Raw genomic sequence first — 102,563 nt, forward strand, 5'->3', positions numbered from 1 at the left:
GCAGACTGCAGCTGTGCATTTACACCTTTCTTACCAGAGGTAGATCACTATGGTCTCCTCTCTGCCCTGATGACTATTTCTACAGAATTTTTGGAAACTCAGCTGTCCTGGAACCCTGCACAAAGCTGTTCTCCCGCCAGCTTCCTCTCCGGCCGGCTCCCAATTTGTCTGCAAACCACAAGTTTAATTGGAGTTGGCAAGTGCTTTGACTTCAAAAACGTCTGTAACACCTGGAAGACAACACTCAGGTTTAAGGGGGAGGAAATGGGATGAAATCCAAGTGCTATTGTCACGCTCTCAGCTGCCTGCATGAGAAGGAATGAGTAGCTGCAGGGTCTGGTGCATGCAGGCAACACCAGGCACGCACACAGCTCTGCCCTCCTCCAGCCTCAGACTGCAGCAGGCTTTTGAGGTCATGGTAAAGCTATGTAAAAACCCCTTCTGAATAAATAAATAAATAAATAAAATAGACACACCCCATAATGTTTGTGGAAAATTAATTGCAAGAACTAGGAAGAGATGGTGACGTGCCATTCCTGGAGCCCATAAAGCAGACAAATGATCTGGCAGAGAAGGCAGAGGATGGGAAAGGCTGCTCTGATGAGGGACATTGTGGAGGGGACTCTCAGCATGGGCTCTGTCAGCACCCTTAGGAGCTGACACTCAGTCTGGATCAAAACCACCACAGTGCAAATCTGCACACTCCATTATCCCAAAGATGTGACTTCCAGCTGCCCCGACCCCCCTTTTATGATCCTCCCCATTAGGGTGGGCAGAGTTTCAGGAGAGGCATTCAAGGGAGTCCTGGCTGGAGCTATGCCCTGGGCTGCCCTCCTGGTTTTTGGAAACTCTGAAAGCCTTCAGTGCCCACTGCTTGTTTGAGCTGTTGCAGAAAGAGAAGGAAGGGATCCTGTTCCTGTTGGAGCTGCCCTGCCCAGGTGCAGTGAGTGGTGCTGTGAGTGCAGAGCTGGACCAGAACTACCTTTTATTCAAAAAACAGTGATGGACAAGTCTTGCTGAGACTTTCAAAGGCCAGGTTGGGATAAATGATTCATTTCCTGTGACTTTACCTCAGTGAAGGGTGGAGAAGATTTCTCCTCATTGTGTGTTCTTGTAATTTCAACCAGTTATGCCTTGTTATTTACAGTGGTCCTCCTCCAAAATGACGAGAATTTTGAGAACTTCTCTAAAATAAGGAGCTGAAAACCCCTTCCTCTCCCACAGCTTTGAGGGTGAGAAACATTAACTCTTAGAAGATATTTAAAACAGGATAAAACTCATAGCACAGAAAAATCCTGCAGTAACACCATGTTTTAGCGTATCATATAAAGCTAAAAAAGCAAAACATCCATTTGTCAACTTCTCCCACCAAGCTTCACCTTTTGTTTTTGTATATCACATTGTTAAAAGTCCCATTAGTTTTTGGGTTTTTTTTTAGAAGGTCAGTTTATTTTAGTTAATTAATATCTAGATAGAGAGTAAACAAAATTTCAAAGGGGTCACTTGGCCATTTCTGCAAGTCTTTCATTCAAACCATTTATCAAACTTTTAATAACAGCCACTAACATGTGAGAAATGTTAACAGAGAATGAATGTTTAAAAAAAAAAAAAAAGTAAGTATTTTGCAAGGTGCTCCAGCCTCAGAGATCAGTGTGATCTGTGTAACAGATTTCCTTCTCTCTCAGGGAACCACAATGCAAAAGGACACAGGGGGCTACTGACACATTCCTGCTGTAAAAGCAAAGCGTGCAACTAGAAATCAAGTAACTGTTTTATTTTCACCCCATGCCTGCACATGCTGCATCCTGTCTTTTATTTTCTTGTAACAATCAGATGCTTTTCTAGGTTTTAAGTATCACATTCAGTGAGTCCCTTAAACCTGGGCAAATTCTTCTGAGCCACATTTTGGAAAAAAATCCCATCTAGAAAATCCGAGTGATAATTAAGGTTGTGACACTGCCATGATTGCCATGTGAAGGGATAGATAGTTTTGTTCATTAAAAAAAAAAATTCTCAAGAACTTCTGCAAGCAAGAGCAAGCATAACAAAAGCATGCACTGAGTTGTCTCCCATTAACAGCACAGATCAAATGAGCCAATGCAACTGCTTCAGCTTTGCCTAAATAAATGCCTGGATCAGTCATCAAAGTAGAATTGTTTTCCACAACACACTTCCTTGAGCAACCCAGATAGCCTTTGTGCTGGCCCCAGCAGTGATGTAATGGGAAAAGCTCCCAGGCAGTGTCAGAGCCCTGCAGATTGCTCAGACCCCTTTTCCCCAGGCTGCAGCCTCGCAGGTGCGCTCTCAGCGCCCGCCGACCCTCGCCGTGATGAATTGGCTTTTCCAACCTGCTGCCTCGTGCTAGCACAGAGCCAATTCTATCAAATTATGGATGATCTGGGGGAGGATTCAGTCACCTGGAGGCTGCCATGTGTAAGGAAGCTGTCCCAGCCTACACAACCTGGGTATCTCAGAGATGAGCCAGGTGATGCTTGGCACTGCCTACGAGCACTGTGGTACACACACACACACACTCACACACACACACACACACACTCACAGCTCCTGTCTGCCTCGCTCTCTGCCAGAGGAAGACATTTGGGACAACTACTGCCCCAGCCTCAAAGCCCTCAGTCAAAGAAAACCATCAGTCCTGATGGAACCAATCTGAAAATGGTCCCACTCTAGAATCAGCACCCCCCCGACCACATCCAAGTGTGGACTCTGTACAGAAGACACCTGAAGTCCCAAGGAAAGACCTCACACAGAGGCACGACTTCAAACAATGTCATTCAGCAATAATTAGCAATAATAAAACTGGAGGTGAGCAGGCCAAAACAAGAGAGCACTTGATAAAATGACATTTAACAAGAGAAGGAAATCACTTTCACTTACCCCTTCCATTGTAGCTTGGGACCATGACAGATATTCCAAGTATCATAAGGCTTCACCATGCACTCAAAAATATCCAGCACACCCCAGATGCATTCCATTCTCCCAAAAAAAAGGACAAGTCCTAGGGCTAAAAACAAGAAGTCACCTGAAGCATAGCTCTGGTATTTCTGGCAAAATAGCCAGCAAGATCTTAATGGGGGGAATTAAAAAAAAAAAAAAAAAAAAAAGGCACCACCTGCCACTTCAGCCTCAGGGCTCCCTGAAAGGATAAAGGCTTGGGGCAGTGCAGGTGGTGCCTGGGAGGTTGATAGCCCACAGCTGGCTTTCTCCCCACAGGTGTAGCCCATCCAGGGACCCCACAAATTTTGGAGAGAAGAGCTCATCTCTTCTGCAGATAGCCCTGGTTCAGAGGGATGGTTTGTGTGGCCAAGGGCTTGTGCAGCATCAGGTGGTGATGATGTAGAAGAAGGAAAGGAGTTCAGCTCCTTTTCCCCCCTCTCAGCAAGCCTGTGCACAGGGCATGTGGCTATTTACTGTTTGGTTGCCAACTGGAGTCAGTGACTGCAAAAACCTCATCAAAAGTGGAAAGTAAGAATGGCATTTTTTGGTTTCTTCTTCCACCTTCTTGCTTGGGGTTCTGTTGGATGTTCCCTAAGTTGTGCTCAGGGAGAGCTCCCACTTGGTGCCCCAGCAGCAGGTGATGCTGCCATAGCTCTGCGAGGAGCAGAGAGGGTTGGTTGGTCTGCCCTGACCTTCAAGGGGTCAGATTTTGGATCATCCAAAAGAAAATATTGCCCAGGGTAACCAGAACAGGGAGGCTTTGGCCTAGTGGGGTGGAAAGGAGTAATGTAGTTCTCTTGGAGAAAAGCATAAATGCTGAAGAACAAAAGAAATCTTAGCTGAATTTAGCTCCTCTCTGGAGCAGCAGAGGTGTGAGGCTAAAAGTTCTATGTAGTTTCCTCTAACCCAAAGACAAATCACATTATGCTGAAGTGTTCAGTTTTGAGAGTATTTTCTTTTTTAAATTTGGGTGGCAGGGAGTAGAAGGCAACTTGTGCCTCTTCACACAATGCTTCCTCAGATCACAGGCTGGTAGGGGAATCAGTCTATTTCTGTGGGAGCTCTTCATCACAGTGTGCCTTTCTGCAGGGCTGATGGAAGCAACATCCTTAAGGCCAAAGGAATGCAATCCTCCTGGGATCCCATGGAAACAGCTGTTCTGCATCCCTGGAACCTCCCCTGGTCACTCACATCTTGTGGGAGATGGAGGCATGTGCTGAGACATGGTGTCACACACTGAGCTGATGCACCAATTCCAAACATCCATCACTGGAGCTGTGGACAAAGCTGTCCAGCTACTGCAGTGATGGTGGGGTATTGCCAGGGACTCATTCATGTGCCATGGCAGGCTCTGAGAGGAGTTTGAGACATTTTTCATCTATTGTTTCTAATTAGTTATGGTATTGGCATAAACTGGGATCTGTGTCTACTGAGCCTTCGTCTGCTCTTCCTTATTCCCACATGAAGTCATAATCCTTCATGTCACCCCAGCTGTTGCACTCTGGGAGTGATTTAGGGTGTCTCAAATCAGAGGATCATAGCTCAGGTGCTGAACAAATAGGATAACTGTGGAGGAAAACAAGCCTTGTGTCACAGGCTGCTGGTAAGAACACATGTGTTGGCACAGGGACACCAAGAGAGGAGTGGAGGAGAGGCTGATGCATCCACAGAAGAATTTGAAGAACAATCATGAGATTTTACACATGGCAGATGTCTAAGATATTTTGAGAGATTCTTCTCAGAGCCTCTAAGCCACAGCAGGGCCCTGCCACATATTTTGTTCTTCACATAATGATGCTGTGCCATTTGTATTGCAGTATTGATGCACTCCTGGGTGGTACCAGCAGGATGAGAAGTGTGGTTAATAGCTGGCTTCAAGGGCCAAACAGAAATATCAGCCTGCAGTTCAATTCCTAGCCAAGAATGAGGCACTCAAGCAAGGAAACAGATTTCTTTCCTAAACAAGGGATCAGAGTATGATGAAGCAGTGGACAAATCTTAATATCTTCCAGCCAGATGAAGCAACAAAAGACAGTTTGGTAGTAACAGCCCGTAGTAATCACAGAGGCAGTAACTGAGTCCCAATAAAAGTTGTCACAAGGTATCTTGCCCCACTTCCAGTATGGATAAAGATCAAGGACACAAGTTGGGAAAAACTAGCTCTGACCTGTAAAGGCAGTGCTTGCTTGCCAGCTGCTTCCAGAGCCTGGCTGCTGTGGACATTCTGCAATCATCTTCCTTTGATTGTTATATGGGATCTGGACCTCTGAGAACAGCCCCAACTTGTGCAACCCTCAGCTAAGCTTGCCTTGGAAACCCTGCCAGGCAGAGACCACCCCTGCTGATGGTGCCCTTCAGCTGCAGAATAAAGACTGGACAGTGAGCTATTAAATATGTTTATTAATTCTATATTTAAATGCTTATTAATAATTAACATAACTACTCAGCTTGGCAGTTTTTTCCCAGCAGGCACCCTGCATTTACTCTGTGTGGGTTTTTCCTCATCTGAGCCCACAGAGAGGTCAGGGTTGTTTTGGGGCAGGGTGAGTTACCTTTTTTTGCCATGAAAGTCACTGGAAGTCGGGACAACAGCCATCAGCAAGGAAATCCAAACTTTATTCTGGAAACCCTTTGGAGCCCACTGCTTTCATTAAGCAACTCATGGCTCATCTTCCCACTCACACAGAGGCAAAGCTTACAGTAAAACAAAGCCTCTACTGTTTTTCAGCTGCACATGGAGTCTCTAGCTCTTGCTAGAGACTTATCCAGAGTGAATAATTAGTCTAGATTAAAGCATCCCAATCTGAAAGGTATCAAACTCCTCCACCAATATTTATAATTTTCTTTTCTATTATTCTCTGAGCAGGGGCAGGTGACTCCAATTTTATCTGCAGCAGGATTCCAGTCTTCCTTGCTCCACTTGTATCTTTTGATCTAACACATTCCTCTGTGGCTGCAGGAACTTCTTGCTTCCCTCTCAGCCTAGAGGTGGGAGCAAGGAGCAGAAGTTGCACCATGTAATTATGGTTATTATGCCAGCTAATAGAGCTGCTCATGGCATAAACACTGCTGGGAACAGCTCTGCTCCTGCTCTTGGAGGCTTGGCACAGATCTGAGTCCAAGTCCAGATCTGAAGAGCAAAGCCCAAACCCTGCCAGCTCACACATGGGGCCAAACCTTTCCCTGGGCTTAGGGAAACCTCTGGGTTTTGGAGTTCAAGCAGGATTAGTGTAATGTTGTGCTGAAATGTGTGATCCAAGCAGACAGTGCTCAGACTTCAGGTCTACCAGCTTTCTTCCTGCACTTGGACTCAGTCCATTGTCTTGTCTACCAAAAAAAAAAAAAAAAGCTTTTAAGCAGTTGAGTGTAATCTCCAGGTTTGAGCACAACAGGTTTACATTCAAACCCTCACTCTTATCTTGTATTTTGCCCATCCAAATGGCAGGCAATATTCCAGTGCTGTCTCTTTCTCTCTCCCTTTTGTCTTGACAAGAAACTGCTCTCATGCTATTTTGCTTTCAGAAAGATGAGATAAATACACACACATTTATTCAACAGCTTTATGGGAAGTCCTTCAGTATGGGATAAAAAGGAATCAGAGGTGGTAAAGTTGTGACAGAATTTGGATGTATTTAATTGGATCTACTTCTTTGCACCATTTTTTACTAGCTGCCTGTGTGAGTCCTGGGCTGAGAAAGCAATTTAACTCATTGCCTGTGAAAAATGAAATGACAGCAGCTACTCGAGTGAACTTTCACATTAAGGAAGGCTGATCTGCTCTTGATCAAAGACCTTGTGTTCCTGGAGGACCAGAGTTCAAGCACCAGCCTCTAATTTCAAGAGAAGAAAAGGTTTCTGTGTCATTGCAAGGTAAATTTCAGAGTTTGAGGCCAAGGTAAACTTTCATGTCAGCACTGTTAGTGACCCTATACTGAAGCTTGACTTGATCATCTCTTCCTTTAATTCTCCCTGTCATATTCTGCCTCCTGCTAAGCTGAATTGGCTTCCCCCATTTCAGCAGTGAGAAGTGATGTTATCACCAGGCATTGCTTCCAGGCACCTGAGCACCACGTCATGCATCTTGCAGGCTGTACCAACAAAACAAGCTCTGAGGAGTGGGGTTGGCATCCAAGAGAGACAAGACACCAGCTCTGGGTGGCAACAAGCCATAAAATTGTCCTTGCAGGTCTGGTGTAACCAGAACAACTAATAAACCTCTGGAATGCTGATGCTGTGGTTGATCTGGTTACACCAGAGAAACCATCTCTTGCAACTGGGATGGCAGGAGCCAAATCATGAGCAGCTGATACCAAAGGCCACTGCTAGAGATGTATTAATGTGACTGTTGCTGTGCTGAATAATCACTGTGACTCTGTACAGTCTCACAAAATACCTGCTGAAAACCTTTTAGGCATTTGGCATCGTGATAATATTGATTGGCACCTCAGTGTACCAAGGTGCCAATACAAGGGATTGAAGCCATGGCAGCAGTCGTTTTGCAAACCTCAACACCACTGGTGTTGGGTGTAAAGTCATCATGAAAGTTATTAGAAGAAGACAAATGTTGTTACAGATGGATTTGTAGCCCTGCAAATAGAACTAAATGGAGGAGTGAATGAAAAATGTCAGATGCAAGGATGGTCAAAAAGAGCAAAGGTCCATCCTTTTCTATTTTGTTGCCTCCAACCTTCAGCCTGCCCCAGGAGAAGTCAAATGCAGCCTTCCCAAAGCCTGACAGCGTTGCCATTGCTGCCCATGCAGTGTGACACCTCTGGGGTGCTCTGCAGATCACCAGGGCTCCTCCTCAATGCTGGGTCTTGCTCTGAAAGCCAAGCCATCTGTGAAAGGCAGCTGTAGATCCTGGGTGGTTAGAAGTTAATTGGAAGGTCTAGCTTTCAAATCAAACCAGAGAGAGAGATACTTCTGCAGGAACCAGCTCATGCTGAAGATGAAGGGTGCCCTGAGCCTGGGGCTCGTGTGAGTTCCTGGCTGTGCCCCAGGAGTGTGGGGTCACCCAAGGTGAATCATCTGGGGCTGCTTCCCCAGCTGTAAAGCAGGATAAAGCTTCTGTTCTCACCTCAGTTTGTCTTCTCTGTTTAGATTTCAAGCTCCTCAGGGCTGTGTCTGATACATGTATGTACAGTTCCTGGCTTAATAGAGTCATGATCCAAACTGAAGCCTCCAGGCACTCCTGGATATTATATCATTGCTAATTTCACAAGAGGTTGCAATCAAATTCCTGTATAGGGAAAAAAAAAAGCCCTTAAAAATCCCAGAAAGGAATAAAGCAAGCTATTAAAAACTGAGAAGCATTTTTGCTGAAGTGGAAATAATGGTACTTTGTCCCAAAATGTATAAAATATGTATTGCAATTAAATTCTCTATTGGCAAATTGCTCTACAATTAAAAAACACAGAAGCTTGAGTGAGGCAATTAGAATAATAGTAGAGTGTTAATTATAGCTTGATGGATTTTGCATGCTGTCAGCAATTACCTTCCAAGTGTGCACTCCTGAACCAACTCCAAATCCACAAAAAGACACCGGCAGAATTAGAAATATCTTCCGTGTTGGCATGCCTTTACCATCTCAAAATTTGTTTTCATAAATACTTTTATAAGCTATTTAATTAGATTTAATGAGGTTTGAGGAAGAAACATCTTCCATGCTGCACACAGGCTCCAGCCCAGGCGTTGACTTGGGGATGAGGGAGAGCACAACTGAGAAGTCTCATTTCCTCCCAGCTGCCCTGTTCTCTGTGCAAGGATATCTTGTGCACATCTGAGGTGATTGGACCCAGGTTCCAGCAGAGTTGCTTCTAGCTTTCTGTTTTATTAAGGTTATCTAAAGATTTTGGATCTCTCTCTCCCCCCATGGGAAACCCCATACTTACCCTCTTGCCCTAATACTGGAAAATATTGATATGAATTGTTGAAGTTAATTAAAAAGCTTGGTTGTCAAATCTGAAAACACTTTAAAAGAAGCAAAAGGTCTCTTTATTTCTATGATACCATCCCTACTGAGCAGGAGAAATCCTTTCCATAAAAGTGTTTTTGAGTCCAGCAGAAGACTTGACTGCTGTCTGTGTCAGGCACCTGGCTGAGAAACTAAAAAATCCCTGTGCATTGTGTCAAATAAAATTCATGGCTCCATTGACCAAGTTGTAAGAAACCTAGAAGAAAAGGAGAATAGGCAGGGGGTGAGAATGTCCTCACCCAGAGTGACAGCTTCTCAAAAATGTGTCTCCTCTCACACCTTCCCTCACACCATCAAGGCAGCGTTTCATCACTGTGATCACTGATGCTGATGGTTGAGAAAGACCTTGCAAGATTTTTGCTCAGCTTTGGGACTACAGGAATGTAGAAGCCCAGGCTTCAAAAGCCAAATTGCTCATCACTCTAAAGGCTGGCTTGTCACCTGCCCTCCTCTTCTGTCAGTTGCTGCTAATGCTCCAGTGTGCTGCCTTTTCTTGCTGTGGGTTCTTACTGATGGGTATGGAAAACAGATGTGCCTTCATCCTCCTCATCGTACTCATGGAGCTGCCAGAACTCCACGTCCCTGCATGGGGAAGAGACACTGAGGCTTTGACATGGGATTTTCACAACCTGTGGGCCAAATGGACCTTCTTTGGCTGGGCTTACCAGCAGATTAACCATCATACCTGTTTATTTTGCTCAGCTGAACCTACTCTCTAGGTGACAGAAATCCAGCTTTGATGCTTTTCATGAGTTTGTACAGCTGAGGTCCCACTCTGAACAGCCTGAAATGTCATTGCCCTTGTGGAGCCTGGTTTTTTTTTTTTTGGGAAGAGATGTGCAGCACTATTGGAGCATCCTGCAGTGCAATGCCCCGTTCTGTTTCAGGAAGAAAATACGGCTCTGTCCCTGCACGCAGGAGGAACCTGCAGTAGAAGGCTGCAAATTTAATCAAAGGTAGTAGAAGCAGCATTGCCCTGTGATATCTAAAAAATCCCTTTTTCCCCAGGTAACTCATGCTGTAAGGGGTTAAATCACACTCCCGCCAGCCGTGGGTGCGCTGAGCACTCCAAGAGCTTCCTTCCCTAAATGCTGTACTGGGCCACATCCAAACCTGACCCAGGGCAGTTGGATGCTCCCCGGTGAGCTCGGGAGCGGCTCTCGGAGCGCACGGATGCTCCGCAATGAGCCGTGCCCGCGATGCTCCGGCAGCAGCCCCCGGCGAGTCAGGCTCGGACCCGCTGCGGGCTCGGTGCCCTCTCCATCGGCCCCGTGCTGGGCTCCGCTGCCACGGGCACATCTGGGACGGGCAGCCGTGCTCAGGTGCGCTCTGGAACACCCGTCAAGAACTGACCCGCTCCTGCCACGGCGTCGTGGGGGGACACGCGTGTCCCTGCGGAGTGCAGCCCCACGGCTGCTTCGTGGCGTCCGGAGAAGGACAGCCCGGGGTGCGGGGACGCCCCCAGGCCCTGGTGTTCCCGGAATTGTCGGGATTTACGGCAGGGAGGGTTTGGGAGCGCGGGTCCGAGCGCGGGGCGCGGCCCCTTTAAGAGGGGCAGCTCGGCGGAGAGCGGCCGCCCGCGTTCACACCTGGAGTGGGAAAGGGGGGCGGGCCCCGCCGCCCGTGATTGACGGACATCGAGCACCAATGGGAAGGCGCAGCGCCGCGGCAGGGGGGGCTCCTGGCCAATGGCGGCGCGGCGAGGGCCGCCCGGCAGCCAATGGGCGGGCGCGCGGGGGGCGGCGCGGCTACATGTTGCGGTGTCGCCAACGTGGGTCCGCGGCGAGCGGCGCTCGGGCTGGGCGGTAGCGGCGGCGACCCCGCGGGAGCGCACCGGGACCGGCCGACGCCCGCCGAGCCCGAGCCGTGCGGCGCGGAGCGACAGGAGAAGGAGCAGCAGCAGGAGGCGCTTCCCGCGGCGGGGACGCGGACTCGACCCGCCCGGCAGTGCCCGGTGGATGCCGGTGCCGTAGCGCCCCGCGGGGCCGGCGGCCGAGGCGATGTTGCGGGCGGCGGAGCGGCGCTGAGAGGCCGCGGCGTGAGCGCTCCCGCCGCCTCCTCCCGCCGCGGACGTTCCCCGGTGCCGGATACAAAATGGCGCTGCCGTCACGGGCGGCGGCGGCGCTGCTGCTGCTGGGGCTGCTGCGCTCGGCCGCCGCCGGCTGTCCCGCGGGCTGCGCCTGCAGCGGGGACACGCTGAGCTGCGGCGGGCTGGCACTGCCCGCCCTGCCCCGGGACCTGCCCCGCTGGCCGCGGCACGTGTGAGTACCGGGGGGACCCGCGGGAACGGGCCGGGGGCGAGGCGGGGGGTTCGGGCAGCCAAACCAGCGCTCTTTGGCTTGTTGTCAAGGCAGGAGAACTTTAAACAGAAATCCCCGCGAAACTCCGGGTTGTTTGTTTAAGTGGAGCAGGCGCTGGGCTGCGCGGTGCCGAACTTGTCCCGTGTCCTCTCTGGCACCCACCGGGCGCGGGGATGGGGGAGAAGGGGGCGGCGGGTGCGATGCTGGTCCCGGTTGGAAAGCTGGGGTTCCCCGTACCTCGGTCCCCTCGGGGCTGGCCCTTTCCGAGTATCCCGGAGGAAAGGGAGCCGGGAGCGGGTTTGGTCTCTTAGCGATGGGATCTGCTGGAGATGACTGCCAGCTTGGGCTTCCGAATCCTTATTAGGGCATCGTCCATCCATCCATCTGTCCGTCCGTCTGTCCGCGCCGTCCCGGGGCTGCGGAGCGGGGCGCGCCCCAATCTGGACCCCAGCGCCGCGGCCGCGCCCGCTCTTTTAATGCTGCCAACTTTGTAGGCTGTGAAATTCGGGGAAAGAAAAGGAGTCGAGGACTTCTGGGGAGTTTCGGTAAAACCCAGGTGTTTTCCAGTCGGGGCTGGCTGCGCTCCTTCCGTGCTTGGTGTGTAGCGAAGTCATTCAGCTGCGCTGTATCGTGTGTCCTGGGCGGCAGCTGAGCTCAGAGCCCCGCACCTGGTGGTTGCTGCAGCACCGTTCGATGTTTTTTATCCCTTGAAGGATGGTTTAAGGTGCTCAGGTTCGTGTCCAAGCGCAGGACGGAGTCACTGCCATTTCCCGGGAAGCGCAGTGGGTCCGCTCCCGTTGCGTGGTCGCTGCTCTGGGCTCGTGGAAGTCGAAATAAAACACCGGACACTTGATGCTCAGGAGATTGGGGGGGAAATGTGGGCTTAGCATTGACAGTCCGAGTGGTTTAACAGTCCAGGAGGACTGAGTATGTGTGCTCACAAACTTGTAAAAATAAGTGCCCTGAACTGCTCGTTAACTTCGGGAAATCAGTATCCAGAAAAAGGGAGGAAAGCAGCGCTTCTGTTGCGGGGCCTTTCTGCTGTTTGAACAGATTCATAAATTATCGAATCTCTCAAACTCCTGGTTGTTATAGATACTCCTTAACCCGTCCAGGAGAGAGGACGGTCACTGAAGTATTGCTGGAGGTCATCCAGCTCCTTATTGAAAAAAATTATTAGAGCTTTGTCGGGTTCTCGTGGTGGTATTCACTTTTAGCTGCAGAAATGCTTTGTTTTACATTAAATTATCGTGTCTTGTGTTGAGAGGAACGTGTGGCCTCTGCACTAAAGCCCTGACTCATCCCATTCACCTGTTGCTCAGAAGGATCTTTCCCTCACCTTTCAGAGCAAGCTTTTAATAATTCCAGCATTCCCATGCACCTCTTAAAATAGGACAGTGTATCTTTGTTTGGGCAAGGAAGGGCGTTAATAACCCAGACAGAACAAATTTATTTCCGGAGTGCTAATACCCAGGAGTGTCTTTTTCAAATGGAGCAGGTTTTGGAGTGTCTTGTGTTCAGTTCAAATTTTATTGGAGGAGTAAGAGCACGTATAAATCTTCTTCTGTGGATGTTGATCTTTTAGACACATAGAATACGGTGTGTAACTTTGTATATTGCAAACTAACCAAGAGTTGGTTAAATGATGGCTATTGTATTTGAAAATACAACATCAAGGCTTTTTTCCTTTCCATAGCTAGTGTTAAAAGAAGACGTTGAAGCGATTGCAAGTACTTTTGTTTTAAGAGTAATAATGTTTCTAATTGTTACTTATATTACGTATTTTAGTTTAGAAGCACAAGGATGAAGCATGTTTTTCAGGCTTAATGGGATCATAAATATTCAATTTTTATGCAGTGAGTTGATAACTCACTTCTTTACTGGTTTAACGCTCTCTATAAAAGCACCATGTGCTAGCGAAAAGTTATCTCTGTGCGAGTATCTCTGTTTCTTTTTGGATTTTTTTTTTTACCGTGCCCTTTTAAAGAAAAAGAAGGGAAATGTGAAGGTCTGCAGTGGTCCATGGCTGTTGGGGGAGCGCAGCCCGGGGGGTGCGGGCTCTCCAGCCATGAACTGGGACGAGCCAGGCGATGTTGGAGCTGCGCATCCCCATCTCCGTCCCTGCTGGGCAGGCTGGGTCCCGCCGGAGCTGTTCGCTCCCCGCGGTGATAAGCTTGGGCATGTTCGATCGCTAATAGGAGACAAGATAAAACCCAGCTTCCAGTGACTCTGGTGGCAGTGCTTTAACTTCATTAAGGCTCTATTGAACAATCCCTCCTTAGCAGTTTATCTTTATTCCTAACGAGTGCCACAATGCCGGGGCAGTGCTTGGAGTCGGTTTTCAGTGTGGTGGAGATAAAGCTTTTGTTTGTCGGCTTGGAAATGCGGCTCGGCAGCCGGGGAGGGTTCTGGAACAGACTTAATCACGCCGCGTATTTTGTCAACAGGACTATCAGTACCAAGGAAAAGCACTGGGGCTTTTTGAAACTATTGTTATTTCTCTGCTGGCAGCAGGGCTCGGAGTTGTCATTTTTCTCCCAAGCTTTCAGAAGGAATAGCTGATATGCAGAGGGGCTGCAGTCGCTCACATTTAATGTGGCGTGGCATGGTTGTTTTTCAGGGTTGTTTTTGATTTTTTTCTTCCATAAAAGCAACAGGCAGCTCAGCGCTGTGTATCAGTTATATAAGTGTTCTTGACTTGCTGCACAGGGCACGTTGCAACACTGCCATGACCCATCCCATCCTCGCAGCAGCACCCAGCTGCAGCTGGGAAGGGTTCCTGGTCCTGGGAAGGGTGCACAGAGCTCCTTTGCAGTGCCTTTCTTTGGAGGTGCTTTAGTGTCTTGTGGTGTTTAAGTCTGAAGTTTGTTTTTACAGTAGAGTGTTACATGTGGCATTAAGTTTAGGGCTAAGCTTAAGTACAGAATACTTCATGCCTCAAAAAAGCCCCCAAAAAAGTCAGAGCTTCAGCAGTGTTGATGTGGCACATCCCCTGCATCCTCTTCTTCTGTCTCTCCATGCATCTTGCTTTTTGAGGAGTGACAGATATTTCCTTTAGACATCGTGTATGACTGAGGGTTTTTTACTTTTCTATTTAGTGATAAAGCAGCAGTATTTTAGGTACAGTTTTTGGTGAGATTTAGCCAGTGAGGCTATGGTTGGATAGGTAATTAATTGCTAACATGGTCTTCAGCAGAGAAAGTATTTATTTTAAACAGAAGTATTGTTCATTTTTGAACCAAATGACTAGGAGATATTTGGGGGATATTGACCATCTGTGCATGGACCCTTCTGCCTCTGGGTCAGTGTGTGTGTGCCTGGCATGTCTGGGAAAAGGCAGCATCCCCAGGTCCCCAGGAGAGCAGGGCTAAGAGCTGCTCTCTGTTTCCCAGGAAGGCTCCAGGGTTTGGTATATGGATAAGTTGCCCCGAGGCACCAGCTGCGTGCGTGTTGGCTCTTTGCACGGTGCTGCTGCTCTCCGGAGAGATCAGGGCAAAGTGTCTGAATGCTTTTTAAAGTCCTGTGGGTGCCTGGCAGTGGTGTCAGGGTCTGGAAGTGCATTTGAACTAGGAGTCAGGAGCAGACTCTTTCTGGGCTCAAGTGCATGCGCACAAAGACTTTGTTCAGTGAAACTTAATGTTTGTGCTCAAAATTACCTGTAAATTTCTTGCTAAGCTGGGATTTTCACGTGTCAGGTCCTGTAGCTTTGCTTTCACATGTTAGGGTGGCTTCTTTGCTTGCTTGGTAAGGGGCTCTGCTGCTGCTGGTTGCATGGGGTTTTTTGGGAGAAGGGCATTAGTGGCTCTCGGGCTCTGGGGTAAGTCTGCTCCTGCAGATGCTGGGAGAGGAGGAGGTGTGGGGGACTCTCCTGCTGGGAGGGGGGAGTGCTGCTGGCAGCACCTCTCCTGCACGTCCTGCTTCCAGGCCTGCTGAAATAATGGAACAAAGATTAAGTAATGGTCACCCTGGGCTCCTGGCCCCGCGCAGCTGTGCAGCTCTCAGCGTGTGCCGGCTGCCCGGGGGGTTTGAAGGATGGCTTGGGAGAGGGATGTGCCTTGGTGCAGCTGGCTGGTCCCTCTGGCCACCCAAACACCCTGCCGGGTGGTGCTCCGAGGAGGTTTTCCTGCTCAGGTGGGACAGTGCTGGGAGCTTGCAGTGCCACACAGCTCTGGTGCTTCCCGGAGCACCGTCCTCGCCAGTGGCCCTGCTGGGGACAGTCCCCAGGGCTGCAGGGTCGCTCTGCACCCTGCGGCATTGCAGTGCCTGCCCTGGTGGGGAACAGCAGAGCCTCTCCGGGCCGCCTGCTCAAGCACAAATAAATACATGTGCTTGCGAGTAAATCCACCCTTCCTGTGCGAACATGTGTCGGTGGATTCGCTGACCACCCTCAGCATGCCGCAGTATTTATTTATCAGTTCCTACAGGAGGGCAGCAGTTAACAGCAAGCCCTCTGCATCTGCTGTCTGAGCTTCTCATCTCCATCCCACACTGAGCTGCAGACGGGGCAGAAATTGGCTCGTCGGACTAGGATTAAGAGTAAATACTAGACTGGTAACAAAGGGAAAAATACCCCCACTTTAGAAGCCCTTCTGGCTCTCGCAGAAGCCCCTGGCTTCTAGTGAAAAGCTCTAGGACCTCCTCTGCATATTCCTCTCTCCTTTTGAGAAACTTCACGGCATTTAATCACTTTGAGACTTTTCCTCTCTGCAGTGACTGCAATTTGAAACGCGGGGGTCCCATACAAAAGAAGCAAGTGCTCAATGGGCTGTGTTAATATTCAGTGCCTTTTACAATGGGTGCAGTTTGAAAAGGGGAGAATGGATGGTCTGGGAGCTGGGGGAGGAGGAGCTGCAGAGGGAAAATTCCCAGGACAGGGGAAGCAGCGTCTCAGTAGGCAGTAGAAAAAAAGAAAAAAGGAACACAACATCAAGTGTTCTCTAGAAAAATCAACTATTATGTGTTAGGTACAGCTTAATATTTTTTTTTCTTTGTTTGTGCAAAGTGCTCTGCAGTCTTCTGGATGTAAGGTTTGGGGGTGGCTGAGCTTTGCAGGATTTTCTGCTTGGAATTTGAGGAGCAAATGCGAGGTTCATTGTCTTATCCCAAACTGCAGCCATCAAGAACCTAAAAGCGGTAAACTAATACGTTTGGGACCCCAGACACTTCAACAAAGCACTTCAGGTACTTAAACGCTTCCTTGAGCATGGGTGAGATTTCACTTCCCTGCTTAAACTGCTGCTGGAGTCCTGGCTCTGATGGGGATTTAGGCAGATGTAGAAGCTCTTGGAAGTGGGGCTTTATTTGGTGTGCGAGCCTCCCCTGGTGCAGGCGAGTCCGAGAGCACTGGAAGCATGGTCCCAGACTGCAGCTTCACAAGAGCCCGCTGGAAGGGCTCAAGGTGGTTTCATGTTGAGGCAAATCCCCCAAGAACTGTCCCTGAAATGCCCTTCTGTGCTTGCACCTGGGCTCATGAATACAGGAGCATCTCCCACCGCTCTGCAGGGCAGCAGGGAAGTGCTGAGTGCCACCCTGGGCATGCCCAAGCAGCGCCTGCCTTTGGCTCCTGAGCCCTTTGATCCATCCTAGAGGGGCTCAGGTTTGGTCTTGAAGTTTGAGTGGCTGCAAATTGGGATGATGGCTCTCATTCCTCCGTGGCCAGCTCTGCTCAGGGTTTGTGTATTGGCCCTGATTTGTGTATTGGCCCTGACTGGTATGTTAGCCGCACCCAGAAACTCTCAATTAGGGCTGCAGGGCTTTTAATTGATCTCGTTGGCTGCCCTGCCAGACACCTTGGATTGAGTTAGCTCAGCTCATCAGCTTTTAACACAATCATTTTGTGCTGCTAACCTAATCACCCAGTGTGACTCCCTTGTCTTGCAGCGTGGAGCTGGATGGGGTCATGTGGATGAATGCAGCACAGATAATTTAGAGTAATGTTGCTTGGGAGAGCCATCTGTGGAAAATCCAGGGTTCAGGTTGATCAGCTCTGCAGGACCTGGGCTGGGCAGGAATTAGCACCTCATGCAGGGTGAGGGGAGTAATTTAACATAAAATTTAGCTTTGGTGAATAGCAGTAAATCAATAAAGCACCTTGGTCTGGATTGTGGTTTCATAAAAAACCTGGGCACCCCCTGACAGCTCTCCTTTTCTGGTTTTTAGTGGCCTGTGAAGAAAGAAGCAGAGTGTGAGGGTCCAGGGTGTGCAGGAAGAAACAAAGGATTTCTTCCTGCACACCCTGGAAAAATACCTCTTTCCTGCTATGTCCAGCTATTAAATAATGTACTATGATTTTTTTTTTTTGTTTCCTAGCATGGATAGAGGCCTAAGTCAAGGACCAGGGTGCCGTTGTGCTAATGCACCACATGAAATACCTATTATTGTTGTAGCTGAGTCATCCATTAATAGTTAACCAAATCCTGTGCTGCAGCCCAAGTCCGACAGCCCCAGCCTCCTCTGGCTTCAGAGCAGGACCACAACACATGTAATATGTTACACTCCCTAATTATGTTTTCAGCACGTTGTCTCTCAGGCCACAACCATATAATTTTGGAGATGTCTAGAAGCAGGCCCTGCTATTTTGGGGACACCTCTCAAGACCTGATGATGCGTCACATCCAATTCCAGGAGCAGAGTTCACTTGGTTCACGTGGTTCCATTTTCACTTTGAGTAGGAATTGAAGGACAGGTCTCAAACTGCAGCCATCTGTGTAGCTTTTATTAACCATGCTGGATGTGCAGACAGAATGGTTGGTTATTTGCACCTGCCATGGCAGTTTTGTAGCTTCCCACTGTGGCTTTGTGTGGATTTCAGGAGGAAAAGTGTAGGAGACTTAACAATTGAACAATTTGATATAGAGCTACAGATTCTTAAAATGTGATACACAAGTTGCATTTGAAAATGTATTATTTGCCTAAAGCTTTGTTCTGGAAGTAAAAGTTTTCTGTGCAAGAGAATTTGTCTTTTTTATTCTTCTTTTCAGGGTGGGAGGCAGAGCTTGGGTAGTGTTGATGTTGCTACTTGTAATGGGACAGTAACCTGTGTGAATTTTCCTTTGTGGTCTTTTCTTGGACCTGTTGGGGCAGTCTCATTATTTTTTGAAATAGTTTTTAGCAGAGGTTCAGTCCTAAATGTAATTCTTGTAAATCCTACTCAACTTACTTGGTTGCATGTTGGAAAAGTTTCCCCTTCTGAAAGTGCCTGTTTTTAGAGGAATCCTTTCAGATTAGAGAACACACCCTCCTGAGTTCTGTGGCAATTTGGCCGTGAAATCTTGAAGTGAAAAGCTTTTTCCTAGACCACCCCCTTCGATTTTTAGGTTTTTTTCTTCCCTATAGGAAGGCAAACAAACCCTCAGGTGCAAGGAGGAAATGAGAAATTCAGAATGCCAAGTCTGGACAGTGCTGTTTCCCACTTGCCCCACACACAGGGACAGAGATTCATCCTCACCACTTAGATGTTTCTCTGGTTGCACAAAGCCTGTGATTTTGGGATGGGCACTTTCCAGGCTAGAGCCCTGTTATCTTTCAGTGCTGTGAATGCTCCCCTGCTCTGGAGAGCTTACCATCAACACCAGCTACTCACAAGGCTCTCCAAAATACTGACCTGCAAATTCCAAATACACTTTGCCTAACTGGTGTTCAGGCTGCTTTATAACTTCACTTATAGTGTGTTTTAGCCTGCTTCAAGCCAATATAAACACAAGTTCTCTATGTTATCTGTCATCTAAAAATACTCCTAAGAAGTGCTGGCTGTCCAGCAGGGCAGGATGTGCAGCCTGTGTGGCAGTGCTGGGCTGCTCCCCAGTGCAGATGGGGACTGGCTGAACTGGTGGAAGATATTCAGTTGGAGGTGACAGGATTGGTGGATGTTGATTGTAGCTGTGTTTATGGATGCAGTGCTGGAGGTGTCCTCTGTGTGTAGGTGCTTCACTGGGGTGTGCTGAGTGGGTGTATGTCTGTGTAGGAGTGGGGTGGTGGGAGATTTGGGCAGGGGAAGCTGCTGGTCTGTGGATTGTGTCCTGGGTAATAAAACAGCAATTGTAGGAAACGGCCTGGCTGGAGGCCCTGTGAAAAATTGCCCCCTAAATGTGTTCCAGTTGTCCAAACACTGGTGCCTCTCCTGCTGGGCTGTGTGCAGGGGGAGCCTGGAGCTCTGCTGCTGCCTGGGGAGCAGCCCCAGGCACCCTTTGCTGCCTTTCTGCTGTGGCTCTGCCATCCACACAGCTTTCAGAGCTGTGGAAAAGTCCCAGAAACAGTCCTTTAGCACAGGTTTAAAAAATGCCCTCTAGTCTGGACAGGATGAGCTCTTCTGCAGCAGTCCTGAGCAGGCAGCCTGAATTTGGCTGTTTCCCAGCACAAGGTGGCTGCTTTGAGATGGAGCTGGAAGGTGCATGGAGCCATGGGATTTATTTCTTCCTCTTTCAGGAGCCTTTGCAGCCTCAGGGAATGAGAGGATGGAGGGGTATGGCAGGGATGTGTCTGTCCATGGCCTGTGTTGGCAATGACCCCTCTGTCACTTGCAGAGGGTGAGAAGGTGTGTGTTGGTCCTGGGTGTTCTACTTCACTCATGCCCACTTCCTTCACTGCTCACCCACCTGCCTGGTGGCAGAGGCATGGGCAGAAGTGCCAGGTGCTGTGACACAGGGCAGCTGTGACCTGCTGGCAGCCAGGAGAGCATCCCATGCTCTGTTTGTCCATGGAACTCACTGCAAACCTTTGTCCCCTCCTGAACTGCAGCAGGGTCACATCCACACTTGTATTTCATTTGTTTTGGCAGTATGGGGAGACTTCTCCTGTTTTAGGAGATTTAAACTAACCATGTGATGTTTTATTTTGAAAGGTGTCATAATAGTTTGTGCTTTTCCTTTGCTAAGTGTATTTTTGTGCTGTTCCTGTCTGTTGGTCTATAAACAACTCTGTTCATTCTTTTTCCTCCTTAAACAGGTTATCTAAGTCAGAATTTCAGGCTTTTGAACACCTTTGGATTCTTTTGGAGTAGTGCATGCATTTTGCATGTAAATCAGTAAATAAAGGATTGTGTGGGGTTTTTTTTTTTAGACTTCTCTGAATTGAAAGGATTTATAAGAGTTGTTCCATCTTTGTTTCACATGGTTATAAACCTCTGGTGGTTTCCTCTGTGTCTCAAGTGATGCCACCAGTGCAGTGGAGGAGCATCTCAGCCAAAGCAGCAAGCTCTTGTGACTGCCACAGCTAGAGATTGGTTTTTGGTGATGTGCTGCTCCTCTTGAAGCAGAATTTCCAGGAAGAAAGTGCCTTCACAGCCTGCTGGGCATGGGGCTGTCAGCTGTGGATGAGAAGGAATGGCCCTGGGTGTCTGCATCCCTCGGACTGCTGCCTGGGCTCCTTCCCTTGCTGGCCACTCAGGGGTCTGGGATTTACAGCCCCTGTGGGGAGAAGGCAGAGCCAGGCAGCTGGGCAGCCTCCTTGGGAGATGCCAAATCACAGCCCTGGCTGTTCACTGCAGTTTTTCTCTCGTGGTTCCTAGCACTTGTCTCAAGTGTTTCCACTTTGTGGTCGGCTTCACAAGAGCCTGAGCTGTCCTTTGAGCTGGCAGGGACACTGGGGCTGTGCTGCATCCCTCTGTGTGTGATAAGCACAGTGTGCTCAGGCTGCCCAGGCTCTGTGTCCTGCTGTTTACTTTGTTTGCTTCTCTCTCCAGCTGGGAATAGCTGAAAGGCAGGGCTTGAAGCACTGCAAGTTGTAATGCTGGCATGGGGCTTGCTGGGGAAAGGGCTGTGCACCATTAAACCATTTAGGTTTGTCACAGATCGTTTTTTTTCAAGTCAAAAAACACAAATCCTCTCTTTTGGGGGAGGATGAGGTGACAGCTGGACACTTGGGGCTGTGTTAATGAATGTTTCTTTGTTTGTGAAATGCATGGTTAAAAGAAGAGGAATTCAGCACAGATTTACAGGTCTGTGCATTTGGAAACAATGGGGAAGTTTTCCTGTCCAACAAGTTCCAATTGCTTCCTCTATGGTTTCCTGAGTAATTCTGACTGCTGGTAATGAACAGTCTCTCTTGCCATGGCAGGGAGCATCATTCCCCAGATCTCCCTTTGGACCAGCACCTACCTGCCATCCCATCCCTGCAGGCTCCTGGGCTGATGGCAGCTGGTGGCAGGGAAATTTCCAATCCTTTGGGAAGTCAGTTTCCTGAACACAGCTGTGAGAGAGACAGAAACAGCAACAGCCCTCATAAGACTGGGATTGGGAGTGAATTGAAAATGTGCATTGAAATATTTTGGGGAGATTATGGTCTCTCATAACTGAAAAGCCTTTTGATGGTTTTCCTGCCTTTTAGGTTTGCAATGCAGAATTCCTCTTGACTTGTTTGAGTGGCTTTGGAGCCACCTGACAGTGCCAAATGTGGAAGAGCAGAGCTGCTCCTTCTCTTGGCATTGCTGTGGTGCTGGGAAGGGGCTGCAGGATGCCTGTTTAGGTCTGGTCTAAGGGGACAAGGCAGGAGGGACAAGCCAGGGCCCTCCAGCACCTCTCACTCTGCCAGGGCTTCACCATTCACTCTGGCCACTTCCACTCAGGGCTTTCAAGCCAAGGTGAGCCAGCTCTGTGTGGGATATCTGATGGTGTTTTGGGGCAGTTTGTGGCTCTTTGACCCATGCCCAGCCTGTCACTGTGGTTGTTTTCCACCCTTGCTCTACATTTAGCTCTCTGCCACAACACTGGTCTCCCTCAGCTGAAATCACCCCTCCAGCCCTCACCTTATGGGGTCTGTGGGGACTTGTTGGGAAGCAGGGCAGGAATAAATGCCAAGCTGACGCAGGCAGGACCTGGCCTTGCTTTGGTGACACTCCTCAGCCTTAAAATAGCCCTGTAATTAAAGCAGTGAAGCATCTCACCTGATGTAACCCTATAAACATTAGGCTTTATGGATAAGCTAGAGATTTAGTTTTCTCAGTTTTGTGGAATGCAGTGGGTATTTCCAGAGGACAAGTCAAGTACTGTCCAGGGGCCATGCAAGCAGAAGTCCAAGTGTGGCTTGTCCTTTGCAGATGGAGGGCATTGGGATGTGGTTGGATCCTGCCTGGGAGAAGAGAGAGACTCTGCCCAGAGCTTTTTCACAGCATGATCATCTCTGTAAAGGCCAAGAAAACTTGATCTGGAAGCCTGTTTTATTTGTTCATTCCTAATTCCAGCCCTGCTTTGAGGGGAGCACATGGAGGCCACCAGCCTTGCTGTCCTGGCACAGCCATGTTCCCCTCCTGGAAGAATGGATTCAGGGTGAAATTTGAAATGCAACAGAAAACCCACACTTCCTCCAGAGTTTTCACTCTTGCATTTCTCATCTTGGGCAGGGTTTAAAATTTTCTGCAGCATTCAAGGAAAGTTTTGGTTTCCCTTTGCCCACACGTCAGCATGCCTGAGCAAAGCAACCTCAAGATTTGTGGAGCAAATTCTTGAAATTCTGCAAATGTTTTGAGCCAGAAAATGCCTGACCTAAGAAAGAGTTGGTAGGACTTGAGCATGGCTTAGGAAAAATGAATAAGGCATTTTATGCCTCTTTAAATTAGCATCATTTTGACCAAAACCACCATTCCCAGTCTTGAGAGCTGCTGCACTCTGCCACTTTGTTGTTCTTAAACCACAGCTGTGCTTTTTTGAATAAACCAGATAAAAAAGATACAGATTTTAAAACTGAGCCTTTCCCCGTTCTTGCACCGACTTCCCCTGTGATCTTAGTGTCATTTAAATCTGAAAAGAAGTTTGGATGCTTCAAAGTGGACTTGAAAGAAAGGGAAGTAAGGGGGTGTGTGGCAACTCCTGTACCTGCAGGCACTGCAAACCTGCTTAAGGCTCCTGGGAATGTTCTTCTCTGAATGTTCTCCTAGAGGTGATCTGGGTGTGCTGCCACCAGCACCCCATGGTTTGTGCTCTGCAGCACCCATGCTGCTGTCATGATCTGTTATGGATGCTCCACACATTGGGTTTATGCCCTGGATGTCTCCTGCCATGAGCTCTTTATAGAGGCAGGAAGACTCCTGAGTCTGGGACCCCTGATTTGTGTATCACATAACCTTGCTTCTAAAGGTGAAACCCCAAAGCAGACCCATGGCTGTTTTGGCCCAAGTATAGATTTTGTTTTAGGGATTTTTTTGTTGTTTTTGTGAACACATTCATGGTGCTGGGGGATTTTGGTATTAACATCTTCTCTTCAGAGAATGGGTTTGACTCTGAAATTGCTGATTGATTCCCATTTTTTGCCCTCCCACTTTTTCCGGCTGAAGTCAAGAACCACTTCAAAGGCTCAGATGTGTTGGTGCCAGACGCCACACAGTATTGTTAGAAGAATTTGAAATATAATTGAAAACAAACCTTTGCTCAGCCAGGCATATCTGGCTGTTGACTTTCACTCACGACAGAGGTGGGTGCTCAGCCTCTTCTGCTAGATTTGATGTCTACACACTTGTCATGGCAGATGAATTGCCCCCATGAATTTACATCTGGTAAATGTTTGCAAAATCTGGAAAATGTGTATTTTTAAGGAGGTTTTTCTCTACCTAGGAACCCGCACTGACGCTCAAAAGTTGCCAGCATATTTGTGGAATTCCTTGCAGTAATAAAACACATCAAATTGGTCTTGGCAGGCTGATTTCAATAGAGATGCTCCAAGTCCAGGTTTCTCAGCTTGGCAAGCAGAGTTGTCCCACTTCCTTTTAAGACTCGTCTCTTCTGTGGGATATAAGGATATTGTTCAACGTAATATCGAAAACATTTGTAAAAGCATGGCTAATACAGATGTCTGCACTGATTTCAGCTTTGTTTGCTGAGACAGCAGAGGCTGGTGTGGGAGCTTTGCAGCCCAGCTCAGTCAGTTCTCATGGTGAAGTCCAGCAGGCTGGAATTCCAAAAGAGCCCAGCAAACCTTTGCCCACAGCAGCCCTGGTGCTGAGTACAAGCTGTTGATTTCATACCCCATAAGATGACATTTGCAGACATGGTTTGCAAGGTGCGCAGTGTGTTTTAGGTCCCTGTTTCTTGTATCAATTTCCTGTATAAATTTAGAGGAGCACAGCAGGTCTGTCTTGGATCAGAATTTGGATTGTGCTGGTGCACATGAACCCAGAGTTTTGCCCCAGGACTCGTGTGCCACTCCATGCCATGTTATGGTGTGACCACCTGGGCATCCTTTTGTCCCTCCTTGCTGCAGCTCCCTGGGTTTGGCCTTTCCTTCTGCCAGGGTGACGGTCTGAGACCTAAAAGCATTAGTAAATGGGGTGCAGGGAGCTGAGTCTCTGCTGGAGGTTACTCCTGCAGCCAGATTTGGATCCCTTTGGAATTTAATAGCTCTTCTCACTGTGGTTATGTTGCTGGATTTGATGTTTCTTCTCCTTTTAATTTGCCTCCCCTACCAAAAACACCAGTCTCCTTGCATATGGCTGCCTGTCTGTTGTTTATTATCTTTGCTACACTGTGGTTAGTGCTCACACATGATATTTCTTTGGTTTCAGTACAGACTGAGCGGGTTGTCCGCCCCTGGATCCAAAAAATGTAAACTATTTATAAATGAAAAATACTCTTCCAGTTTGAAAGTGCTGTGTTGTCCCCTTTCCATCCAGCATGTGCACATTTGTCTGTTCTCCTGTAATCCCACTGATGCAAGTCCAGATTTCTAATAATTTATGGGACTGGGGGCCGTCTGGAGAAATTTTGAAGGGACCTTGTGCTCATGGGGGAGAACACGAAGCAATAGTGATAAAAAGTAATGGAAAAATGTTATTTGGCTGTGCTGCATTCAGTGCAGATATGGCCCCAAACTCAGATAATCCTTCCTGCAGAGTTCAGGGATTCTTGATTTTGACTTTCCAGTTGGGCTCATCTCCATAATAAGCAACTCTTGAAAAACTGGGACAGAAAACTTATTAGTGTGGCTTAAAATGGCCAGAGTGCTTTTTCTGGTACTCCTTGCAATTAAACTGTGTTTGATCTGTTTTGAGCATGTACTTAGTTTTATATTGAGCTAAGAGCCTATGTTTAGTCTCCTAGGGAAGAAAAATAAGACAGGATTTAATAAGATATTATGGGAGGCTGGGGTAAGTTTTCTATGCCTGTTTGGACAACAGGGCAGGAGGTGATGCTGGGTGGGCAGGAGGGGATGGGCTGGACCAGAGGCTGAAACAGTCAAGCCCAGGGGCAGGAGAAGAGGAGGCTGGGAAGGAAATACAAGGTGTTTAATTGAGGAGCTTGTTAGCCAGCAGCTGATGGGTTGTTTTTGTAGAGAATTCCAGGGGAACTTGAGCTGAGTTGGTTTCCTGGTTGAAATGAGCCTTGCTCGGTGATGGGGCTGGTAGGAATGAGGCATGTGGGGAGCAGAGCCCTTCAGAAAGTGCTCCCAAGAGAGCAGGAGTTATTTTGATCTATGGTGACATGGTTTTCCATGCAGCCACGGTGATGGTAAATGAGGTAGGGCTGTCCTGCTTCCTGCTCAAATCTGAAAGATTAGAGGATAGCTGAAAAAACAGGTGGTGTTTTTTGGAAGACTGTTCACAGCATCCCAGCGATTCATCATTCAAATGCAAATAGTGGAAACTTTCTCACTGCCAGTGAGTTCAGGCAGCCTTTGCCATGAAGCTACGATCAGTCAGTCTGTAAATGGTGCAGAGCATCAGTGGTGTAACAGTGCACAGAGGATTAAAGCATCATGACTCTAAATTCAGCATCGTTCCCAGCTTTTCTCTGGACACTCTTGGCACTGATGGTGGTAATTCCTTGCTCTGTAAAACAACAGTTGGTGGGAATATAGGGCTTGGGGTTTTGATTTTGACTGTTTGGGAGCACCTAAATGCATTTGCACGTCTGTCCTGCACAAGACAGCACTTGCTGGAAAAGGCTGCTGCAGCCTGGCTGGGCCTGTGGAACGAAGCCTTTAATGCACTGATTGCATATTAATGAACAGCCAAGGAGGAGGGACTGTGCCAAAAAGCAGGGAGCAAAAAAAGCCAACAATATCAGCACGAACTTTGCACTCGAGAAAGTGTGAAGTGATGTCGGTGAAAGGAGTTTACTGCACAAGTGGAACACTGTGGTCCCCTTTGATGCCCAAATTTCTGTGCTAGTAAACCGAGGAAGGATAATTGGCCAGAGGAAGGATAATTGGCCAGTGGAGCTCGGTGGGTTCCTGTTAACCCCTTCTGTACCCCTTGGAATGCTCCCCACTCCTGAGTGTGTTTTGGCACTGTGGGTGCTTGCTCTGGAGTGTTTGACGTGCTGTGTCTGACGTATGGAGCTGCAACACCTCTCCAACACATGGGGTTACCATCCACATCTGGTTTGTATCACCCTCAGTGGTTTTATTGCAAGCTGTAGTGCTCCATCTGCACCCTTTCCCTTGCCCAGTTCTGTCCCACAGCATCAGGAAAGTGAAATCCTCAGCCTGGAAAAAGCTACAAAATAGGCTGGTGTATGAATTAATTACTGTAATGGCTACTGATAGCAGTGTGCTTTCCCTGGTATTTGGCAGAAATGGGATATCTTGGCTCTTGCCTTTTCATGAGCCTGGTTTCCAAATCCCAAGCTCATTATCAAGTCCCAGGGATGTGGGTTTTGGGGTTTTTTTGGGGCTCCCCACCTGCTTGGAAACCTCCCATAGAGGCTTCCCCACAGAGCCTGGGTGATGTTGGTGGTGGCATTGTCCCTATGGGGTGCTTGGGGACAGACTGGCAGCTCTGTGGTGGCTGGTCAGTTCTGTCTCCCTGCTCCAGGAATGTGCAGTATTCAGTGTGGGGGCTTGGGTCCCCTGTGCAGCTGGGGACTTTCCTGTCAGGAGCATTGGGAGTGTTTAAGATGATCTCACAAATATTTTTTGAATTTTTTGGGGTTTCTTTTGGCCCTGGGCCAATTTTTGCTTGTCTCTGATGCATAAAGTGAGTTTGAAAAAAATGTTGTTTCTCTCTCTTCCCCCATTTAAACATTTCAAGAATGTCAAGTCTTGTCAGCCTTAGCTTTGCTGGGAAAAAAAAAAAAAAAAAGAAATCCCTTGAGGAGCTTGGGGATGTGTTTTGTATGTGATCTCAAAACCCTGAGGGAAAGGTACGTGAGGCAGGGAAAGAGGAGGTCATTAACAAAAGCTTCCTTTATCCCACATTTTAATGAGGCATTGCCATTAAATAGCAGCAACCACAGAAAAATTCAACCAACCTGACTTTGTTCCCCAGTGTTTAGCCCCTTGGTTTAAATCATGCTCTCACTTTGCTGGTTCCCTACTATGACCAGAGTTTTCCAAGGAAGATAAACTCCAAATTTGTAACATAAACCTGTTTGGTAACATGGACAAATTAAGAGAAGACTTCTCATGGAATTTTTCTGCTGCAGTTATGTCTAATCCCAGTAATATACATGAAAATGGGCACAAGAAGTCTGATTTCCTGAAGTCTGAAGAAGTCTGATTTTCTTGTGTCTCCAGGGCTGACTAAGGTTTTAATTGACTTCTGCAGAGTGTTCATGTTATCTCTGGATTGTATTTTATCAGTGCCCTCCTTTCCCACCTTGGCTGTGGTGTATTTTGGGAGTGTGGGGGGCTCCTTTTCTGCAGCGATGGGCCCAGGCCATCCCAAGGCTTTGTGCTGGCCCTTGGCTGCTCTCCCCTGGTTCTGCAGCCTGGCAGGAGCTCCCTTACCCTTCCCAGCCCTCTGGTCTTAATCCAGTTTTAAACTTATTGGGGAAGAGGACAGACATCCACAGACCTTCTCCTTTCTGAGCATGGCTACAAACAACTTCCCCCCTCTGATCATGCAGAAATGAGGATTGGGGAGATTTGGTGGCTTTGGTGCATTCATTCTCCCTTAGCAGGATGGATGCTCAGGGTTTCACAGAGACCCTCTCCTGTTTTCTGGGCTGGTTTTTGTGGGAGGCTCCAATGGACACCTGCCCACCCCAGCTTTCCTCCTGCTTTTCCCAATCCAGGGGCATCTCTGTGCTCCATCCCCACCAGCAGCCAGCTTGGATGCTTTTGGGGGTGGTGGGGAGTGAGCTGACCTCCCAGAGCTGACCATCCCACCTCAGTCCTGTGCCTGCTGCTCAGCTGGACTTTGGAGCCCAGCTCTGGATGGGGCAGGGGGAAATCCCGAAGAAGGAGGAAATGTTTGTTTAATTCCTGACGTGGTGTAAGGTTCAGATTGTGAAACAGCAGGGACAGAGCAGGGCATGGTTTTTCCTGTGGTTTGCAGATAACATGTGCAGAGCAGGCAGCCAGCGTGGGGCTGGGGGAGAAAGACACTGAGGTTTATTTGTTTGTGTGGCTTGGTTTTAATTTAAATAACCTTTATAATTTCCCCTCCCTCTGAATAGTAAGTGATTCCTTATTTATAAGGGCCTTGCCTTATTATTCAGCCTGAAATACAGGCTGCACTCCAGCTTTTACAATTGGGATTAATTTTTAAGATGGGGGCAGGTAGTGTGAGCCCCCTGTGTTTGCATTTCCTCTGCTGTTGGAGGCCTTTGGCTTCTCTCTGAGCATAGCTGGGGCCAGCTGCCTGCTGCCCTTGCAGCCCTGGTGCTATAAAAGAGGCAGCAATGTGTTCCCAGCTGGAAGGGGCTGGGTAATTGCTCTGGGCAGGTTTATGGTGGGGAGGTGTGAAGTGCCCGCTGTCTGTCTGTCTGCCCCCCTGCAAGGGGCTCTGCAGATGGGCTGGGGGGCTGAGTGGGGGCAGGGGGACCTCTCAGGGAAAAAGTGCTGTGTTAGCCATCTCCAGAGTCATGAAATCTCAGAAAGGCTTGGGTTGGAATGGCTTTAAACCCATTTAGTTCCCATCCCTGTGGCCTGGGCACCCACCAGACCAGGCTGCTCAGGGATCCATCCATAGAATGGTCCCTTCTCCAAAGGGATCCAAGGCACAGAGTGGGGCTCTGGTGCCCATGCTGAGAAAAGCCACACTGGGATTTCAGAGTGCATCTCTGGATTTCAGACTGAGTTTTACTTATTAAGGTGGTGGGGGAAATGTGTCTAAGGAGCCATTTGCCAGCTTTTCATCCTGGAGATTTCACAGCAGAGTGCAGAGACTGTTGAAGCTGGCTGGGCATACCAGAAACTTTATGAAATAGTTGGATTTGATCAACACTTAATCACAGTCAGGCTGCTTGGCCCAGTCTCGCTCCTCTCCCCAGCCCAGAGGAGGCAGGAGGTGCTGGGGCTGGCCCTGTGCCCCTGCTGTCAGCTACACGTGTCTGTGAGCTGGGTGATGGCACACCAGGACATCTGCCAGTGCCCAAGGGAACGTTTATTGCCATAAGGAGAGCAGTGGGGCTGCATCAGGTACAGGGCAGTGAAGTGAAATGCTGTCTGCCCTCCTCCACCTGGTGTGTGGGGCATTGCAAGAGAGCTTTTCCAGGCAGCCTTGCAGGGATTTTCAGAAGTTCAGGGGCTGTTGTGGTAAGGCTGTGCTCATTTGGTGCTGTTGGCACCCAGAGGCAGGTGAGGGTAGAGGGGTGAATCCACTGAGTGCAATGCCCTTGATTTAATTGCCAGTAAGTTTTTTGGGTGTTTGCTGTCCAAGATCCCCTTGCTGATGATCCCAGTTTGTCCTGCTCATGTGAACAGCCCCCCTGCTCCTGGCTGTCCATGCCTATTGCAGTTCCTAGAGACTTGTCTCTCTCAGGTTCAGAGGAGCTCTGTCTCTGCAGGCACACACACTCACGTAATTCTCTTGAGCCAAGTCCTTCCCAGCCTGGATTTGTACTGCCTTGTGGGCCAGCATCCAAATTCAAGCACTAGAGAGATATTTGAGGTTGATTCTTTGCTGAAAACCAGCTTGTTTTTTTGGGTTTTTTTTCCCTACAAGAACTAAGCAGAAAACTTCAGATACAGCTAGGAGTTTTCACTTAATTTTATGAAGTTAGTAAACAGAAACGAAGCATTTTCAGCAGCAGCAATGTTTTTCAAAAGTTTGCCTATGAGCAGTTTATTGATTTAACAAATAGGTGGATAACACAAGCCTGGAGGTGTATGATGGTTAATGTGTAACCATTAAATAGACTTATTTGGGCACTTTTTATGGGTTCTCATAGCAATTAAAGCTTATAAACCTGTGGAGAGTGTTTTTATGTGGAGCAAAATGAGAACCTTTATCGCAGTGAAGGTGTTCATGGAAAAGGTACAGTTTATGTAATTGTGTTCACGTGACTTGACGTAAGTGTGGGGCTGCAGGAAAAGAAACAACCTACTGGAGCTAATTCCCAAGGCTGATTGCAATATTCCTGTGTACTGGCTTCCCTCCCAGTGGCTCTTTCAGTATATTGAATTCAGTGTCATTCCATGGGGGGCATTTTATTGTGAGCCTCCCTTGCTCTAGACTGATTTTTTGGCTCTCTCCCCCATGGGTGTGGTTTTTTGGTGTGCTTTTTTATGTGTCTTGGACCAGCTTTGGTGGTGGTGTCAAATTTGCTGGGGAAAAAAAAAAAAAAGCATGAAATGGTTTCCTGCTGGCTAAAGTGATCAAGAAGTATTCTGCAATTCTTGAAGCTCTGTCCTGGTTAAAGCAAGTACACAGGACCCAAACTTTGTGGGTTTTTTTCTTAGTTTTTTTTTTTTTCATCCCTAATACAGTGTATTTAATGGAAAGTGAAGACTGAATGAAATCTTGGGGACTCAGTAGATGTGTGTGTATGTATATATGCATGTATAAAGCTGTAGTTCCTCCTTTTTAACTGAAAGAAATGGAGGTTGAAAACCAGACTTGTTTCCTCTCCACCTTCTCCACTCTGGAGCCATGTGGATGGTGGGGGAGAAAGGATGGGGAGGGCAGCTTGGCTCAGTTTGTGGAATTGTGTGATTGCACAGCTCCAGGCAAATATTGACACCAGGTTTCTTGGCAGATGTGCTGTTCCTGAGGTGCCTTGGGAGCAAAAGATCCTTCCCTGGCACTTTCTGCAGCCCTTCCTGGGCTGGTGGAGGTGGTGAGTAAAGGGAGAGAAGCTCAGTGAGTGTTAGTGATGGGTGCTAAGAAAAGGTTTCACCCACAAATACTCTGATATCACATTATGAGATCTCTACCAAAGGGATGGATGTCTGTTAGATGTGCAGAGGGATGGGACCCCTTGTGGTGTGCCAGCACTGCCAGCCTGGCACAGGTCTGAATGCAGGGCATGCAGGCATCTGCTCTGCTTTCTGCATCTTTAAAAAAACAAAATAAGAACCAATTGCTGGTTGAGAAAGGGAAAATTGTAGAATGCTGTTTTCCATCAGCAGTTGGCTGCCTGGGCTTTGTGCCGTGGCTAGGGTGAGCATGTGTGAGATAACCTGCTCTCTCTGCTGCCCTTCTGGAGAATACACCAGAGCATTGTTAACAGCAGCCAGATTCCTCTGTGCTGTGGCTCTGTAGTGCAGTCTGGACAAAAGGTTAAACTGGGCAGTCAGTTTTGCAGTTACTTCCTATACAACACTCTGGAGAAAGTCCAGTATCACTTAGTTAACTTTTGCAGAGCTGTTTCCTGAAGGTTTTGTTAGAGAAAAGCAAGGTTATGTGTTTCCAGTTGCAGTAGAGTTATTTTCCCCTATAAAATGCACTGCAATTTATTTTTACACAGTTTTGATTGGTTTGCTAAGACTTGGAGGGTTTGGAAGATCTGGAAAGTTGTTTTTTTTTTTTATTTCATACCTCACTTGCTGTGACAAATTGAGGAAAATGTGTTTTTTTAATGTGGCATTGCTGAGGTCTGGCCAGGCTGGGAACAGGGAGTGTGCAGAGCATGTGCTCCCACACTGATGTCTGACCCTGCAATGCCCAGTTTTGGGAAGCACTGAGGAAGTTTTTCTCCTTCAGGCAGGTCACAGGCTGGCAGTTTGCTGCAGCTGCCTGTTCTTCCTGGCTGCACAGATGTGCTGATGAATTGCACAGGGGTTCTATTCTCTGGTTTTTCAGCTTTGGAGGTGCTGTCATCCTCTGGTCTCCTTGGCCTTGCCCCCTTCCATCTCTCTGTGTCCCCTCTTGGGGGGTGCTTTGGCTTCTCCATCAAGGTTCAACTCAGGATTTCTTCATCTTTTCATGTGAATTGCTGCATTTCTTTTTCCCAGTGCTGTCTGTGCTTAAAGCAGCAGTGCTTCTCACAAGCCCTAACTATTCTTTCACTGATTTCCTTGAAATGGTGACATTTATTATTTTCACAGAGATCAGTCTGTCTCCTCTCAAAAGGACATGGTTTGAATTCTCCAAGCAGTGAGTGCACCTGTGTCCCTCACTGTGCAGTCACAAACCTTGGGGCACCCTCTGCATTCCCATTTCCCAAATAATCCCATTTTGGAGCAGGGCTTGGTGTGAAGCCAAGGAGCCCTTGGCCCTGTGAGAGCTGCAGGTTGTGCAGTGAATGGTGAGCCCCTGGCACAGTGCCTGGGCTCACAAGGACCACTCCTAAGAGGGAAGGGGTATTTCTGCTCCTGGCCAAATTGCAGTGTTAGCTTTTCTATTTTCAGGGCAGCCAGGTGGCCACCCACATGGAGTTTCATTATGAGACTTTTAAAAAATATTTTGAGAGGCCATTAGGTGAGTTTAAGATGGCATCTACTTTGGGTTATGTCTGAGTGAGGTGGGCTCAAAGCAAGAGGGAAGGACCTGGCTGCCTTTTAACATCTTCCTGCAGAATTTGTTGCTTGACTGCAGCATCCCTTCAGAAGAAGGGATTCCCTGTCCTTGGACTGGAACAGGAGCTCCTGTGACAAATGCACATCCTCTGGTGAGCAGAAACTAAGATGGTTATACCAAAAAAAATATTATCTGAAATGCCAAGATGAGCAGTATGATTCCAGTAATAATAGTTAAAAGATGAAAAAATTAGTTTATCCAAGTATCTTCTGAATCCAGCAATTTTGCAGGGAGAGTGGGTTCTTTATTGTTTCCCAAGCAAAAGAATTGGGAAATGTTCCCCTCCCCTGTGCAATGTGGAAAGGACAAAAGTCTGCAGAAGGGAAAGTTTGTTCTTTGACTGAACCTTAAAGATCTACATTCCCTTTGAATTAGCTGTGATGCCTTTAGCTGAGAAACTCTGCAAATCCGAGGGAGTTCATTGAATAATAAATCAAGGCATCCATCCAGCCAAGTACATCAGAGCCCTTTGAAGTAGATGAAAAAATACCTTTCTGATCTGAAAGAGAGCTTTGGTGCCTGCCTGATGCTAATGCAGGGTTCAAACTCAGCTGCAGTGGCCCCCAACAGAGGTGGGGAGCAGGAGCAAATGTGGGCTTGTGAGCAGCTGCTTCCCCTTGGCTCTGCCTGCAGCCCCATTTGCCCAGGACTCCTGAAAATTTGAGATTCAAAGAGCAAAAAACTGCAGCCAGTGGAAGTAAGGACTGATTTTTAATGCTGGAAAGTTCTGAGATACCAGACTTGGGGAAGAGCAAGATCATTTGAAGGACTTTCTCTTTCTAAGATTTAATTGCCTATAACCTTTTCTCCTTCTGAGACTTTCTGCAGTCTGGGTTGCACTAATACAGAAATCTGGCTTTGTAAGTGGCAGGAGCTGAAAAACAGCACCAATAAAAGCTGTAAAGCGCTCAAAGATTTTTAAAATAGTGCTTCTGTAAAAGATGTGACATTATATGCTGGGGCAGAGTGCAATAAAGATATTTTACTAGCACTCTTCACAACTCAGTTGTAAGTTGTACAGCTGTCCCAAACTCCCCTGATCAAGCGTTTCTAGCTGTGTACATCGCTGTAATTGTGTTGCCTCATGCATACATGCATGTGTTTGTGTTTAGTGTAAGTTGTTTAAGCATGAGTGCACACGTGTGAGATTCTGCTGTGTGTAAGGAATGTTAAGGCTGGCATGTGAAGCAGTGATAGGTTCAATTGTTCCCTCAATGGCTTTATGGCATTCTTGGGGCAGAGACTTGAGCTTCAGCTCCATCTGCTTTGACATTGCTGCTGTCCCAGGGGCAAAAACCAATACAGGAGTTATGCCAAAAAAGTCTGAATGATTGTCCTGACAGCTGACCCTGATGTTAACATCGAGGTAGGAAAGTGATTTTTACAGAGCACACTCTCACACACAGTCAGTCACACACTCACTCACACTTGTGTTACTCTTGATCTAAGTGGGAATGGCTCGTTTTAAATGCAGTTTTTCCATCTTGAAGGTCAATTAAACCAAGTTGGAGGTCAGATAGAAGGGACAGAACATTTGCTTCTTGGTGTATCTATTTCTGTAATGTTATCAGTGAGTGTGGTTTTATTTCCAGCATTTTGTTCCCGGGGCTTCCTCTAAGGCTGAACAAATTGGATCAGTTGGATGTAGTACAGCTTCCAATTTGGGGTTAGAAATCCATTAAATTGCTTGGTGCTTTGTTGGCAGTATGAAAGTGCTTGGAGTGGAAGTGCATTATGATTGGACATTGATTACTCGAAAGGAAAGGGGATGGATGCTTGTGTAAACCCTACACCTCCAGCCAGGATGGCCAGCTTAGGGATTTTTTTTGCTTAAAATCTTCAGGTTTTGCCCTTAAAATGCTGTTCTTTATTACAGAGAAGAACTATTTTTAAACTGGAAAGGGAGAGCTGTCTGCCATGTGTTCCTCACACCTCTGGGGGATTAGAGCTGGCCCTGCACCATGCAGTGCTGCCAGCCATAGACAGCCCATGGGTAACTGGTCCTTGAGATGCTTTGGGGCTATATACATCATTCCTTTCCACACACAAAATGTTTGGATTTGGCCAACCCCTCAGTTTCAGCCCGTGGCATTGGAAGGTGCCAGGAACGTCCTTGCTCTGGTAGGTTTCAAACTGAGTGAGTTTATGGTGGGCATAGGGTTGTAATTGCACTTGGACTGATCAGAGAGGGCTTTATTTCCAGTGTGCAGAGTTGCCTGGGTGTTCTGTGAGATCAGAGTCACTGCTGCAGGGGGAGGAGGGGGCAGAGCTGGCAGGGCTGACCACTGCCTCTGTCCTGGCTGCTCCAGCTGGGTGGGCTCTGCTGGCTCTGCTCCCTGGCTCCATTAAACTTTGCAGCCCATTGAGGAGGCAGAGCTTCACATCAGTCCATCTGCTGGGAGGTTTCCTGGTGACAGCACAGCACATGCCCTGGGTGGCTGGGGAGGAGCAGCCACCAGTGAAAAACAGCTGGGTGTTGTGGCCAGCCAGGGGGAGAACAGGACAGCAGTGGGAAAAGCCTCTAAAAACACTTGGGTACCATCACTGTGTGAGAGCAGGAGGTGATGCAGCCCCTCAGTGTGGGTGGAAAGCAGCATCAAGTGCAGGAGAAGCTGGAGCAAGCCTGGAGTGAGCCCCCATGCCTGGGCTGCAGGAAAAATCTGCACATTTTTTTTTAAAAAGCACTTCCCCCAACTCTTTGCCTGAGTAATTTTAACCAATGCACAAATATTCCTTGGTGCCACTTCTCAGCAAGCATGTTTTGGGGGGAGATCAGTCCTTGCTGATTAACTATTAATGAGAGCCAGGAGAGAGAGGCTGAGCAAACACATTGGGAGAGGGTTGTGTGCCCTGTCCCCACCATTAATGATTGACTGGGCAGGGCCATGCCAGGGCTGGCACCATGGCCAAGTCTCACTCAGGGTGGGCTCTGCAAAGGGGTGATGCCAGCTGAGTGCTGAAATTTCATCCTCAGGGCTTGGGGATCCCCCATCCTGTGTGCAGCAGTGCAGACATGGTGCTGCTGGGTAGTGGTAGATAGTGGCAACCTGTTGTGCCACATTGTGCATTAACTAAATTAATATTTCTGATTAAAAAGTGAAGTGGGAGCAGTGGAAAAATATTTTGGCTGGTTAAGGTCTCTGAGCTTACCAGGAACACTTGCAGATAGGATTGAAACCATTTGAATGCCAAAGAGAGCAGAGCATGTTACAATTCTGTCTTCTTTGAGAAAACTTGAAATACAGATTGTTCAGTATTACTGAATGGTTGACCTTGGAAGTTTTCTAAAATCATGGAAATTTTTGAACAGTGTTTGAGGAATTTCTGAATTCTCTCACTCTTCTCCCTGCACTCAACTTCTAACCCTCAGCTGGATTTTGCAAAGTCATGTGGTGGGAGGGTTTGGTTGCTAGCAGTCCAGCATGCTGCTGTGGGTCTGCCCACACATCTGAAAAAGCCAAAGGTTTAACATGGTTTATCTGCTGTGAGTACTTGTGAAGAGTTGCACAACTTTCAGAAGAAAATATTTGCTTTGCAAAAGGAGCCATTTTTGAAACTGTAAATAGCACTTAATGCTGATTTATCAATGTAGCTTGTTATTGTTAATGGAGGCTGAGCAGTTCTAAGGTAGATGTGTGTAGTAAATTACATAGTTATTAATCCTCAATAAATTGGTTTAATATGTTGAATACACAGTGGGGAACCTTAATTGAAAATGTTAGTAAAGAAGTCATGGCCTGTATTGATTTACCAAAGAAAAACAGCAGTGATGGAAGCAGGAGCAATTTGTTTGGTGAGTATTTTGTTTGAGCTGGGCTATCCAGCCCTTTTTCCAATGGTTCAAGGGACAGCCTGCTTTGCTTTGTGGATGCAAAATCACCAAGAAAGAAATTTACTGTCAGATTTAGAAAAAGGTGAGTTTGGTCATATACAGTCAAGCAACCGACTTGCAGGCTTTTTGTTTTAGGGCTATGTCTTTCTCATGGCAGTAGTCTGCACTTTAATCAAAGCAATAAACCCAGAACAAACCCTCTAGGTGTCAGGGCAGATGGTGGGTGGAGTTTTGTTTGTGGGTTAAAAAACCCTCTACATCCTGCTTTTCCTTCCAACTGCTTACCTGTCACAGGTGGCAAAGCAGGATTGCTTTACTTGAAATTAAACACAGTTATTCTTATTTAGATGCTCATGCCCCCTTTGAAATGTGTTTTTTCTTTGATGCAGTCATTGGAGCTGATGCCTCAGTGTGTTTTGGAGAGGATTGTTCTCCTTCAGGCAGTGCAGCTTAATAGAAGAGGCCAATACAGAGAGAGATTGCTGCAATTAAATCCTGCCCTGAGCCCTGCAGCATCCCCTGTTCCCTGCACACAATGCTGCCTTTGCCTGGGGGCAGAGGAACCTGTGGCCCCAGCAGGAGGGTGAGCAGCCTCAGGGGCTGCAGGCTGTGTGCCTGTGGCTAGTGCTCCTCTCAGAAGCAGCAAAAGCATTGTTGGATACCTTGTCCTTGCTGCTTCCTTTGCCCTGTGTTGGTTTGAGTCCCTGAGCTGCTGGGAAGGGCTGTCCATGTGCCCAGGGAACAGAGGGGCCTGGGGGGTCTCACTGCATGGACAGGGGCTCACAGCCCTGCCTCTCACACCACTGCATGACTTCCAAATTCCTTCACTTCTTGAAACCTCACTTCATTTTTTTTTTTTGGAACAATTGGAACAATTTTTTTGGAGCAATTGAAACACTGAGAAAACTTGTTGAGTGGGCCAGGATCAAGGTCTGGTGAAATGAGTATCCTTGTGTCCCCTCTGGTGGTGCAGAGTCAAAGCATGAGGTCCATGAGCACCTGAGTTACCCAGGTGATTTCTGCATGTGTTATTTGCATATATGTGTGATTATGTAGATTAAATTGCATCCAAGCCTTCTGCCTTAAGAAATAAAACAGGGGTGTTTGGAGGAGATGATCTTTCAAGAAAAGTAAAAGAAAAAAAGCAGACAAGAACTCAAGTAGAGTTTTGCTAAGGTTATTAAAATAGGAGGAAATGGGATCCTAGGTTTTGTCAAAACACATTTGTGTGAGCCAAGTAGGTCCTGAAATAACCTGACACTGCCCTGCTGAAAGAGACAAATAAGCCTGTAAAAATCCTTGGTGTAGGAGATGTGGAAGCCCCAGCAGGCTTGCAGTGTTACCCAGTGCCCCTGCAGAGGATTCCTCCCTTTCCTCAGCCCTGAGACTGTGCCTGCTCATCCTGTGCTGCCTCTTGGAGTCTGGCAGTCCACAGTGGCAGAGATATTCACATTTACAGCTCTGTGTCAGCTGCCCAGCTCTGTCTGCACCCCAAGTTGTGAGTGCAGAGTGGCAGAGCAGGAGGAAGGGCCAAGGCTGCCAGTGTGTCCCTGAAAGTCACCTGAAGGTAAGATCATCCCCAAGTTCCTCAAACCATACCAGCCACATGCTAAATTAAATTGTAGTCTGGCACAATACTTCTCAGTGATGTGGTTTTAATTAGTGTTCTTTGCATTAATGGCTGCAGGCATCTGCTGGGATCTGCTGTGTGGTACCAATTCTTTGGGGATCATGCTACAGGAATTTCCTTCAGACTGTTTCACTGGTCATGGCTGAGAGTGATTCATGGTGCAGTTCTCTTGGTGTCTGGATGACCTCTCAGAGTTTGTCTTCACTGTCAAATTAGCTCATATTATGGCTTGAGGGCTGCCCTTAGGTTGACTCCCTCCTGCACATAAAGCCCCTTATGAGATATAAACAGGCTGTTAGCCCAAGCCAATGTGATGCTGCTGATTTGAACAAGGACATAAGTAAAGCCTGAGTGAGCACATCACCTGAGCCACTAACAGACTCCCTCAGTGGTGGGGCACAGCTTCACCCATGTGGCTGCTATGTCCTGCAGGGTCCCCTTCTCTCCAAAGCACTTAGAGCAGCAATCTGGGGCATCCACCTCTCTGGTGCCCTGTGCTTTGGTGCTCTTACCTCCTTCTAGGAGGTAGCTCTTTGCCATGCTTGGTGTGGGCCATTTCTGGGCTCCATTTCAGAGTCTCTTTAAGCTCCTGGATGCTTTGCACTTGCAGCAGCACCCTGTACCTGGGGTACCCTGTAACAGAAATCACAGGGGGCTTAGCTTGGGGCACATGGATGAAAAGCTGCCTGGTGAAAGAGGACCAGGAGGTGCAGGTTCACAGCTGTCTGAACATGAGCCAGTGAATGCCCAGGTGACCAAGGAGGCCAGTGGCACCCTGGCTTGTACCAGCAATAGTGTGGCCAGCAGGACTGGGCCAGTGATCATCTTCAGCACTGGTGAGGCCATGCATTGAATCCTGGGTTCAGTTCTGGGCCCCCACTGCAGGACACACAGTCAGGTGCTGCAGCATGTCCAGAGGAAGGGACTGGAGCACAGCTCTAATGAGGAGAGGCAGCAGTGGCTGTTTGGCTGCTCTTGCCTCATTGGAGTCAACTTTGGACCTGTCCTGTGCACAGGAATCAAAAATGGACTAAAGCTCCTTCTTTCTGTCCATACAACCCCCTGAATCCATGGAATCTGTGATGGCTCTGCATTAATGCTCCCCTGTCACTGCTTACAAGGACGCTGCCATCTCCCTGGCACCTCACAAGCTTGTTTAAAAGAGACATCTGAGTGTGCTTTCTTCCTGCACAGCTGTACCCTTGTAGCATGGCCAGTGTGCTCCTTCTCTTGCTCCCCTGGCCCCCATCCCCAAGCTAATTCAGCTGCAGCCATGCTTTTCAGACCCACTCAAGTGTGCATGGGGCCTCCATTCCAGGGCTGTAAAGCCATCTACAAACATGTGGGAAGAGGATGGTGCCTATTCAGTGAGCTGCAGACTAGGCAGCTATCTTTCGACAGATGAGCCAGAGGAATTTCTACTGCAGGGCTCAATTGTTCTGGCCCTCAGCTCCCTTTTGTGCAGGAGCAATGAAAAGTTGTGTTATGACAACGGTTGACAAAGTGTTTAATGAAAGCCACAGTTGGCAGTGACAGAATTTCAAGCCATCCTCCTTTTCTCCAATGCCTGTCATCAAAAGGTGCAGAAACACTTTTGACATAATCTTCTGCACTGACAGATAAATGGTTTTGATGTAAGGGTTGGAAACTTTCACCTTGCAGAACAGAATTCAGCCGTCATCGTGGTGGACAGAGACCAGGAGCCATGTATGTCTCTGTTCCTTTGTCTGGTTTTCAACAGAGAGGTAGGTGGCTTTTCTCTGCACTGGTCAAGGTCCCAAAGCAGAGACAAAACTTGGACATAAACTCCTGATCTACCCTGCACCTTGCCCAAGGGGGCAGGGTTGGCCTTTCACAGGTGAAAGAACTGACTGATCCCTCCTCACTAGTAAGGACTCTTTCTGTGCCAGCATTGTTCCTTTTGGGAGGTAGTTTGAGCATACCCAGTTATTTAACAAAACTTTCACTTGAGTCTCTGCAGAGTTCAGTGATCCACAGTGCCACTTTCATAATGCCAGCTGAAGGCAAACACTGCTTTCTTATTTAGAGACTGGAATAACTGAAAAGACAGAGCAGGGCCCTTCCCATATTGATTTTACAGGCTCTCAGTTCCTGATCATGGGCATCTTAGTGACAGGAGGGGAAAACCCCACATTGTTAGATTAGCCAGTACAAGGAAGACTTGAAGTCTGTAATGGATAAATAATATGCAGAGCACTTTTCATGCCAGTAAATCAGAATAAAGTTTAAAAACATTTACCAGCTTTTCCTTTTCAGTAGAAGCTGATCTGGAAAAAACAATCTGAATGTTAGGGGCTGCTCAGGTTGGTGGTTCTGCTCTTTCTCCTCTGCCAGCTGTAGAACTTCTAACCTTTGTAGGATGCTTCCCTGAACTCACAGCTCAGGCTCTTGAATTTATATTAGTGGACTTCTGTTTTCTTTCCACAGTTGCCTTGGAGGGATCAGAGCATCCTTCCATCAGTAATTCAACATACCAATGCAGAGGAGCAGGGCACTGAGCAGTTTGTGGGCAGTCCCACTTTTGGGCTCAGCTCACCTCACTGTAGTTGCCAGGAAATGGGCAGAACATGCACCAAAGCCATGGGCTCTTGGAACTGGCATGAAACACTGCAGGTGCTGCTTTATAAACTGGCATTGAAGAGATGCTCAGGGTGAGAGAGACCTCAGAGGGCTGGGCAGGTGCTGATTTGGGAAAGGACAGGGGTTTGGTGTTGGGAGTTGATGGCTCTTTGAGGAACACATGTTGGAAAACTGATGGCAGGAACATTTGTTAGGTGATTCATTGGGCAACTGTGGCATCGTCCCAAGGGCTCCTGGAGAAGGAATGCATTCTCTGTGCTGCAGAGGAGCAGCAAATGTGCCAGCTTTCAGTGATGGGACAGCTGTGCCCCCAGGCTTGGCATCTCCAGTCAGCTTCCACTGCTGGTCTGCTCAGCTCAGAGAGGCCAGCCTGGTGGGGACATTAAAGCCCTGCAGTGCTTCATTCACTGCTGGACATTTGGGACCCACACTTAGGGCTGGGAGAGCATCCTGTGCACCCATGACCTCAAGTTTTGAGCTCCCTTCTTTATTTGCATTACTGGAGCCCAACCAAGGTTGAGGCCTCATTTCATCAGCATCAGGCAAACCAAGACAATACCTACCTCAATCTTATTTACAGTCTAAATAGACAAGACAGACAAAGGGTGGCTGTGGAAACAAAAGCTCTGGAGAGGTGATGTGACATGACCCGGTCACACAGCAGGAGATGAAGAGAGCCAGGAACAGACAGAGGTTTCCTGACTCCCAGAACCAATGATCTATCTATTGAAACATGTTAATTCTTTCTCTCACTTAAATGCTGTGACTGGCATGCCACATAGTGCCTAGTGAGGGGATCAGAGTTCTGGGAAACACATCCTTTGATTGCTAATGCTTCAGGCTAGAAATTCTTGGGTATTTTAATATAAGTTAGAATACAGCTAGTGCCAGAAACTCAGTAAACTTGATTTTGATTTTTGGCATATCTGTGTAATTTAAAGTCTCCTGTTGATTTTGTACTGACTCTATTTCTAGCTTTCATTTCCCCACTGATTTTTGAGCAGTGTAATGTACATTTAGTGAGGATACTTGGTGGTTGGGGTGAGTAGTGTGGGGAGAACTGAAGACTTTGGTGTTCAGGAGGATGGAGTTCACCTGCATTTCTGCAGCAGCTGTTGGGAAGTCTTTCTGTTGCTGGTGCAGCAAAACATCTCTGTGCTATCTGAAGAGCCAGCTATTTGTGCAGTGACTTTGATGTTCAAATGTCCTGAATGGCAGCAGCAATAATCAGAAAGTCACTTTTGGTGATGTTAAACTGTGGCTGTGAAATCCTTTAATTTATGAAGAGCTTTGTTTTTTCACTTGTGAACTTTGGAGGTTCATGACAGCATCACTCAGTGCTTGAGCACAAGCTTAGCCAGGGGCCTGGTCCCTCTGGCAAGTGCAGGGAGGATCAGTTTTGGTGCATGTGTTCTTGTTTCTTGCTTCATAAAACAGCCTCTTAGCCTATTGCAGAGGAATGTATTGAGGAGCAATACATTACCTGAAAAATGGGAAGTTTGGCTGCAGTAAAAGGCATAGAAATCCATGGAAACAGATGGATTCATGCACCATCGTGTCTGGCTGTATTTCCCCCTTTTAGTTTGTCACTTGTGTTTCTGTGATGGCTTCATTGTGCTGAGGCTGTAGCATGTTACCTGTTGTATTTTCTCTTTTTGCCTGTAGATGAGGCAGGGGCAAGCTCCAACCTGATCTTACTGTGTGGTTTAAAAAAAAAAAAAAAGTAGTAATGTAATCTGTGGGCAAATTGCACTTTAATTCGTAATTGTGCTATGAATATGGACTTGGCTTTCAAACACACTCTGAGTTTAAACTGCAGTTTGACTTTTATTTAGATAAATGCCTTTGAGTTCATAGTGAAATGGATATCTGCTGTAGGCTGGTATTGATTTAAAGGTCTCTTGAGTGTTTTAAAAGACAGTAGGGGCTTACAGGACAGCATATTTTAAACTGAGATGCTTGGTTAGGTTTTACACTCCTCTATAACTTCAGCTGTAGGCTCTGTTAAGAGCCAGCCTGTGTTGCTGATTTGTGGAGCATTCTTCCACAGCAGGTATTGGCAAAAAAAATCGAACATTTTGGGCAAGATGCAAGGGGCTGCCTTCAGAGCTGAAATGATGGGGAATGGTGTGATGTGAGAGCCATCAAATGATTCCCTCGTGCAAGGGAACCTTTGAGGACTTCCCATAAATGCATTACAAGAGGGCAGGTGATCAATATCTGCTTTTTAGCTTGAAAGAGGTGTTTATCACTTCCTGCAAAGTTGGTAAGCTTTGTAGTCTTTCAAGCCTTGGTATTTGCAAGGCTGCTGTGAGCCTGGATTTCTCTCTGCATTGCCACAGTGTGTTAGTGTGAGCAGGAGATATTTTCCATCAGTGCTCTCCTGGCAGCTGCCTTTTCTTTGTGTGTGCCTCAGCTCTTGGGTCATGGAGCATTGGTAGAAGTTCAGTAGGTGCCCCTGTGACTTAGATCCTCTTTGGGTTCCAGACCTGCTTTCTTTCTGTGGGCACATTTTTAAAGCAAAGAAAAAACCCAAACCAGGGAAGATTGGCCAGTTTTCTAGTCAGACTGGCTTGGTGGTTTGAATAAGCAGCTCAATGTTTGAGGGCTTATCTAAAATCAGGCCATGAATCTTTTGGGTTGTGTTCAGAGGTGCAGTAAGAGGGTGTAACCTCCTGCAGAGGAGGCAGGAGGGTTGAATTTTACCCAGGGTAATATCCGAGAGCAGGGTGTGGAGCAAAATAAAATTAAAGAAGTCCCCCTCACAATTTCCTTACAATTTACTGTGGTTGCTTTTCTGCTACCACCCATCAATTTGCCTCCTCCCTCTTTAGATTACACTCTCACAGAAACATGCCAGCACTGCATACAGCATGGTAATTAAAGCACTTGTTACTTTCTGCATCATTAGTCACTTGGTCTTAATTGATCTGGTTAGTGCCTGGCTGCAGGTTTGACCTGTCCTGTGTGGTGTGCTGAGAGTGCATATCTTGGAGGGAAGGCTCTGCTCTTGCACTGTGTGATGCTGCAGCAGAGCATGGCAAAGCTCTTGCTTGTGGTTTCTGGAGCTGGCACTTAATTTGCATGATTCTGCCTGCTTGCTGTCCCTAGCAATTCCTGCAGTGTGTTCCTTCCTGCAGCATGTTGAGCTCTGGATGTGTTTCCAGTCAGGGGTGTCCTGTGAGGCAGATCTGCTCTCCCACCAGACTGCCTTCAGATAATGCAGCACAACCCATTTGTCATCCACTGGTGCTAGATTATGATTTAGGTTTAGATTTGGGTTGTTGGGTAGTTGGAAAGTGTTGGCTGGGGCTGTTGAGGAGCAAAGTGTGGGCTACTGTGAGGCTTGAAAGCTGTAGTCACTGATTAACAAAAACATTTAGTGATAGACTAATTATATCATCTTGTTAGAAAATGTAGAATATATTTTATGTTTACACATAGCAAGTGTCCATATGTGTATTTTGTGTGTAACACATAGTGGTATTAAAAAAAAAATCCTGTGTGAATATAGCTATAAAATATTGAGTGGAAGGTTTGTTGATTGTTTCAATTCAGACTTTAATTTGTCAGGAAACATCCTATTCATCTGTGATTAGTTTTGTGGTTGCAACTAATCAATAGTAGAATAATAAATGTAATTGTGTAAAATGAAGACAAATTAAAACCACACTAATCTAATGCAAAAGAGGAAGAAGCTTGGGGTGAGCTAGATAAGATTTTTGTCATGGAACTAAACTCATGTATTCAGCAGAAAAGTGCTGCTCTCCTGTTTAAGTTCTCTTTTAAAAAAGCCCAAAACCCAAACCTTCCCAAGTGCCATCCAGAATAATTAAGATGACTGTTTTGCTGAGCAGGGTGACTGTATTTTGCTGATCCCACTGTCTTTTATTTTAACAGAAACCTGAGCTACAACAAGTTGGCAGAGATTGATCCTTCTGTCTTTGCAGAGCTGTCGAACCTGCAGGAAGTGTAAGTATTCCTTCAAAGGTTTTAATTGTGTTTTGCCAGGGCTGCTTGTGGGCTCTGAGGAAATTATATCTAGTTTCCTAAGACAGGACCTTCCTTTAGCTAAGTTGAATGAGCAGGTCTGACTTGGTGTGGAGGTTTTTTCTTACTGTATCTGGGCTGCTTTTTTAAAACTAATCAATGAGCAGAACACAACATCCCAATTAAAACAGCAGAGCTGTTATTGGAAATCATTGGAGTTTGCCTCCCTGGGTGTTGTGCAATGCTTGGAGGCAGCAGTTCAGCACACCTGAACACACACACAGAGCTCCTTGCTGAAAGCATAACCCTGAAGCAAGGCACAGCAGCCTGGATTGTGACACCTGATGCCAACCTAGCCCAAATCTCCCAGGAAACAAAGGTGTAGTGTAGTGGATTACAAAGCACTTAACTGTGCCTCCTCCTCTCTCAGACATTTGTGCTCCTTTTGGAACCAGCACAAACTCTGTTGGAAGTCTTGCTAGAAGAGGCTAAACCAGCAGAGCTGTCTTCTGCTCTGGTGGGGAGCAGAGGAGCTGGTGAAGGTCTGAATGGCTGTGCCAGCCCCTCCTTGCTGGTAAAACAAACCTGTTTCAGGGAACTGCAGGTTTTCCAAGCTCCTGATCTCTCTGAAGGTTCAGCAGTTTCACTCAGAGAGGGGCTGCACTGTCAGCCCTTCCCAGGGATTCCTGGAGTTCTGATTTTGGGGTTTAAAAACAAAAGTGACTGAGATTGCAGGCAGTGGGCTGAGGTAATGAGCTGTGTTTGCCTGGTGAATCGCTGGCATACTTGAGGTTTGGGCTCTGTTTGAAGAGCTACTGGTGCCTCATGGGAAACTGAAAAAACATTTCCTTTCAGAAACAATCCTGTGCTCTATCAAGCATTTTCTCTTGTCCTCTGTCTGTTTTCATTAAGTGTTGGCACTCGTGGAGGGGCCAGATCCTGTGATTCTTAAACAGGCAAAAAGTGGAATTCTCCCTGACTGATGCCTGCTGGATTGGACTGTGGAGATCCATGTAGCATCTCTCCCTTGGCTTCTCTGTTTACATGAACAGTAGGGACTTGCTGGGAATCATGAGCAAGTGAGGAATGTCTATCAGAAGTGACTGCAGTGCTCTGAAATCAGCTCTGCACGGTCTTCAGAGAGAAAGTGATGTGGCCCAGCAGAACACTGCCTGCAGGATCTGTTTTCTCAGCTTCTCTTTTCACTGTGGAAAGCCTTAAATTGCTCTGTGCTTAAAGAAGAGAATTGCAGCCCTGACTTAGAATTATCCCAACATGACTGTGGCTTAGCAATAGCTTTTATTCATGGAAGTGCCTGAAGGTGTGTGAGTGACTTCAGGGAGCACAGGGTGGGAAATTGGGAAATGTGTGTGGCTTCTGATTGCCCAGGTAGGGAATTCTCTTCAGCAAAGTGCTGCACGTGTGTAGAGCAGGGCAAGCCCTGCACTGAGCAGTTCCATGCTGTAAAAAGGTGTCAGGGTTTCTGGGGAGATAAGTAGTGCAGCCACAGTGTAATGGGTAGATAAGAGCTGCTTGCTGTGTCAGAAAGACAGGGTTAGGGAATAGGGAGAGAGCAGGAGAGTGAGTAGGAGGGAAAGGGAGCAGTCAGAAAGGGGAGACTGGAGGGGAGGCAGAGGTCTGGAGCAGAGCCTGGAAGGCAGGCTCTGGGAAGTCGGAGGGAGAAGCTCTATTAAAAGCCCTATCTACTAATCTTGGTTGCTTTTGAATAACAGCTAAACCACAGACCACTGAAATAAACTTCATTTCACAAGGAGAACCACATCTATATTGCCAGAGCATCTTCTTTCTGAGGGTTTTTTTTTTAAGCACTTGACAAACATTCATGAAATAAGCATCATGCTGTGGCATGTCTCGAGAGCAAGTCAGTGTTCCTCTGTGCATGCTGTGCTGGGCAAACCAAGGCACCCTCAGGGAAAGAGATTGCCCCAAATAATAGATGCATTGATAAGACCTGAACCTCCCATGATGCTTCAAACGTGCTGTCTGTGGTTCCTGAGCATTACACAAGGCTTAAAACTCTGTGTGTGTCTCTCCATGTGAATAATTAGTGTGGTAGATTTTGAAAACATTTTGTTTTCCCTTGATTTAAAGAAAATATCTGCAGACCAAAAGAGTTAAACTTCATCTCTTACCTTCAATGCTCTGCTTTGCTTTACTGAGATTGTGATAGAGCAGAATTTATCCTGCACTTCTCCCTTTTAGGCAGTTGTCTGTGTGCTTTGTTTTGGTGGCATTTATGAGAAGCTTTTGGAAAAGTTTTAAGTCTGTATAGGATGAAATTTAGTGGCTCAAAGTGATGCCAAACCCTGTGATCCCACTTGCTCTGCAGTAAGTGGTGGAAGCTCAGGGTAGGGGCTGGACTGGGACAATATTTTCCTTCAGGACACTTGATCTTTCTCTCATCCCCTTTGGTGCCTTCATTTGGTGACAATCCCCTGGTGTCCATCCATTCTCATTCCTGGGATGGCATGGGATGAGTGGGATGGGATGAGTGGGATGGGATGGGATGAGTGGGATGGGATGGATGGAGGGTGCTGCTGTGGGGTGGGCCCTGTGCTCCTCTCTGGGCTTTCCTCATGTCATGTGGATCATGGAATCCACCAGACTGAAGGCTGTCAGGCTGTTTCATGGCTCTCAGGCTTTCCAGGCTCATTGGTAGCAAAGAAAGGAGTAACCATGCTAAAATTCCTCTCCAAACAGCTCACCTTTTCTTTTCTAAAGTGCCTTTCACTGAAAGCTCTGGAGAGCTGTGCTATTTTTGAGCAGGCTCCATTTCAGCTTGACACCAGCCTGGCAACTGGACTGTAAATATTTTATATGGGTGGCCCCCCCTCCTCCTGTGCCTCAGCATCCAGAGGGTTTGTGTCATCAAAGGTGAGGGCTGGGGAAGGAGACTGAAAGTTCTTAAAGTTGTTCAGCCCAGCTGCTCTGTTTTGAGGGTTTTTTTTTTACCTCCCTCTTTTTTTATTTTTTATTTTCCAATTCCTTTACATAGGGAAAAGGGAAAGATGAGTGGGAAATCCTGGGCAAATCCAGAGCTTGGCTGTCTCCTCTGTGTCAGCAAATGGAGCCTGTGAGCCAAGAAAGAAAATGAGGTGGGAGAGCCACTTCTGACTGATTCCTGCCATGGCAGGAGGCTGATATATGAATATCACACTTATGTCAGAGGAGGGTTTGACCAGTTCTTAGATGCTGGTTGGTGTCACAGCTGCTTTACCAGAGCTGACCCAGGCTCCTTCTTCTCCTGAAGATGCTTAGTTAGGTGTTAATGAAAACATGCTCAAATAAGCATTTTAATGCTCTTTCCAGCTTGCTCTGTACCTTTGGAAGCTCTAGACCATGTTGTAATATGAGCGACAGTGAGCTTTTAGTTGCAGAGTGGAGCTCCTTGCTGAATTGCAATGCATCTGGCTTTTTTCCCTTACATTTTAAGGCATGGGTATAATGTCAGAGGCAGAGGAAAGCTTTTATCCCAGCAGTGCTTGGAACTCCTCGTGAAATCAAATATCTTGCCTCCTCTCAGAGGAGCCAGAAGGGAAGTTCTGGGATAAATGTGCCACTGCCCTCTCCCACCTGCCAAAAATAGGGCTAAAAGGAAAGAAGAGGGGAAAAAACCCAACATAATTTAAGATTGCCCCTACTCATGCCTGTGGCTTAGCAACCCTTGGCTGTGCAGCCCTGGGGTGCTGTGCAGCCCTGGGGTGCTGTGCAGCCCTGGGGTGCTGTGCAGCCCTGGGGTGCTGTGCAGCCCTGGGATGCTGTGCAGCCCTGGGGTGCTGTGCTTTGCCCCCAAATTGTGACCTTGTCAGGATTTTCTGCAGAAGGGGAGCACTTGGAAGGCCCAGAGTGACCCAGAGGCTGTGCCTGGAGCAGCAGGGGTGGGAGCTGGGGTGCTTTGGGGGTCCTGGGGAGCCTGCCCAGGGCTTGGCTGTGATCACTGCAGCAGAGGGGGGAGTGGGCAAGAAGACTGAGAAATTAGGTAATTTTCAAGCAGCCAGACGAGCGACTGTTACAGTAATTAATTGACTAATTCACCGTACAAACAAGGGCTCTTTAAAGCAAGGAAGAGCCAGTCACATGGCAAGGATCTGCTTTCAGTCAGAAAAACACTTGAAGCATCAGGCCCTGGCTTTAAGGTGCAAAATTCTCCTGTCTCAGGTTTGGCTCTGGAAACACAGGCTAGTGGAGGGCTGTGGCACAATGTTTTCCTGCCTGGCACTTTGGGGAGTGGGTGGCAGGGGGGGAAAGCCTTGTTCTTGGAAAGACAATACCGTGGAACCAGCGATGGTGGCTCTCATGTATTAAAGAGCAAGGTGTGGCCAGCACAGGTCCAGAAAAACCCCTTCAGATGGAAGCTTCTGCCCCGCTGCCAGCCCTCCCCTGCTCCTCTATGCCTGGGCACTGGCTGCTTGCCTTCAACCCTCAATTTCTGTTTCTTGCAGGAGGCTGGACCACAACGAGCTGAGTGCCATTCCCTCCCTGGGATCTGCTGCTTCCAGCGTCCGTGCCCTGCACCTGTAAGTCACTGCCCCCTCCTCTGCCTCTGGGCTCTCTTGGGGAGGGTTTAGCTGCCTCTGAGAGTTCCATGGGTGTCACACTCGTTCCTGCTGAATCTAGATTTTGGTTTTTGGCTTGTTAAGAAACTTAAGAGTTAATTACCTTTAATTAAGAAACATCACTTGGAGAAGTATGATATATGTGAAGTTGTGTGTTGTGCTTATGGTCAGTGGTAACTCATGTCAGTAAATTCCACAGGTTGAATAAAACTTCTTTTTTCTCATCTGCCTTTGGGTTTCAACCATTAGGTCGTACTTGTGCTATTAAATTTTACATTTTCTTTGTTGTTCTTTTTATTCCTGGCCCTGTTCTGGTCATTTCTTCTTTCCTCCTAAAGCCAGAGACTATTCATATCTTAATCTTTTAGGGAACTCATCCCAGACCTGTTTTTATGATTTCTTTCAACTTCTTTTTAACATTTTCTTTCGAGAGAGAAAGAAAATGTTCAAACCTTCTGCAGATCATTGTAAAGCATGATCTGCAGAAGGTTTGAAGTTCCTAACTTTGGTAGTTTAGATGACCACAGAAGCATCAGACACCTGAGAGCCCTTGTGTATTGGCCACCAAGGATCTTTGGCCCATGGTGCTTCTGAAGAGGATAAAACATTAAAATATCAAACAATTTAGTATCTGAAGAGTGTGGACTTCTAAAATAAATTTTTGCATGTGTCTGCTTGTACTGTGCACTGAGAAGGAATTTTGCTGAGGTATGCATGATACCCCCCAGGCTCCTGGGAACTCTTTATGGCTAACAGGGACTCCATCAAGGTGCTGGAGCAGTTCAAGTGGTGGCTTCCAGCCTGCAGGGCCCTGCAGTACACCTGCAGGCAGGTATCTGTGTCCTCCATGGGTTTGGTACTTCTTGTGGTGAAAATGCCTGTGACCACACCACCAGCTGATTGGCCTCTCTTGCTCAAAAGGCTCTGACTTATTCCGAGGCAGTATCTATCTGCTAGCTTACTGTGCTGCCACATTTGTGCTGTGCACCAGGCTTTGAAAAAGACCTCCAGAAATCTGATTTATGGATGGAAAGCTTGCACAGAATTTGCCATGCAGGGATATAGTGTTAGCCCCCCCCAGACTGGCTTCTCTTTCTCATGAAGTCTATAAATGCTCTGGGTTCCACAAGCCCCTGTTGTTATTTTTGCTATTAATTTAGCCCTTGGCAAAGAACCAAATTGCTGGAGCTTTGGGTTTTTTATTCCTGAAATGAAATAAGCAGTTTGGAAAGGGGGAATAATGACTTGTGGAAGGCAGTAGATTTACAGCTCCTCTGAAATTTCAGAGTGGTGCAGAAGGAAGGAGAAGCTACAAAGCCAAATGATAAAAGAATGGTATTCTGAACAAACCTGCTTAGTATCACTTTCCAGAAATCTGAATTGCTCTCCTCAGCTGCTGCACATAAATAACTCTGATAGCAGGATTTGTAATACTGCTGTCATACTTCTGCAAGAAGGGTCTCTTTGTTCAGCTTGTATTAGAGAATGCCACTTCTTTTCCCCCTTGCATTTCCTTTTCATTTTTATCAGAGATAAAAATAACCTGAAAGATGTTTTAAAGTACCTGCTCCAATCGATGTTGCTGACTCACATTGGAATGATTTGCTGAGGAAATGAAGTTTTCTCTATCTTTGGGAGTCTTTAATCAATTAGTTGGCTTCCTAAAAGATGGGCCTTTAGTTCAACCCTGGGTTAATGGGCTTGATAGGCAAATTGGTAAAGCTGTTTAGCCTTGTGTGATGTAAGGAATCAGATTATATGGTCATACTGGTTTCTTCTGGCCTTCCAATCGTGAAGTAATAATTGGGGAGGCTGCCAAACCAAACCCAGGGTGAAGACTCATAATGAAGACTTGTGTACTGAGAAACTGGTTTGTGTTTAAGTGTATAGTGTTACAGTGTATTCTTAATGCTAAAGAAAAATAAATACATTTCCTTTTTTTTTTTTCAGTGTTTAGAAATGTGTGAAGTGTGTTTACCTCACAAACCTCTGAAGTAGGTTTTGTATATTGCATGTGGTTAAGTATTTCCAAAGGACTGTTAATGTATTATAAAAGCAAGGCTTGTATATTTGTCACTCAAAACATCCCTTCTGAATGAGTTATTTCATCTCCTACTCTTCCTAAACAGGAGAACACACTTTTTCTCCTTTTGGGGCTGGGAGAAACAATACTGCCAAACTCAAATTTCCCATTAAGTTTGGTGGTCATGTGGGGGTGTTTTGGTTGGGTGTTTTTTTTTTTTTTTTGTTGTTTGGTTTTTTGTTGTTTTTTTTTTAAATGAGCTTTGCTTTGCATTCCCTGCTTTTGGGTTTTCCTTACCTGTCTCCATCACCCAAAACTTGCCTGATCCCCACACGTGTGAGGACCAGAGGCCAGTTAAATATAAATGTAAGCATGTGAGAATCTGCTGAAGAGAGAATTCTCAAAGCTTTCTGCCAGCCTTTGGATGTCCCAGGCTGCAGATGGATGCAGACATAACATATGTATCAAAAATGCTTTGTCCTGATACGCTGCCATGAAGTTTGGTTCAGTTATTCCTCGAAGAATCAGTTTGTTTGCCTTGCATGTTGAAAATATTGCCAAAGTCGTTCATTTCAGCAAGAGCAAACGTAAGGGACTTGATAAGGCTTTTAATAGAACAGAAGGGAAAAATAATCTATGTAGGGGTTACCAAATAAAGACAGACATTAAATGCAAACATCTGGTAGTGCAAACAAAAGCCAGGAAATTCAGCTGGGAGGGGGAGAGACCGAGTCTGGATTCATTCTGAAATTACATCGGAATAGCTGAGAGGAGAACCTTGCCTGAAATTCCCACAGCATTTGTAATTTAGTTACAGTTCCTAGACTTGGACATTTGGGAGTTGATGGCAGGATGTTTTCACTGACATGCCCTTGGCTGAGGATTTCCCATCCCAGGGCAGCTACAGGGTGTTAACTCTGAAGGCTCTCGAGGAGACCCTGTTACCTGATCTGGTGGGGAAAGGGGTGATGGAAGAAACCATTTATTTGCAGAATTAGTCTGTTTATATCCAGCTTCCTTACTAACTTTTGTGGAAGAACTCTTAGGCCTGCCAGGTTAAAGGAGCTGCAATCAGCCCTGCACTGGTCTGCTATTATGGGTTTTCTACAATCCCATGAGCAGGCACAAGCTCAGCCCTTACTCTGGGGCCTGTCCTCACTGCTTCTGCATCTACCTGCATGTGAGTAACTGCACCCTGGAGGGGTTTTGGGGTGTTTGGACAGATGATGGAGGTGGATCCTTGTCCTCTGCCCTGGCTCCAAGCCTGATTCAGTCAGCATCCTCGGCCACAGGCTGTTGGGCAGCTGTAGGGCTCAGTGGAGAGTTCTGACCAGACCTCTGGAGCAAGCATGGTAAACCCACAACACTCTGCCACATCCTTAGCTGGCTGGGAGTTAAGGACGTTAACAGATTAAACACTTTCAAATTACTTTCATTTTTTTCACTGTAAGTCTTTTAAGCCTCCAGCCCTTGAGGAACAAAGGGGACAGTGACCCACAGCAGTCAGCTGTGTGTTAGCAACAGGCAGAGCTGTTTAAGATGCTTTGGCCCCATCATCTTGCTCTGAATAAGCACAGATAACAAGGAACTCAGAACAGGGATTTTTAGAGCAAAAGAGTGTGAAATAGGATTAGCTGATTCACAAGAAGATGCAATGACACTGCAGTGTATTTACTGGGGAAAGCGAAATCAATAGGACTACTCTGCTGCCAAACTGAGCAGAAAAGTCTCTTGAAGAAAATCAATCTTCTTTACAGACTCATTAATGTAAAGATCAATTCACATTAAAATGTAATTAAACAGAGAGCTAATAGGAGAAGGGTAAGTGATCTGCTGTGCCCCAGGCAAAATAGATCATGTAAAATTTGAAAGCTAAATACGTGGAGAATTGGAAACTGGGAGTGGCAGGGAACATGCTAGGACTGCTTGGAAAAGGGCTGATGAGCTCAGATGCTGGTTGGGGCAGCATGATCCTCATGGAAAGGAGGGTACTCAATGCTATTCCAGCTGGATGTCAGGTAAGACAGGTCAAAGACTTCAGGCAGTCTCTTCCATTTGACTTGCATGGTTTCTTGTAGAGCTTTTCCTCAAGTGCTGGTGATTTCTTTATAATTCTGGTTAAATTAGCCACATTGTTGAAATTGTGACCCTTGTTTCTTGTCTAACTTTGATTTTCTTTGACTCTCATTAGACCTTTGTACTAGATTAAAGTTGACTGGTCTAGGAAGTCCATGATGTGGCAGAATCAGGATTGCACTATTGAGCTGTTGGCTCATCTTCCACAGTCAAGGCTTGGGAAAGCTGCTGTTATTTTAGTGCTGTTTGCACTGCCTCACTTGTGTTGTCAGATGGGGTTTGCAGAGACTTTCTGAAAACCCATGTGGTCCATTAGATTCTTTGAGCTGCTGTTTTGCTTTCATCCAAGACAAAGGTGTCTTGCTTTGTGAGCTGAAACAATGCAAGCAGCCTGTGCTCTGCTGCTCTGAGTGGGATCTCACAACTACACCTTCCTTTCTGCAAGATTTCCTGGGAGCTGGGGTGGTGGGCTTGAGATCTGTGACTTAACCTGAATAGCAAAGATGGAGTGAAGATGTTGCAGACTCTGAGCATCAGGACAGCAGCTGCAGCTCTGTGACCCTGGTAGAGGGAAGGGCTCAGAGCTGCTGCCGTCTGTGCTGCTCGTAGAGCTCACTCAAGCCTGAGCTGGTCTCTACACGAGGTGTGAGCTCACTTTGGTGTTCCTGGCTAGGCCAGAGTAAAAACCTCTGTGTGGGCGGTGTTGAGAGCTGGGAGGTTTGGCTTGCAGGAGGAATGAGGTCTGAGCTCACAGACAGCACAGACGTAGCCTTGGAGGCCATTTGTGGCCTGGGATCCTGCTGTGCTAATTGCTGTACAAACAGAACAACTGCCTTGACCCCCAAGGGGTTTAATCTGCAAGTCATCTTTGCTGGAGTTAAAAAGGGATGATCTAACAATTAGAAATAAGGAGACTACTCTGTTAATTCCTTCTGGGTCGCAGCAAGAGGTTTTGTGCTCACAAGCACCAAATCCAGATGAGTCAGAGGCAGCCGTGCCTCGCGGGGTCTGCCTGGAGTCAGCAGCTCTGCCTGTGTGCAGGACGTGCCTTGGGCAGCTCAGAAACCACACTGCCTTCCACTCTCCCTCTTTATTGGCCCAGAGAAAGTTTTCTTGGCTGAGGTGGAGTGGTGTAGATAGATAAGTGGGAGCAGATTCACCCCCAGCCCCTGCTTGCATCACCTACATGGTGTAATGTGTGGTGGGACCAGTTCTCCAGTGCTTGCTTAGGTAATTCCCCTTGGAGATGGAGAGAGAGGCTTTCTGAGAGTTTGGCTACTCAGGCTATACTGAGCTTCTGGGTTTGGATGTGAAACACATTAATATGGAAAGGGAAAAATAAAAGAATGCTGACAGGCTGTTCAGTGTGCAGCAATGTACAGGCATAAGATATTTTGAAACTCACCTCTGAAGTTTATTTTGCTCAGAGTTCATATTAAGGCTCTGGTGTGGAAAGTCTGCAAGTTTTTGAGGCCAAAGACTGCAGGAGCCTTTCCCAGTGCAGAAAACTCTCATTAATCATGTACTCCCAAGCACCAGAAGAGATGCTGTTTTGACTTTTCTTTTGTGCTGTTGGAACTGTTCTAATCATTTGCATGTCCTCTTTGAGCTTTTAGATATAACATGAGTGCATGGAAATGGCAAAGGATCTGAGGCTATTCCAGGGAAATGAGTAATCATTTCTTCTGGAAAAGCAGCAGCAGTAAAGCACACAGTTATCAGACTCAACAAAAGAGCATCAGAAAGTAATCTGGGCACATACAGTGGAGTGTAAAAATTGGCCAGAGGATAAAGATAGTGAAAGTTGGTGGCAGCTCATGAAATACCAGTTACCCCTGGAGGCTGCTCTATTATGTATTTAAAAAGAAGCATTTTGTGCAGCCCTGGCAGCTTCTTCTGTGAGCAGAGAATTGCTTTGAGCTAGGCCAGATCTGCCCTGGCATCTGTGTGCTGATTCTGTGTCTGGAGGGAGGAGAGGACACCAGTGGGACAGAGAGCACAGGGTTAGGGGTTGGAATACTGGAAGAGGATCTTTCTGTGCATGACCCACATACTCATGATACCCCAAAGTAAATTCCCCTTTGGGTGGATCTGCTTCCTCCATCTGCCTCAGGGCAGCTGGAACTCCTGGATGTAAAGCATCTCCAAGGGCAGGAGCATATTTAATGTACAGTGCACAAAGTGCAAGTTCTGTCCCTCTGCAGATCAAGCCCACATCAGTTTTTAGGGTCATCTGCAACCATGATCTTTTGCTAAGGTCAGTATGAAAAATAGCTTCATATCTGAGCCTTAGAATAGCCCAAAATTGCTACTATTAATATCTGTGGTGGATTGACTGTCTCATTTAATGGCATATGGCAAATAAAGCACATGTCTACAAAAGCAATTCCTTTGTTAGTCTTCACAGACCAAGCAGGTTTCAAATATAAATAACTTGCTGAGTTAAAAGATTTTTTTTGGATATTGGAGTTTCCTGCCTAAAAACTGCTGGCAGTGGCAATTAAGTTTGCTCAGAGGTGAGTAAAAGTCAAGTTGAAGCTACAGTAAAAGCAAGTTGAATTATTTTGGGGTAAAATTCTCTCTCCATGCTCCTCTCTGAAAGCTTAGCCAATTCAGCTTTTAAAGAAAATTGCACAATATAAAGAAGCTGTTCCCACATCCCTACTGAGACTGAGCAGTTAGTCCCCAGGTATCCTGGTTGTAGACAGTGGTGCTTGCTCAGAGCATGAATTAGATCCCAGAGTGGAGTAAAAACCCCCCCAGGAGGGTGGGGGTAGAATTGTGGGGTTTAAGTTGGATGACATAAAACATTGACACCATTAGGAGTAGTGTAGGGTGAAGAAAATGTTCACTTGAATGTGATCCTCCTAGGTTAAGGTTGAAAGAGATTAGCAAAAAAGTCTGGAGAAAGCTCATTTCTAACTGAATAAAAGCCAGCTATGTGCTGGATTGTCTCTTATTTTTAACCCATGTCAAATTCCCCAATTAATTGCAGAAGTGAACAATAGAGATCATGTCAATAGTGATTATCTTGCAAAAGCAGCCCTGCTGGGGGTGTGCAGAGTGGAAAATGTGATTGCTGGTTAAGAGAGATGAGAGAGTGATCTGTCACACCTTCAGATGGAGTGATCACTTGAGAGGCCACGCTCCCTTAGGTTTGTGTGCATAACTCCTGCTTGTTAACAGCAATTCCACGTGAATATTGATTGGGAATAAGTGGTTGGGTGAGTACATGTTCTGCCTGTCAAACCATTTAATGTTCAATTGCACATCAGGGAAAATAGCAAAGGTAGCTGGAAAATGAAACTGGAGTGCAGGGCTGTCCGAGTGAAAAGACAACTGTGTTAGTGGTCAGATCTGAGCAGATAAGTGAGTTGGGGAGAGGCAGAATTAAAAGTTGATGACAAAAGAAAGAATCTATAAATGGATTTTAGACTTAAAAATCATTTCCTGTCCAGTCCATCTACTGCAGATCACAGACTGTGCAAGCAGTTGCTGACCAGGGTGGTGATTAGCATGAGCAATCAGGACAAGGGATTGGATTTTCTGTAATCCCTCAGGTACCCTGGAGAAGGAACACTTTTTGGTGATCTTACCAAGATATTTTTGCCCTCAAGGTTTGTTTCCTTGAGAGAGTAGTCATCTTTTTCAAAACAGGAGGAGCTGAAGATGTAAATGGTCTTACTATGGAAGCTTGGAGAACTTACTGGCTAGGAGGTGGTGAGCGCTTACACTTGACTTTATAAGATCTTTACTAGGGAAGCTTGAACAGCCTGTTTTACACCAGCCTGGCTTAGCACAGAGGCAGTTCTACTCTAAATCCCAAATTTCCCCTTCCCTGGATGTTTTGACACCTTGTTCTGGGGTTTCCCAGAGCCACCCTTCCTACTTGGTGAGCTTCATTACCAACAGGGTGCCTGTTCTTGTGAAGAGCAGCTCTTTTCTTTGCTGCCTTGACCACTGCTTTTCCACATAGGAGCTATTCCTTCTTGCAGGCAGAGCAGTGTGAGCTGAGCAGAGCTCAGTGATGTCTGCCCAGAGGCAATCCCTGTTCCTGTGACCTTGCTGACAAGACAGATAAGCCCTTTCAACAGAGCACAAGTGTGTGTCATGTTGGAGCAGACAGAACAGCCAGCCTATCTACATCTCTCAAGTGTTAACAGGAGTTTGACTGGCCAGTCAAAAATCTGTTTCTTCAAATGCTGCCTTTTTCAAGAGGCAGATCTTTTAGCAGCTTCTGCTGCAAGTTCCACGAGACTGAGAGTTTGATGGTGTGGAAGATGAATTCAAGTATGTTGTCCTGTTTTCACTGTGTTCCTGTCAAAGGTGGGAAAAGCCCCTGTGTCACATTGTGGCTTGGAGACACAGACAGTGCCTGCTATCAAGAAGTCTGCTTGCAGTTAAAATTTGGATGAAAATTGCAGCATTACAGGCAGACCCACTGCATTTGGTTTGCACTTAAATTGCTTCTCCCCTTGTGTTATTTTCCCCTCCTCACTCCCGTGGAGAGACAAAAGCAAAACAAAACCACCCACAAAACACATGCGCTCTCTAGGCTGTGGTGGATCTTATTTACTTTGATCATGTGTTACACAAAGAGAAACTAAAATCAGTATCAGGATTTAGGGATGAAAGTGCCTCCATGCCCTGGCTTTTGGATCTTCTTGGCTTTCAAATGGAAATGCCATCCTTGTTGATTAATAGCACAAAACTTGCATGCAAAGAAATGAAAGGAAGCTGCTGTCTGTGCTCCAGCCCCTGCTCTGTGCTGTTAGTTGACATCTGGGCTGGATCTGATTTTTGGGTTTCTGTTCTTGTTATCACAGACCTGACTCATCTTTGAGGCAGTGATAAGGTGGGGGGCCTTGGCAGCACCCTGTCATGGGCACTGGGCAGGTGTGGGGCTGTGGAGAGCAGGAGCTCATCAGAGCAGCAAAGTGGTGGTGAAGCTAACCTCTTTCTTGGCTTCAGAGAGTTGCTTATGCATTTAATTTGTGATGGGAAATTGAGTTTGGCTGGCGTGTATCAGTGGCAGAAGAAAGCCCTTGAGGGAGAGGCACAAGAGGAAAAGCCAGTGGCAGAGCAAAAGAGTAGCACACCAAAGATATGAGATGTAGAGCATGGAAACACTGACCTGACTGTCATCTGCCAGCAACTGAATGACCCCTTTCAAATACTGATGCAGCCCTTCCTTCAAAGAGGCTCTGCTGAGTGCCACGACCCCGTTCAGACAGCTGGTGCAGAGCCCTGTGGTTTCCTGCATGCTTGTGTGAAAACTGCCATTTACCTTATTTGACTCCCTTCCTTCTATTCCCATAGGACAATTCTCCTCCTTAGCAGAGTTCAGCTCTCAGAAGAGCCTCTCCTGTCCTTTGCAGCCTTTCTCAGTGCTTGCTCCGGATGGAGGTCAGGGAATGTGAGAAGTGACAGGGGCATGGACAGAGAGCTGGAGGAGGGGGTGAAAGGCTCATACAGCTCTGAGTGCTTGCAAACTGCCCCTTTCAAAAGCAGCAGTGATGGTGGCTTAGAGATCTGTCCCTCCTTTGTGCCTTTGGGCTAACTGCATCACAGGTTGGGCAGCCCCTGCTGAAATACCTGGCCCCAACCCTTGCAGGTACATCCTCCATTGAGGGGTGAGCCCAGGGTGGTGTGTATTGAAGGGTGTGCTCAGGGCTCTGCAGATCATCTCTGAGATGCTTTGGGGTTCACCAAAGTTCAGGGAGGCTCGTTACAGAGAAGCTGTGCCAGACAATGAGAGATGCTTTGCACAGCCTGTTTAATGGATCTGTGCCCCTTGTGAATGCATCATTTTAAAAGCTGCTGCAGAGCACAATCTTGATGAAACATGCAGTGTAACCAGAAGAGAGCTGGTCCTCTTAGAGCCCCCCAGTTGCTGATGGGGGGACTGTGCCCATAACAGAGACTGTCTTGTCTTCAGGAATCTCTGTTTGCTTTGATGTCACAGCAGGTTGTGTAATCTGCTGAAGAGATAAGACAGCCTCTGTTGTAAAGATGACTAAATTCTAATCCTGCCTGTCCCACACATTTTGTTCTCTCAATGGAATGAAATGCTGAAGGCTTAGGAAGTTGTATGTTGCAAGAAATATCCAAAATCATATGGTGGCAAGTCAGAGTCCAGTGAAAGGAAATGCAGATCAAAGTGAGGGAGGGAGAGAGCTTTGAGAAATGACATGGCTTACCTCAGTGGATCTACCACACAGTGTAAGGTCATGTAAGAAGTCAGAAAGTTTACATAAACAGTGCTAGTTCAGAAATATTCAAAGAGAGTATGCATCTCAGTGGGTATGGGGTGGTTTTGGCTGCAATAGCAGGACTTTCCTTCATGCTGTTCATACTTAACCCAAGAAATCCCATTAATGACTGTTCATCAGACCCAGGCCTTTGCTTATGTCCAGCTGCTGGGAAAGATTCTAAAGAGAATGCTTGATCCCTTCCTCTTATCCATGTGGCTGCCTGTGAAGGAGCTGTGGGAGTGTGCCTGGTGTATCCTGTCTATCCAGCAGGATAACATCTGCCCATGCTTGATACCCCGGGCACGAGGATGCTCTGAGGCCACTGGGAGTGCAGCAGGGTCAGTGGTTGCAGTCCATCAGTGTGAGAGGCAGATGAGCTTGGTCCTGTGAGTGGCCACAGAGTAGCCTTTAATAATAGACAGTGCAAACATAGCCCCTGGGTCACACTGGGCTCACATGAACAGTCCTGTTGACTGCAGTGGAACTATTTGTGTGAGTAAGAGTTTGCTTGTGGGAATAGAGTTCATAGCACAGCCCTCTGCAGGTGGCAGCTGCTCCCAGGCCCAAAGGGGTGAATTAGCAAATCTCATCTCCCAGACTGATTTCTGCCTCCAAACATCCATGACCTGGAACAGAGACACAATCACTTCACTGTGAAAGGTTCCATTTTTTCCCATCTCCTCTATCTTCAAAAAAACCCCAAAGCCCAGGTTGTTTTTTTACCCCCCATCTTGTTCCAGCTGTGTGTAGATGGGGGTAGTTTGCTTCATGCTACTACTCCATCCTAAACCACAAAACAGGGTGAGAAATGACCTGATAAATAAAAAAACCCTGGAATATTGCTGGTTTGAAACTGATGTACAGCAGATGAATAAATCCTCTTCAGAGTTTCTGCTGTAGTTAGATAAAGTTGGAATAGCTCCATCAGCTTGTTTCATGCATTATTCCTTTATATGATTTTAGGTGAAAAACACTGTAAAATGGTAATGGATTTTGTTTCCTTCATCTTAGACCTTTTTCTGAAGGAGTACTAGGGAGAGGGAAGATCTTGACTTACAGTCTTAGGTAGAGCATATAAACTTTAAGGGAAAGTTTGGATATCTGTAAAAAATACACAAGTGGGTTTTTTTTTCAGTGGTTTTTTTTTGGTGTTGGGATTTTTTTAGTTTTTTTTTTTTTTTTTTTTTTGGGGGGGGGGTGGTGTTTTTTAGGTTGTTTTTTTTTTTTTTTTTTGTGTGGCTGACCCTAAAATGCAGTGGCTGCCTGGCCTGCCACTGCTCTGCTCTTGTGGTGTGTGCAGCCAGCACCTGAACAAACAGAGCTGTATCTGTGACAGCCTGGGAATCTGCCAGGATTCCTCAGGGAAGGAGTGATTCAGAGCATCTGAGAAAAGTGGGGGCTGCTTCCATGCATCCTTGCTTCCTGTCCAAACAGCAACCCATGCAGCCTTGCTCTGAAAGGACAGGGGGGCACTTCCCATAAGCAAATACAGTTTTTGTGTTGGATAAAAATACATGTTCTTGTGACAGTACAAAATCTTGTGCCTCATGGATTATTCTGGAAAGGCTGATATGAAACACAAAGTGTCAGACAGCTAGTGGGGCTTTCCAGAGCACTTGGGAAGTGTGAGGGCTCATGCATATCAGGCAGTTCATTTTTTTGGGAAGGTCTCATGTGAAGAACTAGAAAATGGTGTGACACAGGCTTCCAGCATGTCACCTGCATGCTTACTTCATCTTCAGCTGCAGAGATGGCTTCACTGTACTCCAAGGCAGACATTTCACAAGTCACAGTAGAGAAGAAAAAGTTTTCTGAAAAGTCTTTTGAAGAAAAATTTGTGAGTAAAATGTTAAAACCATGTAAGAAGTTCTACACTGATAAATTGTTTGAACTTTTGAGTCAAAGCTGATGTGCAGGTCCCCATGACATTCTTTCCCTTCTTTCTATATATTAATAAAAATCACTTAGGAGATCTTTAGTTATTGAATGTAAGAAGGTGACCAGGAAAAGCAGGAACATTTATGTTGCTGCTGTTGTAAACACAAATTCATCTTCTAGATTATCAGTTACCCTTCTTGCCTTGTTAGGAAATTTACTCAGGCATTGCACTCTACTCTGAAACACTGATTTTATGTATTATTTGTTGTGTTTGTGCAGTGAGTGACAGGCAAAAATCGAATAGCAAATCACGTAAGGTGAAAGCTTAGGACCCCATGTCTTTGATCTTCTTCAGTGTTTCTAGAAGGATCAGTACTGGATCTCCATCTCCTCTGAGCTGAGGAGGAGGAGGGCAGGTAGTTGCAGGCATGTGTTAGTCACAGTGTGTGTGATCCATCTCTGGTTACGCTGCCTTTGATCTCCCTCTCTCTGCACAGCCAGTCTGTGACACCAAACCTTGCCTGTCCTTCAGTACCAAACCCCATAACTCTTTCTGGCTCCAGCATTTTGTTTCTTCAGTACTTTGTCAGGATGGAAATACTAACCAAACCCTGCACTTTCTAAAATCTCTCTCTTTCTAGTCCTGTGATCTCCCTCGTACGCTAATTTTGAAAATGTGCTGGCATATTAATAGAACCCTGCCCGAGGTGCAGAGCCCCTCTTTAGAAGCTCGATTTTATTTTTGATGCCTATAACAGGTGCTGGTTTAATAGGTTTGCTGTGTTACAGCTTTCCTTTTTCTCTGGTGAGCCGGGCCAGATCTGTAAGCTGACACTACATGAAGGCCAGGCATGTGACTTCTGCCTGCCTTTAGCCTCACTTCACACTGAGCATTTACACTGCAGCTACACCAGCCTTAATTCAAGCTTTGTCTAAACCAGGAGGTTTTGTGCTGATTGTATTTAAATCAGGCCAAGCAAAGCCCCTTGTGCATTCCTGTCTGAGAGTCTTGCTTTGATTTTCTGCTGTCAGCTTTGGAGTGGGCAGCTGCTGGGGGGAGTGAATGTGGCTCAAACAACAAAGGAACATTTTTGTGCTGCTCTTTGCATCCATTTCACACGAGGAGTTTGAAGCTAAGGTATAAATTAAACTGAGAGGTGTTCTCCTTGCCTGCTGCAAAGAGGAAGGTGAATTCTTCCCCTATTAGGTCTGGTGGAAAATGTTTCACAGCCTGTTTATCAAATAAATATTCACAAAGACGCTTCGAATGAGGAAACGCAGCGGGATTAAAGTGTAACTTTACCTCTAAAATACAAGCTGAGATTCCTGGAAATGCTGCAAGCCTTTGACTTTGAGCCACCTGTTATTTTCCTGCCACCCCCTTTAGCTCCCTCCCAACTCAGAGCAAACCCAAACAGGCTTTGGCTGTGCTGGAACGTTCTGCTTGTTTTTCTCAGCCTTTGTTTCCCCACGGCCTTGCTTCAGCAAGGAGCTGGCTGGGGATGGTCCAAATCTCCTGTAAGCACAAAGGGTCTGTGCAGTGCAAGGGCTGAGGGGCTGTGGTACCCTGGGCTGTTGAACCAGGGGGATGGAGGGTGGATCCACCCAGCCCTCCTCTCCCTCTGCGGCCGGAGCTGGGGCTGACCCAGGGTGAAGAAGTTCCTGAGCAAGTGCCATGTGCACAGAGGGTGTAGAAGGGATCACTGCTGACTGCCAGTTACCTTAGCTTGGCACAGAGGTGTTCCAGCTCCAGGTCTGTGTTAGCTGCAGATGAGGTGTCTCTGGGAATGACGTTGGGTATGAACTTGGAAGTTCAGTTGTTTTAGCCAGATCCTCCCATATTCATAAACAAACCTAAATGGACTTGGATGGGCTCCTTAGGTCCTATGATTTCTTTTTTCGCTGGAGCTGCTTTCACTCCAGGTTTTTAGTCCTCAGCAAAGGCTGTATCATCCTAGCTGGATAGTCCTTTTCCATGCACACTGGAAGAGGTAGAGAGGGGTTAAGGAACTTGCCCAAGGCAGATGAGTCTGTGCCAGAGCTGGGAATAGAAACCAAGAGACTTGGCTCCCACTGCAGGCTCTAATTGCACAATCTCACATTGAAGCCCTGTCATTGTACACTCACTGGCTGAAGTGAGGCAGGGAAGGCTGTTTCCAGGCTGTGATACTCAAGGAGTGGGGAGAGGAAAGGATACCTGGAGGTGTTGGTTGTGCAAGCACCAATTATTCGTGCTTTAACGCCTGGTTTCAGCAATTGGTTCTAAAATCTGATCTGTCACATTTGAAGCCAGCCCAGTGTGAAGTGGTTGGGAGAAATCCAGCCCTTTTCCAGTCAGTGATAAAGGGGAGAGGCAAATTCATAACATCACTGGGGTTTTTGGGGTTTTTTCTGCAAAACTCCCTTACGATGAATGGGGGGACAAAGGCAGGAGAGCTGAGAGGATCCAAGTAGTAACAGTAAGGGTTAAATCACATTTGGGCCCTTACCAAAAGAATGAAAAATAAATTGTAATCAAGCTAGTAAAAGGTTTGGGCTATGTTGCCTTCATATCACATGCTGTGTATAGGAGAAGTCCCAGGCTTTGTTTGAAGTGCAGTGCTTTGAGAGGGTGCAGTGCTTTGCAGCAAACTGTCTGACATTCCCCAGCTGGGACTGGCCCGGGATGGTGTTTGGAGCTGAGAGTTACATTTGGAGTCAGCCCATCTTTGAAGGAAAGGGGGAGAGGGAGAGAAAGGAGCCAGTTTTTCTGCCTGTGTAAAATAATGTATCCCTCTCATCTGCCAGCTGCAGCACATGAAAAGCGAGAGGCGGACAGACAGAAGTCACCTGGAAACTGCGAACACGGCTCAAACCAAATAGTTCTTTCCTGTCCCTTTCTTCCCTTCTTCAAGTCTGTCTTCTGGGATGGGTTGGGAGATCTGGCAGGCAGGCAGAGTGGATATATATTGAGCAACCAAAGCACAAAAATATTAATACTCTGAAAGAAGGAAAAAAAAACACCAAAAAAACATTGGCTTCTGAAGAGCATTTCGTGTCCAAATTCACTCTGTGCTCTCGGTCCGTTGCAGACTTTGCTGCCCTGTGTAGGGATTGTCAGGTGATTTATAGATTCTCCACGTTCATTTGTACAAGGCTTCATTTCCTGTTAATTTACAGCCAGATTCATCTCAGCCATCTCAGCTTAGATGAGATCAGAGCTGAACTCGCAGCCCCTGCTTCAGGAGAGCTCCAGAAAATGTGCTCGTGGTTTGCTTTCAGTTATGTCTGTGTTGAGGTGCTCTCCTGAATCAGGCTTGGTGTACATTTAATGGGTGCTCTTCTTTGGAGGAGAAAAAAAAAGATTAAAAATTTCTGAACCTTGTGATTCTACTGATCAAGTTAATTGCAAAAAAAAACTCAAAAACAAACAAGCAAACAAACAACCAACAAAAAACAAAACCAAACCAAAAACTAGTCCTAGGGAAAGAAATTCCCCTTGCCCATGTGTTTAATTAATGGCGGTCACAAAATTCTGGGTATTGTGATTTTTCCTGTATTTTAGTCCCACTATACTATAAATTCAGTGTACCACTGTCCTACTACTAGGTGCATGGATGTGAAAATTCAGATTTTATTTCCAGCTGTAATAGAATATTGGTCTTTTGGATAGCAGCCATGTCATTACCTTTGAAATAGTTGTGGTTGTAGAGACCTGTGTGCAGGTAACCCATGGAATAACCAGTTTAGAGACATAAATTATTCCTTTCCTTTGATTTTTTGTGACACCTTGTTGCATTGTATTAGCAGCACACTGCTGTAGTGCTGTAAAATTTGTCCTTAGTGTTTTCTGAGCCTGCACTGAATTAATTATCATTTAAACTCTTCAGTCAAAGTAGTGTTTCTGTGCCTGTTTCCCCAGCATTAAGCAAGGGCCATGTGCTGGCTGTTTAAAGGGTGAGTCTCCCAAAAACAAATTGTTCTGGGGTTGCAGATTTTTCACTCTTCCTGTCGTGGACACCAGCAAAGGTTGTGGTGAAACAATCTGGTTTTAATAACAGGGAGGGCAGAGGAGCAGATGACGGTGTGGAGAGCAGGTCCCTTGCCATGTGCTGCTGGCATTTTCTGTTACAGGGAGGTTTTCTTCCAAAAGGGCCTGTCTGAGCCCCTGGGAGAGCCTGAAGAGGGGGTGAACCTGGAGAAGATGGGCTCCTAAGCAGCTGGAAGTGCCTGAAAAGCTGTGTCACACGTCCCTCAGTTTTTGTTTTAAAGGGCTGATGCCTTGTCAGGGAAGCTGGGTCTTGCATTCAGGAGTGCTTTCACTGGCTGCTGTCCCCTCCTCTGCTCACCCAGTAGGTGTCTGGATGGATTGAGGCACAGGACTTGTCTGAACTCTCTTTACTGTCTCTTATTATTCAGCAAGTTCCCAAGTGTCTGGTGAGCGTCTCTGTTTGGAGTGCCTCGCTCACAGCCCTGCCAGTAACATCAGTGACTGCTCTAAATTCACATCAGGCATGTGCTCTGCCTCTTGTGACTAATGCACAATGTATTTTTTAATTGATTACTGTTCTCCACTGACTCAGGCCAGAAAGGAGTCAGAGGAAAGGACTCAGTGAGGGGGTGATTTTTACTTAGGCCTTGTTGGGTACAGATGAGATCTAAAGGTATTTAACTGTTTGGTGGCTTTGGAAGCAAACTGAGGGCAGTTGGTTGGACTTTCTCAGAAGAAAAACTTAGGTTGAATCCCTCAGGCTGTCCTGGTCAGGCAGCAAACACAGGTGATCAGTGCAGGTCTGATCCTGCAGCTGCTGCTTGGGCAGGCACTGGCACTGCAGAGTTGTCCTAATCCTACAGCAGGACAAAAGTAGCCAAAGATAAGGAAATCCAGCAAGAACATTTGCAAGACTTCTTATTTCTGTGTGTTATAAATCACTGTAACATAGTGCAAAGCTGGGAATTTTCTGAAGAATCCTTAGGAATGAAGAATGTTATGTAACTTTTGTTGGGTTTGTGTTTACTTCTTTGTTTCCTTCTCTGAAAGTCACATTCTCTGGATAAAGCCTTGGCATGTTGAGCATGCACTCCTTGCCTTTGGGATTCAGAAACAGCCCTGTAGTCCTTGCATGTAACAAATCCAGCTTGGAAGTGCAGGCTTGTGGGGGAGCCCAGATGAATGGAAGAAAAACTGATGAGTGGAGTCAATAGCTCTGTAGAAGGTAAAAAGTGGAAGCCTGCAGACACCTGTGAGCTGGCTGTAGCCCAAGGAGCAGTGAGGGGCTCAGGGAATCTCTCTGGGATGGGTTTCTCCTCAGCTGTTAAACAGCCACCATAACTCCGAGTGTACAAACTCAGGGCCAGCCTGGGGGCCTGCTGCAGGCTCGGATATTCTTTCTGTTTTTCTAAGAGACCTAACCAGTCCCTTTTTCTGCTCCTGACTGTTTCAGGCATCACAACAGGATCCGCAGCATCGAGGGCAGTGAGCTGCAGCCCTACGTTACCCTGGAAACGCTGGACCTGAGCTTCAATGACATCACGGAAATCCGAAACGGCTGCTTCCCGCAGGGACTGCACATCAAGGAGCTGTGAGTGCTTCTGCTGGGGAACTGCTTTTGTTCAGTCGCCACAGCAGAGAAAAGGGCCTCAAACCTTTAGAAAAAGAAGTCATGAACATAAAATCCTGACAAATAATCCCACACTTCTTAAGTGCGAGGGAGAGTTAAAAGGCAGCATGTTGTCACTGTCGGGTTATTTTTTGAGTGCTGTTTGGTTTCTGGTGTAGCTATAAAGAATGCAGATTATTATTAATTGTGTTGCAAGGAAAAGGTATCTTTCAGGTGTCCTACATACTTCATGTGAAGGTGTCTCTATAAAGAATGCAGATTATTAATTGTGTTGCAAAGAAAAGATATCTTTCAGGTATCCTACATCCTTCATGTGTAAGTGTCTTTACATCTGCAAACCCATGTGCATGTAGAAGAGAGGAGAGAGAGCAGCTAATTCATCATTAAAGTGGCTTTCTGAATATTGAGAACAGACATGTCTCTGATTATTTGAAGAAAATGGGGTCAAGCAGAGTAACAAACTCCCACAGGATGTTTGCCTATTCAGAGAAACATGAAATAATCTGTATTTTAGCTACTTTTGAAGATGTGCAGGCAAGTAGTCTGCCTGCATTAAAGTTTACACCCGAGTTTGTGTTGCTGCTTGCAAGAGGGTATAGGAGAGTGGTGTTGTGACTGATGTCCTGCAGAAACAGCCCCCTGTGGCTCAGACTAGCATCCAAATAAAAAAGACCTCTGGGACAGATACTGAGGGGAAAGTGGGGAATAAATAGCATCATCCTGCCCTGGAATAGTCTCCAGTTTCTGGCTTCCACTCCTGATTGCCTTGTTCAAGTAGGAGGGTGTCAGGGAGCTCTTTGGAAGTGCCCAGCAATTCTCCACATTCATCACAGGCTCTGGGAAAGGCTCTTTGTGCAGCCAGAAATTCAGCTGGTTTGAAGCCACCTCTGTAGTTTCACCAGCTTGTCTGGAGACCAACTAAATGCTGATAAAAGGTAATTTCTGACAGAAGCATTCATTTTTCTGCTGTGATTTATTGCAGCTACCTGGGGAGCAACAGAATCAGCACCCTGGAGCCTGGTGCCTTTGACAGCCTGTCCCGGTCCCTGCTGACACTGCGGCTGAGCAAAAACAGGATCACTCAGCTTCCTGTCAAGGCCTTCAGGCTGCCCAGGCTAATACAGCTGTGAGTACAAATGCCCACTTTAATTAAGCTCAGCCACACTTCGTGGAGATAAAATGATCCTGGGGGTGTGCACAGCAAATGTCACTCATCCTCACCTACTGTGTGTGAAATGTAGAATTCACTTGCAGGAGTTCTCTGCCAGCTCCTAGAAAGACACTCTGGGAGAGGGTTTTGTCTTCTAACTCTTGGGTTTTCAGGTCATTATTTGGATCAGGGGGGGAGGGAGGGAGGGAGGAATGTTGCAGCAGACATCAGCATCTTTTGCACTTGACAAAGTGAGACAAACCCATTCCCTTGCAAGCTGCTGGTGTCTGTGGTGCAAGAGAGGTTTGCAAGATGTTTCCTTTGAGAGAAACAGAGCTCAGCTGCTGTGTTAATGTTTCAAGGCCACACAGGTATCTTTATGTGGCAATAAAAAAACAATGAGGGAAAGTTGTTAAACTGTGAGGTGATATTTGGGCAGAGAAAATTGCAGCTCAGATGAGTTAACACACACATGGTTGTTGTTCTGCCTGCATGGGGACACACAGACATCTGCAGCTATAAACATGCTTGATGTGTAAAAAAGTAGCACTAATGGTTGAGCTTTTCCCTTCTGCTGCTCTTGGAGAAATGGGCCCAGCCTAAGGCTCGTTGCAGTCTTTCATCAAATTTGATAGGCAGAAGGTGCACCTCTGTCTGTTCACATAAAGTCCACAAATGCTGTTGGAGCTTGCACCTCTAAGTGTCAACCTCTTGACTGAGAGAGAAATCCTCAAGCCAGGGTGTGCCCAAGGAGAGTGTGTGCATTTGTGTCTGCATACATGCAGGATTTACTGCCAGTTTGGGACAGGATGGGGGACACAATAGGAGAAGTCTTTTGTCTCCCAGCTGGAAATTGCTGTCCATTGTGTGAGGGCTTCTAATTCACTGTGTTTGACTGCATCATGTGCAGAACTTAAATGCAAACAACCCAGTCTGTTTAGGAACATGGTTTGCACTCAGAGATGGAGTAATTGGTGCTCTTAATGACTGCCTCAGAGCTGGTTGTTTAACTCTGCAGATAAACATGAATGAATTGCAAGTTACCCAGATTGGTGTGTTGTAGGATTTGTGTACAGTTCTTTTTCTGGCAAAGCCTGTTTCACTAATAGCCCAGGAAGTGCAGTACCACAAGGGACTTTAGGCCTGCAAAATCTTTATTGCTTACTTGACTTTAATTATTCTCAACTTGAGCTCAAGTTCAACATGATTTTTTTAGGCAGTTGAAAAGTAAGCCTGAAGTCTCTATGGCTTCTTCATCTTTTCCAAAACAAGTTTGGATGTTGTAACCTCCACCATTTTCCTCAACACAAACACTGAATAGGGAACTATCCTCAGCCTAATCTTGTATGTGTGGAGAAGTATCAGTTTTAAAAGCTGTAGCTTCAGCTTTTAGTGCATTGTGTTGAAGTTCTCCACTGATTTAACAGAACTGGGTTTTCACCTGGTATGTCTGGGTCGAGCAATCCATAAGACTGATATAGGTTGGTAAAGAGTGCTGTGATGATGCTCATATTGCTATTCAGAAAAAAGATATTGCCAAAATTTAGGGGTCCTTCCCCACCCAGGGAAACTCAAAAGAAATTTATTGAACCAGGCTGGAAACCATTGTATACACAAATGCTAAGAGTACATTGTTATTGGAAACATTTTCACTCTTTATTAGTTTCTGATATTAGGAAAAAAAAAAAGTGACGTTTTTCAGGGAGACTGAAAGCTTTCCTTTCAGACTTGGCCATAAAGTTTCCTCTTGGGCCCTCACTTTTGGGGCACCTGCATTTTTCAGAGCACATTTTTACTGGGCAATTACAAGTCCTATAAAAACAATGGATTGTAAAGGAAATAATGCCAATGTTTTGGTTCAAATGGTGTCTGCACTTGAGAGTGGGAATTGATGAGAAGGATCAGTGGTTGAAAAGAAATGCAGAAAGAGGAGGGATGAAGAGGAATTGCTGCACTCTGTAATTTCTCTGTAGTGGAAGCCTGTCCCAGGGTGAGTTTGTTTAGGAGATCACACCCAGCTGCCTTCCCTGGATAGCTCTGGGATTGAAAGTTTCCGGTGCTGTGCTGCTGTCTCCTGGGAACCACTGCCACAGGAGCTGTTGGCATTGCTGTCCCCATTGTGTGCTGCACACATGACTTGGTGAGAAAGAGCTGGGCTTTAATAAACTTGTATGGCCTTGGTGATTTCAGGGAGCTGAACCGCAATCGCATCCGCCTGATTGAGGGCCTGACGTTCCAGGGGCTGGACAGCCTGGAAGTGCTGAAACTGCAGCGCAACAACATCAGCAAACTGACTGATGGGGCTTTCTGGGGCCTGGCCAAAATGCAAGTTCTGTAAGTTGGTGCTGTCACATCCTTCTCTGTATTTTAGCAGCGACCTGTGCTGCTTCTTGTGCTCCTTTCTTTGTCCTGCATGCCCAGAGCTGCTGCAGCAGTGCTGCCACATTTCTCTGCACAGAGAAAAAGCAAGGCATAATTTCTCTCAAGAATATTTTTGAGATTCACATTGTCTGAACCTCAGAGAAGGAAAACACAATTCTTATCTTATTTGCTGTGCCTGTGTTTGTGTAAAAGTAGAATGCAATATGGAGATTGTTTATCTAAAGTAATGGTGTTTTATTTCCTTGGCTTGTCAGGGCCAAGAGTGTGTGTGTGTGTCAGAACTGTCGTGTGACAGTCATGAGATTCTGTGCAGTTGTGTTGGCAGATTCAGTTCAGATGTAATGTAAAATAGGGTAATACAGTATAGAATAATATAGTATAAAAAAGTAATTAATTAGCCTTCTGATAAGATAGAGTCAGATACATAATTCTCTCCTCTCACTGGGGTGCCTACAAATTCAATGCAGCAGCTTCTCTTCTGCTGACCCACAGTTTACAAAAGCTCCCTGCTTCAGCAGGTGTTCATTAAAACAGCACTGGTTTTTAAGCTGTGGCACTATTCCTTTGAAAGTTTGACAGTTTGAACATTCAGCATTTGTCTCAATTGGTCTTTAAATATCTGGCTTCTGCAAATTTGTTTTGGCTGATAGATGGAAACTCTGTGTTACAGACGGTATCATTTCACCTCATGGGATACCTAGAAACCTTGGTGATGTTTTCTTTCCATACCAGAGAAAAAATTAGTCACTGCAGAGAAATACCTGAAGCTTCCAGCACCCTTGGCTTCCAGGTGTGTTTGTGAGGTCCCAGGGGATGGAGGCAGCATATTTCTGGGTGCTGCTGTCACACAGCTGAGACTCTGCAAACACAAACTTGAATGGGATGCTTTAAGCCCAGTTTACTTGCAGTGGAGCTTCTCTCTGCAGTCACATCTCCTTGTGGGCATTTCCTTTGTGTTGTCCTTGAATTTGTCTTTGTTTGACAAGAAGTGCCCACACATGCATGTGTCCACGTGGGTATGTGGAAGGATGTGTAGGTATAGCTAAAATCCCAATTCCTTTTGGAAATTCTTTCCGTGTTTGACCAGTGCTGCTTATCTGTCAATTCCTTCTGACTTTTCTCCACAGGCACCTGGAATACAACAGCCTGACAGAAGTGAACAGTGGCTCTCTCTATGGCCTTTCCTCTCTGCACCAGCTTCACCTCAGCAACAACTCCATATCCCGCATCAACCCCGATGGCTGGAGCTTCTGCCAGAAGCTGCATGAGCTGTAAGTTGGTTCTGTTGTGTTGTGTAATGCTGGCAGGAGAGAGGGGAGTAAGGAATTTTCTCAAGGCTTACAGCTTCCACTGTATCAACCTGGAGAAATGCAGGAACTGCAGGCTCCTAAGTGATGCTCTGGTTATTTATGATGTTATGACCTTCAGAGCACCTGTGGTGCTCTGTTAAAACATATTTGTACCAGAAACAGAGGCTAGAACCCACTCAAAGTGCACAGTGCCAAAAGACCTGGAGAGTTTCTGTCATGCTGAGTCCTTTTTCTCAGGAATGGATTAGGATCTCATCCAACAAGCAGTTCTAACAGTGAGCTGTCCTGTCTTAGAAGCAGTAATTGCAGAAACTGGGGTGCAGGATGGGGTAGATTTGGAAAATGCCTGGTGGTGTGAGGTGGTGTGAGGCACTGGGGTGTGCCTGACCTGACAGGCAGGATTTGAGGCCATGGCTGAGATGGGGAAGGTGATAGTGTGGGAGTGAACACAGCCCTGCAAAGTGCTACAGGCTCTTTCAGGTGCTGCCTTTAGGGTAAGGCTGCTGCAGGGAGCCATCAGATCTCCAACTGAAACTCCCACAGCCAGAGAGTGCCTGTAGGAGAGGTCTGTGCTGAAATGCCAGGGTGAGGAAAGGAAGCCATGGTACATCCAGACTGACTTGTGCACTTTGTTAGTTGTGTAGGTTTCATTCCTGATTGAAAGATCCTTCCTCACCTCCACTGTTGCTCAACCTACTGGGTTGCAGTTACCAGAAAACATTGTGGCTGCACAGGGAATGAATTTCAAAGTCTTCTAAGGAGGGAGTTGATCATCTGAAGGAGGAGTTATCTCTCATTCAGTTGCTGGGACAAAACGTGAACCCAAGGCTCTGGGCTGATGTAAGAGCTGACAAGGAAAGAAAGCTCTTGCCTTGTTCTGAGCATGAGAAAGGGCTGATTGTATTCAGCAGTCAGGTGCTAGAGCATCAGCATCATGGAAAAAACCACAGTGGGAGCAGAAGATTTCATCAGAGGTAAATGGTGACTTGGCTGCTGATCTTTCCTTTCCCTTTTTACCTGTGGCTTGGTCAGTGGGAGTGAAGTGTGTTAGAGGTACCTGGTCCAGGCTGGCAGCAGCAGCTCCAGTTGCACAACAGGGTTCTGGTTAACCCCTTCAAAATCTCCTACTTCTGGCCAGGCTGGAAGGGCTGTGTAGACAAACATTGCCATTGATTCATGCCAGGGATTTCTCACTGGTAGAGATGCCAGCTCAGGGAAGCAGCAGAGATCTGCTGGCTTCTCCCAACCAGATACCCCAGAGTGCTGAGCTGTGCAGTCTGCTGCCTGTCCTGTGGCAGGAAGCAGAGCCCTGGCAAGCTGAAGAAGCCACTGCCAGGTGCAGTAGCTCCTGAAACCTTCCATGTGTGACACCAGTGAGAGTCACCGTGTCCTGCTGCTGTCTGTCCTTCTTGGGGTGACATCCAAACAAACAGAGGGAACATGCCTTCACCAGTTGGGGCAGGAACTCTCATGTGTGGAATCAAAAGGAACTATTTATTTTCTCAGCCAGGTTTAGGATTACTTTTGAACAAATTTTTTTTTTTAAAGCCAAATTCTTTAATAGCAGGTGAGGACATAATTTTGACCAGATGCCAGTTCTTCATAACTAAGACTATAGCTTCTTTAGCAATGAAAGTATGTTGTCCCATACCTTCTAACTCATTAATCTTTGCTGAATTTTTTCCAGAGCTTGCCCTCTGCCCACTCACACAGCTAAAAGATAGACAGCCCCTTTGCCAAGTAAATGACACTCTCAGTGCTCTGGAGTATGTGTCTGTTTGGACTTTGATTTTGGCTTTGCAGTGAATTTCATGCAAGCCCTAGACACATTTTTAAGCAGACTCATTAACAGGCTGTACTAGGAGAGGAATTTGGAGGTTTGGAACTCAGTGAATTTTTTTTCTTGTCTGTACAGTGAAGAATTTCAGTGCTTGTTCAAACCTTATTTCACTTTTTCAAAAGTTGAGCAGCCCAAACCCTCTCATCTTTTGAAGTGAGTTGCACTCCCAGGTCACTAAGAAGGTGGTTTTGAAAATCTGGTTCCTGCTGCTACTCTGAGAGGTCCCTCCTCTGAGAATCCAGGCTGGCCTTCCACAGCAGGGCTTTATTCTGGACAGAAGGTGGTTGCACAGTGTGTGAGGTGGCTGCAGCAGCTTCCCAAGGCTTGCCCTCAGTGTCACATCTCCAAAGCCTCATCTGCACCTTGCTGGGAGAGAAAAGCACATGCCTTCCTGCCAGCTTCCACCCTGCAGCAGGAGCAGTGCTTAAAAAAAACCTCCCAGACCAAAGATAATGCAGGCAAGGGGAAGAGATGGGTGGAAAACTAGGGGGGAAAAAAAAATCAGCCCTCCAATAGTCTCTTCTAAGTGGAGAGGATTTAAGGCAAACTGTGCTCCTTGACAAAGGGGAGTGGGAGGAAGGAAAGGTGGCTGGTTTACAACAGACACCTCCTTTCTGTGGGTGAAAGGAAGCATTCAATTGCCTTGTGGTGAAATGCTTTTGGCTCTGGACTGGGGTGGAGCTGAGGCACCCACACCCAGAGCCTGGGGCTGGCTGTGCACAAGTGCAGAATGATAAGGCACCTCCTGAGCACAGCAGTCTGGCCCCTGCCAAGAGCCTGTGTGAGCTCCAAAATCCATCAGTGTGACATCACTCTGCACCTCACAGGGCGTGCTGTTCCTGTGAGCCTCAGAGGGAGTGGGGATTGAGCACAGCCAAGGCTCCCTGACCCTCACCCAGCTGCATTGGGGGCAGGAGGAGCTCTCCCTGCTGCAGCTGGCAGGGGGTGTGCTGGCTTGTTGCTCTCAGTCACTCCTGGGACAGCCTCTCTCTGTAGCCTGCACAGAAAATTGCCCCATGGCTGGGTACCAGCTGCCTCCTGCTCCTTGGTGTCACCCTGGCTTCCCCTGGGTGTCTGGGGGCAATACCTGCAATCAATCCTATTTCCTCAGCCACCCAGGGCATCACCTCGTGCCAGGTGGTTGTGGGAGGCAGGCACTGCTTGGCACAGAGGAGTTTGGAAAATACCAGATGGGTTGACAAGAGCTGCTGTTGCATGTTTTTCCCTCAGGATACTCTCCTACAACAACCTGAGCAGGCTGGATGAGGGAAGCCTGGCAGACCTCGGGGGACTGCACGTGCTGAGGCTGAGCCACAATTCCATCAATCACATTGCAGAAGGTGCTTTCAGGGGACTCAAAAACCTCCGTGTGCTGTAAGTTGCTCTCAGCTTTTGTCAGACCACACCCATGTTCCCTCCCTCCACAGTTTGTGTTCTGCCCGATGGTTCTGCTTTGAAGATGCTTTGGGTGCCCAGGTCTGGCAGTTTCAGGTCTCTGAAGCCACCTCAGCTGACCAAAAATCCCTGAGGTCTCATTCCTGCAGCTGACAGCAATATTTCTCTTGCTGTCACATTGACTTTAACTGAAATTCTTAGAAAATGTTCATTTCTTTTGGGTCATTCTGCACTCAGAAGGAGCAGGGAATGATTCTTTCTACTGACAACACTGGAAATTTGAATATCCTCTTAAATGTGCTATTGAACACTATTGTTACTTTTAACTGACTATTAAATATAAAATTATGATTAAATATAAGATTATGATTAAATATAAAATTATGATTATGTTAAGAAAAAAAAACAATGGCAAAACAAAGAAATGTAGAGGTTGGGCTTGAGATTTGACTGTACCAGAAGTGTAACCACACATGAAGCTTCACCCAGCCTTCAGCCCAGTCATAGAAATAAGAAGCTTTTGCAGGTACCATGCAAGTAAGCAGAAGTCTTTAATGCAGTTGAGCCCATGAAACATTCTGTGCTCTGATTTTCATGGGAAACCCTGAAAAAACAAAAAGTTGCCAAGGTCAAAGTTTCATGTGCCCTAAAGCTGGATTGCAGAAATGATCCATCCAGTGCTGGCTGTGGCCATTTACCACAGACTTTATTTTAAAACCACTGACACAATACCTGGAAATGTGATACTGGAAATGAGCTTGCCTAGTCCAAATAGCAGCTTGTAAGGTTTTAGGAGCAGTAGAGCCCATGAGAGCAGCGTGGCCTCCTGTGGGGTGCAGTTGTGTTGTGTTTGTGGGACCCCTGATGAAGGAAGGAAGGAATGATGAATTTGACTCTATAATCTCAGAAGGCTAAATTATTATTTTATGAGCTATATTATGTTAAAGAATACTATACTAAACAATACTGAAGAATAGAGAAAGGATACAGACAGAAGGTTAAAAAGATAATAATGGAAACTTGTGACTCTCTCCTTAGAGTCCAACACAGCTTGGTTGCAATTGGCCATTGAGTCAAAACAGTTCACAGCAGAAATCAATGAAACCATCACCTGTTGGTAAACAATGTCCAAACACATTCCAAAGCAGCAAAACACAGGAGAAGCAATCAGATAATTGTTGTTTTCCTTTTTCTCTGAGGCCTCTCAGCTTCCCAGGAGAAGAATCCTGGGCAAAGGGATTTTTCAGAGAATGTGATGGTGACACAGTTGTAGCATTGCACACCGAGAGCTGTGTGAGACTGAAATACATCTGGGCTTGTCTTGTGAACATCAGAAGATGGGGGATGCAGTTCCATTCCTGCAGCTCTGTCTCCTTACAGGACCCTGCAGGGCTGCTGGCTGCTCTCCTCCTCTCTCTGGGAGCTGCAGGCTCAGCACCTTCATCTGGCACACCACAGAGTTCTCACAGTCCTTGTGACAGCACCAGACACGTTCCCAGGCTGGTTGGGTTCAGCAAACTGGTTTAGTTCTTCCTTCCAAAGGAAAAAAACCACACTTTGATACTTTTATTCCTCTTCAGAAGCCCATTGTGGCCTGAGTCATTAAAAGGAAATGGGAACAGAAAACTCTCCCCTCTTTACAGAACTTTTTGCATCTTACTCTTTTCTTTATTGAAGTTCATAGTGAAGGAAGTGACTGGAAAGTGAGTTTGGGTTTTGTTTGCTTTTTTTAAACTTAAGCCAAAGCCTTTCAGCCACTGGGCATTGAGAAAGGGACCTCTCTGAGGCAGCTGTCAAGACCGGAACTAAAGGTTTCCAAAGAAAAATGGAGGGGAAGGGAAGCTGCTCCCTCTCTTTGCCCTGCACTGAATGTGGAGCCTCTTTTATGTCCCGGGCAGAGGGGGAGGTGGAGAGGGAGTGTGTGAGCGAGCTCTAATTTAATAAAGAGAAAGGCCTATTGGGTCCTGCACCTGGTGAAAAAGAGCTGAGCATGCTTTAATTATGGGCTATTGTTGGGGAGCCTTTGGTGGGTGTGAAACTGCTGAAATGTGGAGCTATTCAAATAGAGGTCAGGCCCGGAGACCTCTGAGCACAATGATTAACAAGGCTGCGAGCATTCAAGCTCAGCCAGCCAGAAAGAATAGGAAATTGGCAACAGGGGCTGGGAGAGGAGTTGGAATACAAAGAGAGCAGGGCCAAAATACCCCACTCTTTTTTTCTCCCTCTCTCTATTTTCACTCATTTGTTAAAAAGGTTTTTTATTCCTCCTTTCTAACACTAAACCTTTGAGTTGCCACTGGATGAACAAGCAATACAGTTTTCTTTCCCTTTCTCAAGAAAACACAATGTGTGGCAGTCAATTAATAAAAGTGTGTGTCAGAGCTCCTACAGGCTGTTCCCACTTGTCTCTCTCTGCCATGGGAAAGGGTTTGCTGCTCCAAAGACCAGTAGCCCGTGGTGAAACCGAAGAGGAGAAATGTCTGAGAAGGGATTTTCCCTTAAAAACAAAACAGAACAAGGGACATTGGCTTGGCAAGCCTAGGGAAAATGTAGAAACTGAGCTCCAGGAGGATGTATTTGCTCCTGTCCCACCAGGATGGTGCTGGAAATGCCAGCACATCAAAGCATTCTGCTGGACTCCTCTCTTTGGCCACCACAGCATTCTGTGTGCCCAGACCCCTCGGGGATGTTGAGGTTTTGTCCATGCCTTTGGCACAGAGCAGCCCAGAGATCTCCCTGACTCCACAGTGGTGCTGGCTAAGGCCAGGGCTCTCCAGGGATGGGAGATTCAGGTCTCAGGCTTAAGCCAGCTGAGAAACAGGAATTGTGGCTTTGGGCATCTCCCTTCACATCTTTAGTTCACCCTAAAGCAGAGAAAGGAGCAAAGCCTGAGCCAGCTGAGGGAGAACATTCCCATATTGAGACTGGGCTTTCTTTTAAATTTGTTTTCCCTTCCTGTAAGTTACTGTGCATTTGTGCTGCCCAGAAGCCTCACTGTGTTGCCTCTGGAAAATGCAGGGGGGACTTGGCTTTTCTTTATTTGGTCTTAATATTTTTTTATCTGGAAACGTTCTGATAATCATCTTCAAAAGGTGTGAAAGGAGTACCTGAGGGCTCAGGGGTTATCTGGATGGTGAAGTTTGCTTTGGTGCTGTGTTTTGCCAGGTTTTAAATCAGAGTGATGTAACAAAACCAACAAAGCCTATTTAGTTTTTCTTTCTTTTCACTTAACATTGGAAATGATGAATTTCTGTCTGTGTTGCTGGGTATTCATTGCTAGCTGGATTTAAAAGCTGGGAGGGAAGGATTTCTAAACAGTCTGTTTAAACAGCTTTTGTGGATCTCTGTGTTTGTTCTGTGTGCTTGTTTTTCTTCAGACCTCTTTGACTCTTGTAATTGATGGTCACTTTGAAAGCCAAAAGAAGCTAACTCTGAAAAAGGAATTCTTTGGGGTTTTTTTAAATGGTTATACAGAGTTAGGCTGGTGTAGTGATGCTGGCACTTTACTTTGTTGAGTTTTCAAGTTCATTGCCAGAAAAAATGCAGCTTTGTAGAAAATACACCAAATCATCTTCCTGAGATTCAGCTATAGACAAATACATGTATACACTGGTGTATCCAAGGGGATCTTATTTCATGGCAGTAGCACTTAAGGACAGCTGTTCTTTCAGTTTAATTTGAGCACTTTATTTTCATTTTCCTCCTCCTGTTTGGATGCACAGAACTAGAAAAGGACAGAAACCTGCTTGATAAAAAGTAGCTGTCAGAGGGTTTCAGCTAGGAATAAGCCAGAGCTCTGGAATGCAACATGTGTGCAGGAGAAGTGATTGGTGCTGCTTTGCTTTATCTGCATTTTCTGATAACTGTCAGGAGAAATTGGGAAGTTCTCATGTGGCACTCTCCAGCTTCCCCCACTTGTTTGTAACAGTGCCATTGGGACTGAGGTGCTGATTCTGAGCTCTCTCTTGTCCTCTCCCCAGGGAACTGGACCACAACGACATCTCAGGCACAATTGAAGATACCAATGGAGCCTTTACAGGCCTGGAAAACCTGAGCAAGCTGTGAGTATCCCTGGGCTTGAATCCTGCAAGCCAGTATTGGTGTGTGCCTGTGTGGGGTTGGGTCTGTCCCTTTCATGCAGCCTTTCCCACCTTGGAACAAGACAAAAATCAGCAGAAAAGCTGAGCTGTAGTGGTTTTGCAGGCTCAAAGGTGGTTTTCAGGCACTGATGTTTTTAAGCAGGTATGGGGCAATTATTTCCTTTCTAAATGGTGAGCAGACAGTGCCACATACTGCAGTTCAGACACAGAGAGGAATTTAAGCTGTTTTCATGTATAAAACTCAGCACAACCATTCCTCACTTCTAAAAGCAAACAAGCAACAAAAACGACCCTTTGCAGTCTCCAGCGAGGCACTGATTGATGCAGCAAATAACAATAAACAGAAGAGAAAAATCTCCCCACTTCCTGTTACAGCAGAGGATTGAAACAGGATTCCTTTCTGTGGGATACTCTCTCTGAGAGTGATCTTTTGGGCTCAGTTCCATGTGCAGTGACAATAAAAGGCACCATGGGGCACAGGCTCTTAAAGAGATAAAAAGACTCCCGAGGCAAGCATGCGCCTTGCAAATGTTTATGGCTTGCTTGGCCTTGGCCAGGATTTTCACATTGCTCTGTGCAATCCCTGTCCCATTTGAAGCAGGGGATATAAATCAGCCCTGTCAGAGGAGCCTCTGATGGCTTGTGACAAATCAAGAGTCTCTAATCATTACCTCTTGCCTTTGTTGAAGTTCTCAGCGCCCCCCGTGCTGCTGTCTGTGCTGCTGGGATGGCACAGCCAGAGGTGCAGTAAAAGCACCTCGATGGAGAGCAGATGGCTGCAATGAATCCTGGCAGGAGGAGGGACATTGTCACGCTCTCATCAGAGGCTCCTGGGGGAGTGGGACAGGCAGGGATTGTGGGGATGCAGTGCTCAGAGGAGACAAATCTGGGATCACAGACAGAGATGGCGTTGCATTGTTGCTGAGGGGAGTCGCTGGGTCCACGCAGAGGGGACCAAGCTGCAGCTGCAAGTAAAGTGGGGCAGGAGGCAGAGGAGGATTTAAGGACAGGGGGAGCCAGGCAGGGAAGCAGAGGCAGTGTGGGGGTGAGAGAAAAGTGAGTGAGAATTGCTGTGCATGCAGAGTCAGGGAATCTTCCCATGACTGCCAGAAAAAAAAAAGGCAGAGGAGCAGATGTGGTGGGTAGAAGAGTTCTTGGCTGCCTGACTGAAGTGTTTGGTTTGTCTGAAGAAACCAGTGAGAGCATGTGAGCAGCTGGAAGGATGATGGGAGCAGAGACTCTGTCCAGTGGGATTTGCAGGCTGTAAGGATTGTATGAGTCTGTAGTGCTGCTTTGACAGGGGAAAGAAGGTGGTGGAAAGGAGCAGAGAGAGCTGTCCTGGTGGTACATCCCTCCAACAGGGCCACTGGCATGGGAGCAAAACTAGTGGTCCCAAGTGATTAGGATATGTTAGAAATGCTGGGTGCAAGTAACAGGAGAGTGGTGAAAAGTCGAGAGGGACAGCATGGAAGGAAAGAGTTCAGTGAAAGGATTGCCTTGGAAAGCAGGAGCAGTGAGCCCTGATGAGCTGTGGGGGTCAGGCAGAGGCCAGGAGGAACAGCAAGGAGCTGGAGGAGGAAGGAGGGCAGCAGGGGCAGCCTGTGGGGTTGTGTGCTGGCAGCTCTGGGCAGAGCAGCTCTTGCTGTCCCCTGTGAAATGCCCTGGCCTGATGTGATGTGTGTCACCCAGCACAAGGAGCAGCTCCAGGAGATGGCTGGTTTGGGCTGCTGGTAGCCAGGGATGCACCAAGGGCTTGTGCAAGTCTAAGGGAGTTTGGTTTATGTCTTTCTTTCCTTTGCTGACTGATGCCTGTCATTGCAGGTGGACTCAGGCCAGCTCTGAGGCTGGCTGAGGGATGTGTGCAGGGAGGGTTTGTGCAGGGGATTGCAGCACAGTTCTTAGCCTGGAAGAGCATGTGGATCAGGTCGGTTTGGGGCAGATAGGAGTGGTTTAATTACCTGCTGTGGGACAGCAGCTTGCTGGGGTTGTTCACTGTGAGCCAGCATGTAAAGCTAAAAAATGCTCAGAAAATGAAATTATTTTATTATTATTTCTTTTGAGATACTTTGAGAATATTTGTGAGTGGTCACTTTTAAAGGGATCTCCTCAGAACTCTTTTAGCTTATCAGCACATAAATCCCAAACTGGTGATTTCTAAGGCTGAAGTGAGTATCAGGATTTTTTTGTAAAGAAAAGATCAGCCCTTTCAGCAAACATTTCACTTTGTGATTTAGGGCCTGTGTTTAAACCGTCAGCCTCTTTAAATGCATTAGCATACAAAAAAGAAATGGGCACTTCAGAGGAGACCTTCCAATGAATTAATAATCACCTCAGCTCTGTGGAGATTGCCTTAAAAGCCCTTCCCCTTTGATCTGGCACAGATTAGCCTCTGAAAGGATTTAGCACAGAGAGGGTTGTTCGCTGACATGAAGGTGTTAAACAGAGAGGGAGAGGCCAGTCACTTTAGCCTTCCCTGAATTATATATGAAGCTCTCCAGGATGGAGAGCACAGGCCTAAATTAAAATGTTGCTTGAAGAAAGAGGGAGTTGAGAAGCACTGAAGCATAAAAAGCACCGGTGGAATCACTGTGGAACGAGGAGGTTCCTAATTATTCAAGCTGCTAAATGTAACCAGCTTTTTGATGGCTCACTCAGCGAGATCTTCCTGCAGGTGCAAAACTGGCTGGAGGAGAAAAGGCTGCAATGAATTGTGTGCTTGGCATGTAATTACACTGGAGCAGTCTCCAGGAGAGCTTGTGCTTGGCTCTGCCCCGTGGAGGAGGCTCAGGCCAGCAGTGGGATGGCTAATTGTGGCTGTGTTCTGCTGCCTTCACATTCCAGCCTTCACAGCCCTTTGATGGGGGCCTCTAGGTTCAAACTCTCAGATTTGTAGAGGCAATTAATTGAAATTAGTTGCAAGGAGTAATGAGTTTGCTGAGGCCTGACTTAACTAGTCAGTGTTAGGTATGGCCAGGCATGGAGCTGTGTGCACCTTCACAAGTGGGGTAGCTGTGTGTTCCCTTCCCCAGATGCACTCCTTATCTCTGCACAGATAACTAAGCAGGTGTCAGCAGATTCTCCAATTTTCAAAGACCAAAACCCACTGAACAGTAATAGAAATCTGCAGCTATCAAACCCAAGTTCAGCATCATTTTTTCAGCAGCAGTTGCCCATATAACTTCCATTAGAATCATAAAGGTTGGAAAAGGTTTTTAGGATCATCAGGTCCAACCATTAACCTAGCACCATCACCATGTTCATCATTAAACCATGTCCTGAGGTGCCACATCCACATGTTTCTGAAGAACTCCAAGGATGGTGACTCTGCCACTTCCCTGGGCAGTCTGTTCCATGCTTACAACCCTTTCTCTGAGGAAATTTTTCCCAAAATCTAATCTAAACCTCCCCTGGCACAGCTTGAGACCATTTCCTTTAGTCCTTATTTTATCCTTACCTTGTACTTTAAACACATTTATTAGTAATATGGCTGCAGAAATTAGTATGTATGGATGCAGCCATTTGACCAGAGTTTACATATAGTAAATTATTTACTGTATTAATCATTCTAATGGATTTCTCAAAGCCTTCATTAATGCAACATCCCTTTTACCAAATGATGGCACACATGATTGCACACATCCTTTGGTGCTGGGGGTATTTGAGACTGGGCTTTCCTGGAGCCAATATATAACCAAATTATCCTGACATTTGAAAAGTGCTTGTGGAAAGCCTTGACAAGTCCTTGGAAATGTGTTTGCTCATGGAATGGCTGCACATGCTGCATCTTGTACTCCTCTCCCTGGCCAGTGAGCAAGCAGTGGGGCCATCAAAGCTGTAAGTCTTTTTGGGGTGCAGATAAGGCCTTCACACCCTATACTGAAGGGCAGCTCTTGAATGAAAACTCAAAATCAAATGCAGCACCAGATGTGCCCTTCTTCCACCTGAGGTGTGGGTGATGGCCTGCCCTGGACACCACGTGGTGATAACAGATGCACCTGGAGGATGAACCTCAGAGGGAGCCTGGGGAAGGAAAGCAGTTCCTAATTAATGACACTGGTTGATGTTTTATTAAGACAGGTGAGGGGACTATCCATTTGGCACAAACCCTGCCCCTGGCCACCAGCCCTGGCCAATATTTATGGAGAGCTGTTGCTCTGGAGATGGCAGCTGGGCTGGGATCTCTCCAGCTGGCTGTTTCCTGGTGAGAGCCCCCTCATGCCACTGCTGATTCAGAGGAATGCTCTCTGGTCACAGATGCAAGCAAGCTCACTCCTCAGCTCTGCACATTACCTGGTCTGCCTTTTGCTCCTTGAAATTGTCCCTTGGCTGTGATCTATTGCATGGTGTTTGTTGCTTTGCTGTTGTATTTAACAGGAAGGAATGAGCAGTGCCTCCAGTCAGCTGCTGTGTGAATGTGCAGCTCAGGGGCAGCCTCAGCTCTGTGTGCTGATGGCTGCTCAGGCCAAGGACCAGGGAATAAATCACCACTCTTCTTCCTGTCTGGAAGAGGTCAGACATGAAAAGTTTGTGGGCAGAAACCAATATCTTGTTAAACTGTCACTGCACTTAATCCTGTCCCCAGCCAGCCTGTGAAGAACAGAGGGGACCTTCTGTTACTCAGCAAGCTGGTTCCCAAGCACAGGAGCAAACCTGCCTTTTTACATGATATGGCACAGTCCCTTCTGCGCTGTCATCACTATTAAATTCAAATGTAGATAAAAGGATTTAATTTCAGGAGCAGGAAAGCGAGTGTGCTTCAGCCCTCTTAATCTCTGTGCAGTTCAGATTTCCTGGGACTTACACTTGAGTGTGTATATCAGATAAAGCCACACTAATTGTGTTCCTTTTTTTTTTTTTCCTCTCCCCATTTTCTTTCTGTTTATCTGGCCCTGGATGTTTGGAAACTGCAGAACTCTGTTTGGAAACAAGATCAAGTCGGTGGCCAAGAAAGCATTCTCAGGGTTGGAGGCTCTGGAGCACCTGTGAGTAACCCACCATGCCTCAGAGTTTGGGAAGGGGGGTCTGCCAAAAGTAGCTGCTTGAGAAATCTGCTAGCAATTTAATAGTGTCTTTGTAAACTGAGAAGCCAGTCCATTTGTGGGGGCCACCTGCTTCCTTCTCATTATAAGTCCGCCTCAACTTTGGCCTTTTTTTGTGCCAGGAACAAAGTTATAGAACATATGGGAAATTTGCATGCTCTTAATTTTTGAGAGTATCACCTTGACTTGCACATTACTGCTTTGCAGGCTGTTGGCAATGGAAAGAGGCTGGTGCAGGCACAGCACTCACTCCTCCTTTGCCCCAGCTCCCCCTACACCCAGGCTCTGGCAGAGACACGTGTTACAGATGAGTGGGTTTGATGCATCCCCACTCAACATCCCCATTCAGCACAACCCCCTTAGAGCCATTTGCAAGAAGTAAATTTTGGCTGCCTCTGTGTAATTTTTTTCTGTGTCCCAAGGCTGATGACTCCAGCCGTGATTCATGAATAACCTCCTTTCTTGGATTAAGACAAGTTAAAGTATATGTGACTGTGCTCTGCATGTTTTATTGGCTGTTGATTGTATGAAATGTTATGGCCATCAGGAGCACACTGAAAGATTTGGGCTGCCTGACTGGGAGTACATTCCCAAATAAAGGTGCCCTTAATGCTTGACTGAGGCTGTCCTCTTTAGGCAGTGCTCATCTGCCCTACCTGTCACTTAGTAAACTTCAGCCCCAAATCTGACACTGCTTTTTCAGAGAACAAATTAATTTTTTAATTAGCGATAGTTGTGAGGGAAGGCTTTAACCCCTTCCTTTGGAAATACTGGGATGTTTTTTTAAAGCCAACAGTATCCTCTCCAAGTCATTTTCAAATAACTCTTCAGATGCTGCTTAGTGCAAGTATTTGCTTTCTTTTATGTTTGCTGAAGGTCTAGCCTGGGGTACCACATTCCTGACTGTCTTTGGTTATTGAGGGGGCTGAGGAATTTCTGAGCTATGGATGATGGAGGTAGCTCAGACTGAGAAAGTGCAGTGACAAGATGGGGTAGGGAATGACAGAGTGATTCAGTTAAGTGTAATTTTTGTTGGCTGGCTATTGTTCAGCAATATTTTAATAGTACAAAGGTGTTTCGAGGAACATTTCCATGCGCTGCAAGTGCTGAAGGCCTTAACAAGGAGCTACCAAATCACCTTTTACTGGAGTCATTGCTTAAATCAGTGTGGAGAGGCTCTGTCCCAGCCATGGCATCTCTTTTGTTAACCCTGCCTGTGGTTGTGCCTGCAGGAACCTGGGGGACAATGCCATCCGCTCCATCCAAGCCGATGCCTTTGCCAGGATGAGGAGCCTGCGGCAGCTGTAAGTGATTGCCCTGCTCACACCCAGCCTAGGCAGGGGGATCCTCCTGGCCCTGCACCTCAGCAGCAGCACAGGTCCTACCCACACTACCACTCAGGCATTTCCCCCTCCCCTGCATCCTCCTCTGTGGGGTATTTTTACACATGAGGAGCTGTTGTTGCAATTACTCATCTCCATTCAGGAGTCCAGCCCTGCTCCTGTTAGCCAGCTCTCCTGCTCACAGCACCATGGATTTAATTCCCAGTGGTCCATCTGCTCCCTTGCTGTTCCTGTGTTTAGGGCTCACACACAGGTCTGATACTGCAGTGATAAGCACCATTTGAACTGCATCCACTTGTCATTCAGCCTTCTGGTGTAAAAATACAGATGTGTTATCAGAGCTGCTGCTTGTGCTCCAGGCTGGGGCTCTGCACTGTTATCAGACACTGTTTCCAGTCTTGCCTGGTTTCCTTTTCTCCTCTTCCCCATAAATATTTAATCCACTGTCAGTGTGTTGCTATGCCCCAGAGCAGTGCAGTGTCTGGAACACAAAATCATTTATTTGGTATTTGGGCAGGTACAGGTTCTTGCTCCTGACATTGGGAATGGGAATCAGATGGTCACTGCTGACAGTGACACTTGATACCAGTGACTGGCAGTGAAGAAGATAAACACTGTGTGCCTGTTATGTGATTAAAAACTTTATCTTCTGCACTGGCACTTGAAACAAAACTGAGATGAAGGATTGATCTTATTAGGAAGAGATAGTGAGATCCCAGATATTGTGAAGGAATGTTAATAAAAGAGAGAAGTTCAGATAGAGGACATTTACATGCAGAGTGCATGTAAAGAACATCTTTCTAGAACAGGAAAGTGGACAGCTTTGAAAAATCAAATCCCTATATTCCCTCCCTCTCCAGTCAATTTCTTTCTTTTCCCCTTCCCTGCTCATTTCAGACCTCAGGATTTCCTGAGGTATTGGGTAGAAAATTAGCAGGAGATTCACATCTTGGAGTGCAGTGCTGGAGTTGGGATTCTGCTGTGCTCTGGATACCCTACTCTTGCATAGCTTGTAGGATTGCAGGACAGGAGCTCTCTCCGGGGCATTATCCAGTCTCTGAGGCATCCTCACATTCAATTCCAAGGATCAAACTGAGTTTTGCAGACCAAAGTATGAATGAATGAATGAATGCCCTGTTTGTGTAAATTTACAGTTCTTCGCTGGCCTTAGAGCTATGCTGAGCCATAATTTGGCCCAGAATATTAAAAAGAACCCACATTAATCCCAAAGCTCCCTTTTTCTTTGCCCCTTTTCCACACCTTTTTTCCTAACAGAAGGTGCTAAGCTAGTGTTGGATCAGAGAACTACAGAATCCTACAATGGTGGGGTTGGAACTCAGGATGCTGAGAAATGTTTATGTGCTTTGTTTTCCAGACTAGTGGGGTTTACACAAATATCTTTGGTCATTTCTCCTCTGCTGCTTCTTTTAATCAGTAAACACAACTCCAGGGTCACCTTATGGAAGGCAGGGTCTGCTTACTCTGCCATGGGGCAGGAGGAAAACATGAGGGGCTGTGAGTTTCCCAGCCTTCCCTCCAAGCAGGACTCACAGCAGGCTGGTGTTGGTTTTGTTTCCCTGCAGCCACATTAACAGTGACAGCTTCCTCTGTGACTGCCAGCTGAAGTGGCTGCCCCAGTGGTTGGTGGAGAAGGAGCTGCAGTCCTTTGTGGTGGCCACCTGTGCCCATCCTGAGTCACTGAAAAGCAAGAGCATTTTTGCCATCCAGCCAGAGAGTTTTGTGTGTGGTAAGTCTTGCCTGCGTGTTTTGAGGTTGTGTGAAGGGTAGGAGTCACTTGGGAAACATTTTCTTTGAGTACCAGCATGTTATTACGAGAGGGTTTGTGTTTTGTTTTGTTATTCAGTGGGATCAAAGGAAGCCCAAGCCTGCATTTAAAAAATTTGTCATTGGCTACAATTTATTTCCCACTAAAACCACACAGTGCATTGCTTGCATCCAGAGTATTCCTTACAGGGCTCCCTGAGTATTAAATCAAAAGGGACTAAGGCCTGTTCCACTCCAGATGGGGCTGCACAGACACTTCCCCAGTCCTCTCTGTTTGATGGTATCAGGACTGCAGCTGTAATTTTTTTCCTTCTTCAGTGTTCTGAGCTCTTCTGTGGTTTTGTGTTCTTCACCCATCTTTTCTCCCTCTTGGAGACAACATAGAGTTAAAAACAAACCCCAGAGGAGAATCCCTCCATCACAGCTGCTTCTTTGGGGCCAGTAAGGCCCACCCAAATACTGCAGGTCACTCTTCACCTGAGCTATGGTTTCAGAGCAGCTTTACTTAATACCAGCACACATAAACATCTACTACCTTTCTCATAAAGAAAAAGAAATTTAAATCATCAGAAAAGGCTAAATTGGTGCTGCTCAGGCATCCAGGTTTTAGGGAAAAGAATGGCCTGGTTTGGGAGCCAAACCCTGTGCAGTGGAGCCAACCAGTGAGGATCCTGGGTGGAGCTGCACATGGCTGTTTGAAGGAAAAATGAGCTTTTGCAAACACTCTTTAACTGAGCTGAATGCATGACTTGCACTGAACAGGGAGCAGAAGCTTTGTTCCAGTGTCCCTCCTGATCCCCTGGTGACACCCTCTGCCTAGGTGGCCTCTGTCTGAGCAGGCTGGGAGGGAGCCTTGCTGTGCTCATCTGGAAGAAGAGATCCTGAAAGCTCCATCCCCACAGCAACATCACAAAGCAAAAGCAGCTTTGCTTCCCAGTGCCTGCCAAGTCCTCCAGGCACTAGTAGTCCTGGTTCCAGAGGCCTGGCTGTTTAATTAAACCTTAGTCAAATATTAAATTACACCATTTGTAGAAACCTAATAAATGAATCTGCTTGGATCCTTGCTAAAACCAACATCTTCAGGGCAGAGAGAGAGTGTGCAAAGCTTTCCACCCTGGTCGGGTGACAGGCAAATACAGCTGCTTCTGCTTTGACAGCCTGGGCTGCACAGTCATGGAGTCCTTTAGGCTGGAGAAGACCTCTAAGATCTTTTAACTTTAACTCACCATTAACTTCCTGCAGCCAAACACAGCACTGAACCAGGGCCCTGAGTGCCACATGGACACATCTTTTAAATACCTCCAGGGATGGTGACTCCACCACCTCCCTGGTCCCTGGGCAGCCTGTTCTGGTGCCTGACAGCCCTTTTGGGGAAGAAAGGTTTCCTATTAGCTAATCTAAACCTCTCCTGGCACAACTTGAGGCTACTGCCTCTTGTCCTATTGCCTGGGAGAAGAAACCAATCCCCACCTCACTAAAACCTCCTGTGAGCAATTTTTCCTGGAGGTGACACTAATTTAAATGCCCTCTGCCCTCCTACTTCATGCCAATAGAGGTCTGGAGGTGAGGTTTTAAGTTCAGTCGTGCTCTTCATGCATGGATTGTACAAGGAAGGACAACTTGAATATGGTCTGAATATCTCCTTCAGACCATAGCATCTTTCTCAGATTCAGTTGGTGAAGGAGCTGGGTGTCTGGTTGGTATCTGAGGTCAGTCAGTGACCATCTTAGCCCACTGAGGGGACCAGAGGAACAACAGTCCCACGTAAACCAACAACTCAGTGGAGCTGTGTGTGGCACACCTGCTCTACAGAGCACTGCTTACTTCTCATTTCACCTCCTGGCTTGCCCCAGCCTCCCCGCAGAGCCCAGCACTGACTCTTGCTGCTGTTTCCCCCCAGACGATTTCCCCAAGCCCCAGATCATCATCCAGCCCGAGACGACGGTGGCTGTCCTGGGCAAGGACATCCGCTTCACCTGCCTGGCAGCCAGCAGCAGCAGCTCCCCCATGGTGTTTGCCTGGAAGAAGGACAACGAGATGCTGCACAACGCCGAGATCGAGAACTTTGCGCACGTGCGCGCCAAGGACGGCGAGGTGATGGAGTGCACCACCATCCTGCACCTGCGGCACGTCACCTTCGCGCACGAGGGCCGCTACCAGTGCGTCATCACCAACCACTTCGGCTCCACCTACTCCAACAAGGCCAGGCTCACCGTGAATGGTGAGTGGGAGCTGCTGCCTCCTCCTCTTCTCCCCAGCCTGAGCTCCTGCTGAATTGTGGTACAATTCTCTTGTATTTGCAGGGTGCCCTGATGAAGGGAGGAATGAGGAATCTGACTCCATGTTGTTATTATTTTATGATTATTTTATAATATATTAAAGAATGCTATACTGAACTATACTAAAGAATACAGAAAGGGCATTTACACAATGCTAAAAAGAGAATAATGAAAACTCGTGGCTCTCTCCAGAGTCTCAACACAGCTTGGCCCTGATTGGCCAGTGAGTGAAAACACTCAGACCAGAAACCAATGAAACAATCTCCAAACACATTCCACATGAGCACAACACAGGAGAATCAAATGAGATAAGAATTGTTTCCCTTTTCTCTGAGGCTTCTCAGCTTCCCAGAAGAAAAATCCTGGGTGAAGGGATTTTTCCAGAGAATGTGAATGCCACACAATTCCTTGCTCCCGAGGGGCCGTTCCTCATGGTGAGCTCTGAACCTCTTTTTGTGTCTCAGTGGATGCTGGGAAATGCCCTGTGAGGAGCACACACCATTTTGTGTTGGCTGCCATCCATCCAAGCACTTCAGCATGCATGTTCTTAGCAGCTTGAGCTGCTGCTCTTTACATTCTTTGATGCTCAGGTAGATTCTTTGCCCACTGAAAATGAAAATGCAAAGGGATGCAAAGAAGAGGGATGTAGGAATTGGAAGTTCTCTGTAGGAGAGATAACAGATTGTTTTCACAGAAGAAAATTAGCTTTGATCCCTGCTCCAATGATCTGAGTTGGGACTGTCATGGGCTCTGCAGACAGGGGGTTCTGTAGAAACACAGGGTCAGTCCCCAGCACTTCTGAGCTGTCCTCCTCCCTGTGGATACCTGTCACCTTTGTGGGGAGGAAAACAGAACTGCCCAGAAGATGATGTTTCCCCACAGAATCACTCACACCCTTTCCTTGCTTTTCCTGTCTCAGTGCTGCCATCGTTTATCAAAACTCCCCACGACATCACGAGCTGCACGGGGATGATGGTGCGGCTGGAGTGCGTGGTCGAGGGCCACCTTAATCCCTCTGTGGGGAGGAAAACAGAACTGCCCAGAAGACGTTATTTCCCCACAGAACCACTCACACCCTTTCCTTGCTTTTCCTGTCTCAGTGCTGCCATCGTTTATCAAAACTCCCCACGACATCACGAGCCGCACGGGGACGACGGCGCGGCTGGAGTGCGCGGCCGAGGGCCACCCCGCGCCGCAGATCGCCTGGCAGAAGGACGGCGGCACCGACTTCCCCGCGGCCCGCGAGCGCCGCATGCACGTCATGCCCGACGACGACGTCTTCTTCATCACCGACGTCAAGGTGGAGGACATGGGCGTCTACAGCTGCACGGCTCAGAACTCGGCGGGCTCCGTGCTGGCCAACGCCACCCTCACCGTGCTGGGTGAGATGCCTTTTGGCTTTTGTGTTCTTCGTGTGTTTGTAGTCCTGCAGTTCTTTAGTGTATGGCTCTAAACTACCGTTCTCCCATTTTGGTCAGACAGAGCAATTCCTCTCTAGGCCTGGGAATCAAGGACACATCACTGTCTAAGACTCTGAGAGATGGAAACAAAAGTCAGTTGGGGGAGGAAGCCAACTTGGGCTAAATGACTTCATTACCTGAAGCTGAAATTGCAAGATTAACCCCCAATATGCAAATGAACCAAATTGATAGAAGTGTGAAAACCCGTGACTCATCATCTATTTTTGGGCTTAGTCCCTGGGAGCACTTCATCTGCCCTAAATAAACCTGAAGACCCTTCAATAAATATAAGTGCTTTTTTCCCCTTAATTTTGTCTAGCCTCTGTTTTTAGGGAGTCCCAAAAAGGCATCACCACTGCTCCAGGAGGCTGAGTGCCTCCTGGGGAGGGATGGCCATTCAAGCTCTTTACCAGTTGCAAATAAAAGAGAGGCAGAGACAAATGGTCTGCTTAGTCTTGTTATTCTTTTACACTGTAGTTCTCTTATGAAAAATACCTGTTAAGTAAGAGAAGGAGCTGTAAGTTGCATCTCCTCTTGTGCTGAGGAAGCCCCTCCAACCAGCCTATTTACTGTCTGGGAAAATGACTTCAAAAGGAAATTACACTTCATCCCTCTTGCTCTGTGAAATAATTCACATTTCAGCTGTTGGCATATGTCCTCAGAAGTTTCTTGTTGGGAAAACTTAACACCAGTTGGTTGTGGGAAGTGAAACCTTGGCTGTGGTTGTTAGATCTGTTGTGGTGTGCAGCTGCCATATTCCTGAGCACGTGCCTGCTTCGTGCCTTGCTGCATCTGCAGGAACACCAGGAATATTCAGTGCTGTTAAATCAAATCTACTGTTACACCATCCCTAAAAATCAATTTCTGTGCTTGTTCTCCCGCAGAGACACCATCCTTGGTCCATCCACTGGAAGATCACGTGGTGTCCGTCGGCGAGACCGTGGCTCTCCAGTGCAAAGCCACGGGGAGCCCCCCGCCCCGCATCACCTGGCTGAAAGGTGACCAGCCCCTGGTGGTGACAGAAAGGCACCACTTCACCTCGGGCAACCAGCTGCTGATCGTCAGGAACGTGGTGCTGGAGGACGCGGGGAAGTACACGTGTGAGATGTCCAACACGCTGGGCACGGAGCGCGCGCACAGCCACGTCAGCATCCTGCAGGCGCTGGGCTGCCGCAAGGACCGCACCACCGTGGGCATCATCACCATCGCCGTGGTCTGCAGCATCGTGCTCACCTCCCTCGTCTGGGTCTGCATCATCTACCAGACCAGGAAGAAGAGCGAGGAGTACAGTGTCACCAACACAGGTAGCTGCAGTGTCCTGAGGCAGCCTCTAACCTTTTGTGCTGGCAGGCATCCCACTGAGGCTGAGCCGGCTCGGCAGGGAGCCTCACAGTCCCCTGGAACTGCAGCTGGCTTGTCTCCCTGGTTCTCCTGGCTCCCAGGGCTGGAACCAGCTTTCACTTGCTGCTGAAGCATGTTCAGAGCTGCATTTCTCCCCTTGGCTTGCTCTTCAGGAAGGTCTTTTCCACTTGGCTGTAGTTCCAGCCATTGCTTTGCTACTTTGGTTTTCCATGGCCATAAATGATAACTTTTGAGACAGTCTGGATGATGTTCATGATGCTGGGAACCTTGTCTTGGTTTTTGGAAATCTGTATTTTCAAAGTCTTCAAAGTCAAAACTTGAAAAATTTAGACTTAGAAGCTGGAATACCTTTTTCCATGTTGGCTATAAGAGCTAGCCCTGATGATGAGGAGGTTCTGTTACTTTTTAGAGGAAGAATTAGCATTTATTACATTCTCCTGATACTCGGGATAATTTGGTGCTGAAATAAGTGTTGCAGTGAGAATAAAATCTCCTGCCTTCCTTATGCAGCCTCAGAACAAAACAGAAGTATGAAAGAACCACCCTAAGACTTTCCCAGCCTGCTTGGAAATTCCAGCCTTCCTACATTATGCTTAGCTTTAGATAAAGTACAAAAGGATTTTTAAAGACATGGGTTAGGTAGGAAGTCTTGGATAGCCTATTAGCAGTGTGATGTCTTAGTGGGATTCTTTTATAACTCCTCAAAATCCAGGGCTTTGTGCCCAATATAATTGAGTTTCACTTGGTTTTGTGTGGCAAGGGAAACTGAAATTGCCTGATAGAAAATGGAGAAAGCCAAGAGGCTTAAGACTCATTTCCTGCTTAAGAGAATCAAACACCCTGTTCTGCAGAATACTTTTACTCCTGACTTCAGGAGGCAGAAGACTTGAGTCAAAGGAAGGACTGAATTTCAGGGGAAAGAGAAGGATTTACTTATTCTGAACAAAGAGTTCTACTCCACCTACTACGTACTGACCATACCACATGCAAACACTCCAAGTGCCTTTATCAGCACTCTCTCCAACAGCTTTAAGCTTTGAAAAATCAGGAATAGGGCTTCTGAGGGGAAGGGAATATTTAGGCAGTTCAGTTTCCACTGCACCTACAGAAAATAACCAGTTCTAGATCTGGTCCCAAATCCCCCTTGAAAATGTGAATTTCCTTTGAAAAATCCTGCTGGGAACTGACTTTTCCCTTCTGCCATTGCTCTAGATGAGACTATTGTGCCTCCTGATGTGCCAAGCTACTTGTCCTCCCAGGGGACACTCTCGGAGCGCCAGGAAGTGGCCATTGGAGTGGACACCCAGCAGCCCAATGGGCACATTGACAGCAATGGTGAGCAGTGGTCTAATTGCTCTGTAATGCTGGGTCTGAACTTGATATGGGAGGTAGAAATCTCAGCCCAGAGTACTTCTGTGTTTGTGTTTGTTCTGAGTTATCTGAGAGATCTTTTTAATGGAACTCCTGCATTTATGCAGAGCAGGGATCTGTGTTTGACTTCACAGAGCTCTCCTCTCCCAGGAGTAAGTGTTCCTACAAGCTGGCTGCCTCAGAAACTGCTCAGTCAGGCCCTAAGGACTGGTTTTTTGCTAATTCTGGATTCTGGTTTTGGCAGCAGTGTTACCCATAGTCATACTAGAAAATGCATTAACATTGCCTGTCCCTGCCTTCAGGCTTTGAAATTAAATGTTGGGGTTTTACACTATTTAAACACGGCACATTAGGAAGGAGAAGTTAAGAGTTCTGAACAAAGATCCTCGTGAGATTGTGCAGCATTTACTCTGCTAAATGTTTGCTGAAAATTATCTTTTATCTCCATTTCTATTTTTTCTCACTTTTCCAGTGTAAGTAAGACCAACAAGGCATTTAACTGTGAGCAGATGGCTGTGATCTTTACCCAGATGGTTTGTTTGTTACAGGGATGTGTCAGGCTGATGCTGGAAGGTGTCCAGATGTTGAAGCTCCTGCTGTAGGTTGTAGACAGCCCAAGCTGTGTATCAGCTATAACAAAGACACTTGGAAAACTGAGGACATGGCCGATGGAATGCTTGTTCCAGATAAGACAGGTACAAAACCCATTAATCTGGGAAGGCATTTCGTGTTTGTACAGATCACAAAACCCTCCAAGTCAGACTGCATTAACACAAGAAATTGTTACCTTCAAGAGAGAAAAAAGCTCAGAATGATTCTCAGGTGCAAGCACAGAAAATTTACTTTCTCCTGCTTGCTTTGATTCTCTCTCAAGCTTAGATAGTTGGAATTTGAGGAACTGTCAGAAAGAGGCAGAGTAAAGCTCCCAGTTGCCCTTCTGTGCAGCTGGCTGATGGGAATTTTGATTTGAAATATTTTTAAATTATGAGAGCACTTTCAAAACCAAAAGTGTTAAATTTTTCATGCTCTTTTAAAAGGGCTGTTGACTTCAAAGCTCAGCTTTTTAATTTATTTTCAAAATTTAAAGGTTGTTTTGGGCACTACACCTGCCTCTGCTCTCTGCCAATTTCTGTGGTGCTCCACTCATACTTTTCTATTTTTAGAATGTGCTTTCTGTTCTCACACTGCATTGTAAAAGCCACAGAAAATCAGCCAATGAAACAAATTTTCTCTCTAGGAGAAACAAATGTAAAGTTTAATAATGGAAAGTTGTTGAGTGCACCAAGAAATTGACTTGCAGCATTTAGAAACTCCTTGTTGCTTTGAATTCTGCTCACCTAATGATACCACTACCATTAATAACGTATCTTGAGATAACAGTGCAAGCTGATGCTGCTCCCTGTAAAGCAGCAGCACAAAAATAAGAAAGGTAACTTGGTATTTTAAAGCAGCTACAGCAAAGTTCCACTTTGCACTTCTACCCTGATTAGAAAATCTGGGAAAGGAATTAAATGCATAGTTTATTTAAAAAAAAAAAAAGTTATGAGTACTTTGGAGTGAAAATCCCTAACTAACTAAAGCTGTTAATTGGAACTACCTTGAGTGATGGTGGCTACAGATGATGGGTGTGTAATAGCCCTTTGTAAGACACAAAGGGCTATGTTATTTAGTGAGAGATTCCCCCAGTGAACCACACAGAACTGCCCTTTCCTTCCATGATTTGTGTGCTGATTTTCCCTTCCTCCCCCAAAGGCTACGGGCTGCCCGTGGTGTGCACGGAGTGCAGCGGCAGCGCCGACAGCGTGGGCACCCACACCTACCCCAAGGACTGCCAGAGCCTAAAGACTGTGGAGAGCACCCACCCCAATGCACTGAGCAGCAGGGAGCACCAGAGGAAGAGGGGTGCAGGCACCAGCCTTCTTCATGCTCAGCCCTGCAATGGCATTGCCAGTGGCAGGAGGGTGGAGACAGACGGGACCCTCTACCCCAGCAACCACGACAGGATACGGCCGGAGGGCGCGGCCGGCGCGCTGCTCGCGGACACGCACGGTGCGTCCTTCCTCGGGTCACCCCTGATCCCCAGGGCCACCAGCGGGGCTGTAGCACAGCCCCACGTGCTCCCCTCAGCCTTTTCAACCAGCTCACAGGTGGGGGTGGCAGTGGGGGGGTTGGTTTGGGGATAGAATAGAATTGTTAAGGCTGGGAAAGACCTCCAGGGCCACGGAGGGTGGGAGTGCTTGGCAGGCTGAGCGTCACCTAACCGTGCTGCTCCTTTGGGGTTTTGCAGGCTCTTCACAAGCAGCAGCAAAGCCTTCAGAGCTTAACAACCTTAATTTGGTGAGAGCTTCACCTGCAGGAGGGTCATTAAAGCAACTGAACGTGCTTCCTGAAATATCCCCAGCACTACTGGATCTGCAGGGGGAAGCAGAGCTGGAGCAGGCTCTCCTGCCCAGCAGCAGCACAGTCCAGCCCCGCGACTCCGCTCACGAGCCCAAGCTGCCCACCAGGTCTCTGGACTGAGAGCACAGACTGACTGCCACGTGCAAATTAACAAACACACTATTACTTTTTTTAAGATTTTTTTTTTTTTTTTGCACAGAGTATATAGGCTACTTACTTCTACCTCGAATCTTGAACTGATGGCCTGGCAAAGGCAACCAACTGAGGTATGAGAAACAAGCTTGTATGGGGAACAAACTCCTGTTCGAGCGTCATCTGATTGTACATAGTTTAAAACTTCCCTGAGAAGTATGAAGTGTTCAAAAGTCAACTTGCATATCAAGCACATAAATGCAAGGGATTATTGTGTAAAGAGAAAAAGTATTTGATACAATTGTACATAAGAGTTTTCATATATAAATATATATATAAAAATATATATATATATCTTTTACAGAGGCTATTTTAATCTTTAGTGCATGGAAAACTGAGTGAAATTTTACAATTTTGGCAATATTGTTTTCAGTATCAGGTTGCTGTTAAACTTTGTGAGAGAAATAATTCTGGTGCCTTAAATGCATAAACAGAACTTTTAAAAGCCAGACTGTTCCAAAGGGATTGTCCTCTTTTCAGTGGAAGTTCCTTTACTCCATGTACACTGGGGTTGGGGCAATCCCAGGTACTGGTTGGGTGGAAAAGTGACCAGGAACAGCCCTGTGGAGAGGGATTTGGGGGTGTGGGTGGATCAGAGGCTGGACATGCCCTGGCCATGTGTGCTCACAGCCCAGAAATCCAACCATGTCCTGGCCTGCATCCAGAACATTGTGGGCAGCAGATTCTCCTCCTCTGCTCCACTCAGGTGAGGCCCCACCTGGGCTTCTGCACACAGTTCTGGTGCCCTCAATGTAAGGAATAATGAGTTCAAACTGAAAAAGGGGAAATTTAGGCTAGATACATAAGAAATTGAAATTCTTCCCTGTGATGGTGGTGAGGCACTGGTACAGGTTGCCAGAGAAGCTGCAGATGTCCCATCCCTGTAGATTTTCAGGCTGGATGCACCTCTGAGCAACCTGGACTCATGGAAGGTCTTCCTGCCCATGGCAGGGGGCTGGAACAAGATCATCCTTAAGGTCAGGACAGGCTGGATAGATGGGCTAAATCCAACAAGATAAAATTTAACAAGTCCAAGTGCTGGGTCCTACACTGTGGCCACAACAACCCCTGCTGTGTTAGAGGCTGGGGACAGAGTGGCTGCACAGTGCCCAGGCAGAAGGGGACCTGGGGGTACTGGTTGACAGCTGACTGAACATGAGCCAGCAGTGTGCCCTGGTGGCCAAGAAGGCCAATGGACCTGGCCTGGATCAGGAAAGGTGTGGCCAGCAGGAGCAGGGAGGTCATTCTGCCCCTGTACTTGGCACTGGTGAGAGCACACCTCGAGTGCTGTGTCCAGCTCTGGGCCCTCAGCTTGGGGAGGACATTGTGACATTGGAATGTGCCCAGAGGAGGCAACAAGGCTGGTGAAGGGCCTGGAACACAAACCCTGTGAGGAATGGCTGAGGGAGCTGGGGGAGCCTGGAGAAAAGGAGGCTCAGGGGTGACCTTACCACTCTCTACAGCTCCCTGAAATGTGGCTGGAGCCAGGTGGGGATTGGGCTCTTCTCCCAGGCAACCACTGACAGAATTAGGGGATACAGCCTTAAGCTGTGCCAGAGGAAGTTTAGGCTGGACATTAGGAAAAAAATCCTCACAGAAAGTGACTGGACATTGGAATGGGGTGCCCAGGGAGGTGGTGGAGTCACCGTGCCTGGATGTGTTTAAAAAAAGACTGGATCTGGCACTTAGCCATGGTCTAGATGATAAGGTGGTGTTAGGTCATAGGTTAGACTTGGTCATCTCAAAGGTCTCTTCCAGCCTAGTTAATCCTGTGATTCTGTCCCTTCCAACTCAAGACTTTCTGTGATTCAATTGGATTGCTTAGCACAAATTTCCTTCCCCTTGGAAATTTATTGTACTTAACACACTTAATAAAAGAGATCTTCAGTTGTGTCAAATGAAATTTATAAAAAAAAAAAAAGCAGTGAGCAATTACATAGCAACCTGATATTTTCCTGTTGGTGGAAGAACTTGAATTCCATTATTTTTCAAAACTTCATAAAAATTAGTATTTGAACTGTGACTGTGTGAGACTTTAGAGTGGACCACACAGGAGGCACTAAATAACTCTTCAACAGTGTAGAGCCCCAAAACAACCAGAGGAAAAGGCTGTTTTGGCTGGGAAGAAGTTGTTACCAAAATAAATAACTTGTGCAGTAAACCAGGGGTGGTCTCACAACAGTGCACCTCTCAAACACGTCATCACAGAGCTTTTACCTGCCATGTGTGCACAGCTCTGGGCACCACAGCCCTCACCACAGGCCCTTCCCCTCCCAAAGGGACCCAGCTCTACCTGTCTGAGGTGTGTGCAGCAATCCAGCCTTGCCCAGCTTAGAATAAATAACCTGTGCCAGTGTCATGCATTTTCACACCCCAAACCCACATCTGTTCTGTGGGGGTTTGAAACCATAGAGCTGTTTTGACAACAAAACTGAACTGCACTCCTAAGGGGACAGCTGTATCACTAATTCATCCAGTACTTTTTTTTTTCCCTACAACACAATATTACACTTTATAGTTGAACAGCCAGACTGTATATGAGAACATCACCTCCAAGTGAGTAATGCTGCCTTGTGTAGCAGTTCTGGGTCACTTAGAAATACACTTGTTTGTAAGGAAAACTGTGGATTCATGGTTGAACAGACTTTTCAATGGCAATGTCCCAAATGTTTTTATGTGGTCTTATAAGTTCATCCATTAATGGGGGGATAAAGAAATGCCCACCTCAGTCAAACAGATCTTTGTCACTTCTGACTTCACAATGACGCTTTTTATTTATAGGAAGGTTGTTTTCTGTTGGTGTTTGTTGGTACCTGTGGATGGAGGACTCCCAGTTCTTTGTGATTTGAGTTCTGCTAACATGAGGTTGCTAACTCTGGTGATGACTACTTTGGGGCAGGTGTAACATGGGTGGGAGGGGGTGTTGTTACTTTTTTATTTAGGAGCACCTCAAATACCAGTTCCAGTAAGGCCAAGTCTGGGAATCCACCTTTGCCAGGACTGTGGTTCAGAACAAGCAGCAGAGATAAGGGCAGAAACACTTCATGGTCACTTTAGATCCATCACTGAGGGACCTGTCCCAGTGCTGCTGCACCTGTGGGGTGTCAGGGAGTGGCTGCAAGCTGCCCCTTGGTTTTATCACAATCTGGTCCTACCCAGCCTTAGCTCCTGTAAGGGAAGGAGCTGGGGCTCAGGGGGAGCAGCAGCTGCCCCTGGATGAAGCCAGGCATAATTCAGCCAGTACCTGTCTGTCCCAGTCCCTGACTCTTGACACGTTTGCACTTTGAGACAGGTGGCGAATTATGCTGAGTGCCAAGTTTATTCAAAGCAAAGGAAATGGATGTTAGAAAATTATAAACCCAGCAGAGTTTTCCCTTTGCTGAAGGGAAAAGTGCTCCAGAACTAACTCATGGAACCAGGGACACAGGGGAGATGGGAATGATTCAGTGGGCTCGTTTTGCTGGCAGAAATGTCATCACCAGTGCAGATACAAAAGCATATTTGCCATGTTAACATTGAAAATAATGTTTCTGGATAAAGTTAACTGCCTAATGTTATGACTTCCACTAAATATGTGAATTTGCTGCTTCTAAGAGGCAATGTGAAAGAGGAAGTATTACTTTTGTGTACAAATTTATTTATTTATTAGAGAATTTGGTACAATGTTGTACATTGAAAAACATGTAAGATATTGAAGTGTCTAACAAACGGCATTGAAGTGTCTTTAATAAAGGTTCATTTATAATATTACGGCTGATCTGTTGAGAGTGAGCTTTTGGGAGTTTCAGTTGAAAATTAAATAAAATTCTAATCCATTGCTATATCTCTTTTCTGTCTTTCTGTCATGAAAATGGAGATTAACTGCCAAAGTACCTGCTCTTGAAATTGGGCCATGAGATCCTGGGGAACAGTGTGAGGTTCTGACAGCCTGGCATGTGGATGGGGTGGAATTTGGGGCTGGATGGAAAAGTACAATACAGAACTTTTAAGAAATACAAGTCCCCCTGTCTTGGCAGTGAGAACAGAACAGATGAGGGGTGTGTGTGTGTGTGTGTGTGCAAGAGAAAACAAGGCCAGGACAGCACCAGACCCAGCTGCAGTTGTGAACACCTCTGGTGTTCCCAAACTCCAACCCCACCCTGGCTGGAAATTCCAGAGGTAGTTTTGGAGATAAGCCTGAATTCTTGCTTTAACTAAAAATCTCAATTCAGCTTCTGTAGATTTTTTATAAATTAAAACTAATTCCCTCTTGAAATTATCACTTTGGGTATAAAGCAGGTTGTCTGAGAATACTCAAAGTTCCTTAACACATCTAGGAGTTAAAACTTTTTAAAATTGAGAGAGGTTTTAAGAGGCTGGTGCCTGGTGTAAAATTTAAGTTCTTCTCCCACTTTATCCTAGTAATGGGCTCCATTAAATTTTGGTAAACTTGAAATAAAACATTGCTAAAACTTAAGGCAAACAGTCATAGGGGAAACCCCTGCATTTTTTGGTCTATTTTTTTTCTCCTGCAGTACCAAAACTAAAAATGTCCTTTTCATCCATATTAGGCAAACTGATGCATGCAGAACAGCCCTGGCCACCTGCTGGGGCTGTCAGTTGCCTGCTGCCATTCCCAGGTACCTTTGGCCTTTGATGCAGAACTGCTCCACTGGCACATGGGAAGGGGAATCACTTTTTGGCTGGGTTTTGGTTGGGGTTTTTAATTTTAATTTTAAAAAAAGTGATGACAAAAACTGATTCTGCAATATTAAATAAAAACAACAAAAAAATGCACTGTTTGGACCCAATGACATAAAGATTATTTACAGCTCAAGTAATCAAATGCATCAACTGCAGTGCTAACCCCCTCACCATGTTTCAAGAGCTTCAATAGAAAATGTGATAGATTTTTGAGACAGAGCAATAAATCTCCCTCCCTTCCCAGCCCCTAAAATTGAATGTGATATATATATATATAGAATGTCATAAAAGAGTCTCAAAGTGGCAGGAAGCACAGCTACACCATGGTAATGAGCAGTGTTACCAACCAGCCAATACAGGACTTGGCTGAACTCCCCATTTTAATTGAAGATTATTTTTAAGAATTATGTCCTTTGTTCTGAATGTTTTACTTGTCTGCCAATTATTTTCTAAGTTTTGGCCTCTAAAAAGTCTTACTACTCTGTCATGGATAGCAGTGCAATAAAACAGCCAGCCTGTGCTGTAGGCACTCTGGGCAGGGGCTCTGGTGGCACTGGTGTCCCCTGCTCAGGCCACTGACCTGGTCTGGCATTTGTTGTCCCTCTGCCAGGACTCCACACACCTGTACATTGTCCTCATGAGGGGAACAGCCTCACAGGTAAATTACAGCACCCCAGGGCAGCACAGCACCCCTGGCACATCAGGGCTGGGATGACAGGGACGGTGCCAGCAGGATGAGTGATGAGTGACCTGGCACAGCTCAGTGCCAGGGCCCTGTGGCACCCACTGCTCTCCCCCTGTGTGAGGAGCTCCCCACAGCCCTGCAGGAAACCCTCACCCAGCAGAGCCCCTCTGCTGGGCACAAACAAACACAACAAACACCCTCCACAGCCAAACCTGCCAGCCACCATGCAGCCAAAGTGCTGTAAACCCCCAGCACTCACCCTGGGGATGATTTTGAGTCATTCCAATAAGGTCTTTTCATCACACTCATCCCCACACCGTTTTGGCTGCTGCAGTTCTGTTTCTTACATGAGAACAGCAGCAGAGTTTTGCCTGCCAGCAGCCCCCCAAGAGCCCTCAGGGTCCACTCCTACATTAGCAGAACTCTGATGTTCTCCCTGCCTTGCCCTCCCAGCTTCCCTCCCAGGCTTCCATCCTCCTGCTGCTTC

The 102,563-nt window shown here is 46.7% G+C and overlaps 1 protein-coding gene across 1 annotated transcript; it reads left to right on the forward strand.

Annotated features, from left to right (window-relative positions):
- The first annotated feature begins 10,112 nt into the window (after positions 1–10,112).
- On the forward strand, positions 10,113–100,531 carry LRIG1 (leucine rich repeats and immunoglobulin like domains 1). Its single transcript, XM_030228093.2, has 20 exons — positions 10,113–10,427; positions 10,739–11,190; positions 44,803–44,874; positions 49,356–49,430; positions 67,124–67,261; positions 68,283–68,426; positions 70,641–70,784; positions 71,960–72,103; positions 75,213–75,356; positions 79,358–79,438; positions 84,388–84,459; positions 85,749–85,820; positions 87,443–87,606; positions 89,545–89,865; positions 91,024–91,305; positions 92,268–92,687; positions 93,958–94,080; positions 94,665–94,811; positions 95,869–96,165; positions 96,404–100,531. Exons 1-20 carry the CDS (start codon positions 10,113–10,115, stop codon positions 96,634–96,636), a joined length of 3,840 nt encoding a protein of 1,279 aa, XP_030083953.2. The 3' UTR covers positions 96,637–100,531.
- Positions 100,532–102,563: the final 2,032 nt, after the last annotated feature.

This window comes from Serinus canaria, chromosome 12, assembly GCF_022539315.1.
Source record: "Serinus canaria isolate serCan28SL12 chromosome 12, serCan2020, whole genome shotgun sequence".
NCBI classification, from domain to species: Eukaryota; Metazoa; Chordata; class Aves; order Passeriformes; family Fringillidae; genus Serinus; species Serinus canaria.

Bases quoted from the DNA above. Each gene is read 5' to 3' on its own strand.
- LRIG1 (XM_030228093.2), top strand. From the start codon at position 10,113: ATGAGCCGTGCCCGCGATGCTCCGGCAGCAGCCCCCGGCGAGTCAGGC. The intron at 84,460-85,748 runs GTGAGTAACCCA...TTGTGCCTGCAG, and splicing joins TTGGAGGCTCTGGAGCACCT to GAACCTGGGGGACAATGCCA. The intron at 91,306-92,267 runs GTGAGATGCCTT...GTTCTCCCGCAG, and splicing joins CGCCACCCTCACCGTGCTGG to AGACACCATCCTTGGTCCAT.